This window comes from Leuresthes tenuis, unplaced genomic scaffold, assembly GCF_036924035.1.
Source record: "Leuresthes tenuis unplaced genomic scaffold, fLeuTen1.0.hap1 SCAF_3, whole genome shotgun sequence".
NCBI classification, from domain to species: domain Eukaryota; kingdom Metazoa; phylum Chordata; class Actinopteri; order Atheriniformes; family Atherinopsidae; genus Leuresthes; species Leuresthes tenuis.
In genome coordinates, this window is record NW_027325357.1 from 12,520,503 (window position 1) to 12,664,681 (window position 144,179).

The 144,179-nt window shown below is 38.2% G+C and overlaps 4 protein-coding genes across 6 annotated transcripts in view; 3 read left to right on the top strand and 1 right to left on the bottom strand.

Moving 5' to 3' along the window:
* Window positions 1–11,981: 11,981 nt before the first annotated feature.
* On the top strand, window positions 11,982–33,390 carry myg1 (myg1 exonuclease). 2 transcript variants are annotated; one of them, XM_072381859.1, is made up of 7 exons: window positions 11,982–12,284; window positions 13,329–13,441; window positions 17,700–17,859; window positions 18,819–18,968; window positions 22,468–22,590; window positions 24,455–24,636; window positions 32,833–33,390. In XM_072381859.1, exons 1-7 carry the CDS (start codon window positions 12,024–12,026, stop codon window positions 33,020–33,022), a joined length of 1,179 nt encoding a protein of 392 aa, XP_072237960.1. In that variant the 5' UTR covers window positions 11,982–12,023; the 3' UTR covers window positions 33,023–33,390. The 2 variants fall into 2 exon arrangements, with proteins under 2 accessions (XP_072237960.1, XP_072237961.1); XM_072381860.1 differs by lacking the exon at window positions 32,833–33,390 and having other exon boundaries at window positions 24,455–24,640.
* A 5,047-nt stretch (window positions 33,391–38,437) lies between these two features.
* Window positions 38,438–44,125, top strand: LOC140303198 (leucine-rich repeat-containing protein 3-like). The gene is made up of 2 exons (XM_072381864.1): window positions 38,438–38,676; window positions 40,604–44,125. Exon 2 carries the CDS (start codon window positions 40,671–40,673, stop codon window positions 41,535–41,537), a length of 867 nt encoding a protein of 288 aa, XP_072237965.1. The 5' UTR covers window positions 38,438–38,676; window positions 40,604–40,670; the 3' UTR covers window positions 41,538–44,125.
* Window positions 44,126–44,172: 47 nt separating this feature from the next.
* Window positions 44,173–89,970, bottom strand: col2a1b (collagen, type II, alpha 1b). 2 transcript variants are annotated; one of them, XM_072381863.1, is made up of 54 exons: window positions 89,630–89,970; window positions 86,144–86,353; window positions 84,685–84,701; window positions 84,228–84,260; window positions 83,347–83,379; window positions 82,999–83,052; window positions 81,567–81,668; window positions 80,851–80,928; window positions 78,780–78,824; window positions 77,692–77,745; window positions 76,347–76,400; window positions 75,275–75,328; window positions 74,655–74,708; window positions 74,507–74,560; window positions 74,346–74,390; window positions 74,165–74,218; window positions 73,982–74,026; window positions 73,753–73,806; window positions 68,653–68,751; window positions 68,260–68,304; window positions 67,597–67,695; window positions 67,367–67,420; window positions 67,059–67,166; window positions 66,829–66,882; window positions 65,592–65,690; window positions 64,531–64,584; window positions 63,439–63,537; window positions 63,095–63,148; window positions 62,529–62,582; window positions 62,106–62,159; window positions 61,618–61,671; window positions 61,114–61,158; window positions 60,930–61,028; window positions 58,919–59,026; window positions 58,743–58,796; window positions 58,576–58,629; window positions 58,371–58,424; window positions 58,076–58,129; window positions 55,640–55,747; window positions 55,204–55,257; window positions 54,986–55,039; window positions 53,960–54,121; window positions 52,956–53,063; window positions 50,891–50,998; window positions 50,659–50,712; window positions 50,005–50,112; window positions 49,470–49,523; window positions 49,232–49,339; window positions 49,073–49,126; window positions 48,675–48,782; window positions 47,222–47,510; window positions 46,757–46,944; window positions 46,293–46,535; window positions 44,173–46,175 (listed from the first exon to the last, which is right to left on the bottom strand). In XM_072381863.1, exons 1-54 carry the CDS (start codon window positions 89,721–89,723, stop codon window positions 46,029–46,031), a joined length of 4,476 nt encoding a protein of 1,491 aa, XP_072237964.1. In that variant the 5' UTR covers window positions 89,724–89,970; the 3' UTR covers window positions 44,173–46,028. The 2 variants fall into 2 exon arrangements, with proteins under 2 accessions (XP_072237964.1, XP_072237963.1); XM_072381862.1 differs by lacking the exon at window positions 86,144–86,353 and having other exon boundaries at window positions 89,630–89,969.
* Window positions 89,971–134,628: 44,658 nt separating this feature from the next.
* Window positions 134,629–144,179, top strand: part of nckap1l (NCK associated protein 1 like) — a 20,977-nt gene continuing 11,426 nt past the window's right edge. The window contains exons 1-17 of the mRNA XM_072381865.1: window positions 134,629–134,801; window positions 136,858–136,968; window positions 137,327–137,419; window positions 137,920–137,976; window positions 138,537–138,679; window positions 139,084–139,174; window positions 139,550–139,687; window positions 140,108–140,156; window positions 140,723–140,879; window positions 141,322–141,378; window positions 141,483–141,579; window positions 141,677–141,786; window positions 142,141–142,273; window positions 142,468–142,549; window positions 143,403–143,461; window positions 143,553–143,698; window positions 143,784–143,916. Of these exons, the coding sequence (XP_072237966.1) occupies window positions 134,712–134,801; window positions 136,858–136,968; window positions 137,327–137,419; window positions 137,920–137,976; window positions 138,537–138,679; window positions 139,084–139,174; window positions 139,550–139,687; window positions 140,108–140,156; window positions 140,723–140,879; window positions 141,322–141,378; window positions 141,483–141,579; window positions 141,677–141,786; window positions 142,141–142,273; window positions 142,468–142,549; window positions 143,403–143,461; window positions 143,553–143,698; window positions 143,784–143,916 (1,746 nt within the window). The 5' untranslated portion in view covers window positions 134,629–134,711. The remainder of the gene's footprint in view (window positions 134,802–136,857; window positions 136,969–137,326; window positions 137,420–137,919; window positions 137,977–138,536; window positions 138,680–139,083; window positions 139,175–139,549; window positions 139,688–140,107; window positions 140,157–140,722; window positions 140,880–141,321; window positions 141,379–141,482; window positions 141,580–141,676; window positions 141,787–142,140; window positions 142,274–142,467; window positions 142,550–143,402; window positions 143,462–143,552; window positions 143,699–143,783; window positions 143,917–144,179) is intronic.

The following is a 144,179-nucleotide window of genomic DNA, read 5'->3' on the forward strand; positions in this document are numbered from 1 at the left end:
CAACTGTCAACTTTCTACACAAATCTCAAATTTAAGGTTCCAAACACAAGAAGTTAAAAAAAACAACCAAAACACATCTTTAAAGACTCCAGCTTAAAATAAATCTCTTCAAGGTGTTTCTACGACCTGACAGTGAATTCATTAATAATGTTTTTATTATTGTGTCATGCATGAAATTATGCAACACCAAAAAGCCATATAAAACTAAAACCAAGATGCCGCCTGTAGAAAAACAAAGAAACCACAGTAAGAGTCCTAATCAATACTCAGATTTTTGTGCCTTCAACAAGATGAATGTTGCTCATCTAATATCCACCTTTTGTGTGTGACACCATGCTAAACATAAACCACATATTTTGTCCTATCTTTCTGTGTTTTAAGGGACCAAACGCAACTTTTAATCTTAATAACCAATACAATGCATCAGGATTTCAGAGTTTGTGCTTTTGCTACAGATGGACAACAAATGACAGTAGCTTGTGTGCAATACAAAAAGAAATAGGGAAATCTTGCCAGATAGACTCTGCAGCCCAACTCTGAGATCATGAAATCAGCGCAGACAGAGCAAAGACGATATGGCTGACATAGATGTACTGTATGCGAGTTTGTGAAACAGCAGGAGATCCTGTGTCAGAGCTTTGTATTTCCTCACAGTCCAAAAGGTTGCAGCTACATGACCCTTTTTGTGAGCTAAATCCAAATCCAGCCCTTATCTCCCAGATTAAGCCCATGTTGAGCTTAAACCCATAACGATGACCTCATCGTGCTGCTTGTAGACAGTGGGGGGAACCCCAACAAGTGCACAAACTGTAACAGACGGTACAAATACAAACAGCGAAAGCCTCCCTGTACACTCTTCTTTTGTTTTTTTTTTGTCATGAAATAAAGATGAAAAACAGATCACTGCCTTTGATACCATCAGAACAAGGAGAAAAAAAACACTGAGTCTTTCTATATCTACATTAAGACATCAAAATGTATTTTTTTTCTGGATGCTGTTGGGAATAAAGACGCAATGAAACCCAAGTGCTTTTCTACTAAGCTGCTTTAGCACCTACGGCAAACAGAGAACAACAGAAAATTAACAATAGATCTATCTTTATCCAAGTGATGGAATACGTGCCTACATTTTATGCTAAATATTCTAATAAACATAATAGACATAGTCAGAGTATGGCATCATAGTAGTATATCTGGATAATTCATTCTTTGCATACCGATTTCCTAAGTGAATATGCAAAAAAGCCATGGCTAAAAATGCACTTTATGAATGTTTAATGCTGGTTTTAATATCACATGGAAAAGGAAGTGTGAAAAAATAAGTGGCTTTTATCATTGCTGCTTTTTCTTGCCATCCCTATCTGCAATTCCTCTCCTCACTCTGTCTTAAGGCAGTCTGAACAGACGCACTCGCTCTCTTTTATTACTTTTCCTTAAAACTTTCTCCATGATTTATTTATTGGAGCTTGCATTTGCAAGATGGCTCCTCTTCAGTGATCTTCAAGCCTCTAAGGATCACAACTGCTTCTGATGCCCAACAAACAGCCTCTGCCTCTGTTTTCTGGCTACTCCACCAGAAACAAGAACAGATTGAACGCCGCAGGGTATCACTCCTGAACAGATAAAAAACACCTTCACTTTAAAAAACATTGCACCACAGATTTTGAATAAGCTATATTATCAGTAAATATCCAGCAGAGATACATTAATTCATACAACATAACAAAAATCAGACCACTAAGAGAATGGTAGCCCAGCCCAACAAACACACAGTGGCATCCATCCAAATAGCTGATGTAAAATGCTGCATTGCTTGGCAACATGCATCATTATCTGTAGGAGAGAATTAACAGAAGCCTGCAGTGGAGAATGTCGAGAGGAATGTCATGTGTGTGCGCGTGCATACCTCTGACTCTGGGTGTAAAGTATGTTGTGTGAGGCCCAGTGCCAAGTGAACACAGATTGTCCCAGTCCGGTTAGGGGGAAGGTGGCAGGAGAGAGGTGTTTGCGCATGTTTCTGTGGTTGAATGTGGACGATAGAATGGGAGGGCAGCTTCTGGCTCTTTGGGGAGCCTATTTATGGATTCTCATCGAGAGCCCCTTGTGTTACTCATTGTCACTTTCACTCATACACAGCTGAATAGGTGGGCAATCATCAAATCCACTCAACTCGATTCCTAAAGGGAATGTTAACAAAGGATCAAAGATAATTGCCATTCTGCTTTACCATCTTACTGACCAGAAACCAACAGCAGAAGAGCAAAAAGTCTTTCAGATTTCTGATGACAGATGAGTAGGTGTGTGTCTGCTTTTGGTTGCTTGTGTCTTCATTTGCACTATAGAGTTCACTGGGATAGACTGAGATTTGTCAGTAGTGTCATCAATCAAGTTGCCACTACTGTGCGCTTCATCCATATTGTCCAGTGATGGGATTCATTAAGGCTGGCGCCAACCTCCATTGGTGGGTGGACAGAGGAGGGTGTTGTGGGTGGGGGATTCTCCATTTCAACAGGATGATCTCACCGCCTGTCTGCATCTCAGGAAGAAGAGAATTCATTCATGAAGTTCACCCATTCACACATGCGCATGCTCACACATGTGCACACAAACACACATCTGCAACCCGCTTCTCCGAAAGGGATGCAGAGGAGACAGTTGTGCCAATGAGGCAATATTCAGGTGAGATCATTGCAGGATGTCAAGCTTCCTCCTTCCTTTTTGAAAACTCTATACAGGCTGAGTGTTTTCTTGCCTTGCAGTATTTGACCTTTCCTGCATTCCAGCAACAAACATTCGGATAGAGAACAAATACATTACTAAAAATCAACATGGCTGTAACTCCACATCTATCAGACTTGGTGTTAGTTTTGGCCAGCAGATAAATAGGTGTCAAACATTCACTCTTTTTAGGTTCTTTTTTTTTGGTCTTAAATGTGGAAAAATAGGGATTTTTTTAAATGCCCACTTAGTTCACCTGTGGTTTCTAAATCTGCATGTCTGTTGTCGTAGTGTCAAGTGGTTTTTAAGAGCTTTCTCAGTGAAAACAACTCCCTGCAGCAGTTTAACAAATTGTCAACCAGAATAGTAGAGACCAACCAGAAAACCAAAGCAGAAATCTGAAACTTTCAAACGTTGCCTCAGGTCGGATGAGAAAAAAGCCACTTATAAATCCTTTCTCTTAGATTAAACCTTGCTCTCAAATTTGCAATTCAAGAACACAGAATCTTTGTAGTCCGTGACCTAAAATTGTAGTGTTCATATGTTTTTACAAAGAATTAGCTATTTTGATGATAATCAAAACTCAAGAGTGGATTCAATGCCATATTTTGTTTTTCACTGGATATTACACAGCTTGCATGAAGAGACGTTGTATTGATAATGTTCTCCAATCCAAAACCAACCTTTGAGTTTAAGGCTAGCAGAGGAAGATTTTTCGTTTGAAAATCTGTTTAACACTGTGAAATATACTAGTGTGACTGTTTTATTCTGGCCTGCAATCACATCACATGACTGTCAAAGGACCAACAAATCCCATCAGCAATAGATTTCGGAGGGTAATTTACAGAACTTTCAACTAGGAGGCAAAGGCTTACGTGCCATCTGGTGATGGCCATTATGGTTTAAGACCTATGCTGTAGCACCAAAAGTAGCATATTCTTTTTTCTTGCCAATAGTAAAGTCCTTACTCTCAGTGCTTTGAGGGCAACAGTATATTCAGAAGCCATCCAGTAACTACCACTACCTCCAAGGTTACAAACCTATAACTATGACAATGTGAATGGGTGGCATTGCCCAGAATCCTACATCCTACAGCATCCCACAGTTTCTGATAAGCACAACTTTCTGAGATAATTAGGCAAGTTTATTGTTTCTGATTAGACCATGGATGTGAGCACAGAGAGAATGGTCTGCCAGCTACCACGGAGACAGATAAATTGTTTAAGCACTTCTCTGTCTGTCTGCAAGTTGTTTCTGCCAGTTTCAGAGCCTCCATGTGTGGCGTTAAGGTAGGTAAAGGTGTATTTCTGAATGTGGATTAAACACTCGCCCACGGCACTCAGAAACAAGGCGCTGGTTTGATCAGTGTAAAAAGGGTTTTAATTTAATTTTCATTCACAGTTTTGATTTCTTCTTGGCTTTTGATTACTAACATTCCTTTTCCATATTACATTTAGTCTTACAATTTTAAAATCAATGTTCACTTTTTTTCAGTTGTCGTTTGATTCAAATTATGTACCACATCCACTTGCTTAATTTTAGGAGGAGATGAGGATTTCACTGAAAAATAGAAAAACATATTTAAACATTTAAAAAAGATTCATTTTTAATTCTACAACTTTCTCAGAGTGAAGAGTTCTGATCCAATAACGAGTCCCCCCAGAATTTCTTGCTTCTAACACCAGATGTTACATACAACCATCGGAGAAGCTGTAAATGAAAATGGTCATAAAAAGGCACTTTTAGAAGATGATTGGATAAACACTGTCTATTATCTACTTTTAGCACTGTGATAGATTGGCAACCTATCCAGAGTGTATCTTGCCTGATTGCAGCCTGGACAGCCTCCAAAACCCTGAACTGAATAAAGTGGGTATAGAAATTGGATAGATGGATGAATCACCATCTTTCACAGGCTGGTTTCAACTAATTAGATCAATTGAGAGAGACAGTTTATTTTTTATCAAATTTAGTTGGACATTGAGATAAACAATATCTTATCCAAGAGGAGAAGACACTGTTTCTTTTTTTCTCTTATTTCAGTGAAGAAATTCTGTTCACATCTGACTTAACTAATGCTACAAGCAACCGCCCTCACCCCTTAAGGGATGGTTGCCATTGGTGGCTGTCACCTCTAACATCCACTTGTAGCACATGGAGTGGTTGGGTAAAACTTGCTGTGGCCAGACTGCAACTGCATTTGTTTGGAGCTTGGCAAGACTGATTTTCTCTGGATCCTGACTGCATGAATCTTTTGAGAAACCAGTTCCCTCACAACATTGCACATACTGAGGCTGTACAAACTGAGAGTACACTTGTGAGAAATATCTGGCCCTTAATCAGTTTCATCCAGCTAAAGGCTACATTTAATTAACTGTACATTTTATGTTGGTTAAGTAGCAAACAGTAGGTGCAAACACTGAAAACATGTGTCTAAAAAAATGATGCTGGTGAGGACGGTGGCAGTAAACCAAAACAGAATAAGTGAAGGAAGTTCATACTTAAAATTTGTAGATTTGGGGATAACAGCAGAGAACAAACAGTCATGATTACCATTTCTCATAAACAGAAACTGACAGGCTGAAGCCATTTCAAACTTTATAATTGTTGATAGCTACAAGAGTGCCAGACGAGTGGAGAAACATATCGACTCATTCCGTCATACTCTAAAATATGCTAATCCAACACTTAGATAAGTCATTGCTTTGATCTTTCAAGGAGATTAGAGATGTCTGATTTTCCTTTGAAACCGCATGAGGAGCAGGGAGGCAGTTGGGCAGCCTGCTGTTGAGAGCCTCTGGCAGCAACCCAGTCAGGAGAGGGTTAATAACTATAAAGGGGAGGTTGGAGAAGCCTTCCTGAAAGTCACGTGGTCTGTGCCGGGAAAGGGGGGGAGGGGGGGGGGGGGGGGGGGGGGTGTTGAAAGAAGATTGGAGAGAGTGGGTGGGTGGGTGCAGGGTTGGAGAGGGGAAGGAGTCAGGAGCATGTTGCCGTAGAAACAGAATCCTCAGTTGGCCGGTGTGAAGTCAGAAGCACAATATTAGGTGGTGACTGCACATATATGCTGGTGGTGCTATGAGGTAGGTGGGTGGATGGGAGGGATGAGGGAGCAGCGGTGACTCACGCTGGAGAACACACTCTGCATTCTAATGGATGTGGACGCACTCATACACACCTACCATCAGCTACATCACCTTCAATCCTCAGTCCCCCTCCATCTTAGAATCGCCCATTTCTCCCCACTAAGTACGATATAACATGGATCAGCGTTATCCTGCACCACTCCACTTCTGAGCATATAATTAATTCATTATGTCACTGGAAAATCCATTAGCTTAAGTTTTGGTGGCTTCACTTGCTTGTGTTGATAAAGGGCATCTATTAGAGGGAACTAAATGCTTAGACAGACAAGAAAACTACACCCATGTAATTGGTGATGGTATAATTGCACAGAACACATAACAATTAAACAGATAATATGTGTAAACCATGCTCAAGATTATCATTGGATTAACCACACTTCTCAAATACCCTTGAGGGTCGCTGTTCACCAGCTGGTCCAGAAAAGGTGTTAATAATTATACTGACCATTTTATGCTGTTTTTTGGGGGAGGATCTTTTCTTTTTGGCTGCGGGGAGATTGGTTCGTATCTCAATAGATTGTGGAGAAGCCGTCCGTGATAATTAATTTTATTCTCAGGGTACGAGACATAAGTGGCAATAATAAATACCTTTTTAACAATATATGAGATGTGTAAAACCTTCAGGGCTGATAAAACACAACTCATTTTTACAATCAACACATCTAGCCCTAATTATGATACTATAAAGCTACTGTATACTATGTACTTATTTGATGTTTTTTTAGCATAATATATGCTACTACATTGTGATAATAAACATAGCTCCTGTGAAGAGCATGAAGAGACAGGATCAATAAAAAAATAAATATTTCAATGTAAAGTTTATTTTAAAGCAAATATTTTTACATAATTCTTTATGTTTTAGTTTGAGGAATAGTTATTTCTGTCTATTAATTGAAGTTTTTGGGGAAAATATATGTGACAAATTAGTGTAATCAAAGTCCTGCTTGTAAAGGTTTTCTAAAAAGATATGATTTTCTGTTGTTTGTTTGACAAACAAAGCATGCTTTCTGCTGTTAGCATCAGCCATTGCTGTGTTATAACACTGGGAGGATGTGACGTCCACTGACCCTATAGCAAATAATTGACTCTTGATTTAACCATGTTTTGCTCTTCCTTTTAAGGCGAACCAGAGCAGGTTCATTTCCCATCAACGCTGTGTGTAAAACTGGAAGCAGTAGGAAAAAAAAAATCACAGGCACTGTGACGTTTCAACGGTCACCACCTACAACTGTATCTCATGGTTAGAGGGGAGCCAATGGGGAACAGGCTGACTGCCAGCCTGGTCAGTAACGTAAGGTGCTGTGGCAGTGGGTCGATATTAACCCAAGGTTTCTCAGTGCTTGTGACTATGACTCATTTAGTTTTTGGGAAGAGGTAGGGGCAGCCGTGACATCTGCAGTGAAACAAAAAACTGATGTCCTTTGAATCCTTTGTTATAGACTTTCTCTCAGATTTTTTGTTTGTTTAAGTCAGAGACTCATACTGTTTTTGCCATGTGATTAATGTTTGCCACATTTGAATAAATTTTCTGGTCTTTTTCGTCAGTGTTATCATCTTATCGTGCATCACATGTATCTTATTTGTCTTGATTTAAATGTTCTTGAATTTTCTTCATCTATGGTTTGTCTATTCTGTCTAGAAAATAAAACATGAGATGATCCTAGATTTGCCTAATATATTCTGCATGGCATTGTTTCCGTTATTAGTATTCTGGAGGAATACCAGTCTCCAATTATACAGAGTTATGCTAATTGCCTACTTCACCGGATCTCATATTAGCAGTATTAAGAGTCATTAATTCAGCCCAGGGACAATTACTATTAGGGATGATACTGTGATGGAGCTGATATTCCATTGAGATTTTTGGATATAAATGACAGAAGAGACAGAAACCAATTTAAGTATGGTTTACTAATGATATGATGAAAAAAAGTGATTCATGTTTAATTAAGAGGCAAACACTCGTATTCAGGAGTTGATTTATATTCATATGTTGTTGTTGTTGTTTATTATATGCAGATGTTTTATATATAGATAGGTGGTGCCAGAAAGTTACACAAGTCCATAAATAGCTGAACAGTGACACAATTTTAGGGATTTTTCATGTATCATGATGTGATTAAAGTGTAGACTTTCACTTTAAGTTTGAGTAGTTTAACAAAATGTTGCACACACACACACATAAAACATATCAGACAATTAACTGATGAGTAATTTCATGGCAGTTTGGCCTTTTCTCATTTATTTCAACTGATTATTTTGTTCACAGTTGTTCATTTGAAAGAGAGGTGTAGATGCAGGTGAAGAAAGCCTTCAACAGGCTGAAAAAGGGAAACACACTTATGATGGCTCATTTAACACTTTGGGATATTCATTAAAATAAGAATAAACCTGCAAGTTCAACAACACTGACAGGTGTGGAAGATCACATGAGAAAGCAAAGGTGGTTGTTCACTGAATTCTTTCCTTGTATAATATTTTTTTTATTCACAACATCTAAGCAAGTTAAATCCATTGTGGAAATATGCAGAGATAAAATTACATTGTTCAAATACTCATGGACCCCAACAGTTTGTCAGGTAAGGCGTGCGCTTATTTTCTTTTCTGGCTGTGAGGAAGGTTGTTGAGATTTTATACAATGCAGTTTCTGTCTTAGTTTTATTGCCTCTACAGTTTCAGTTTGTCTCCTTTCTTTGCATGAATCTGTAAACTAATCAACACAGAAGACATACTAGAGTGCTGTAAAAACATTCAAGCCCAAAATCATTCATATCTATGTCAAATTATTTCCACTACAATTTTGTCAATCACTGAGAGCAGGTAAAACTGTACATGGACAATGGAAATTTGTCACCCTTAATATTATTTTTACTTTCTTTTGTCACATCAACCCCCCAGAATAAACCTATAACTTAAATAAGAATTCAAAATTCCTCCAAGTTTGGCATGCATATAAATAAGTTTGGACTAAACTCTATGTTGAGTTCATCAATCTGTGGGGAATGTTGTGGACATGAATCAAGACAAAGCCTCACACTAACAAACACAACCTTAATGAATGGCATTTTAAAAAAGTTGCTCCAAAAGTTCAACATTACAGGTAGAGAAAGGCTCCTGTTCTCTCATAGTTGAAGCGCCAACATTAATTTAACCAGTTTAGCCAGTTGCTCAATGCTGTGCACTGTCCATGGTGCTGATCGTGAGCTACAAGGCCCTTCTGGAAAGTGCAAAATGTACCAGATTTATTTACTCATTTCAACGATGCAAATACATGACAATGGTAAAGCTGTTAAAGACTAGATAAACAATTTCATGTACTTAAGTTTTAAATACATATATTTTTTTCCATATTTGATCATATTTGACCATGGCGCTCTATGGTGCAGATGGTGATCTTCCATAGATTAAACATTGCTTCTGTAAAATATTTTGTCTTTCTCAGGGAGAGAAACCTCAAATTCAAGAACTATTCTTGCAAAAGTAATCTTTTTATCATTTAATATTAAGTATTTTTGAGGAGTGCACTCTGGCCCTGAGACAGATGCAAGCAAATAACCAAAAACAAAACACTGTTCAAAGCAAAGTACAAGTTACTATTATTATTGTTGTTGTTATTATAATAATTATTAATATTATTATTAATAATAATAATATTAACAATATTAATATTAATACGTTCATTAGTTTTTTACCAAACAGGACTTTTTTGGTTTTATATTATACACGTAGATTGTCTTTTTTTAAGATACAACCCACACCAAATGGACACCACCCACCCAAATCAATGTTTATCGATTTCATTACGCTAAAATAAAGACTTGTCAACGTGCCTGGTGAACTGGTAATTTGCGATGGAACAGATCTGTTAAATGACTGACCCGCAGCGCCACCTGGTCGTCACCCCCCCCCCCCCCCCCCCCCCCCCAAAACCAACATCTCGTCTTACCCGACAGGACTTACTTTCATGTCTAAGCCTTGAATGTCACTACATTGTCCCGAGATGAAGACTGAAATTAAATTTCAAAACGATACACACCCTGTACTCTTTCTCAAATGATACATGCAAGCAATGGTAGTGAACACTTGACTGGATATTAAAAGCATAGAAGGCATGAATTATCCGCTGCAGGAAAGAGTGTGCAAACAGGACTGTGGTAGAAAAACCTACCTTTTGCAGGCTTGTGGGGGTTCGATAAGAAGACGCAAGTGTCTGTCCACCGGTAGCTCGGCTTTTAAACAGGAAAAACGAGTTGTTTGTTTCACACAGGAAGACCCTGGAATCATCTCTACTCAGTCTGTCTACTTCGGGGGCCCCATCTGGCTAATTATCTCGTCAATAAACCTTGAAGGTAATGCCGCGAGAACGTGATTTGGGATGGGTACTGAGTCAGACACTTCTATTTACTCTCGCAGTTCACATCTGCGTTTATAATTGCATTTATTTACAAGAAAGAGATAAATAAATATGTGTACATATAAGATACAGATTTTTAAAGTAAACCACTCCAAAGCCTAAGTAGTTGTGTGCTTATTATGCGTTAAGCCTATCATTAAGCTTATTATTAGGAGGCTAAACTATTTAGTAATAATAACAGATACATTGGACGTGTTCATTTTGTTGTAGATTTAATTTCAGATTGGTAGTTTTTCTCCATCAAGGTCCTTATAATAATGGCACAATGACAATATGTTTGGAAATATATTTAAAATCGTTAAACTGAATCTCACATTTACTGCATTATTCATTCTGCACTGGACCTTTCTTTTTTGATCAGATGTATTCTGTTTATCTTAATCATCACTTGAACGTGTCACAAACTTGATTTCAGCTAATTTTTGTATGTTATTAAACTATCCCTATTTGCAGAATCTAATCTGACTGAACCCAGCAGTCAGATCTCCAACACAGTCCTCTACAGATATGGTAGAAGCTACCTAAAGGTGCAAATGTGGCCGTAACACAGCTGTTACAGCTCTGTTCAAGGAGCTGAGATGTTGTATACTACAAATAAAAGTTATACATAGAACTAATGATGGTGGCCAGCTCAAAGGCATAGCATACTAATACTAATTTTTACATGAAAATGGCACAATGCACTACAAAATACAAATAAACAAAACAATTAATGAATAAATCTACCTTTTTTCAAAAAGCTCTGTAAAACAACTACATTTTCATTTAAGTTGGTACACTATGTGAAATTAAACCATGAATGTAATTATTTGTCAATCATGTAAACCCTATCTTGCTGTAATCAATAATTGACATTGTTTTGGAAAAATTAGATAATCCCTTTGATATTGATGCCAGCACTTTCACAATGTGTTCCAACCTTTTGAAAACAGGGTTGTGCTGTAAACTGAAACTACTCAAACGGAACTCTTTCAGCAGAACCCTGAGCTCTGTGTTTGGTGAACAAGACACTGCTCAGTCAAAACAAATGCTTCTACATCACATAACTTTGGGGAAGAGATGTAAAGGTGGCAATTCAAAGATGTATTACAGTACAGGTATAATGGAGGGAAAGTTGACAGCAATAACGAATGGCGTGCAAAGCCTGAGGAGACTCAGCATGAACAAGATGTGGAACAAATCTGAAAAAAACTATGTACTGTACAAAAAATAATGAAGGTGTACAACCCCAAACATTAACACTTACTCATCAAAACTAACTAAAACGCAACAACTACTTTTATATATAAAATCACAGTTTAAATTCTGCACAGATCATTGGGTATTATTTATCTTTTTTAAATGTATGATATATGACTGTGAGTTAAAGCTGTATTTAGTTCAGTCGAGGTAAGATATTAACACATCTTTTTTCTTTCCCTTTCAACTGCCTACACTCACTGAACTAAATGTAAAAATGCTGTTTATCTTAGGGTTTGCAGCGCCCTCTGCTGCCGCAGAAGTACAGTGAACATTAAAGTGCATTCTGACAAAAGCGTCCAAAATCATCCTTCTTCTGTTCCCTCCGGTGGACCATAGTGCTGATATAGTAAGAAGTGTGAGCAATTTGAAATACACCAAAACAGGCTTTAGAGACAAAAAGTACAAACCTTGCGTATCCTTCTTCAAATGACGTAACTGGGACTCTATATCCGGTCCGGCTGCCAAATCTGTCCGCCGGCGGGGTTTCTCGTGTGGATGTGTGAATGTGGCGTTTATTTGTAGTTGCTGGTAAATTAACAAAACTCACCTCTTCAGCCGCCGCCAGCAAACGTGTAAGTACTTTGCAAAGGTTACGCCCACAGGCCAACTGCGGCTCGTTACTTGAACCGCGATACATGTCAAGTGAACCCAAGAGAGTCTGCACTGAAAACATGACCGTTAAAAAGATCGGAACACACAACGGCACCTTTCACTGTGACGAGGTCCTGGCCTGTTTCTTCCTCCGTCAGTTACCCGAGTACACGGTGAGTACCACACACAGATGGTACTGGTTGAAACAGAGGTGTTGAGGTGTATTACACCCTCACATGCTGCTGTGTAATTATGATAGTCTCTGTTGTCACCTGCTGCATTTCAAATGTTATTAGAAAGACACTTTACATTTGCTGATTTTTGGGGGATTTTTCAAAGTTCTTCTACAGTAACCACAGTGTCATGCTGTAAGATACCAAAAGGAGGTGCTGCTGTACAGATAAATGAATCTCCCAAAAAGATTAAACGTGTCACACATGTTTAGGGATGAATGCCATTGTGAGAGATCACTCACTCTGACATAATACCTACTTAACTGTTTCCACATGCCTTTTAGGGTTATACAGCCTATATACTTGCCTATTTTCTGGACTCCCTTTTTACAAACAGAAGTTGTAATTGCATTGGAGAAACTGTTTAATTTCTCTAATTTAAAAAAAAAAGAATAGCTTAAAGCATTACACTGTAATAAAATGTAGTAAATGAACCCTTGTTGCAAAAAAACATATGAAATAAGAATATATATATATATATATGATTTATGCTTTTTTAAATCATTGTGAAATATTAGTCATAACAGTACTGTTAAACTGAAGCACTGCCCACAGCGGCCTGACAACCTGAGACATGTGAAAGAGTGCCCTCTACAGTTTGTGTCATAAGATAATAATTAGGCTTTTATGTGATTTATGTAAGAGATTGATCTGTATTAGGAGTATAAATACTAAATCAGGTACATCTATACGTGTCTATGGTCAAATGGAGAAGTTGACAAACTCATAGTCTATTAATAAAAACAAAATGTAGGTATGTATGTGAATCTCACATGGAATTCATAAGGTCAGAACTTACAGAATGTTTTTTTAAGATAGAAACCCTAGGTCTAGGTCTTTGGTCCTGTTATGGACCCTCACTTGTAATGGGTAATGGTCTTGAATTTCAAAATCACTTGATGCATTTTGATCGTTGGTATTCATGATGTTTTTAAATGATCTTTCCTGATGAAGTATCTGTGATTCTTCCTGCTCTTTCCTCAGGACGCTGAGATCGTTCGGACCAGGGACTCGGCAGTTTTGGCAGAGTGTGACATTGTCGTAGATGTAGGCGGAGAGTTTGACCCAAAGAGACATCGCTATGACCATCATCAGAGGTGCACTTCTGGCAGTGATCTGTTGCAAACACAATATGTACATTTGTCTATTGTTTTTTTTAAACTTTGATACATGTTTGGAGTAGTGGGAACTAATGCTGGAGAATACATATTTTATTAACCATGAGAGGCTGTGGTAATCATTCAGCACATATGTTTAATATGGTGCAGTGTTTTGCTTTAATTAAATTTTTCTTTGAATCAGTATAAACCTAATACCACAAAGCAGTTGTATTAGTGCTTCTGGGGGTTTAGTCTGAGAGTTCTCCAGCTCCTGTGTCCAACTACTGGCTGTAGGTGTGAGTGTGAGAATGAAAGGTTGTGTGCTTCTCTGTGTAGGTTTTGTAATGGACTGACAGACTGTCCAGGCTGTTTGCCACCGCTTGTTCAGTGTCAGCATAGATGGGCTGCAGCCCTCTGCAAGCCTGAACAATCAACAGTAAAGCAGGTCAAGAAGATGAATGGCTCAAATACGAAGAAGTTGTTTGTCTTGTTTTTCTTCTCAAGTAATTATGTGACTGTTTACAATTGTCTTTTAATCTTCATCTGTTCCAGAGTTGTTATTCCAGCTATTTCATCTAAATGCTTGACATATTAGAACCAAATTTGCAAAAAAAGTTGCTGCAAACTGTGGAAAATGTAAGTGTAGATATTCTATTTAATTCCTGTGTTTAACTGAAAATTCAACAAGGGCAAACTGAAGAGTTGAATATTTGCTTATTTTGAGTTTGATGGGAGCAACTTGGATCAGTCGGAAAGCTTTCGGGAACTGAACCTTTGCTGAAGGCTTGCAAACAGTTTTTAAGAATTTCTCCTTGATATTAGAATTCAGCCACTCTATAGCTTAGGGGCTCCTTTCTTGTGTTTTTCATTTAATAATTTTCTAATTGCCAATCATTTTCACGAGGTGACGGTAAGTATTGTGAAGGAAGCCCTGAAACATGCTGCTCCAAAAAGAAAACTATAGGATTTAGTATTGATGGCACCAGCACAGATGTGCAAGTTACCCATGTCATGTGCCTCATTCCTAGAGATTTCTCCTGGTTCTCTAGATTTTCGAATAATATAATTGACATTAGCATAGATGAGCAAATCCCCTGATTCCGTGCAGTTTTACTTTGAGAGATGTTGCTCCTAAGTAGTTGAAGCATTTGCACAGATAAATGTTTATGTGATGACCTCCTCCCCATCTTTACTTCTGAAAGACTCAGTCTCTCCGTAATGCTCCTTTTATGTCCGGCCATGTTACTGACCTGTTGATGATTAACCTAGCTGATCATATAAATTGCACCAGCTGTTGTTTGTAGGGTGAAAACATTGTAAAATTGCAAAATTTGCCACTTCCAAGATAAGACATTTTGACAAATAGCTTCTGGTCACAGGTGGAACTTAATATTACAAACAGGCTCGTTCCATTTCGATGTGCCAGTGTGCCACATCTTTGACCCAGGCATCCTAATTAATCTCATCTATTAAACCTGGGGTTTTCTTGTGGTAACGTAATCATGATACAAAAGCTCTAATAAATTTTTTAGTCACCTTGAGATATTATCATAAGAGGTATTTTTCATTAACTGGTGTCTATAAATGAGAGAGTACATTTCCCTGTAGCTTTTGTTCTGGCATCCTTGAAGCACCCCGACAGCACGAATCGCGAAGGAACGTGTTCCACGTTTTCCACGCAAACGTTCTTCTGAGTGATTGCGCTGGAACTCCCATCACGTTGAATAATCAGCCTATTCCAGGTGTCTTGTCAGCTTAATGTCCTGTTGATAATCAGAAATGGCTTTTATGACCACAGTGATAAAGATATGTCAGGGCTCTTTTCCTGGCAGGCGGTTAGCAATAATTAGTGCTTCTTTAATTGAAGGCTCCCCTGCTGTTGTTCACGAGGCTCAGAGGCTGCCAAGACACCGTCGGGGGGCCACAGGAGAATGTGGCTGTCATTCACATCCGCTGTTGTGATGAAGAGAAAGGGGATGCAAGTGGGCTGGATGTTGTAATAAGTTTGGGAAAGAGTTGGCCAGAAACAAGCAGTCAGATAAAGCTGATGGCAGCACAGGTTCAATTAAATGAAATTATAAGAAGTTGTGTAATATTTAAGGAAATTAGACCTTAAAGATAAGGAAGTGATATAAATCTGACAAGTGTTTTTTCCTGTTTAATTTACCCAACAAGACCAGATCCAACACGAGCGTTTGTCTGAGACCAGAAGCTCTGAAGCAGCAGTTGCTTGTGTCTTCTTTTCAATCCTGCTAAGACATTGAGGGAATTTCATTGAATTGTTTTAGAGACAAACAAGCGTTAAAATAAAAAGAGTATTAATGAACATAAGGGCTAAATCTAATTTGTACCATCTACTGTAAAGGATTTCAGAAACCACTCATGATTTAGGAGGTTGTTTTCAACCAGAGCTGAGGTTTTAGAATCTGTTTTATTTATTATCTTTTTAAGGGTCTGGCTTGCCTTTAATCGTATTAAATGCCGATCATGAAAAGGCAAATAGCCTTGACCTGGATCTCTGCTTGTTTTCCAAACAAACTGTGCTCGCAAATTTAACCCCAAAGACAAAATGGAACGTTTATGAGTGCATTTTTCTCATGAGACGACTTAGACTGTGAGAAATTGTTTCAGAAATGGAAAACTTTAATCCGAAGGATTCTTAGACAGAAAGCAAAATGGCTGCTAATAGCGGAGGTGGTAAAAGAGTCCTCCAAATAACCACTGAGGGTAATGGAAAAAAAAAAGCACTAGATTAGGTCTGACAGGAAGCTAGACGGCTGTTTACCCACAGAGGAAATGCTCTCCCTGCTACCTTTCTGTAAAGGGATTAGTATATCTTTCAACATCGGTGAATGTGAATTTTCCTACGTGCCATCCCCAGTGTAATGAAAGAATTAAACCCATATGAATTTGTAATTCTAACACACTAGAGTTTAGAAGCATGTTTGTTTTTCACTACTGCTTGTAAAAGGAGTAAAAGACCCTGCAGGCTTCCTCTTCTCCTGTGTTTACTGAGAACCTGAATGTATTGTTATGTGGGCACAATTTATTTGTGTATATATATATATATATATATCCAGCACAACATTACAGTGTTGACTGGTTAATTAAATAGACTGATCATTGGCAGACTCATATGGATGTTACTTCGATCCGTACGTCTAGCTCAAATATTATTGTATACAACATGTTTTTTTTTTCTCTCATTCACCCTCGTTTCCTGATAATCATCATAGAAATGCCATAGCACAACCAATTAATGGCTACAATCACCCCTGACTTCCCTTGCATGTCACTCATTCATTTGGCAGTCTGTTTTCCGCTGTGCTGTAGCCCAAGCACACTAATTACGATTGAATTAAATGACCAGCAGTGGCTCGGTGCTGGAGCCCACCCAGCTCAGCACGCGTGAGGGGAGACTTCCAGCTGCTGTGTCCTCATGCTGACAGACACGCCTGAGAAAAAAAGGAAATGTCTGAGTGCATTTGTATTGATATTTATAAAAAGCAGTGTTCAGTATACAGCTTATGTAGCATTTTCGAGGTCAGCTATTGGGGTGGAAAAAATAGTTGGGTTATTATTGAGCAAATCTCCTAAAAAATTTTATTACCTGGGCCTTGGTTTTTGGAGGGAATATTGAATATCATTGCCCTGTTGACCATGCATTCTTTTTAGCTTAGATTATTTAAAATAAGCCGTTTCTACAGAGAAAAAAAAAAGAAGCAAGTCCTCACAATTAAGAATCTGAAATTAGAGATTTTTTTGTCTGCTTTGGTCAAAAACTGCTGAAATGGTTAATTAATATGTAGTTCCAGATAAATTTGACCAACTATTGCAACTCTGTTATGGATTATTTTCGTGTAAAGGTTTAATGAGCTAATTGTTTCTGTTGGTTATAAGATTTGGATGCATATTTAACATTGGTGATCATGTTTGGTGCTGATATACTTAATTTTTGACCATATTAAATTAGACACAGTTATTCATTCAGTCAAAATGGCAAAAACTTGCTGGTTGCAACCTCTGTAATGATGTAATTTACATGTGTCCCATACCCAAAAAGTCCTTATGGACCACTTTTTTCTTTTTGAAAGCTTACATGTATTAATGACCAGCTGCTCAAGCAGATGATGAGGAAACCCATCCGTTGCAAATGATCTTTTTCCATCTTGCTGTACAGAAAACTTTCATAGTCATAAAAGGCTATTTGGGTTTCTACTGCATTCAGTGAACAGGTTGTCCTCCTTCTCTTTAGGACTTTTGTAGAGAGCTTCCACAGCCTGTGTCCAGAGAAGCGGTGGGTGACCAAGCTCAGCTCTGCCGGCTTGGTCTACCTTCACTTCGGCCGTCGACTGCTGGCTCAGCTGACACAGCTGAAGGAGGAAGACAGACAGCTGGAGGTGCTCTATGACAAGGTGAGAGGAGAAAGATGGCGGAGTGATTGTAGGAAGTTAAGTACATCTTACTGTGTTTTTGTTCCTAAAACAAACACTTAATTTGAAACTTGTTTTCCACTGATCACCTGATGCCACAAAAGTTTGCCTCAGTTAGTGAACCCAACCTAAACAGTGCCTATTTTATTGTGAACTTGTGGGAAAAAAAGAAAGAAAAAACATAAAGTGGGAAAGCTCATCAGTTACTGATGAGATTATAGTAACAGAATTTAAGTGGACTTTGATCGTATAAATGCAACGACGTAGGCAAAGAAGCTGCTGTTTAAAGTTCAAAGACAGGAAACGTGTAAGCGTTCAGCATCTTATTTCTGATGATATACTTGTATCAGACAGTTTGCTGTACAGTGTGATGATCCCAGCTATTTCACGCTTTTAAGGACAGCTCAGCCAACAGGCCACACTTTAAGCCAGTTAAATCTAAGGTCAACATAAATATTACTGCTATTAATTCACATCTTCTTTGGCTGTTTGATGTGTCAGTTTCTTTAAAGCCCACAGTAATCCTTTTATTCACAGCAGGGGCTTTATTTATTTTAGATGTTGCATTTCTTTTCCTCCGCTAGTTCATACAAACTGAACCTCGATTTTTGCCTAAAGCTTAGTTCCACTTGCAAGCTTGTAAAATGTCAGCTCTTTGGTGGTTGGTCCTGCTATATACCGAGGAGTCGCCTCTTCAGCACTAAATATACTTCTGCCTCTCTCTGCCTCTTTTTCTCCTTGCATGTTTGGGTTAACTGTAAAGTGGCATCTCTTTTCCATCTCTTTTCTTTTTGCCTTAACGTTTTAATTGCCATGCTGTAATGACTGTACATTTATCTTCCTTGAAAGTTTACGTTCAAAATGGGTATAAACTGTTTTGATCCCGCATCATTAGAGTTTTGTAAACTCCACTGTCATGTCTCTTTTCAACTGTTTTGCAGCTGTACGAGAACTTTGTGGAGGAGGTGGATGCTGTTGACAACGGCATCACACAGTGTGATGGGGAGGCTCGTTACGCCGTCTCCACCACTCTGAGCGCACGTGTTGCACACCTGAATCCTCGCTGGAACAGCAAGAGTCAGGACACCGAGGTGAGTGCATGTGAGCGTGCATGTTCTGTTTACCCGCACATGCAACTGTGTGGATCTGTGATATAAAATCCCTTAATTTATTTATATTTCTTTTGTTTTTTCCATTCATAATCTGGTTTTCTACAGTGTGGCTCATGACCAGACTAAATGATGCAGTATGTCGGGTGGTGTGAATGTTAGATTAGAATACAAGTATCAAGTCAAGTCGAATTTATTTGTATAGAACATTTCACGTACGAAACAATTCAAAGTGCTTTAAATAAAATAAAAGCATTGCAGCGGGGAGTGGAGGAAGCATTAAAAATACATAAAAGAAATATAAAAAGAAACAAATAACATAATTAAAATTAAATTAAGGTTATTAAAAACAAGCAACAGTCTAGATAAGTTTAAAGATACTGTGCAGATTTCATGCATAGACACATGAGAAAATAATGTTTTTAACCTGGATATGAAAACATTTGGTCTACATTTGGTGAAAGTTTAATCTCCACTGGCAGTTTGTTCCACTTGTTTGCAGCATAACAGCTAAATGCTGCTTCTCCGTGTTTAGTCTGACTCATTGTATAACTGTGCCACTCTGACAAGCTTTAACCTTTGATCTCCATCAACGAAACAGTTTTTTAAGCTGACTTTAATGAATTTGTGCATTATTGACTCTTGTTGCACTGGCATAAGTCTTCTGCCCGGCCGCTGCACTTTTAATGTCAGCTGTGTTTAGGATATGTTACACCTGCAGATTATTTTACTACTTAAATATTTTGCTTATTGATGCGTAAGAGACAAACATGCCCATCCGAATTCCCCAAAGTCCATTCTGATGTCCTCAAATTGCTCTCAACGGACTTTCTAAAAATGTTCAAACATATTGAGCTACCGCACAAAGAGGAGCAGAAAAGCTTCATATCAGAAAGGATGGAGCTGGGTGTATGACATTTGTGCACCAAAAACAAGTTGAATGATTAATCAAACAGTTATCTGACTGAAAGTTTCAGCCTACTGATTGTTAGCACTCTCATGCATGCAGTAACAAAAGCTGAAATATACATAAAGACCCCCTTCAGTGAAAATCAACCTTTTCTCCTTATAAAGATGTCCATATGTTGGTTTTACATGTTAGAAGTTCTAATGAGCAAAACATGTCGTCAACACCATGGCTGTGTTGATGAGGTTCAGCTAACATTAACAACCCGTTCTGAGGTGTTTGATGACGTACTTAAGCTGAAAGCTCCTGTTCACAGCTGCCAAAGTTGTAGAGAGTGATACAGAAGTATAAAGGACCGGTCTCATATGTTGATTTTTGGTTTTTGGTGACTGTTCAATTCACTACTGAATTATTTCTGGTTTAAACATGCAATATTGCAATCTGTCATTATGTAATGTGGTGTATTTGTATGGTAAGCATGTTTACAAAATACAAATTATTGTGTTAGTCTGACCAAAACTGGACAAAATAATTAGAAATCTAGCTTCTCCAAACCAGCGAACATACCCAGATGCTGCGGTTAGAAATCGAATCGGTCCTGCTCGTATTCTCTTAGCTAGACTGGCGTCAGCACCAAAGTTAAATCTTTTTGCATCTTTTTGTTAATATAGTTAAGTGTTTATTGATACACCCAAATTCCCAACAGTTGCTCTCAATCATAGATTTTCCTGTCTCTTTCTTCAGATGCCTAAAAGCATCAGAAATGACCTTCAGACTAAGTGTCAACTCACGTCGCTTAAAGCTTTCATACACTTTAAAAAAAAAAAAGCTATACTCACATGTATGATGATGTACAGAGAAAGTTAGAAGCAGTAGAAAGTCTTTCTTCTCACAGTTCTCAGCAGAGCAGCATTGAACTTCAGTCAACTTGATTCCACGGTCATGTATGTGTACTTTTACACGGTGGTGCTATGGCTGTAACTATTGCACAACTCAACTGTGCCTCTAACTGTGCTGAGTCTTTGAGGAGAGTTGAAAGGTAGTTTGTATGCTGCAGCTGCAGAATGGCGGCAGACATAGAGGAGGAGACCAATTTGCACACTCTTGGATCCTTACATACTAAATCATGCTATGGTGTGGAGTTGTATCCAAGCCATTTAAGGTGTGACGGGATAATTTAATGGAAAAAATCTCTTAATATGTAATGTTGATGAGCAGAGATTAGTTTTGTCAATGCATGAAATGAAGCTTCAAACAAGAAAAATCTATAAAAGTCAAACAAGAAACCTGTACAACAAAAATGATACTTATCTTTTGATTCGCTTGTAAACAAAGACAAAGTGCATCTAACCGATGTCTTGAAACAGTTGTAATCCATGAATAACCCACCATCTTTATAGAATCTGACGTGAGATGCCTGAAGCCCCGTTTAATGTTATGCCTTGATAGTTGATAGTTTTTTCCACAAAGGGAGCACTTGGTAAAAGAATTCTCCTCTGATGATAATCACGCGCAACTGGCAAGCTGTAGTGAAACCAAAGTACAAAAGGGGTTAAAAGTGCTGTGGCTCACAGCAGGGTGCAGTGCAATCAGTGTTGAGGGGTTCATTTTAAAGAAAAAACAGGTTCAGAAGGACATGGTGACGCTGATCTGTGTCGTTTGTGTGGATAAGGAATGCTTGCAGGGAGAAGGCACCTGTTTTCAGTAGACTCTCGTCAGATACCTGCAGCCCAGCTCTGCCTATATGTTGACGATGTCTAATATTTTTTTCCATTGTAGCGGCTCTCAGGGGACTAGCTGGCCTGTTTGTTTTCCTCTCCACATTTAAGCTAATGTGATTATTATTCTTGTCCCGCCACCTCCCTCCAATTTCCACACCAACCGGCGCTTCAGGGGAGTCATCTCTGAGCTGTAGGAAACTGAGACACATTTATGTTAGACTGACCTGTTGAACTGTCAACAGTGACTTTTTGTAATAATTGGAAAAACCTAATGGATTTTCATCTTCTCTATCCATGGCTGGTAAAACCCAGGGCGACTGCAGCTTCCTCATTCAGATGCATACAGATTAGACCTCTGCACTGTGTTGTGTGTGTGGATGTGTTTGTGCCTGTTTTTGTTTTGGGCTTTTTTTTTTTTTCTTTTTTTTTTTTGTCAAGCTCTCTTGGGGTTTCTCCTCATGAGGCCATTAGGGACAAAAGTCAGGGCAGGCTTTGTGCAGAATATGACAGGAAGCTGATGAAGCAGGGCTTTGAGGATCAGCGGGGAGACGGTTAGACAAGACTTTTGTCACCCCTAATTTATCCGACACACAGTCTCACGACTCACCAGTCTAGTTCAATTCAGACAGTTTGATAGTGACAAAAAATGTGAATGATCAAAATGGTTTTGAACCACCAGTAGGTTTGCAAAGATTTTATTTTCGTATTTTATTTGAGTGGCACTTGAAGTCCCAATTAGCTGTCAACCCCCCCCCCCCCCCAACATTTCCACATTATGAATATGATACAGTTTAAATCTTGTATTCTGTCTCTGCATGTGGCTGCATATGCATGAATGTGTTTCTATCACCAGGAGGGTTTCCGAAAGGCTCTGAAGATGGTAGGGGAGGAGTTTCTGGACCGTCTGGAGTTCTACAGGTCCTCCTGGCTGCCGGCTCGTGTGGTTGTGGAACAAGCGGTAAAGGAGAGACATCAGGTAACAGGACTGTGTACATGGTTGTACTGCTTTGGCACAGTTTATCCGCAGCAGTTTGCTTTGAGAACTAGATTTCCTGGTAAAATAGAAAAAGTTGTTCATCCCACATTGCTGTCAGACAGGGCTTTAATACAAGTCCAGCTTTCAAGATGAATTGGAAGAAATATGATTGTTTAGGATGGCCATGATCTTTTTTTTTTTTTTTGTATGTTTTACCTGGATATTTTATTAATGTAGGAACGTTTGTTGACACTAAAGAAGATACGAGCATGCGTTCCAGTCAGTTTTGGTTCTCTGTCAGTGTTCTGTCAGTTTTTCTTTTTGCAACAGAGGCTTTTCACATTTTCACTTCAGATTTATTTTCAGTGGCAGGTTTCGTTTACTTAGCAAGGCAGCTGGAATCTCTAGATTCAAGAAACCACAAGAAAATGCGTTTCACCAGGATCTAAAGCCCTTTTCAAACTTAAGATATCAATCTGTTACAGCAATGGGATTCGGTCGTTCAGGTATTGGTCACTTTTGCATTCACGTTTGTCATGGCTGCTTTCAGACGCCTGTGAACTGATTGAGAGACATATGGTGTGTTTGCACAGTATTTGCCATTCATGCAAGATTGGACATTACATCAAGTGAGGCTTATCAGTCATAGAAATACTCATAGAGTCAGTTTAGTGACATCTAAGTGTCTTTAGTGTCATTCCAAGCATGCAGAGGTTGTTTAAAACAAAGCAACTACTTTTCTACGTGCTTAAAAGTGCTTAAACTTACTTCACAGTTTGTGTTGTACTCGTGACGCTTAATTGTTGTACTTTTACAGCGTATTTGTTAAGCTAAGAACATTATCTTTTACTTTAACTGTTTGTCGAATGAAAAGCCGCACCAAACACAAAAAAAGTTCTTCCAGAGTTCATGACAACATGCTGTTTTGCATTTGAAAGCTGACAAGCACTCTGCATTGTGTTAAACAAAACAGTGGTGGGTGAGATCACTTAAAGATATATAATCAGACACAGGTAGCAGAAACCTCAGCTGCAGCTCATATGTTTTTGAGCGCAGTTTTCTCTCGTTCACATTCAGAAAAAATGTCTTGGTGCTACAGATGGGTAAAACCAACGGAGAATGAACGTTTGGACCAAACTGTTGAATCTTCTAAACAGCTGATTAGAAGCCAAATGAACTCATTGCCACTGTGTATGCTTGCCTGGTAATATGACGGATTTAAAGTTATTTGTATATGTTGCTAGGTGTGATGTAGTCACATTTTTATCGCAAAATTTTACGGAGAAGCACCAGAGTGCTCATTCAGACATGACACTGACATGTGGAGTCGCTGTCTGATAAATGTGAAGCACTGGACATATAAAGGAGATTAAGTTACATGTTTTTTTTTGTTTTTTTTTGGTCTGCCGCAGATTGTTTTGGGCCAAAAACATCCACAGACAGGGTTTAAGTTTGACAACAGTCAACAAGCTAATAAAGAGGTCAGCATAGTTGCTGCTGTAGCACTATTTATACTATTATTTAAGAGCATTTGTTTATTGAAAGAAGAACAAAGAACTATACAGGAGTTTTTTCCTATTGGAAAAGATGTCGGCACTCTTCTCCAGATTGACTTTGATTGATGGTTCTCCGTAACAAACTATCAGATTACTCAGATTATACTTATGTATAACCTGTGCTAAGAAAACTAAATACTTTATTCTGGTCCCGCAGTGTAGTTTCTGTTAGACTGTATAGTGAACTAACACGTCTCTCTTTTCTAAGAAATTTAAAATTACAGAGAAAAAATCAAATTATTCTTTTCTTTTCTTCCATAGTTGACAGGTTCCACTCTTTTTCTGTCCTTCATTGCTCTTGTCTCCAGGTCGATCCCAGTGGGGAGATAGTGTTGTTTTCTCAGGGTGGGTGTCCCTGGAAGGAGCATTTGTTTGCTTTGGAGAAGGATCTTCAGGTGGAGACCCCCATCAAGTTTGTCCTTTACCCAGACCAGAATGGACAGTGGCGGGTCCAGTGTGTCCCTGCTGGGCTCAACACCTTCCAGAACAGGTAGGTTTTTTTTTTTTTTAATTAGGAATCACAAGACTCATAAATGCAACTTGATTCTAAGCATGTGTCCGTTCTGTTTTATTGAAGATACTTTAAAGGCTGTTTCTGCACTACATCGTACAGCTTGTGCTTGTAAATGTGAGGGAACACCCTTTTAGAAATCAAGCATGCAACACTTGCAGGAAGGCTGTGACACTGACTCCCCCATGGGAAATATCCCAATCGACAGCCACATCTTCTGAGTTTTCCACATGTGTGGAATTGAGTTGGGCTCTAGTGACAGAGACAACCATGGCGTATGATTTAACTTTCATGCTTACTGGACCATTTGACAGCTACTCGCTGAGGATGCATTTACTATCCAGTGAGAGAGGAGCTCTTATAAGGATAGAAATACTTGTTTGTTGAATGAAGGCGATACTCTAGTCATGCAGCGGTTTTGTTCTTGCATTACTCTCTCAGGAGCTGAAAAGACGTAAACACACCCAACACCTCAATAGAGCCACCTGAGTCCTTTTTTTTCCATGCACACCCCTCTCACTCAGGTGTTTCTTTTTTGCCTTCCTGCTGTTAATTAGACCCAGTGCTTCAAAAAAATCTAGCTGACATGCTCCCTATTTGACAGATCCTTTTATTTCCAGTTTCTACTTGTATGCTCTAAGATTTTCATGAATGTCTGTGAACAACAGAGTCCATTGTATGGAATTTACATGGCACACCATTATTTTCTCACATCCTTCTTAGAATATGAATGCAATTTAGACTGCTCCAATTTTTTATTTTTTTTTTAAATGAAAGCAATAATTGAATCAAAGGTTTTCATGCAGAAATGTTTTTAAGTTAAGCAGAAATAATTATTTCATGTTACCAAAGAAGGACGGATTGTTCCAGCAGTTCCCATAAATGTCAAATTGGATTGAGATGTGGGATACTTTACATGACGGGTCACGCCTTTGAACTAAAATTCCCTCCTCATAACCTCTAACACTTCAGCGGAAGCTTTGGGTACCATTTAGATGACCACTGCTCTTATCCCCAAAAGAAAAGACTCCTTATTTCTGCAAAGCAGAGCAAAGGGCCTGGGGTGACTTGGGATTGGATGTAAGTGGTGTTCTTTGAGGTCTCTCCTGGGCAGTTTTTTGCTGTGTTGAAAGTGCATTGTTTACTCTGATGAGGCTGCTGCTTTCGCAGATTGCTGTGCCACATGGAGGTGTGCTCGGTCTGTATCAGTAGATTAGGGTTTTTACATTTTGTCCACTTTATTTCTGAAACTTTGCTACTCATTTCCACTCTTATTACTTCTGTGCATTTTCATTCTTTTTAATATATATGCTAATTTATGTATTCCTCCTCACCAGGCGTTTTAAATCTGTATTTGTGTGATACTTTGTGACATGTGTTGGTGTCACACACACACTTCTTATCTCCCCATAACATGTACATTTCGTTTCTAAGAATTTCTACATGTCTTAGCAAGAATGAGGTCTTGAATCCTCAAGCTTACAACTTCAATGAACGGTGCATCTTCTATGCTTATATAACCACATTGGCATTCTCGTTTTGTCCCACAGTACGTTATGAGAATAATGACAATGAAAAGACCCCATGAGTGAATTTGTCAGTTGAATAACACCTTACCTATATTTCTCGCCTCATTCATCACCCGGAGAGTCTCTTGCCGTTCAAGCCATAATGCTGTTCTAATAATGCCATCAGTGTACACACTGAAGTTCTGTAGCTGGTGTGTTGTCAGTTCATTCGTTCACTTTTTTTTTTTTATTATCGTATGTAACATCTATTTGGTCAGTAAAACACATTTCAGTTTGATCTTTCATCAGAAACTGACCACTGGCTACTGAACATCTGTTTTTGTATTTTTCTGAGATGCATCGTAGGCAGCAGGCTGTTCTTTTTTACCTGGCTTTCACTGTTTGAAAATAATAAACTTCACCAGCAGCAGATTTTATCAGCATTAGTCAATTAAAGTTAATTCTATACAAATGAAAATGTTATCTGTCTGCTCTCTGCAGCTGGTGTCTGCACTCGGTCAAAGATTGTTTGTGAGTGAAAAGGCTAACGCCACTGCACAACTATGAATGTGTTTTTGTAGTTTATCAGGGACATTTAATTAACATTTAATATTCAGTGCTGCTTATCTTTTTTTTAGGTTGGAAGTCTGTGTGCTGAAGGTTAATATAGTGCAACTATAAGCTGTAATACTGAGATGGCAGAAGGTGGTTGGACATTTTTTGAGTTACATTTTTGCTGCTCTTGAGTTGGTCTTGTGTAAAGGTAAGCCTAATAAAACATGATAAGATCGATCCAGATTCATTAAGTAGATTTGTGAAAATGACAGCAGATAGTAAGTTGAAGAATGAGGGAGGCAAAGGCCATTAGTTTTGTCTGTGTATCAGCTAATGAAGTTTGAGACTTGAGTCTGTGTTTTTATGTTCACGTGTGTCCCAATCCTAGTACTATGAATCATGGCAAACTGAAATATACAATATCTTCCAACACACTTATGTCCCTTATGTACATAATGTATGAAAATCAGCAATATCTTTTTTTTTTTTATATAAATTAACCATGCAGCATTTCAGGCCAATTCAATTATTCACCAAGTGATCAAGTTATCATCAACTTTTGCGTCTGTTGTCTTTATTTTGTCGTTCCATCTGCTTCTGGAGGATTGTAGGGAGAAATTTGTATCCACACCAAATGCAGATCCATGCTGTAGAAAAAACCTGATAGGAAATCTGCTATCTTGTGTCAAACGGATTTTCAGAGTGTCAAAGAGAGAATGTCCCTTGAAAAACATATTGTAAAGTAGAAGTAAATTAAGTCACTTTTGGATTGTAAAACTCTCACAGACATACATCATACAACAGATTTGTATAGCAACACTGTATGTTATACATGTTGCTAAAGCTGCTCAGCATAATGGACAATACTGCACACCCTTTACTAAACACATTGTCAAAGGCTTCAACAGCTCCTCTGTGGTTAGGACTGATATTATAGTCTTGCTCTCTACTCTTACTGTTTTATTTATATTGAGTGTGAACTGTCCTTATCAGTCTTAATAATAAAGAATCAGTCATTCTTTATTATACTATAACCATATTATTGCCCTTTTGGGATTAAGAAAGCAATATGTTGTTATTGCTGGTTGTAGTATGATAAAATGTCACCCATAAATGGCATCAAAAATTCAAGGACAACATAAAACTTAGTAATGCCATGTGCTTTGTGCTCGTGGCAACTGTTGCAGGTTTGCCTTTTCTTTTTTTTCCCTCTTTTTTTAAAGATTGACCGAGTAGCTTATAAAGACTGGTGTGACGGTGAGGTCTCATCTCTCGCATAAGCCCTCCTGAGCAGCTGAGCTTTAAAAGTCTCGTTGCCTATGACAGGGTTTGCCCTGGTGTTCTTTTTTTCTTTTTTTCCTTTCTGGCTTTCACAGGTCTCATTACTGATTGTGGGTTACTTGAGAGCAGTAGGAGACCTGAGCACATCATGCCCACAGATGCACAGGGAGAAGGTGGAATAGCTTTTTGACTCTCTCCTGGTCTGACCAGTTGGCGCTATGTTAGATACCTTCTATTTTCACCTCTTTCCATGAGGTGTCTGTTCTCCAGCTCTCCAATTAGTTTTTTTCTCTGTTTCTGCTGTATTTTTGACCCATAATAACCCTCTTACATTTCATACTTTTTTCCCCATCTGTCTTACTCTCTTCTCAACAATCCTAGTCCTCTCCTTCACAAGCTCTTTTTCCGCTCCCTTATCCTCTCCCTCTCTTGTCTCACCTTTCACACCTTCCACCCTTACTTCGCCTCATCCTTCCGCTAGACTTCTTTTCCCCACCGCTGCAGAATCTCATCAGACTACAGCACATTTGAACTGAAAAGGGCAGGCATCTGTTTACGGTCATGCAGCAACTCAAAGATTTAATTTAATGCCAACGTGCTGTTTGGTGGGGAGCTACATGAGAACAATGGCTTGTGAGATAGATAAAAACATAGCTCCAGATGGCTCTTTCTATGGGTGGCCTGCTTCCTCCCAGTAGGCTTATGCCAACTCTGCAAAAGGGGTGTTGTTATCGCCTGTGTCCCTGCTATTGCACCTGGGGGAAATGGGTCTATTTTTATCTGCATCACATTGCTAAGGAAATGTGAGCTGGGAGAAAGAAGATGGGAGAGAGAGCATTCCTTCCTTAGAGACGTGCTGTGTAGAATAATACTATAGGTTGAAAAGAGGATCTGAACCAGAAATGTACACGTTTATCTCTGAAAGAACGATAGCTGCTGTTAGATATCTGTAGTGGCCCCCTGCAGGAGCTGAAACTCATGTTGGTTTTCTGATTGTTTTACTGCTTCTTTTCTCGTATTTTTCCTCTGGTTATTTTCAGTAATAGTCTGGCAAATAAATGCCAGATAACAATGACTGATATTTGTCACAGCTGCCTGTCACCAGGTGACTTTTTTTGCATGCAATATGAAGAAGTCTACTACATTCAGTCAACTAAATCTAGTGCAGCAAGTCTTTACAGATGTGTTCCATGAACTAAATTAAACTCTTAGATGGAAAAAAAACTTTTAGAGAAACTTCTTTCATCTATTTTCTTGCTTGGAAAAGTGGGGAAAAAAGTCCAAATTGTGCAGAGAAAATTATTAAATTGGTATGATTTCATGTTATTTTCCTTCGAAATTTTCCTCATTTTGCTCTTACTCAGTGTGTCTCAGTTTGAAAGGAGTGAATGTTTGAGATAGACCAAAAATCTGTTACTAAGAAATGTTGCCCATGACTTATTTGTCACCAAGCGACAGGAAATTCAGCAACACCGCTTTAACTGTTAGCTATATACCAAAATAACATATATGGACCTGTTTACCAAGATATAGAGTTATACTTAACTTAAAGTGCAGAACCCTCCTTTTTTTCATTACATTTGAATTAAATGTTACTTTTTAGTGCTTTGATGTGAATCCTGTCTGAACTTTGAAGGCCATGGACATCACTAATGATCAAGCTTACCTGTTTGTGTTGCTTTTTCACGCCTTTCTTACAGCTGTCTTTTAGTTGTTGTTTGTTCAAGTGTCTTTTTGCTGTTAGTTCTGTCTTTAGCAAGTGAAAGGCAGCTCGATCACGATGAGCTCGTTTTGCTTTGGGTTATTGTCCATCTGTACTATAAGGCCATTGTGCTGCAACTTTGCCGCATTTGGCTGAATCTTAGCAGTTCCATTATCACATCATCTGTGTCACATCCTCAACAACCACTAGTGACCCAGTGCTGTTGGAAGCCTCAGCTCATGCCATCACACTGCCTCCACATGTGACATAGTATGCTTAAGCGCCAGGCCTTCTATATACTTCTTTCTATACTTAATTATATACTTTCTTCCCATCATTTACAGTACAAGTTGACCTTAGTTTCACCAGTGCAAAATAATGGTGAAACCTTTTGAAAATCTTTTGAATAAAGTCCTTTTATTCCTGGGGCTTATTAATGGTTTGCACCTTGTGCTGAACTTCTCTGAATGTGGAATTTTAAAATCCTCTCATTATGACAGACGTTGTTAAGGGCAAATCTTCCGCTTGAAGAATATCCCTCACTTGGCTGGATTGACAATCGAAAGGCTGCAGCCCTCATTCATTTCTGTTGTCCTCTGTGGCAGAGTTCACCACTGAATCCTATGTTTTATTCTCATAACAAACCACACACTTGTTTTGGCCATTCCTAATGTTCCCGCTTTCTCTGTTGGTTTTGTTTTGTCTTTTCAAAGCCTAATCAGGCTTTCATATAAGATGTAGTTTTCTCTCAGTCTGCCACGGAAGCAGGGTGCAGAACAGAGGAGGAAGACAATACCAGGATGTGCACGCGCAAATCGTGTCCAAGTTCAGTGCCAGTTGTGAGCAACCAAAAAGATATTCAGGTTGTGGGTACTTTTTCCAGCTGGAGACTTGGATATAGGATCTATCTGTCAAGTTGTCAAAATAACAAGATTTGAATCAACATTTGTCCAACATTACTAAAGATTTTTAGTGGACTTTGGACTTTAAAGCCTGTAGTCATTTAATGATTGTGGCTTGAATGATTTAAGTATATGTCTAAGTAATAAAAGTACATGATATATGTGGAACTAACTGTGTATATACAAATAGGTCCTGTTATCATCTTGGAGAGAACCATGGCGCTAAGTATAATGTCGCTGATTACATGCAGTTTTTAGCTAATGATTAAGGCTCTCTTCTCTCCAGTTTACCTGCATAAGGGACTTCATTATCAGTGTTATTTTTTTTTTTTCTAAAAAAGCAATTATTACGAGTATCTGTCTTGGTTAGAAGAGGAGGGGGTCTACTTACATTGGATGTTAATTAGCTAATTGTGGTCTTATTTATAGAATGGTCATCCAGAAATTGTGAGTTTCCTGGCCTGCCATAACAACAGCAGCCGTCATCCCCCTCCTACTCCTTCGCTCATTACCAGCCCTGTTGACCTTTCCTCTGAGCTAATTTTCCAGTCGCACTGTGGCGCGATCGATGAGTTGATTCTTTAACAGTGATTATACAGTAGATTTGCCCTGCTCTCCACCCCAGGTTGTCATGTGACATTGATAATGGCTGCACCATTGTGGACTTGACACAATGGTGTGGAGAATAATCACGTTTTTTAGAACGTGTAAAGGCACGTGTTTTAACATGACTTCTGATGGTTGATTGTTTCATCCAGCTCAGTATAGAAGTTGTAGAGGATGTTACTTGTATTCGAAAGGTGCAGAATGTCCGAGATACAGAATTTTCAAAAGGAGAACAAGCAAAAAGCTTCCCTCTCTTCAAACCGTTGCCTTGTTTGACAGGTGTGACATTTCTGACAAGTTCTAACATGCAGCTCAATAATTCATCATATATTTGACAAAGAGAGAGGGAGCAGTTTTCAGGATGGCAGGACATTCTTTTTTTAAATGAAATTGTAAGCTGAAGGTGCATTTATTCTGCTTTAATATTAACACCATCAAAGGGAATGACAGACGCATGGTCAAGGTAGCCAGTAGTAAACATTGTTCCAGACTGTTGTTGGCAGATCTGTGTGCTACACGCAGAAGGTGGCAAATGAGCTGCTCTACATTTTTATGAATTGTCAGCCTCTGTTCGCCACTTTCAGAGACTCCGTCAAGGTCCGTTCATAAAGGTCTGCAGAGCTAATCTTTGTAAGGTTACTTGTTGACTTCGCTGTCACAGTAGTCTCCTGGCTCTTTGTTGACTTGAGATTTTCCACATTGCTGGAGGAGAATGAAGCAGATTTTTTTTTTCTATTGGTCCATTTGCTTCTCTGCCCTTGGATGGCAGAAACTTATCTCATGTTTTTTCTGGTCACTGACATTGAAAAGAGAGTAATAATCCAAGTTTTTGTGCAAAACTGTGGAAATAATGGAAGAAATACAGTTTAAGGTCATTGAATATCTTTGTTCATGTGACATGTATGCATTTTTAAGTTGTGCTGCAACTAAATATTATCTTTAGTTCTTTTTATTTTTCCTCGCTTGATTACATTTTCTATAGTTTCCTGAAATCTAAAGGGACATAAAAACCTCAGTTCCAAAAAAGTCATAAAGTTGAAATGTTTACAAAAAAAAGAACTGAACGCAATATTTGCAAATCTCATAAACAAATCTTTATTCACAGTGGAACTTTGAAAACGCATCAAATGTTGAAAGTGACCGTTTCAATAAGAGTATATGCTCACCTTTGATTAACAACATTTTACACGTGTTCCAGCATTTTGGGGGGGATTAGAGAGGTAGTTATGTTGTCTGTTCAGTGCAGTGCACAACCCAAAGTTGTTCAGTTAAATTGAACGAAATGCCCACGTTTAAGAACCCGTAGCCAGCTAATTATGATGCTAATGCTTGAAACGAGACTCAGAGTGACGACACAGTTATTATCTAAGATGGTGTCTGTTAAATTTACAATCAGGATTTTTATTTATGTATTTTTTTTATATTTTGAATTACCTTTTCTGCTATCCACATTTTATTTATGTTATTCCTGGTTCTTGACTCGGTTGTCTCTGTGGCTCTTCTCTGCTTGTGTGTACATCACAGTATATTTTTGCAAAAATAAGATGTCAACAGGAAGTGAGCAGCTGACAACATTGTGTCCATCTGTTAGCTAGCTTACATTTCTGTCCCCCTGTCCCAGGCTGTCCCTGCTAGAAGAGTGGCGCGGTGTACGAGATGAGGCACTGTCGGAGCTCAGCGGGATTAAGGATTGCATCTTCGTCCATGCTGGAGGTTTTATTGGCGGGAACAAGACCCAGGAAGGAGCCCTGGAGATGGCCAGAAGGACCCTGCAGGCTGCCGCCCAATCCTCAGCAAATGGAAGCAGCTGACCTGTTAAAGAGGACAGAAAATAATTTCATCCATCAGTCAGTATTTAGATAGACTGGTCAGGATTCATTTGTTAGTTTACTGTCATACAGATTGTATGCCCCAGCCCGCCTGATAATGTTTTGTTTCGCTGTGGAAGAAGAGGGATAGTATGGAAATGGAAGCCAAATAAGATCAGACCAATCTCTAAATACTGCACTGAACCACTCTGGATCATAATGTCGACTAATGTTTCATCTTTTTCCTCTACCTGTTCTTGTAACTGAACATCCCTTTTGGTTTTTAATTTGCAAAATAAGTCTATTGTGGATTACATTGTGGTCTTTTGTATTCAGTACTGAGTAAAATTTAGCAATAAACTGACATCTCACATCTCTTGGTTTTTATTCATCCAAGTTAATAAGGTCCATCTGACAGACCAGCTTCAGCATCCAAAGCCTGTGAATATCACGGCCTTACCTTTCAAAGAATGATTATATAGACACCTGGACAGTGGTTCCACCTTTCATTTCCAGCATTGCAGACATTAACCACAGCACAACAAAGAGACACAGAGACTACTTCCGCTGGTTACAAGATCAAAGCGTCAATAATGAGGCTCGATTATTTCAAAGAAATTGAATTTCCAAACACCACAAAGACGTGCTCCTTGTGGCAGCCGGTGTCGTGACAAGGTTACTGGCATAGTCAATTTCCCAGTAATAAAGTCAGGGGATGTCGCTTGAATTTTCTCATTAATACTCCAGATATTCTTTCCCCGAGCTCTACCTGTTACTCCTCCCTCATTGCGTTTTCCATGAGATTGACCTTCTGCTGCTCTTGCTGTACGTTATTGCTGTGCATTTTATTTTTCCATCATTGTGCAACGTTAGTGTTATTGTGTACATGCCCTAGAGGAGGAAATCTACAGCTGTTCACTGTGCTTTTTCTTATTTATTGTGCTCACTGGAGGAGACTTAATTTTCACATCATACTATCCTTTATTAGTAATGGATTTTTTCCTTTTTGAATCACAGGTGCTTTCTACTATCAGACAAAAACCTGATTTGAACTGTAAACATTAGATGCGTGTAAGTCTAGGAATGTATCAGAGCAGTATAGCTCATATTCTGTCATCTGATCTATTTTTAGTCTTAAGTTTAAACCACTTAATTATTGTCTCCCTTTTAGCTGAGAGTGCAATGGCAATTTTTAATAGCTGTGGAAAGACCCGCCTCTTGTTCAATCTTCTTTCTTTTATTTATTTTTTTTGTTTTTGCACATACACGCAAACATTTAGTGTTATTACTCTGCTCTCTCCTGTGCTGGACAGGAGCCAAAGTCTCAATCCAATTTATACACCTTTCTGACAGCCTTTTACAGTCACGTGGTCCATCGTATAATTGCTGCCAACTTATGTTGTACTGTTTGTGGTAATGCAAAAGATAACCATTTTTCACAGGTTATCTCACTCTACGAAGCAGAATACAACAGCATACAGAGGCGTATTCATCACGGTGGCGTAATTGGAGATGCTCCGAGAGAAACAACGCTATGAAAGGAAGAAAAACTGACTTGCAGCCAAATATGTATTGATTTTGGTTTCCAGTCGCCACTTCACCCATACATGTACTGTCTCGAGCTTATTCATGATCCATTGCACTTGCTTTATTGCTGCTCACTGGAAATCCCTAGATGCTCTGAATGTTATTTAAATTTGAAGTGTCCTTAAAAGCTCAAAAGCTATTTTTGTTTATTTATGTCAGGCTACGTTTCAGGCTAAGTTCTTTCCTGTCACACACATTACTTGCAAAGCAAAAATTATTTTGATACTTTGTTTTGTCAGCAGGGAGTATTTTTCCATCTGTGCTGTGGTTTCTAATGACACAGCAACAAATCAAACCTTTGTGTTTGTCCTTGGTCGTAAGCATTTTTAAGATGACTCTGGCCCTGGCAAGTACCAGTTCACCACATTGTGAAAAAGGCAACTTAGAGCCTCAGCAGAACACCTGCCCTCAACCTGACCTGTTGTTAGTGGATTCAATACAAAGCAATTGACAACCTAGTCACAAATGTTCACAGCTTTTTTTTTTCTCCAAAGAAACCTCAGGCTCTTCTGCTTTGTGAGGAACACTCACCAGAACATGCATATGTATGAATGTATATATGTATATGTGTGTGTGCAGATATATATATACAAACTGTATATGATACAGATAATAGAGTAAATATGCATGCATGTGTGTGTGTGTGTGTATGTATGTACACATTTCTTGCACTGGCTTTTAGATCTTTTCCAATGCCTTCATCATTTTGTAAATTTGCATAAGGTTAATTCACTTCTCCCCTTTCCGGACTGTGACCAAACCAAGCGGCTGATGCCAAAAAGCTTCACTTCACTGGAGTCAGGTTTTCCAGCACTGCAAACTACTCTTAAGCACGCACTTCTTTTTAGATGTGCTTCCTCTTAGATCATCCTACATGGGATCTCCGTAACCACCTCTGTTCCCATCTGAGCTTTTTTTTTTTGTCACTTCAGTTTTTCTTCCTGCAAATTGAACTTCTCACCCATCATCATGCTTTTCACTCTCCATTCACCAGAAAAAATAGACAAACACTTTTTTTTGGCACTTGAAGGATTTTTATTTCAGTCTACATGTTTTCTCATTATTCACCCTTTTGTTTAGTATCTAACACCCCCACACACACCACCACCACCACCACACACACAAAACTAATTTTATCCACAACCTTGTCTTCGGCGAACATGGAGACAACATCCTGTCAAGGACAAGACGTTCACAAAAATCCATCTGTAAAGTGGGACAAAGAAACATTACAGATGCAACATTCTGCATTATATTTGTCGGTAGTGAAAATGTCATAGGCAATAGCAGACTGATGGAAGCAGGACAAGCTGGGGACACAGTGGAGGGATATAAGATGCCATCATAGCTGTCAGACCCATCCTTTCTCTCCCCGAGGACTCTTCTATAGAGGGACCTATTGTTGCTCCTTATGATAAAAAAAAAAAGCAAGAAAGTGCAGTGCACTTGTTCTAAGAGTAAACCCAATGAATAACATTTTCTCTGCTATACACACACACAAAAGCACACTATATATATATATATATATATATATATATATATATATATATATATGTATATAGTGTACTTTTGTGTCTCTTTATGTATCCATGCTCTTGTTATTCAGTTTCATGTGTATGTGTGTGAGACGCTAGGTTGGAGTGTGTTCTGCCTCTCCCATGTTCGTAAATTAATGGATTTGCTGCTATGCTTGTCCAAGTCAATCTTCATTATTAACTTGAGATACGGTGGCTCTCTCTACACTACAAATGACGCTTCTCTCTCTGCTCGACCTCCAACACCAAGCATGGACAAACAAGGGAGAACAGACTATGGGCATCTTACCTCTAATGTTTTCTTTTAGCTCTATCAGTCAGCACTTCCATTTATCCAACATTGACAGCCACAACTAGTATTTTTCTGTATGGTGTCATATCTATTGTGAGTACACAACTTTGCAGGTGACATGTAGCTTTCAGAAAGTCTATGACAAAGCAAAAGCAGACATTTTTACCAGTCTATTACATAAGAAAAACTGAATTAACATTGAAATACACGTTCAGACCTTTTACTCAATAATTAGTTGAAACACCTTTGGCGGTTATTACAATCTCCCATGATTTGGGGGGTTTTAGAGTGGTCCCCAAGTTGCACCTGCATTATTTTAGCTGTCTCCTTTTGCTCTTTGTCCTGTTTGAAAGTAAAGCTTAAACTGAGTCACAGGTTTAAGTGCTCTGGAGCAGGTTTACATTTAGGAATTCTCTGTACTTTGCTCAGCTGAACCAGCTGTCCCTGCCGCAGATAAACATCCCCACAGCATGATGCAGCCTCCACCATGCGTCACCTATTGGATGGCATTAGGCAGACCATTAGTGGTGTCTGTTTTTTTTCTCCATATTCAGCTGTTTGAATGAAGGTTAAAAAGGTTGTCTTTCTTTAGACCAGGTAAGTGATACTTATTCAGTTGCCATGCGCTGCAAACGTCTTACATATTAGACCTTGAAGAAATATGGAGGCTTTCTTTTATCAGCCTTCCTTAGATATTTGCTCTTTCCGCTCTGTGTCAGATTCTTTAACCTCATGACTCAGTGTTTGCTTTGATATATATAGTTTTCTGTGAAATATTTAGCAGATGTGTGTGACTTCCTCCCAAATACACCTCATGATTGTGCTTGCAGGCAGATATTACCTGAAAGTAAATTTGAAGAATGTAGAGCAACTGCATATCAAGTGGTAAAATGATATCCATCCGGATGATGGAAAAGCGTGTATCTTGTCTCCTACTATGGTAATTTTTTAACTCGAGCCAAGTGATGATATCACCTAAACCCAACCGGGAAGTAACTAAATGTGTCCTCGGGTGTTTAAGCTTGAATATAACCACGGCAACCGCCAAAAAATTAGTGTCTGTTGTGTGGGCATTATGACCTTTGACATATGTTGGTTTTGAACACATGAAGAGTCAATTATTGAGAGAGTTGTCACAAGATATCATCCAGCCCTCCTCCAACCTCTTGAGATTGGCATGTGGTCCAATTTGGAAATGCTCATGTGACTAGTTTTTCTCTCTTGCTAATTGCAGGACAAAAAACCCGATGCAATCGTTTGGTGATGATCTACATTTCAAGTATCATAACAAAGGATAGGGATTCTTACAGGACAAATGAACAAGTTGTCTAAGAAAGTTGTTGACAACTGTGTACCACCAGAACACTTACCCTACACCTTGGCATTGAGACTATGCGAAACTGGAACTGTTTGGATGATGGTTGTAACCATGGTGAAGCAGGTGTTGAGCCATGAGGTCACGTGACCTGTGAATGTCACAGTGTGTGATTCGTGACATTTTCCCGCTTATTAAAGTACTCAGAGAGCACTCCTCTCAGGACAGAAACGTGTCATGAAGGTGATCAATCAAAACAAATTTGTATTGACCCCTTCATCATCTCTTTACTGTGAAGGTCAAAGATTGTGATTTCTCATATTTTTCATATAAATTTTTGAGGCACAAAACACAAGGACAGCGAAGGGTTCTGAATACTTACCTATACCTAATATATGAATACCTAAAATTCGTCTTTCGAGAGATGTATTAAAAAGCGTGATTATATAGCATATTTATTATGCCTCCCTCTTCTAATATATATATATATGTGCCTGTGTACTTGTCTGATTAAATCGTGTTTTTCTGGGAGAATGATTGTCAGAATTTAATTATACCGAAAGGTAATTAAATTAATAGCTCATGGAGGTAACCAGCGTGTTCTTAGAAAACCGAGATTGATGCCGATGGCTTGAAGAGGTGACGATGGCACACCCCTCGTGTTTGTTTTTTCGTCTTGCACACACACACACACATACACACGCACACACAGAGGGAGTGAGGGAGAGAGTTTGCCCCACATCTTTATTGCTACAACTGGCTCCACCGGTGACACAGTCCGCGATGAACCACGGAGCAAAGCTGATTCTCCTTCAACGGCATTTTTAAACATGGAGCGACCCTGAGGAAGATGATTTTTGTCCTGTCTGTCGCCCAGACAAACCTGAGGGAAAACTGGATTCAAACTTGATAAAAAACCATTTACTTGGTAAGTTAGTTTCGCAAACATTTTGTGTCCGTTTATTCTCAGTTAGATTGTGTGAAACCGAACTAATATTCGCATTTATTTATTTTTGTTAGTTCCTGTCTGTAATCGTGTATTTCTGTTTCAACAGGCATAAAGTTCAGCTTAGGGTATGAGCAGTGAGGACGATTAGCAGAAACAATACAACAACACAATGTTTGTCATGTGAAAGTTGCAAAGTGATGCAGAAAACAGATATGTGCTTTGTCCGCAATAACAGATAACGCTGTAATCCGGATGTCATAATCTTCGGATAGTCCAGTTGACCGGTTTACCCAGATGAATGCATTTTTTTTAGTCTAAATACAATTTCACCGGAAACGTTTTGACTGCTCTCCGGGTTGATTTTAATATGTTAAAGTAGGTTACCAGAGACCGCTTACATTAAAACTTGTGTCCTGTAGAAAATGGGAAAACCGGTGAAATTAAATAGAATCACCGCTCTATTTGCTTTGGGAGTCTCTCTTCATCGCTGTCTTTCAACCTTCCTCGCTCCCATTCTAATTCATGCAGCATATGATTATTTTGTTAATCAGGGATTTGCATGCATCACCATTCAGTATGTTAATAACGGACACGAGTGGTGCACAAATCCTCACTTCAGTTTATGAGACACACAGGGCCACTTGATTGGCATCACAGAGCTGTTACCCAGTCTCCTTTGGGCATATCAGCCAAATCTAGGCCACTCTGTAAGTCTGGGTTGATGTCTTTAGAGTATTCTGTCTATCCCGGAGAGTAGAGACATATGACAGTTTAGATTTTGTTATAAAAGGGGAAGGTGCTTGACATTTAGGAGGATAGTCTTCTAATCAAATTCAAGTCTCTTGTGATTTCTGTCCTGGAATAAGAGCATCAATATGCTGTACCTCTCTCAGGAAAACAAAAATGTTCTGGAGGACCTGATTGGATTGTCTGAGTAAACTGCAATGACCCATGCTGTTTAAAACCAAACACACAGGAAATAGACAGGGAAACAGATGAGACTCAGTGGTTTTAAAAATACTTAAACTCATATAGCACGTGTAACATATCCTGCAGTAGTTCTGCAATGCCTTTTTAAAACTGTTTTGCCTCCTAACTGCAGGATTGGGGAGCAGATGGTACTACCCAGACTACTGCTGGGTCATTTTTTTTCTAGCTTTGTCCCTTATTGACACCGTGAAACTCAGGCAGGATTGATGTTCTTGTCCTTAATAGTGTAACAGGCAATGCTTGAGCTATTGATCCCTCCACTTTCTAGCCTCCATCTCTACACAGCACCCCTAACGCACCCTTGGAACATGATTAAGGAACTGTGGTATCATGGGGAAATAAATAGAGGAGTATATGAGATGAGCATGTATTGATCAGCTTAATATGACACCTTTCTCCTGGTCCTGAATTTGGCCTGCTGGAAGGGCACAACACAAGTGGGGCAGAGAGGAGTTGAGATAATCATGTCTAATGATTTATGTCCTTCAATTGAAGAAATGCAAGAAGGGTTTTCAACCTTATTAGACCACTTAAACGATCATTACTGCTGCTTAGACTGTGATTAAATTAGGAAAATCACTGCAATAAAATACGCTGATGCCTCCTCTAAAAGTCCTTTTTTAACTTGCAGGATCAAATCTGAATTAGTTGCTGTGCAATGTACATGGAAAGAGGTATTTTCCTGCAAAGGAACGATCCTCTCATACATTTTAGTGCAGTGTCTGTCCATACAGACATCTTTTTACTGGATAAACCTTCTGCTTATTTCATCTCTTCAGCCACTGACCTTCTTTCCTCTTCCTCTTCATAAATATTCTAATCCTCCCTGTGATAGTTGATTTTGATTACATGTGTTCGTAAGTTTAGAGATAAAGTCATCTTCTCCCGACTGACCCCTTTTCTCTCAATCTATCAGATTCTCCTGGTGCAACGGTGTGAGTCTGACTGGGACCTGATGTGTGTCAGGGGGCTATGGTGAGGCAATGTGGACAGGCTGGTGTCAGGAGAAAGGTGCCACTGTCAGTGGAGGAGGAAGAGGAAGGGGGAGAGGTAAAGGACAGGATCTTTGCTCATGGTTGCAGGTGTTTTTCTTGTTCTCGGCTCTGTGGGGTCAAGCGACCCCTCAGTGCCCAAATGGCTGCCATTGTGCCTGGGACACTGCTACTGTGCTGTGCTCGGATGCCGGGCTGCGGGAAATTCCAGAGGGAATCCCACCAGAGACCGTCTCCCTCCACTTGGAACGCAACTACATCCGTAACATCCCAGAGAGCGCCTTCAGCCACCTGGTCCACCTGCGGGACCTGTACCTGTCCCACAACCGCATTGACTCACTCGCCACTGGGGCTCTGCGACATCTGGGGTCCGACCTGCGCCTGCTGGACCTTTCGCATAACCAGCTGAGGCAGGCCAGCAGGGAGGAGTTTGGCTCCACTCGTGCAAAGACGCGCCTGTACCACAATCCCTGGCACTGTGACTGTGCCCTCCAGGAGCTGATGGAGACGCTGAACCTGGAGCCTGAAACGGTGAACGGGATCATCTGTGAGAGCTCTGTGCGAGGGGTGGGTGAGGGCAGCAGGTGGGATGACCCGGGGTCACAGGGTGAGCATGCAGGTCAACCACTGGTCAAACTGTTGGATTCTGGAGTGAACTTCTGCAGCCTTCAGAGGAAGACCACTGATGTAGCCATGCTGGTGACCATGTTTGTGTGGTTCTTTATGGTCATTGTGTATGTTGTGTACTATGTCAGGCAGAACCAGGCAGAGGCCCGCAGGCATTTGGAGTACTTGAAGAGTTTACCCAGCCCATGCAAGATGCCCACTGAGACAGATACTCTGAGCACTGGTTTCTGAGCTCAGCTGTCATTTAAATGGAGTGATCAAATGCCATCTTTATGGAACGTGACTGACTGTGAGGAGTTACTGTTAACAAAGTGTGGAAGATGCAGGCACAGAGAAAAAAGACAAACATTTTGACAGCAGTTTGATTGAAATGTTTCTTTATATTTGTTTTTCTAAACATTTTTTCAAAGTTTTTCTCAGTTTTAATGAAAAAAATATGAAGAATTTGTTACACTTTCTGCACTGAGAAAAGAAGACAAGTAGAATGGTGTAGCAGAAGTACAGATCTAAAATGAAAAATATAATTTGAACTCAATAACCTTCTGTCAGCGTTTGTAGTCCCCCCCCCCTTCTTCTCCTACCACCACTCATACTGTGCTCTTTTATCTTCTTTCATTAAGCTCTAATTAGGACACTTTGACCAGGTGACCCTTAATGAACACTTGAAAGGCACTAATCAGTTGGAGTGTGCTTGTCAGGTGTGCAAACTCTAATGTGTGTCCTCTTCTAATTGCTTGTTTCTTTTGAGCGTGGATTGTGTGGGCATATGTGATATTTATGTGCACTGTTATGGCCTTTTTTACTTTGATAATTTCGATTTTTGTGCAGATACTATTTAAAGGCTTTCCCAAAACACAAACATTACACCATTAATTTCCATACTAGTGGAGTGCTGCTGATCTAATTTTGCCCTCTTAGAGCCATTAGAGCTGGAGGTGAACTATTTTGTGTCTAAGCTGCTGCAATGAGCTCTTAAAAATATTTGGAAAGTTGCATAAACATACATTTAATTGATTGGTACAGAAAAATGTCAACCCAGTTTAGGGATGAATTTGTGGTGCTGCCATTTATTTTGACAAAAGCTTTTAGTTAATCTCTCGACTATTGCTTTTTTTTGTTTGTTTGTTTTTAGCTCCCATTATTCTCACTGGCTCTATCATAATTAATTCTGTTTTTCCAACCTCTGCGAAAAATAAGCAAATCATTTGATATTAAATTAAGTTGTTTTCTCTATTAGAACATTTCATTTGTGTAGTGTTAAAATGAATGCCGGTCCTGATGTGTGTACTTTAAGTGCACTGGAAATCTTTCCCAGCTTTCAAGCACATGTGGAGCAAAACCTGACTGGATTAACAGACACATTTAATGGGCTAAATTGTAATCTTATTTACTGTGGGAAGTATCCTCTAAGTGGAACGTGTATGGTACGAATGAATACGATTTTTTCACTTGCATTCAAAACTGTAAATGGCGTCTGTCAGTCTGTTAGTTAACATCCTTAGATATGTATTTAGGACAGAATTTCCAACACGTTCCGGGATTATTAACAGTAAATAAAAGCTAAAAATAAACAAAACTATGTTAACCTTTTAAAATTTCCCCTCAATTTCTTTTACACCCTGTGGATCAGTCGAGGTATAAGTAAAGCTGACACAATATAAGATTTTCAAATATTTTGGCAAAAGAAAGGAAAATGATTTTTTAAAGAGAAAAAAAATCCTTCACTCAAATATATACATTTCTTTTTTAATTCATGAATTTCACCAAAAATTAAAATTTTGTAAGGTGAAGAGAGGAGTCTGTGACACTAAACGGTCAAAATGTGCAATCTAACATCATTACAGTGTCATCAAAACAAAACTGTATTATGACATAAGTGTTACTCATATGATATTTCTTTGTTTTTATTTAACTGTTGCTGTCAATGCAAGTATATACCGATGTCCCCATGTGTGCAAAAAAAACCCTGAAGCTTAATGTGTTTTCATATTCATAACTTTTGTAATTCTTTCAAGTTTTTTTCCTGACGCCATCAACTCAAAAAAGGAATTCATGCAGCATCAGAGAGTTGTTAACAAGGATTTGATGTATGAGTAACATGATTTAAGTGTACAAACTTCTGCGTGTTCATGATATATATATATATATATAGAAAGATAGAGAGAGAGAGAGAGAATATAACTGTACCCCATTTTATCTGATAATTGGTTCATGATAAGAGCTGAAGCAGAACTTAGAATAGGTCAACTCTGTGTACTGTAACGTGCTAAATGTAGTGTATATGTTTTGTAATCCTCAGAGAAAGACTGCTTCCAGTCTGTGTTGTTCACATGCTGTGAAATAGAATCAGTTGATATTGTTGTTTGTTGATGAACCACAGGCTAAAAGAAGATTAAGGTGGACACTTCTGTGACTTTCCAAGCAATATTGGTGAAGCAATATTGGTGTAAATTGACATGATAGTATGAGTATTTTTGTGTTGCTGTTTGTTATAACTCATACGTCTTATACGTGTGCCTCAGTTTAGTTTCCTAAAATGGAATCTGTGCAAATAATATAATCTTGAACCACATTTTGTTTAATGATGCCGAGAACTCAAATCTTAAAAAGCAAACATGTCCGCTGTGCACAGTTTTTTCTGTGGGTATTTATTATTATTTTTTTATTGGTGATGTATTTTTGTCCCAGTGATTTGTTTACTTTCCTGTTTGTTGACCAAAAAATGATTCAAACAAGGATCAAGTCATAGATCGGAAACAAGTACATTAAATAATAAACAAACTATCAAAAAGTCATTTCAAGGAAAAACAAAAACAAAAGCAACAGCAAATATGCAAACAAATAAAAGAAACATTGCTCTAATATGTTCATAGAAATGCTTCTAAGCTTTATTGCTACCGTAGGTTGAAAAAAAGGCAAGAAGATGAATAGAAGCAACAGATGTACAGGAAGACATTATCGATTCACAGAATGAGCTGATCATGGTTGGCAGTGTTTTCCATTTCTGCTTTACCAACATTACCATGCATTAGCGCTACAAGAAATGATCAGAAATATATCTTACATATTCAGGTATATGGTATAAACCTTCACCACCTCCTTCTTCCACTCTACCTTTTTTTGAGCCCAACATCCATCCAACTCTCCCGTGCCTTTTTCTTTAAATCTGAGCTGAACGTTGAGTGGATTTAGGGCACAGCAGAATGTTTAGGGGAGACTTTTTTTTCTTTCTTTTTCAGGAAAATTAAAAAAAAAAAAACCCACTGCCCCAGATACTTCAGCATGGGGGGAAAACAGAACATGAATAAAAAGCAATGTCAGCCTGTTACTTGTTTTTGTCTTTTATTTCCAATTTACATTAATTAAAACGTAACAAAAACAAGTCAAGATAATAATAATAATGCTATCATTATTAATAATAATAATATTATTAATAATATAAAATATACACAACCTCACACAAATGAACCCTCTGCGCTGGCTGTGGAGCCGGAGAATCAGTCAAACACACCTGAACTCACTTCTCATGTGTGTGTATGTCGGCCGTGGCAGAGGACGTGCGGTCTGTGAGGGGACTGACAGCGGGGAGAGGAATGGGGGTCACAATGAACGGGGGGCAGCACACTGGGCTTTCATGACCAAACACAACGATCATTGAGTTTTTTTGGATAAGGCATTGACATGTCTGCCTTGAAGTTTTAGTTTTTCGGTGTGAGGTAGCTTTAAAATGCCTACAAAGGTACGGAAACTCAAAAGAGAATAAGTTTGTTCCCAATATTGTTGATTGGAAATTGAATTGGGCGTATTTGTTGTCATTTGGAGGTTGAAGCAGGAGGGGCAAGTAGGGACATTTATCACCCTGAAAACCAAAATCCCAGGGTGAAATGCTCTCTCTGAGATACTGTATATATATGTATACACACATATACATATATATACATATATACAAGTCACTACATGTGAGTATCTGGTTGTTAAAAAATACAAACTGTTTTACAACAATAGCACCATTGATTTTATTATTATACACAGTAAATTTTGATACACACTGTGGCGGTAAAAATAGGAACGTCTGCACTCTACAGTATGTAGCTAGATTTTTGGTTTAAAACAGATATGTATTCTTTAGTGGACATGATACAGGAGCGATGTGATGAATGGAAAAGAGGAAGAAGTAAGAGAAGGAGTTGGTGGATGAGTTTATTTTTTCTTTTAAATATGCTTTATTGGGCTTTTTATTATTTTTGCAAAACCCAGTCCTACCACACCTGGGACCCAAACCTAAACAATAAATAAATAGAACCCACACATTGTTATCGCTCTTATTCCCTGGTATGTTCATGTACTCTCCTCATACTTCCTCCTTTTTGTTCATAGACATGGGGTAGATGGGGGGGGGGGGGGAGTGCTATTCACAAAGAGTGAATGAGGGGCTTTTACGGAACGGAGGGTGTCCTTTAGGTAAGGAGAGCTGACTGGCGGCAATGCTGGATGAATAACAAATGACAGTTGCCGGTGCCATTTAGTGCAGATATCCTATGGAGTTCAACTTGGAAAAGCACTTTTTATTTAGAAAAGAAGTCCCATTTTAAAAAAAGTGTCTTGATTTTTCTTTTTCTCTTTCTCTCCTCCATTTTCTGAAGCATGCTCCTCTTTCGTATTTCTTTGTATTTCTTTTTAAATTCCCACTTATTCTTTCTCTTCTTCTCGATCCCTCGTTCTTTACAAGAAGCAGACTGATCCAACATCAACTCCAAACTCCTGGTCTGCTCCACCGATGTCCATGGGGGCAATGTCAACAAGGGGTAGACGAGAGGTCTTCTGCGACCTGTATTCGATCACTGTCTTACCCCACTGTCCCGTGTGTTTCTGTGCAGAGGGAAATAATACAACAGCTGTTAAATGACCCAATACGAGATCATTTAGTGAGTGAAAGACAGACTAAAGATAGAGGGCTTAAAAAAGTTGCGAGTCTCTTAGACTTACCGTGCAGCCGTCTTCCAGGACGCTGTAAGTAAAGCGGCTATTGCCCTCGGCTCTGATCTCCACATCGTTGGAGCCCTGCAGCAGAACAGCCTTCTTCAGGTTGCTTGTGGAGGCGTCCATGTAGGCCACACTGTTCTTACAGTGATAGGTGATGTTTTGAGAAGCTTCAGTGGACAGCAATCTCAGGAAAGTCATCTGAATGGCGGCGGTGTTGGGCGCCAGGCTGTCGTCACCGTAGCTGAACTGCATTGGATGGATGAAGAGTCAGAATGATGATAACATTGTTAAAGGTCTTGAAAATACGACATTCCCCCAGCGTTGCTTAGCAAAGAGTCACATTACACTTTCTTGTGCTCCAAACAGAGTCACAAAAGTTTAGAAAGTTGATGAATGTTCATGTCAGGAGCCAGTCAAGATTCAATATTTCACAGGTAGAGGAAACTAAAGCAGGAAATCCAACTTACGTGGAATCCTCCATTCATTGTCTGTCCGAACCAGACGTGTTTGCGGTCCTTGCTCTTGCTGGACCACCAGTTCTTGCGAGGGATGCTGGTAGGCTTAGGGTAGACACAAGACTCTCCTGTCTCCATGTTGCAGAAGACCTTGATTGCATCTACGGTGCAACCTTGATTGGGATCAATCCAGTACTCACCTACAGTTACAAAAAAAACATCAGCCTTCAGGATGTGATCATTCGTCCGTGCTTACAAAGCTCCCAATCATTGGAACTATACTGCATAATATTTGGGCTTACTGTGTTTTTCTAATATCCTAAAAACAGACTAAATCAGCTCAGACCGAACATTCCCAGGCAGCATAAACTAGATTTGACCCAAATCCTTACTTTGCCAAACCTGAATTTTCAGCCTAGTCTCCGTCTGCTTCATGATCTTACTCCAATTCAACCAATTCCTCTCGGTGTCACTCACCACTCTTCCAGTCAGGATGGCAGAGCTTCAGATCTCTGCAGGTACGTGCAGGATTCTTCTTGGATCCCTCTGGGCTGCGGATGTTCTCAATCTGATTGTTGAGAGATTTGAGCGTGGCATCAACCTCAGCATCATGCTGACGGAGATTTCCAGCAGCCTGGTCAGCCCTCATGTACCTGAGAGGATCAGGGGATTTCTCAGTCTGACCCAGACCAGCGAAGGCAGACATGTCAATGCCAGGTCCAGGTGGACCAGGAGGACCAGGGGGTCCAGGGTTTCCAGGAGGACCCTGAAAGACAAAACAGGGAGGTGTAAAGATTAGACCTTTTTAATTGCCCTTCTATGCACTTGTGTGCTGCTCAAGCAATGGTGGATTTTTCTTCCCTCTTCTCTAAGACTGGACTAGTCCCTCATTTTCATTTAATTATTGATCACTCCTTGTTTCTTTCAACAATATTGCAAACAAGTTTTTTATTTGTTATACAACGCCCTTTTAATTCATTACTTATTTGTCTCTTCAAAGCCCCTTTGATTTCAAGTTATTGAATAATAAAATATTAGTAATACCCTTTTAATACCAACTTTAATGTTGTATAATGCATTTTTGAGCTTTTATTATCTTAAATAATAAAAAAAAGCATCTGAAGACATCTGAATCACCTGTGATTGAGGAGCATAGGGTTGTCACAATATGTCAGTACTGACAACAACTGTGATAACAATAGAGTGACATAACAAAATCACATCGATAATACGTAATAATGCCCTAATTTGACATCAGCTTTGACATCAGCTTGAGAAATCAAAACATCACTAAATGCATCACTAAATGCAAAAGTTCTTTTTCTCCTATTTTGCAAAAAAAGTCACAAAACTATGAATAAAGTCTTCTATTTAATATTGTTATTGTAAATGTTTTAGATATGATATGATAAACATGAAGTAAAAAATTCGATATCGTGATGGCCCTTCTGGAGTGTTTATGTGATGATACGTAACTTTCACGTAAAGTTTACCCTCTTCCAAATAAATCAGAACTAAAATGATCCCTTAAAATTACTTTTAGTTTTAGCCAATTTCAACCCAGCATTTTTCATCCTCTTATCAATTTTCCTTAGTGATGTTTTTTTTTGGTTGTATTTTGTTCCTATGATCATTTCAAATGAGAAACAATTCTCAGTTTATATTGCAGATATGATTTTACTTAGTGAGATGTCACAGGATAAACAGTTCTGCTTCGTTACAAAGAGGGATAGAAAGGAAAGCTGTGTATAAGAGGGACTTAGTGAAGTATGCCAGCAGGTCTCATTATCTCAATAATCCAGCTGGAGAAAAACACATTCACAGCAATAAAAAGTCTAATATACATCAGACCTGTGATTCACTATGCTTTATTAAAGTCTGAATCTTCCGAAAATACTAGAAAACAGACAAAGTTCTCGTAGGTACTTACAGAGGGGCCAGTATCTCCAGTGCGACCACGAGGTCCAGGGGGTCCAATGGGTCCGGGAAGACCATTTGAACCGTCCTTTCCTGCAGGGCCAACTGGTCCAGGTGGTCCCTACAAATGCAGATATTGCATGAGGTTAGATGATCCTTATTATTCCAAAACAGGGAAATATAGTGTTACATCATCAAAGGCTATTGTGTAGCAACACGTATCAAACATCGATAGAAAAAGCAATATATCTTCAATAACTTAAAGAAAAAAGGTAAATCTTATGAGTTTAAAAGTAAACGAACAAATTGCTCTGATGCTGCACGTAAAGAAATGTATGATTTGTCTTTTAATTCAAAACACTGTTCTACTTCTTAATTACAGGTGAGTATTTTGGTACATTTTGAACTCACTCTTTGTCCGGAAGGCCCAGATGGTCCAGTAGCGCCCTGGTCACCGGCTTGACCCTAATGTGGAGGAAGCACAGGGAAAATCAGTAGGCTGATAATAAGATAAAAATATTCCCCACTAAACTAGATAAAGATATATTTACAGTAAATCTGGCTGCTTACCGGGGGTCCAGGGAGACCCTGCAGACCAGTGAAACCTCTGTGTCCCTTCTGTCCTCTTTCACCAGACTCTCCAGCCTCACCCTTGTCACCACGGGGTCCTTGGGGTCCCTGAGAATAAGTGGAAAACATCTTAGCTGACCCTTGATTTCACTCTTACGATGACCTAAATCCTTTTCTGTGTTCACTTTTGTTTGTACAGGCCAGAAGTCATTCCAAACAGTGCATGAGGTATACATACAGGCATTCCTCTGGCTCCAGCAGGTCCTGGAGATCCGGAAGGTCCTTGTGCACCCTGAAAAAAAAAAAGTGCCATTCTTAAAAGAAAATATGTACATAGATTAAATGTGTTCAAATATGTAGAAATCTTACATTAATGCATATCATAATGGATTTTTAACATTCTTTAATGGGAATTTAATTGTATTTATGTAGGTAATTAGCTGTATTTAAACAAAGCAGGCAGCTTTCCGTCCTGGTCATTTAAAGGTCAAATATATATTTCAGTTGCATTTATGGTGCAATAACCTTTGATAAAATACACTGACTAAATGTTATGTAAATGAGATGAGCAATCATGTAGTTCTCAGATAACAAGTCAGTCAAGGAGGAAACACTTGAGACATCCTTGTCTGTGCTTGATATCAGACAATATGTTAATTTTCAGTGGGAAAAAATGTAAAAAACGTAGGCATTTCTTTATTACTTTTTTAAAGAAGAAAACACTACTGCATGGAGACAGTGACATGTTTGCCAGTATTGAAGTTATTACTCACAGGCTCTCCTCTGTCTCCCTGTTTGCCAGTGGGACCCACGGGGCCAGGAGCACCAGTACCACCTGGAGCTCCAGGAGCACCTGCAGGGCCAGTGCTTCCACGATCGCCCTGCAGCAAAGAAAGAACAACAGTGATAAAAAGGAAGATGCGACAACAGGATAATTGCTGTGTACCTACAAGAAGTAAGAACATTCTTTCATCCTTTATGGAGCTATTCACTGCACTTGATGAGTGTATGCCGTCATGGAAAAAAGGAAGAAGGAAAGGAGCCACTGCAGTCCAACAATGTCTCATGCACACTAAAAGATCAATTAACTCCACAGGGAAAAATGACCTGAATGTCATTTTGTAAGTTAGAATTGGTGGTTTTCAGCAATTTCTCCATTTTACGGTTTTAGAGTAGTTTTGACTGATAAATTCAATAAATTCACCCCATCAGGCCAGAAAATGACAGGAATAACTGTTGTTGTGCATTCAGGGATGAATAGTTTAAATTCACTGAAGTCACTAATGCTTTCAATATTTCCATAAAGACATTAAGTAATGTTTAAAAACTAATTATAATAGCTGCGAGCTGCTGTGTTTAATGATGTATAATTATATCAGCCTCATTCAACATGAAAGACTTGACCCTGTGTATTTAGTGTTTCTCACCTTGATTCCAGCAGAACCATCTCTGCCCGGAGGTCCGTCAGATCCAGGGTTACCCTGTCAGGTGACAGAACAGCATCAAACATTAAAAGCTTCCACCTAAACCGAACCAGATGTCCTTCTGAATGCAGATCAGCTGCATAATGATTGCTGCTGCAACTAAACGGATTAATAACAGTGTAAAACAGACAAAATGTATATTTGAGGTAAATAGTGGTTTCAGTCATTTTCTGACCTCTCTGCCAGGCTCTCCTGCAGGTCCAGTGAGTCCAGGTGGTCCAACTGGTCCAGGGGGTCCACGGTCTCCGGGACCACCAGAAGCTCCCTGCTTTCCAGGCTCACCCTAAAAGGAAAGAATAGCACTTATTTTTATACTTTAAAGGAAATCTGTTAAATTGTAAAACTTATGAGAGCAGTGATGCAACTCTTTTATTTATTCACTGGTCCTGCAGCTTTCAGGATTGTGCTGTATGTTCAAGGGAATTATGTTTGCATATCTTACATATCTAATTGTTTATAAACACATTTGATATGATAGCTTTTTGTGATTTTTTTTTAACTGGTGATAAGCATTTTAGGAAGGCATTCACCTATTGTTCAGAGACGAGACAGAACAGCTTTAACATTACACGGTTAAGTTGTCATGGTAATCTTAAATTCACCTTTTCAGAGTTGTAGATATACACTGTTGCATGGCTTGTAACCGCTTAGCCTGCTGATCTTAAATTTAACTATAAGACAGCAGTGGTCAGTAATATTTGGCATGTTTTCTACATCTATTTGTTAACTGCCAGTCACAGCTCTGGCAATGATGCAGTCAGTTGTTCGACTTATAACATTAATTCCACCTTGACTAAACCAAATGACAGTAAGTAATCCAAAAAATGTCAGATAACCAGGTTTTATTCTTTATTCCACTTATCCATACTTTATATTACATAAGAATAAAAAAGGCTAATTTTGTTCACTTGTATGTAGTGCATGGTTATATAACTCTAAAGAATATACGAAGAACACTCCAGAAAATGATGGAAACTGTACAGTTCAGTCTGTTATTAAAAACACATTCCTTGGTGAGATTGGTATCACTGCTGATTTCTTGGCATCTCCTTCATGCACACGGATGAATAATTAATGGTAAGGACATGCCCACTGAGATGTTGTAAGTAGGGGACATGGCTCATGTCACATATCAAATAGACTGAGATGTAAGAAGGGGGAAGCTTACTGATGTACTGTCATGTTATACATCAGATGGGATCCCAAAGAAAAAAGGCCTGAATGATATTTGTTTAGACTGTGATCAAATCAGGACAAGAGTTTTGCTGCTGCTTTTTCCTATTCACTTTACTAAGTGACAAAATGGGTACTTATTATTAGCAGCCACGGCTGCAGGGTTGGTAGCGTTTACACCTCGTGAGTCTGTCTGTGAGTGTGTCATCTTGGCAGAATGTAGCTGTGGAGACACACATTGATGCAGGAGCCGCTGCAAAAGCAGCTTTGAGATATTTGGATTCTGTCTGCATGTTTGTCTGTTTGTGGATCGATTTTGTCACAACAGTTAAAGAAACAGTCACAAAACTTCATGAAAACAAGACTTCAAAATCAGGGCTGAGTTCATAGATCTGGTGCGACCCATGAGTGCAGAGTGAAAGGTGGGAGGACCAAAGAGATGACATAATAAAGTTGTACATCATTTGTTTTGTTTCAAATATAATCCATTTTCCACTTCCTCATTTCATGTGTTTTTTGTTTGCACAACAGATATTGCAAACATATTGCAGATCCCTAGTTTACAATTTTTGAAAATGCCAAATAGAAATGAATAAGAAATGTCGTTTACATGCTAATGTAATTTTCCTGTTTTGCCAAGTGAATGCGTGCTCTTGGAACACAGTGTTTTATGTATGCATCTCTCAGTAAGAGAAGCTATGATGAGGTACTAATTCCACTACAGGAGTGACTTGATGTTTCCTGCACTTAGATTGTGAAAAAGTGTTTGTATATATCAGCCACTAGCTAAAAATCAATTGGAAAAGATTAGCAAATCATGACTATATGCAGTTATGTCAGTGGACAGATACTGTCAACACTGTAGCTGTGTAGCTAAGAATAAAGTGAAGAAGATGATCGAAAAAAAAAGATAGATTTAAAATCAAACTATATGAGGCTGTCACCTTGGGCTACTGGAAATTGCGATGGCCATATTTCAGGTTAAGTATTTGAAAAAAATAATTGACACATTAACTGGTAATTAATTAATCTTAATCACTTGAATGAGAGGACATTATGTTACTTACAGAAGGTCCAGGCAGACCAGGGAAACCTCTTTCACCGCGTTGTCCAGGGAGACCAACAATACCGCGCTGACCAGCCAATCCTTGAGGTCCAGAGGGACCGGGGGGACCCTGAGAGGAAAAAAAAACAACAAGCAAATCAGTTAGTGACTACTGTCTGAGTGAAAAGTGTCTACTTTCTCTTTCTGTTCATGCATTTGTTTTTAATTACATAAACATTTTAACAAGCTATCACAAGAATTAGTCCTAAGATATGTAATGGGTTTATATATTCTGGGATCTGCTCAACCTAAGATTTTATTACCAGTCACAGTTGCACATTTCAACATCCATCTCTCTATCACCTTTCTGTCTACATCATCCTCACCCTCACAGCCTGCTGTTCCCTGAAACCATGTTCACAATGAACACCTGACTCTAAGTGACAACTGAAACACACCATTCTGCAGACAATGACTCGATGTGCTGATTCAAGATCCAAGATCCCATATACAGGGAGAAATCTATAGCAAGCTGGGCTCTCGACATAATAGCTATTCAAATGTTTGAGTAGGCTATCATCTTCTATACAGGATGTCATTATCGCTACAGGAATTCTCATGTGTTTATAACGGGTGTGTATGTGCAACTGCGAATGTAGGGAAGGTAAAAGCCTGGGTTCCAATCATCAGATTGTCACTGGATTGTGCTGCCCGGTGCTACCATATGTCTTGGTCTGCCATTACAGTCAGTGATGGACACTGACAGCTCTGTGTGTTAATGGAGAGTGTGTCCATTACTGATAAAATGGGCTCTCTGAGCTGACAGAGTGACATGAAAAAGTCAAGAAATGTAGAAAAACAAACACATTGATGATTTCCTTCTCTCTCGAGTGGCTTTTTAGAGGGGCTAAATAAGCACACACATGCATCGGCATGCTCCAGCAACTACTGGAACAGTGTTTAAAGTTAAAGATTATGTAAAACCCAGTGTCTTGAGTGTATTGCTGAGGAGCATGAAAAACTCACAGGAGGACCATCCTCTCCAGGGTCTCCCTTCTCTCCGGACGTCCCAGCAGGACCACGAAGCCCAGCATCACCCTGCCTGCCTGGTGGTCCACCATCTCCTCTCACACCCTTGGGTCCATCTTTACCAGGAGGGCCGGCAGGACCAGAAGGTCCAGGATTACCCTAAGAAGAGTAAAGAGGGTGGAAAGGCATGCATTAAATGAAATGTCTGAAAATACTGATACTTTATCATACATCTGACTTATAAGACATATCTTTTTAATATGAATGCCATCATGGATCAAAAATTATTATTGTGTTATCTCAAGAAACACCTAATATCATCATTCGTTACTGCTATCAAGACAATTGGGGATAATCTATAACATTAGGTCAAGGCATTTATGTATATAACTCTGATTGCTGCACTGACTTCAGTAAGTGTGTACTCTTGAGTTTAAGCAACAATATATTATCAACAAACCTTGTTATGTCAAGATAAGCGTATAATTAATCTGTTATCAATACAAAATGAGGTTTACTATCTCGAGATAATGAGAAATTTAATTTATGTTCTCGAGAAAAACATTGCTTCTTGGCTTCCATAGTTTTAAGGCACTAATATGCATAGCAGTGCCAACGCACTGGGGGTATATTCTTTATCATCTTTGCAGCTCTAAACAGCTTCTATTAACATACACTGTGTCTTTTAGCTGTGTAACAGCGTCAGACTTTTTGGATGTTGCATCTTCTTTTAGCAAGATTCTAAACAAGCTCCTTCTGCATTGGACCAACTGTTTTGGATGTGTGTGGGTGCTGGAGCAGTGAGAGTAAGTGCTTTACAGCTGCCTCGCTATGTGGCAACAGATCTGGTGGCATTTAGAAAAACATTCCTGTAACTCTTCTGCTGCACCCTTTCCCATTCCTGTGTTTTCTTTTATCTATAGTTGTTTTTTTTTTGGCTACAACACAATGGGCATATATCAACAACTGAACTGTTGATAAAAAACAGGCTTTATGGTCAAGTTATCAGGAACCTGAACTTACGTTGGGACCAGGGGGTCCAACTCGGCCAGCAGCTCCAGGGAAACCAGTGGCACCCTAACAGAGAAAGAGTAATTCAGACAAAGCCAAAAACAATTTTGCACAGTGATGGTTCTTGGATGTGCTACTATCAGGTTAAAGCAAATCTACACATTTTCAAAGACTTCAAGGTGAGACACTTTGCTTCAAATAAAATAAAAAATCTTCAAAAGGTTACTTACAGGAGGTCCCTGAGCACCACGAGCACCTTTAGGTCCAGAAACGCCCGTAGGACCCTGAAAGCGAAAACATTCCATGTGTTAGAGTCTGATCTTTGTTTTCTGTTTGATGTGCTAATGTTTGTCTCAGCTAGATTTTATTCCCCCTGCTGTGGCACATTTACTGACCAGCATGATTCATTCTGACTTAATTTCAACACCATGAATTTCCAACAAAGTGGAAAACAAAGAAATTTTTCCGTTGATTTGTCTGTATTCAACATGTTCTTATATTGCAGGAATGACCATCAGTGTCCATCTTGCTGTAATAAATGTTTATCAAAATAAAACTGCAGACATCTATTGTTTTGCTTTAAACCCCCATTATACCAGGATTATAAAAAGCTGAGGAGTAATGATGCACAGCTAAGAAGCAGTGTATAAGTGTTATGATACTTACTGCAGGTCCAGGGGCTCCAGATGGTCCTTGAGGTCCAGGGGCACCAGCATCTCCCTTCTGTCCTGATTCTCCCTGCTCTCCCTTAGTTCCAGGCTGACCATCAGCACCCTGAAAGGTGAACAAGGAAAGGTGAGTTTATCTTTTATGGATAGTGCTACTATGCCCTTTGATTAAAGATGCTGTTAAGCTAAACTGTTGGAGAAATTCAAAGTTAGAGAAAAAGTCAGATCATGGAAATATATTGCTCTGATTGTGTTTTATCAGTTTCCTTATTTTGTGTCAACGCAATGCTAAAGGAGTTCTCTGAAATTATGAAGAATAGTTGTAATTTAATCTGCAATAAATCCCAATCAAGTTATTATCTTCAAGTGCCACCACTGCTCTATGGTTCAGCTTTCAGCTTTGTTTGTAATTGTTACTTGTGGCCATAAGACCTGGTGGAGCATACACTTGTTCTGAAGTGGCAAAAAGTAGAGTTTACTCCAAAGTCAAGGGAATCCACAAAACTAACAAAAGAAAAAAAAAGTACTCTAATGAGTTCATTGCATTATTCTTCTTCTTTGAAAGAGAACCTGATTGGAGCAGTTGCAGGCTCAACAGCAACAGGAAAGTACAAAATACTGAATATCAGCTGCAGATGTTTTAGGAGCATGCATGTCGGTAAGCTGCGATAACAGTCTGTAAGCCGAGAGCAAAAAAGATTTACACACCTTGTTGTGTTATTAGCCCTGACACAAAATCTATAATTAATCATAGTGCAACCTGAAGGGAAAAAAAAACATTTAGATAAACTGTGTTGTCACAAATATATTGGTGAAATCCTTTTGGCAGCTTATGAAAAACAATTACTTTATGTGTGTCTGGGGTCTTTGGGAAAAAAAGTAAATGAATGAAGGATCCTAAGACTTCTGACATTCTAATACTTGATGTCTTTTCACACAATTATGTGCTGAGGAAACAAGCTAGAATAATTAACTGGGATGAAAGATGTTGAGGCACCAGGACATCCGGTGTTTCCAGATAGTGTCAATAAAGAATATTGTATATAAAGAATAAATGTGTTGGCTAAATGTCTGTCATCCTGCAGCTCATGACTGAACAAAAAAATCCTAACCCCCATAAAAAAAAAACTCTTTTAACTTAACTTAACTTAACCTTAAGCAATTAACTTAAAAAGGAAAATATTTGGTTTAATTTAGTACATTTATATACATTCTGTTTGTTTGTTAAAGACAAATATTTTTATCTCTTATAAATTGCCTAAAAGGAGATCCTTTAAGTACTATATATATTTAATATTGGACATATCACTAGATATTCTGTATCAGTTTCCATCAATAGTTATCATTTGCAAATAATAGAAAATCATTTGAACAGTGTTCACGAACACGACAAATGCTATTTCTTTAAAAGTATGCTTTCACTTGAAAGCAGCAGCACATTTCAAAAGAAACGTTCATCGCTCTGTAAAAAAACGTGATAACATACTGTGAAACAACTCAATGTTAAATTGAGACAGGGATGAAAATGAAAATCTATACTGAATGACAACGATCTTCAGGCAGCAGTGCATTAAAAATGATTCTGAAGTAGAAATCACTACATGGACTCAGTAACACTTCAGAAAACAACTGTCTGTGAAGACATTGTGTTGCATGCATCCACAAATCTCTCAACACAAAGTAAAAAAAAACGGTATATACAAGATCTTGAAACGCAGCTGCTTTCTCTGAGCCTGAGCTCATTTAAGATGAACAGAGGTGATTGAAAAACTGTCCTGTGCTCTGACAAATAAAATTTGAAATGATTCCTGCAATTTATGGATGCTGTGTGCTACAGGCTAAGAGAAGAGAGACCATCTGGTTTGTTATTAAAAAACAGCCACCACAGCATGGGGGTGTATTAGTGCACAATGCACAGGTAATGTCCACATCTGTCAAAACCCCATTAATGCTAAAGGATATATGCAGGTTTTGGCAACAACATATGTTGCTATCAAAAAGAGGCCTTTATCAAGGAAGGCTTTGAGTAATATAATTCTACATTACAACATCATGAATCATCACAACACAGTAAAGTTTTGGTGCTAAACTGACCGGCCTGCTTTTCACATGCTTACAAAGTGTTTTGAGATGACAGAGAACTGTTTCAAATTTTAAATGAGCATAATGGGGTTTCAACATTTGACATGTTGTCTTCGTACTGTTTCAGGTCATAGCATTTAATGATCTGGTGCAAGGCATCTTTAAATTGTGTTTAAATTTGTGTTGTTGTAATAAATATGGTAGCATAAGAATCTACAGCAAACTGAAGTTAGTTTAAAAATCAAATTATATCACATCTACTGACATGCTGTAGTTCAGGAGTCAGTTTTTTTCAGATTTTTACAACGCCATGGTAAGAGACAGTCTTTAGTGTTGTTTTTATCAGACTTACGGGAGGTCCAGCAAAGCCAGCAGGTCCAATAGGTCCAGTCTCTCCCCTGTCACCCTGGAAGATGAATAGAAATTAAACAAAAACACAAAGCTTAGGTCAAGTGAGAGACATTTAACTTTACTACCATCAGTCATTTTTAAAGAGGGCTCTAAAGTAAAACTGACTACTGCATGAGGTAGATAAGGTGAATTATGGATCTACGCAGACGTTTTTTGGATTCCAAAATATCTGAATTTTCTCGATGGAGGCATCTCATTCTTATAATTAGCTGATATCAGTTCACCACAACACTTACAGGAGCACCGCGAACTCCAGCAGCCCCAGAAGGACCAGCAGGACCAGATTCACCCTGCAAGAAAACACAACACCATCAGCAACGGATATTGGACTATAAACAGCTGTTTTGCACACACAGTCACTGACAGACACGACATCTATGCCCTCAACTGTTGACAATTTCTTGTCATTTCAGTGTATCCAGAACAGGAAATAACACTCACCTTCTCACCATTGGGACCACCAGGACCAGGAGGACCAATGGGACCAGTGAGACCCTGCGACAAGAAAACAGGAAGTTTGAACCAGAGATTGAACAGTTTGCATATCTAAAAGAATTCAAAGATTCAAACTGATTTTTCTGTATTCAGCAATGCCTTTTGTCACTCACTCTGCCACCATCTTTGCCTGGAGCACCTTCAGGACCTTTTTCTCCAATGTCACCCTAGCGAATTAAAAAAAGAAAAGAAAAAAGAAGTCAGTCACCTGATAAGACAATAGGCATGAAACTTTTACATATTTGATGTTTACTTAATTTGTAATCATTTTGTTCCCTTCATTGCTTACTCGGTCTCCTTTGGGTCCAGGAATGCCAGCAGCTCCTCTCTCTCCAGGCATTCCCTGCAGGCCTGGGGGTCCCTGAGCTCCAGCACCACCAGCAGGTCCAATGGCTCCCTGTTATAGATTAGAGATGAAAAAGAGATGAAAAAGACGATGACGATGACAGCAGTGAGTTCAGACTTAGACTGAAAAGTTATTTTAGATTACGATACACTGAATAATCTGCAGCAGGTATCTAAAAATGGTTTAAAAACAAGGTTTTTGTATGTTATGTTGTCATATTATAGATGGCTTCTGCTAAGCCTCTGCATCATCTCAAAAACACTGAAATAGCTAAGTCTCAGAGGAAGCGCACATTCATTGATTCAACAAAGATCTTTGCCGTGCCATGTTGGGTACAAGGTTATCAAAGGATTTTAAAGATAAGACAGGACGGTTAAAATAAATGGTTAAATGTTTTTTTTTGTTGCTTATTCTTATTACAGGAGAGAAAAAAAAATTATATATATATAAAAACATATATATATAAACATATACTTGCTTCTTTTGAATTCAGGTCTCCTATTAATTCTGTTTTATCAGGGCAAAATCTATTGCACAGATCAAAGCCAGACAAATGAAAGCAAATGGAGATTTTTTTATTTGATTTTTTTTTTTAAGTGATTCCAGCAGGTCCACTCTTGGTCAAAACTTGTGAGGCTTATCAGCAGTGCATGCTGCTGCAACCTCAGACACACAAACACAATATCTACTCCCTATCTCCAGTCATTAAGGGAAACAGCAGGGTTCACACCACTGCAATTTTTAGCTGTGTGTACTTTGAAACTGTTGTTTAATCTAACTTGAAGGGGCAGATGACTGATGTACCTGACTGATGTAGATGACTGTATCACTCTGCAGCTTTTTTGCTTTTTTTTTCATCTACAGACTGTCGCTTCACCCCCTCCTTCCATCACCATCACACTCACACTGGCTCTATAATCCTCATCCTCTATATCCGCTCCCGTCTGACCTTACAGGAAGAAAATCTATAAACTGGGATTAAAATCGGAGCAGATAACAAACCAAAGATGGGAATTGCAGCCACTGCTCTGAGCTCTTCCTCTACTCACAGTGCAGTGGTGACAAATCACTGCTATGGCTGCAATTTACTGATTCCAGAAAAGCAAGTAAGGCTTTAGCTCGATGGGAAATACACTGAGCTACCAGCAGGAATGTGAACAAAAAGGACAATTTTTCTAAAAAACTGTGGTTTGTGGTCTTGAATGTATGATTTGAATGTCAGTAAAAATATTTTGGATAATAAAGATAATAAAAGGTGAAGGTTGGGGAGTGACATAAAACAAAGGTCCAGAACTAAACTGATCCTGGTTTGACTCTGATAGCTGTTGGATCTCCAACCCTGAAGCCAGTACGACCAAACCTCTGTTTCGTGACAAAACAGTGTCTACTTGTAACCCTTCGCCAGACCCAGTCTTAACCATTTCATGAATTCCACAGCAAAAATTAGAGGAGACTCAGAAAGGCAAATAGAACGTCATAAAGCAGAAATGTGATTTCTGCTTTGCACTCTTGTTAATCATTTCACAACCACAAACTCTAATTTAGGAAGAAGCTGCCATGGGCATCCAGGCACCCCAAACTTAATTTGTTTTTATGAGATAAGATGTTCATCATCATCAAGAGGTGCTGATTCATAAAACAAATATAATTTAGACTTCCGTTAGACTATCATCTACAGACAAATCAGGCAGGAGCAGTCATAATCAGGGTACTTTACCCCTTTATCAAATTAAATTTTTAATTGAGATATCACTAAAATAGATGTTAGAAAAAAAACTCAAAAACACCTGAGGTAATAACAAGCAACTCAGACTGTTCTCTATCTGTTGTTGCATGTGATAGGAAAAAAAAAATCTGGCTAAGTACTTTAGAGGCATATTTTCCAGTTGTGTGGATGCACCTCAGGGAACAATATTCAATAATTTGAAAACCTTCCTCTGGTTGCTGGACTAACCTTGGGTCCATCAGTTCCAGGAGTTCCAGGGAGACCTCTGGGTCCCTGCAGACCCTGAGGACCAGCAGCACCTCTCTCTCCAGGGAAACCACGCTCTCCCTGAGAAATGACACAGCCATAATTAACAGCGGCTCTGACAATCAGCAAACTGGAATGCAATTAAATCAAAGGGCTGTAAACTTACTCTGGGTCCAGTGACACCAGCAGCTCCCCCCTCTCCAGGTACACCCTAAAAAGACAAACAGACGGAGAGGTTAGGATAATGTCATGTTAAAAGTAATAACTGCCACTACTACTACTACTTATGATAGAATATGCTATATGATTTATTTGACTGATTTACAGCAATGGATAAGAAAAATGACAATCAGTAGTGAGACACAGATAAATACAGCATGTGTGAAAAAACTTAAACCATCTTACTGTAATGTGACACAAAAATGACTGAATAATGGCAAATAATTTTCAGCTGTTTGATGGTAAAATGTATCAATGACAGAAAACTGTTTGTCTCATCAGTGTGACTTCATTGCGGTCCTCATTATGTAACTCTCTACCTGCCATATTGGGCACAGTCCAGCATTCTATTTAGGGTCTTTCTCTTGAACATTGTGAGAGAAAACTCTTTCTGTTTATGCAGGCACTGCGTGACCTTTCAAGCCATATTTCATCATACAAGAGCACCAACCTGGTCTCCGGGTTTGCCTCCCTCACCGGGAGGGCCAGGAGGTCCAGGAAGACCCTGTTGACAGAAGAGAAAAAGTCATTAACATTATGCATTGAGGCCAGTGAGCAGAAAACAGTGGACTTAAAACTGCAGAATAAGCACGATTTTTAAGTATAAAAAGATTTGTATGTATTTATGACAGCAGTTACATTTTATTTATTTCCAAAATATACAAGCTATAGCACAGAGTTAAATAAGTCTCAATGAATTGACACGCTGTATATTTCTCAATAGCAACACATCTTGTTCTTATTTGATATTGTGGGACACACACATAGAAATGTAAGAGTATCTGCAAAAATTCTCCTATAGAATTCTCTTAACTTCAAAGACTAACTGCTATATAGAGCATGGTGTACATCAATATGCTTTCTGACTCAATTTGAGAAAAAGCTACATTGATTCATCTTCTTCTACATAGCAGTTAAGGTAAAAGCAGGCAGACTCACCTGGAAGCCTGAGGGTCCAGGCTGTCCTTGCTCTCCTCTCTCTCCAGCAGGGCCCTAAACAGATAATCCATAATTCATCATTCGTCACATTCTATTATAAGGGACAATTTAGAAAATTTGGTGGCGAAAATACTGAAAAATGTTCAATCTTTTCTGATGATTCAATTCAACATTAGTACACATTATGTGAACATGGTAACACTTAATATTTTCTTTGAATAAGTAGGCTTTGTTTTCTTCAGCACACTGAAACACAAGCTTCCACACAGGATGAGGGTCAGTAAGACTTTTTTTACCAGAAATAGCTCTTGTAAAAGGAATCTGGGAAATTGAGGTACTGAAGGGTACTTCTATGTGCAGACTGAGAAAAGGCAGAGATAACATCGGTGTTAAAGCTATATAGAGTTAGAGGGAGAGACGTACAGCAGGTCCAGGGGGTCCAGCAGCGCCGGTTTCTCCATCTTTGCCAGGCAAACCCTGTCGAGAGGGGACAGATAGATATCATGAGTTAAGCCAAAGCCAAAAGAGATGCTATTAATAAGACAAAATCTGAGAGCTATAACTGAGCTTTTCAACTTGGTTCTCATGAGGAAGCTGAACAAATACATAATTAGTAATACATAATACACATAACACATCTGCTAATACATAATTAGCAGATCATTGAGAGTCACAGTTTAAATTATTTGGAGCTGGTGTCTAAAAACACAGCCAACACTATTTTCACATGTTATAGCTTACTCCTAATTGCATGTACTCCAAATACGCCGTTTATACTGTTACACACCAAATTAATTCATACTTCATATAAATTTCAATGCTTTGAAATCAGTATTTCAACCTCCTCAATCGATAACAGGGTGCCGAGTTTAATAGATCATAAGATAAAAATGATGTGATAATGGCTGTTTGATTTATTACTCTGGCCCAATCAGAATCTATTTGGAAAATGCTATTTGTATCATTTAATGCAGAGGAAGTTGACTTACTCTCAGACCAGGAGCGCCACCCAGTCCTTTCTCACCAGACTTGCCAGGTTCACCCTAATAACAATAGAAATAAAATGCAACTGTTAGTCAAAACTGCCACTGCTGCTCCACTCGATGCTGCTCCTATTTTTAGAGTTGAGAGGGTGAATGTGCTGGTGCACATTAAACGGTATGAAAGTGCTCTGCAGCACCCCAGATGGTGCTGATCAGGTCTATTATGTTGATTCAGGGACATATCAGCATGGGCAAATCAAGTAAAAGCATCAAGTATTACCAAGGCTAAAACTGATGTGTTGAACAGAACATTCTTGCTATATGGAGGATTTTTTAACACAGTTACTTACAGTTGCTCCTTTGGGTCCGGGGAATCCCATGACACCAGGCTGGCCACGGGCTCCCTGAGGGCCGGGGGGACCAGGACGGCCATCCTCACCAGCAGCTCCCTACAAGTCAAATTAAATATTGATCAGAAAATGATTAAAATGTAACGGAATCAAAGCAATGTACTGTAAAAGTAATCATATAACTGACAACAAACTAATTTGAGAGGGAATGGGATACTGAGTCCAGTTGTGGCAGTGAGCAAATAAATGCCCAGTGTTGCCTGAGGATATAAAACTGAAACTCACCTCCCTTAAATGTTCAATTTTCTCCCATCTCCTAAATAAATAACTATAATAATAATAATAATAAAAACCCCACAGGGGAAATCCAGATAAAAGCAAAAAGGTTACTGCACAAATAATCTCTCAGTCTGTCCCAGTCACAGTCATAAAAAGTGTTGTGTTAATGTTATGTATTCTAAAAAATGGAAAGAATGTTCATAATCTGAAAAACATTAAAGAAAATATGCAAACATTAAGCAGAAAGAGTTTCAAGTTAACAAAATGAGGAAGACACGTAATGAATGCACGGAAATGATACACTTCTCATTGTTTAAACCTGTTGGCATCTAAAAGAGAACCTGTTCCACTGAAAATGATTTATTAGGGTTTTAATTGAGAGTTTTGCTGTAAATACAGTTATGTAAGTAGGACTCACATCCAACTTAACAATAATAACATGTATACAATTCAGGATAAAGAGTTGTAAAAAACAGGAACTTATCTGGCAAAGGGAGGTCAAAGTGAAGTTGAGGAAATGTTTTAAAATTGTGTGAATGCAACGTGAATGCTAAAGCAGGCTTCGGTACGAGGCGGGTAGATAAGTGGTCCATAAATCTCCTGCAATTCAATTTGATGAAGCCACTTTTGATGTATAATATGATGCTAGTACATTTGGTAAATTACAATACTTGACCAAGTGCAGTATCAGTTTATTTAAAAAAAAAACACACATTCAATCCCACAGACACACACAAGTGGTTATTTCTTCATTAACAAAGACAACGATAAATGCATCGTTGTCGGAAAACAGAAAGGAAAAAGTGCACTTACGGAGGGTCCAACTTTGCCTTGAGGTCCAGCATCTCCGGGGCGACCAGTCAGGCCCTACCAGAGAAGAGAAGAAACACAGATGAAATCTGGACGAATCATCTGACAACTCTATGAATACATGTGCTAGAGAGAGGCAGAAGCCTAGAACATATGGCACTGTGGGTAACCACATTTATTGGGCTGATTGGCCTTGCATCCAACAAGCAAAAGTTCGACATCTTTGGACAGAAATGACAAAGAACATAAATGAGAGAACACCGAAGGTTATTGATGCTCACGCCACACAAATGAAGATAATGAATAAATTTAAAGAATGATTAAAACTCAACTCAACTGATATCCCTCTATAAAAGATAATAGATTATTCCCATTGAGGAGTACTTACATCCCTGGAAGCAGTTGAACAATGTCTTTTGTGGTTCTCAGGAAACTTTGGGGAGAGATTTCTAAGCATAACAACTTTACCTATTTAGTCCGTTTATATGCTGTAGGAGTACTACTTCAAATGTGAAGAAAGCTGCACAAAGCCTTTTGTGGCAGAGGGAGCTGCGCCAGATGTAGTATAAAGATTCAGCAAAAGCAGCATAAACTTCTAATCTCTGTTTGTACATTTTGAGGTTATGTTAGCTTTTGCCGGCAGAGGACAACCATACTGTTGATACAGGGTGATACTATTTATGAAACTGAAGCCTATCCCAGCTGTCATTGGGCGAGAGGCAGGGTACATCCTGGACAGGTCACCAGTCCATCACAGAGCCACGCAGAGACAAACAAGACAACCATCCACACTCAATCCTTGGATCAGTTTAGAGTCACCAATGATAGAATCATGTCTTTTTGCAGACTAATCAATGCAAGGGTTACTAACTGCTAATATCTTGGCATCTACTGGTAAATCTATGACCATTCAATTGAAAAGTTTGTACTTTGTAGCTCATGAAAATGATAAAAGTACAAATAAACCCTATATTAAGTCCCAGCTCAACAGCTGAATATATTCAACTACAATGTGCACAATTGAAAAGACAGGATAAGAATAAGTAGGTATAAAAAAAACATACCCTGGCACCTGGAAGTCCAGGCTCTCCAGGACGGCCAGGGTCACCATTGGCCCCCTTGGGACCACTGGCTCCAGAAGATCCACGCTCACCGGGGGCCCCCTGAATAAGGAGAAAAAGAATAAAGCAGTTGGTCATCACTGAGGAGGCGAGACAATTTTCAACCCTGAGGAAATGAGTTTCCCTTTTAATAGTGTGCAGGAGTTTTCATCTGACCTTCATGATAGAGAAGATTAAATTCTGATCGACTCATTTTGGTTTAAATGAAACTGTCCTGGGAAGATAATGTTAAATGAGATGTTGGCTTTGGAGACATGGAACATGTAGGTCAGTGGTGCATGACAGGGTTATGAGCTATGCTGGCACCTTGTGGCCACATAGTAGAGTTACACTGCAGAATTTAGGTTTTCAATTGACACGAGAACTGACAAATGGTACTTTATGTTAATCACAGAAAAAAAATCCTCGATCATCCAGCCCTTCACTTTTTTGTTCAGTACTGATCAGAGTTCAGTATGCACTTTGAATAGGTGTGAGACTCATTATCAACCACATCCTTTAATCTTCTGTATAAGATTTGAGAATGATCATAAATACATGAGGTGAAATGTATCTTTCAGAGATGTGTTTAGGCAGCTGAGTTAATCAAATGTGCAGAATAAAGCAGGTCAATAATATGAAAATACCTTAGTCTTAGTATTTGAAGGGTGACTTTACCATTATTCAAGAGTCTTTCTATCATGATTGAATGGGTTAACTGTCATTTGACTATATCTTTTTTCTTATAATACCCTACAAATCTTCTCCTCCATGATACTTTTTTAATCTAATTCTTGGTCTTTGATGAAAACTAACTGAAAATTGCTTTCAACACGTCATTTCTGGAGACTGAGGCCAAATTGATTACGAAAATAAATCTCAGTTTTTCTCTAAAATCTTTATAGTCAAGTCTTTTTTTCCGATTGATTGTGAAGTTTATGAACTCAAATGGAGTTACATTGCTGAGTGATTCGTGTTGTGGCTTTTAATCAACTTGAATTCTCCAGTTTGTGACAATACCATGATTAAATGATTCAGAAATGTGATTTGTATTTCACAAAACCAAAACGCCAGACCTGTAACAACAGACACATCAGCAACATACATTTTTTTATCAGCTCCTCTTTCCTCCACCACAGTATGCATGCTCTAAAAGGGTTACATCATATTTTTTTCTCTTTGTTGCTATGATGAGACTCACCTTAGGACCAGGCAGACCATCTTGACCAGGGAAACCACGGTTACCAGGGGATCCCTAAACAGAAAAAACAAAATCTGAGCGTTGCCTATCTCCAAATGTGCAACACACACCAGTACAGACCAGTAGCCGTTTCCAACAGTAACAATATCCTTAATGAAAAAAACTTTTCTTTAAAAAAAGTGCCTGGATGCATTAAGATTCACTGAGGTGCAAGAAAATAACCAACTTACTCTCTCTCCAGGAGGTCCAAGTGGTCCTGCAGCACCAGGCTCACCCCTGGGGCCTCTCTTCCCTTCTTCTCCTTGTAGGCCAGGAGCTCCCTGAGGACCAGCTGGTCCCTGTTAACAGAAAGTGCCAGCACAAAAAAAACTATTAGTATTAGCTGTTTTTGAGCAATGTGAGAAAGTCTGTGAACAGAGGATTCTATATTTCCTTGCATCTTAAGTTTGGGATCTTTTTATACATAAAATGTTTGAGGTTCCTGGTACAGATAAACCATCAGGGAATTCAGGCGCAGACAATAGAAATCAAAACTCACAATTTCTCCTTTGGGTCCAGCTTCTCCCTTGAATCCTGGAATACCTACATCTCCCTAAACACAGATGGAGCGGAGAAGACAAAAAAATTATTATCATTATTATTATTATTATTTCTGTGATATTTGACTGTATCTTATATGAAATTGAAGCGATTATCACTTGTGCAAAGAGTGAACGTTTTTTCCAAGCTGCACTAAAATGATACACGAATGACTCAGTGAGTACATACAGATGTTCCTTTTGGCCCAAGAGGTCCAGTTGCTCCTTGAGGTCCAGGAGGCCCCCGAGGTCCTGGGAAACCAGGAGCACCAGCGATACCATGAGCACCCTACAGAGAGAAACAGAAAGGGAGAGGTGTGAAGGCAGCTGGCTCGTCACATAAAGATCCATCTTACCGAAAGTAAAGCCCTTTCACATATTCACTGCTTTCCATGAATTTGGTGGCAACTGAAAGTGTTGGTGTCGTTTGTAAATTACACACCTGGTGCTTTTCTGTAACATTTTGAAACAGTTGGACCAGGTAAGACCTTGAAGCATATCTGTATTACTTTCAACACTGCATCTAATTAGATTTTATTGTTGATAAAGAGCAGTGACAACAGAAAACTGTGATGGAAGAGAAGGTGGTGTGCTGTAGCTTCTGTAGTATGAATACAATGATGACAGAGGATACAGTCAGAAAGTTCAACAAAAACTAACTGAAAGTAACTAATATGCTACACTATTTCAGGTGCACATACAGTGCAGAGTTCTCTGTTTGATATGCAAATGTAATAAAATGTTCATTATGTCATGTGTCACTCTAAAGTCAATTGTAAGAAGACATCATGCAGACATACACAGTGAGAGGGAGGCAATATGAAATTTATAGCAAGAAGAGTTTTAAACTTACAGCTGAGCCTTTAGCTCCAGGAATACCATCAGTACCAGGGTTGCCCTATAATTAAAAAGAGACAAAACAAGTAAAAACAATGCACAAAGTCATTCTAGGTTTTGTCTTGGGACTGACTTACCTAACTAGCAAGGTTTGGAAAATATATAGTACCAGATAGTCTCTTTAGACATCAATTGTCTTTGATTATCAAACACAGAGTGACTAAGTGGAACACGTTAAACACTTTCAACATAAAATCATTGTTGGCATAGCCTTTGTGAAGCTTCTAAGACTACGTGTATTATGAAATAATCATGAAATAATCATGAAATAAGACAACAGATATACAGCCTTGTTATAGTACATATTCCAGATATTCTTCTTTAGAATTCAAGTTCATATATCACTTACAGAAGCACCGGAAGGTCCGGGTGATCCAGGAGTGCCAGACTCTCCACGGGATCCCTGAGCTCCCTCCGGTCCACGAGCACCCGTAGGGCCAGCTTCTCCCTGATCACCAAACACAGATGACAAGGACTATTAGCTAGAGTATGTTTTCATTATCAGTGACCATCGCCTTAAATACAAAACAGGCAACAAGCAAAAGAAGCAACAATAGCGGGTGGCTATTATGAAACAGTTTGCCAATAGGCTTCTACATATACAGCAATTAAAAATAGAACAAGGTCACTAGATTAAAAAGACGAGAGGAAATGGAACTGAATTTACATACATTTATAATTATGATTAACAATTTAATTATATTTTTTCAATATCTTACATAATAGTCTTAAACAAGCAATAGACTGGAGGATTTATTTATCAAGTCATTTAATCAGAGCCATGAAGCAGAAATAAACCAAGGTACTGCAAATTAATATTTTAATGAATGATTTCTGCAAGAAAACTATGAGAATTATTGGGTTAAACGTGAGATGGTGTTTTGTAAAATAAAGCTTTGTAGGCCAGTTAAATAAAAACACAAGAGAAATTCGAGCTTGTGCGGGCACAGACAGGCTTGTGTTTGTAAAGAATGAAATAAATCAAATCTGTAAAGACAATTTTATTAGTATTGGTGCTCCAGAAAAGATGATGTAACTCATGGTGGTATATTTATAGAATGCTTTTCGCTGGTTAGCAAAAAAACACATCTTAAGTGACTGGTAACATGAGCTGCCCATAAACTAAGATTATTAAAATGTTCACACTGTGATTTATGGAATGCAACACTGAGCCAAGAAATAAAATTCCAACATATGCTTGGCAAGAGCTTTGGGATTTCCAGCTGATAGTTGCAGATAATTAATCAATCAGAGATTAATAATGTAAAAATGTTCAACCAGTCCTTTTGTGTTGTTCTGCCATTATTGGCACAAATGTAACAGTTTACTCTCTGCTCCATATATCCGGCGTACCTCTGAACTATTACTTTCAACTTGAACAAAATAACACTTAATAAACACTTACCTAATATAGTATTTGATAAGCAACATGATACAGTTGTAGCCCAAATTTGTGTCCTCATCATGTATTTGCATATGCAAATAGATAAACACATCAGGGTGTTCTTGCTTGGCTCACAAGAGGGGAAAGGGTTGTGCTCTAGGAAACACTGATAAACAGACTTCAGCATAACACAGGTGCCTGTATTACCTGTATTTATGCATGTATGGTTAGAAATAGAGTGGATCCTAATTCTCTCTCTAACATCACCAAATAAATGCTAAATGAAACATGATAGAGTATGTGATAGAGTATGTGGTAGCTATCGGGATTTGATGAAGTCTGACATGGAAACGCATAGATTTTGGTGACAGAACAGCCAGTCGGAGTTAGTTCAATTAATATAACAGTTCAATCAACTCCATATATACAGCTATTCAAAAAGAGAACATATATCAGAGTCTTTCTCGGTGCCTCTGTGTTGATGTAGATTCTCAGTTATCCAGGTCATGGTAATCCTAAGAGCTTGACTAAGGGCAACTGGGCTCCTTCTTAGATCTTGAAGACGTTTCACCTCTCATCCGAAAGGCTTCTTCAATTCGATACTGCAGTTTCTCTACTATGAACAACGAAGACTATAATTTTAGACTAATCAAGATCAAAACAACTGAAAATGTGGTCTAAAGCAATACTGAATATACAAAATCGCGTTGTTGTAACTTAAATTTTCACCAATGGAGCTGAGCAATATCAAAAGCACAGCCACAGAGCCGTTTAATATATTTACAGTTTGATGACATAGTTTTAGAAAGGTGCTACACTAGCAGCAGCCTTCTGCAGTGGCTCTGCAGAGATCATGTCAGTCTTTGCATCTTCTTGAAATTTTCAAAAGAGTTTTTTTTTCTATGCTGGCTTGGATGCTTTGCTGCTGCAATGATTTCCGTTCTGGTACTTTTTTACATTTGTTATGACATATAACTGTGGCAACAGGAAAGTTGTTTGCATGTGGGAGCAGCTGATTGAGTTTTGTAATGCCTAAATAATTCTGGGGAAAAAATACTGATTAGTTGAAGAGGAGACACCTAGGATTCAGAGCAGGAACCAAACTGAGAGGAAAGATGAGGAAGTTTAAACCATTTCTTCCCTCGATCATTATGGGAAATGTGAGATCATTAGCAGACAAAATGGAAGAACTTGGAGCTCTTACAGGGATACAGCAAGAATACTAGGAACGCAATGTCATTTGTTTAATTGAGACATGGCTGCAAGAATGACTCTAGCACCTCTTTACCTGGCTTTCAGACTATAAAGCCAGACAAAGACAGTAGAAAGAGAGGTAACAGTAAAGCAAGAGGAAATTCACTGCTGGTTAAAAACAGATGGCGTGATCCTGGAAATGTCATTGAGAAGGAGCGACTCTGCATCCCAGATGTTGACATCTGTTGTTGACAGTGAGTTTGTGTCCATGTGGTCTACCAATAGATTTCACCTGTGTTCCGAGCTGACACCATGTGTTACATCATCAGCTAAAATGCTGCCAAGCTACACCCCCCCCCCCCCCCCATCCATTCATGGCGACATCTAAAGACGTCAGTCATTCCTTTCTCTCTCTCTCTCTATACACACTTTATATATTATAAATAATACACTTTATTGTGTTTTCTTTCTATCACATAATTTCTATAAAACAATTTTTACTGCAGCAATATAATTTTCCTTCAGGGATTAATATAAGTGAAATTGAAAAAAGTGAAAATAAGAGAAGGTTCTACCTCAGTCAAAGTTGTCACTTGTATTTCACTGTACATATGATTTACAGTTTAAATTATTTTACATAGTTTACAACTGCTCCCATTACAATGGAAGCTCTGTGTGAGCCTCACACAACCTCCCAAAGTTCCAAATTTAATTTTTTATTGTTTTTAAACACGCATGAAAATTAATTCTTGAGGTCAGTTACAATATAACTTTGAAGAAGCAAATTAAAGCTAATTGATCTGACATTTCAAAATATTTAAACAAATAGCATTTTGTGAAATTTGAACTGATTTGAAAGAGGGCAAAAATCTCCTCATCTAAGGTCACGCTTGAAGCGTGACCCAGGATGTCTCGAAGCATACAGTGTCACCTTTCCAGACATCTTGCTTTTAGATCTCATGTGGTTAAGTGTAATTTCAACTTCCAGTTACAGTCAATAAAAAGATTAGTCCCTCTCTCCCACTCTACACACACACACACGCACACACAAACAAACAAAACTAAAACTCTGAATTTGAAAAAGTTCCATCCCCTTAGCAAGGACTTTCTGAGCAGCAAAAGAATTTGAGGGAAAAAAACTGTGAAAAGTTCCTGCAGTCAAAATAAATCTATACTTTAATCTTGTGTTAGAGCAGCCAAACGGAAAAGTAAGCATCACGAATGACAAAATGTATTTATCAAAAAAAATCTCTGAAATTAAATATCCTAATATCTTACAGAATAAAACTACAAAGAATACTAAAATTCCTTATTGATAGACTAAATATTGGCCTTTTATATATATAGAGACTGAGTCCTTTTAAATTCCTCTTTACTGTGTAACAGAATGAACTGATCCATATTTGGTCATTTATGTATAAAAAAGTCAACTCTGTGGATTTAGTTAGACGACAGAAAGCAACAATAATAAAGCATATTATTGACCTTAATCTGAAGAAAAAAAAAGTGCTCATAAAATTCAAATCTTTCTGATCATTAAAATTAGATTTAGAATATGTAGAATTAAATTGGACAACAAAAAATCCCTTTCCTTTCTTTTTGATGTTTCTCCAAAGTGAGTTATCCAAACACAAGCACATTTTTTGCAGGCATTTTGATTTAACACTGAAAAAATCTTGGGCCTCTATTCAAAGGAACTATTCTGAGAACCCACCTCTTATGGACACAAGCCAGACATTTAACTGCTGGTATGCAGCCTTGTGGTGCTGAATGAAATTCCACTGCTCTTATGCTGCAGCTTTGTAGATTTTGCAGACCAAATAGCATGACATAATAGAATCTGTACATGGATGCAAAAATGACGATGCAGCTCTGTAGATGGAATTGTAAACGCCAATATTTTACTGGTTCTTAAGTTGAACTTAAACAAACATCTGCCAGTTTTTGCATTAGGTAAACGATTCTCAGCATTTAAGAGTCTGCAGCTTGACTGTGGTTGTGAGGCTCAAAACAACGGAAAGAAAAACTAAAACAAGGCTGCATTACTTTAACTCCCAGTAGGTTAACAAGAGGGTTTGATCCAGCAGACAGTAAGTAGATTCCTGGAAGCACAGCAGAAGCATGAAATACGATATTTTAAACGTTTCCCACCAGGAGACATTCTTTGTTATATCAAACAGTCACAAAAACTCGTGTTCACCGTGAGGTACATAACTCCTGCACACAAACAGAAAACTAGACTGCGCATGAACACACACACTTCCTTGACCTTAGCCTGCCTCGACTACTTCAATGGAAGCTCCTAGATTTTGAGAAGAGATACTCCATTCACAATTCCTAGAAGATTTCTCAAACAATAAAGTGGCTTTAGGAAGAAAGCAAACTATCATTGCAGAACCCTTGAGCACAGGATTTAGTCTATCTGCCATGTAGGAGGAATAAATCAGATGCAAAGCGGTGAGAGAGAAAAAATAAGAAAAAGAAAGTGCATTGGAATGAGAGAAGAAGAGAATTTTAAAAACCCCCTCCTCCCAATTTTTCCACACGAATGGAGCCAGAGCAGCCTTCTCCAATTTCACCAAAGGATTTCATCTTGTCCCCACAAAATCCTCCCTGAGCAGGGTGCAGCCATTTTAGATATTAACTTTTGTCAGTAGATTTAAGAAAATATCACTCCAACTTCATAACTTTAAGACTTTCTTTGTTGTTCTGTTGAAAGATATTCTAAACTATGTAAGTAGAAGTTCATTAATGCTGGCAAGTTTAACAGAAAGAACTGGGCCAATGCTAAGACACAGAAGGATGAAAACAAAAGTAACAACAAGGAGGAAGCAGTGGTAACACTTGACACATTACAAACGTGTGGCTTACTTTTGTACCAGGAGAGCCAGGGAAGCCTGGAGCTCCAGCGGGACCAACAGGACCCTACAGAGACAAAAACACTGTTAGCTCTGTTAGATCAGCTATTTGTCTCTTACACATGCAGGTCAGACTCTGCTATCATACTGCAGAAGGCTGTCTGTGAAGAGCTGAGGGTGCAAAAATAAAAATAAATGCAAGTGATGAGAATGACATACATGACATTTAAAATTATACTTACTGGAGGACCAGCAGGACCAGACAAGCCATCATTTCCACGTGCTCCCTTAAACAGAAAAAAACAATGAATTATGGCCCTATGATAAATATTTCCAGATATATCAAAGATATATAGAGGTCTTCATTGGTGCATTCAGCTACTCTGTGTCCAGTTAAAATTTGTAGAGAGAAAGATGGCACCTACAGCAGCTCCACTGGGTCCAGGACGTCCTCTCTCACCAGGCAAACCACGAGGCCCCTATGCAGGCAAAGGAGAGGAGAAAAAGCTTTAATTTAACGTTCTTGTTACAAATGAATGGTTTGCAGTTGTTTTTCTTTCTTCTTTTTTTTTAAGCGTTGTTGTTGTGTGGTCTCCATATACACACCATTGGTCCAGGGGCGCCATTCTCTCCAGGAGCACCAGCTTCACCCTAAAAAGAAGGAAAATTCAGCTCTTACACAAGAAGTGTCCTGTCTTAATGCATTACAAATTGTGTATCCAAAGAAAAATCTGACACATTGTTTGTGTTTTTTTCTGTATTCCTACCTTAGCACCCAAAGCACCAGTCTCTCCCTTTGCACCATCAAGACCTGGATAACCCTAGGGGTGATGAAACAGAGAGAGCACAGTCAGAAATCTGGGAATAATGAAACTAACCTAATTGTGTCAGAAATCATAAAGACAACAAACTCACTCTGTGTCCCTTGATGCCAGGCAGACCAGGAGTTCCTGGGAATCCACGAGCTCCCTGTGATGTAGAAGGAGGAAAGATGGAGGAGATCAATACTCAGTAAGAGGACAAAGCTACATCCTTTATTTCAACATGGTCGCATAATGTTTAAACAAAGATGCAGATTGCATGACATAGGATGTTCTCAACTTACGCAGTAATAGAAAAAATAAAAGGTCCAAACAGATTTGTTTTCCAGTTTGTGCTTGGATATGGACCAAATGGAACCACAAGCTTGCTCTAATTCTTGGCTTTAGAAAGCTGGTGACATTGCAATCATTAAAACAATTTCCAAATCTGACCACTGTTTTTAGGATTTGTCACTTGTAACAGTTGTGTGGGCAAGTGGGATAGCTGTGTTGTATCTAACAGAAATACAGAAAGTGAAGATACACATTCTGTACTTGAAACAGAAAGCACAGCAATACTGGGTCTCTGTTGTTATATTCATGAAAGACAAAATTCATTTTATTTATTAACTGAAACTTTGAGAATGCATCTTTTGTTTTTTTTTTACACAAGATTTGACTCATTGCTTGAAATCAGGATGAGTTACAAAGAATCGGCAGATTGAAATAACTCACCTGAGGTCCAGAAGGTCCACGTTCACCTCCTTTGCCAGGTTTGCCAGCCTCACCCTAAAACAGAGACGGACGGGATACGTATTAATTCCCCGTTTTTTGGGTAGCATTGCTTTCCAGATATTAAAAACAAACAAACAACAAAATAATAATGTTTAGTTAATGTAGTTTGACAGAGAATCAATGTAATTGTTCCTAAAATGGGCATTCCTCATAGACCGTCTAGTTATGTATGCTGCCATCATGTGGACAAAAGTAGTAATTACATTTTAAACTTGATGACCCCTATGTCAATAAATGAGCAATAAAAATCTGGTCCCTTACCATAGATAAAAACAAGCTTAAAAAATCACTTAAACATATGCCGTTCCATTCTATTTGTAGGGCTTATGAAGACTGCTTCATATTTGCTCCAATAAAGAAGACCTGTTTATAATTTGTACATTTTGACATGCTAAAGAAAGTTAGAAGTAGTTGTTTTTTCCTGTATTCCATGCAATACAAAGTGTGTTACTTTCAATATTTAGATATTAGTTATCACTATGCACATTACTGATTTTCCTAATGGTTTAAATGCCAAATTAGATTAACACACTTTGTCTCAACTTAAAGAATTGTGTGAATCGACTTAAAAAACATGCAAGACTAAAACAGCCATAAAAGTGGAAATGTTGTCCAAACTTAGATTTATACTTTACTTTAAACAAATAAAAGAAAACTTTGAAATAATTATTAAGTAATGTAAAGATACATGCAGTATTTGTGTGAATATACAAATAATGTTTTGTAGGCCGACACTTGGGCTATAATTATGCAATGATAATCCTTAGAGAAAAGATGTTTTTCAGTCAGTGACGTCCCAAAAACTACAAAAAAGGTAGAAGTTTGTCTTTGCGGTTTCTGATCAGTTAACATTAACGTTAAGACTTCTCAGATGCTGTCACTGATTCGATCACAAAAGGCCAATGATATGCAACAACACTCTAAATGAACACACTATCACACAACCTTCTCAGAGTTCCTGCAAAGTAAATGGGAAATACCATTATAAAAAATATGCAACAGTAACGCTTACATCTTCTCCAGGTTTTCCAGGGGAACCAGATGGGCCACGGGGACCCATGGGGCCCTGTAAAGAACAGAGGAAACAAGCAAAGATGAGCCAGAGTTTCAATTCATAACCAACAGAGGATAACAGCAGTTTTATCTCCTTATTTTTAGGGGCAACTCCTGCTGTCCTATTCTCTCTGATAAGCCCTGACAGAAAAAGAAGGAGCCCAATGAGACACCCTTGAACATGTGACCTTGATTACCATCTGACCTGTGTATGTGTTAAACTCAAGATGGCACAGGGGTGTGGTAATTAGGACTGTTCCATCCCAGCTGGGGCCTTTCTCTGTGGAGTTTGTATGTTCTCCCCATGCCTGCACTGGTTTTCTCTGGATACTCCAGTTTACTCCCACAGTCCAAAAACATGCATGTTGGGTAAAGTGGGAATTCTAAATTGAGTGTAGGTGTTGTTTGTCACTGTGTCAGAAATGTCCTGTGGTGAACTGTCTACCTGTACAGGGTGCATCCTGCCCCTCATTCTGTGACAGCTGGGATGAGCTCCAGCGCCCCCAGTGACACTGACCAGGATGATGTGGGCATAGTAAATGAATGAATGTCTTAAACTCACTTATTTTCTCTCTGTAATTTATGTTTTTTCTATTACTAAACTAATAAATTAGAAACACCAGGTAAAACATCTCTGCTCAGTCTTTCTTCAGATACTTTTGACTTTTGAGTCAGAGAAGCTTTTGAGTCATTCTGCCAAAGCTTGCCAAAATAGTCCCCCTTGAAATGATTTTCTGGAACTAAGTTTGATTTTAATCGCACCTAATGATGTACTGGCACAATTTAAAAGTAAAAGACATCTCAGGTACTCAAAATGATGATGATGTCAAATGATCTGAACTCCACATAAGCAGATTAACACAGCAGTGGGTAAGCCTGGTGCTGTCTACCTGCTCAGGGAACAGGGAGAAAAGTCTGATTTCAGTAAGCTTTGGGAGGGATGGGGTCTTGGGAAGGGGAGAAAGGAAGGAAGAAAAAAAATATGATGGGGAAAATAACCCTGTAGAAAAATCCCTGCTTTCCACAACTAAATGACAGATTTGAGTCTCAGATTTTGAGTTTGAGAGAGGACTGACTGAAATAGAAGCAACTGGCTTGTAAACAGGATAAGTGCATAGTGGTTTTGTCACTGGCAGAGAAATTCAGTTTTCTATGTAAAGAAAATTAGCAGTACCAAGGTTTCAACATTACCATGAAATACAGCATAACATAAATTCCTTTCATTTCAAATTCCAGGATTTCAAAAATCCTTCAAAGATCTGAAGCTGGCCAGGTAAAGGAAGAGTACACTGGGGAATACTTACAGATTGTCCGGGCTCTCCAGGCTCTCCTGGGTTGCCTTGGAAACCTTGTGGGCCCTGAGATGTGGAGAAAAGAGAGAGTTGGTCTGATGAAAAAGAAATTCGTTTTATTCACTATCTCTGTGAAGGCTAAGAGTAGATTTGGCAAAAGCTGCAACCATTTTTTTATTGGTGTATTACTTGTTTGACAGAAGCACTTCCAAAACATTCATTTTGAGCTTATTTTATTCCGATTTTTGATAATAAATTATCATTGGGTTTCGAACAGGGATATCATCATATGCTGTTCTGTATTTTTTTTATGATAATATATATACCAAACAAATAATGAAAGCACAAAAAATATTATCAGGTCGATTCATATTGATTAGAAATGTTAGTTTCTGCCATTGCAAACAAATAACTGCAAATGTCATCATTAAAAGCATTTCAGTGTCTCTCTACAGCAGATGCCAAGTAATAATTTTTTAAATAGTCTATTATGTTTTGGAATCCTATGTAAAACTGGCAAATGTGTCTAAATAGAAAACATATATCTAAATGGGCTTGTCAGTGTGATTAACCCATCAAGTAGAGTCAGGTGACATTACCCACAACTCAGAAGCGTTACACTGCTGCCTGCAAGGACGTGCAAAAAGAGCTACAGGTAGGTAGTGCTTGAAGGTTGGAGCGGAAAAGGGAAGGGTGTGGTGTATGCGGGGGCGTAAGCCCAGTAGGCAGCATGAAAGACAAATTGTCAGGTGTTCTATAGTATGTCTGGTTGTGGCACAGAAAATAGCCCTGGAGCTGGCAGCTGGGAGACAAAAGTATTCCTTGAGTGCCAGAAAACAGGAGACACTGTCATTTAAGTGAGGGCTAAGTGTAAACATTTATCTCTGATAACCTTTGATATGCACCCCTACCAGATGTTTGCAGGTCAAATGGGGGTTTATATTTCTATTTAACACACTAGAGGAGTTAGACAGTGTGGCATGTGTACACTGTAACAAGAACTTTACAATTAAGAGATTTAACAATGGATATTCTGTTTGTGAACAAATACAGGATCAAATACAAGATTATGTTGCTTTGGAAGTACAGGAAGTACTTACAGGTGATCCGGTGGGGCCAGGTGGTCCTCTGGGTCCCATAGGGCCCTAAGTGAAAGACAAGAAACCGAGGCACAATTTCAGGATGGCAGATAACCCCATCCTTCACAATGAAAACTACACATAAATGACTCTAGAGTACAATTAGATTTTATATTGCAGTTCTGTTTAAGTGTCTTATGGGGGATGCCTGCACATCTATCCACTTGAGTTGAGTCAGAAGCAATAAAAATTTCACCTGCTTTGCCCCGAAGCTACATAATACTCAACAGGTCTACTTGTCGTAAATCTTTAGAAATTCCTCAGTGGCATTCAGACCTTCTACTCCTTCTAATTCTTCTTTTCATTTTTTTCAACACTTCCTCATATCCTCTTTTAGCTGTTTTTGTGTTTTTTCTGTAGCTTAAATATCATCCGTTGTGATGTCTTACTCTTATAAGAGAGGTAGCAAATGCTACATAACTTCCTGCACTCTAATTTGTTGAGAAAAAGAAAAGAATAATGCAATTGTTTGGCGTAAGAGAAAAAATCCAGTAGGACTTCAGGTGTCAACTCAGTAGGTGATATTTTGTAGCTCATTCTCTCAGACAGAAACATAATCTGCTTGGCAAGAACTTCTGGTTGGACTCACTTTATGCATCATGAGAAAAAGACACTTCATGGTCGTGATAATAAGTTCCGAATGTTTTTTTCTCCCTGGCACAGAAGACACACACACACTCAAAGGAAATCAACTGTAAAAAGAAGGGTGGGGTGCAGTAAGCTTGTGTCAATAAAGTTTCCAAAATTCCAAGGTCTTCTTCTTTAAAAAAATAAAAAAATCTTGATTGGGATTGCTCATGACAGCTGTTCTCTTGGATAGAAAACATATCCCTTTCATTAGACTTGTTTTTAAAAAACCCTCATTCAAAATTCAGGGAATGAAGCCAAAGAAAATGTCACAGTGCGGCACAGTGGTCCTCTGAAGCGAATGAAAGTCACCTTTCAGTGTGTGTTGAAAGCCTTCGCCATAGTGGACAGAAACATATCAATGGGTCTCTATATGTTCAGGACATTTAAATGTGTATTCGAGGGACTGTGCATACTCTTTTCAGTAAAAGCGCTGTTAGAGTGTTTGATATGTATGTGTAGAATATAATATAGGAGTACTGCGTAAGTGCTTAGGGGTTTATAAGCTTGACTTGTGATCTTTACTTTACTCCAGCTCAGCTGCTCTCCCCCATGAAGCTGGAAACTGCCAAAGTAAACGTGGGCTGGCTTCACAAGGACCCAATATTGTGGTAAGCTCTCAGACAGACATGTGGTGGGACCATCAGTAGGAGTAAAGTCACACCAACTGATGCTAACTGTGGGGATCTGATCGACTCCAGTCGCCCCCTCCCTACCCTCCTGGCGTCTCAAATGTCTGCTGGGCTGAGACAGTGCCAAACTGTTCTGCGGCTCTTTAATTAGCTCTCAGTATGCTCCTCACTTCACTGCAGGCAGGCTGCCATGCCAGCTAACCCAGAGCAGCAGCAGTTTTTTGTGAGCTTGAAATATGACGACGATCAGTGGCTGTTTCCTTGGTTTATAGAACGACGCTCCTGTTCTCCATGTGAAGAGTTTCTTTTCCATCAGGACTCAATACTTTGAGTTGTCCTTTCACCATTCCTGGATAAAATACTTCCTTTTACCCTTTAACCTCATCCCAACACCATTTATAAAAAACTGGAAAACATGTCGCTAATGCGAAGAATCTCTGGTCTTTGTTGTTTCTCCCAGTCCTTGATGAGTTTAAATCCTGCATGGAGAATGATGATGGTGTGTCCATTTCAAGCATGTATTACTTCACTTGTTTCTGTAGGGATGTTAATTATGTTCCTCCAAGATGGTGTGAGTTCAGATCAAAGGCAAAGAGGAGGTTGCAGAGCAGATTCTGGCCATTGCAGGTTTTTAGCCCAGGTCCACAAGCAGGGAAGAGTTTCTGAGCTTTTCTCAGCACGTTTCCAAACACGTAGCATCTTTGCAGATTCAGCTCATCTGACTGTAAAAAAGAATATGGCAGTAGCTGCAGGTCTCATCATGGCTTGCTCACCATTGGTCCTTGCATCACACCCATCTGTGCACCGCCGGCTTTCTCGTCAAAACCCCCTGCCATCTGAGCAGCAAAGTTCTGGAACAGACAAAAGATAAAAAATCTGTAGGATTCTTATGATAGATAAAGACTAAAGAAAAGAAAATAATAATTTTTCAAATTACATCCCACTGAAATAAAGCTTTCTGTCTCTCATAATTTAATAATTTATCCTGGCAATAAATGTGTTGTCATTAAATTGAAGGATGCAGGGTCAGCTGTGAAAAACAGGTCTTAATGGATTGTCTGCAGAAGATTGTATCATGTGAATCCTGATACAGACAGAGGGCATGTGAATGGTTTTCACAAAGACACTTCTTGCTGCACTCCCGAGAAAAAGGCCTGTTCCCTTTCCTTTCTTAGGTCTCACATACCACCTCCTGCCCTTCCACCCCTCTCTCCCTCCCATGAATCCAACCTCCAACTGAATCCTCCATTCTCCTGCAAAGAATGAGAGGCATTCTATCTATTCTTTCTCTGGATAGATGCTGTTGTCTCCCTGGCCCCTCTCACCATTGACGGTTTCAGACAAATCTTTTGTGTTCTTGGAATATCTCTTTGCTCAATTTTACCCCTGTCTCTGGCTATTGCAGCCAGTCACACCCATTCTTGGCTTTAAATCGGTGTCAGCTCATTAAATGCAAACCCACCACCCCTGACAGTCATGCAATACTTACTCCACCAAGGCCAGGGGGTCCATTCGGTCCTGGAGGTCCAGGGGGGCCGGGATTTCCAGGGGTGCCAGGCTCACCATCTCTGCCGCGGGGACCAGCACCTCCCTGAAATAAATGGATAAAATAAGAATACATTTTCAAATGCAAACAAAAAAGACAGGAATATGTTGTCGTGATGAACAGTTTTTAATGGCTTATGGCAAAATAATCAACTCTCTCTTATTTTAACTGAAATAACAATTCTATAATTAACAATCCAAAACTGAAAAATGTTCAATCTAAGAACCTCAATACATTAAACTTTCTGTCATTTAACTGAGAAAAAAGACTAATAACAACAAGATATTTTTGCAGCTGCATTCTGATGCATTAAAACCTTTGACTACTACACCACTAATCATAAATTCAATGCAGATACAAATTACTTGAAGAAAGGCTGAGATTATGATTATTATGACTCAGCATTCATTAATTTCAGGCCAGAGTACAAATCTTTGTGCTTAGGATAAGCTTTGTATAAATCATTAAATAGTTACTGCCAGACAAAACACTACAAGTTAGTGTTTGTCAGCTACTGTTGACAGTAGCCTGAAGCTCATTTGAGCTGTCTCCGAAGTGGACTGACAGTCTCACATGAGAGACCTTGGCTTCACCTGTCCTGCTGACATCATAAAGTGAGCCATCAGTACAGAAACATGTCATTTTAATCTGAATAAAACCTGAAATTTAAAGGATAAAAAAGTGTCAAGCTTTACAGCTTGACACAATTGCCAAGAATACGAAATGCTTTGTTTCTTTAACAGGTTGTAAAGCATGCTGAAGATTTATCAGGCCAACTCAGACTACCTTGCATACCTCTGTGCATGTAGTGACAAATTACCCTGAAAGCAGATCCAAAACAAAGAATGTGTTGGACACTTAGCTGGCTGCTTCATCTCTGTGAGCCAAAACCAAATCCACCTCTTGTTTAAATCTGCATAAACAAGAACTACATGACATAAACACCTCGCCTGCAGCTACTATCACATCCTTGCTGTTGTATTAATGAGACGATCAAAGTCTGGCAAATGCAACAATGGTAATTTCACATACTGTGTGAGTGTGAGGCCTCTGAGAAAAGCCCAGGTTTACATAATGAGTCTCCGACAATCTCACATCTGTTAAACAACCCAGACCACACAGCCAAATGGAAAATGGAAACGACACATGACTAGTTAGACTGAGTTGCTCAATGAAAGACTACTATTCTCCAAACCTGCAAGCTAAAGCACATCCCCCAACCCACCCTCCAGGACTCACAGCTTTCTGATTCAAGAGGACATACTGTACTTGTTAACAGAGCAGAGTGTGGCTCTAGTTTTTAAGATTCAGTGGGAAAAAAAAATGTAAAAGGGGTATTAGGTATTTTTCTTATTTCAGCTTATGTAAAACCAACCCTCTCTCCTTTCTCTCCTCTTGGTCCACGGGATCCTTGCTCTCCTGGTGGGCCCTGAGTGAGCAGAAAATGGTAAAGCAGTCAGTAAGTTCAGGTGTTGTCTTAGTACAAACTCTGCTACTGCTCTGTTATGTCAGTCTCTTGTTCCAGTCACAGCAACTGGCAGTTAAATCTTACTGCTTACATCTCTCTCTCTCTCTCTCTCTCTCTCTCTCTCTCTCTCTCTCTCTCTCTCTCTCTCTCTATCATATAGGTTGTAAAGAGTCTTTACAACAGCTAAGTTGTTAAAACCTCCTAAAGAAAAGACGTTACGTTAAAAAAATCATAAATGCGCAAATAGGTAAATACCGTTGGGCCCTGTGGTCCTCTTGGTCCTATAATCTGGAAAAGAAAATGGAAAAAAAAACACATGTCATTTATATTGTTTAAAAAAACTCTTTAATCTCAAGGCATCTTCTAAAGCTTGCCTTTTTTTGCACACAACAGGTTAAGGGAAACAGTATCTTTCTCCTATCACAGGAGACTTGTTAAGTGCTAATCTCTTCGGGGGAAAGCATTACAAGAAACATACAGTAAACAATGCCCTCTTATTTCCTGCCATGAACTTGTACTACCTCAGAAGGGTAAAGCATTTCCAGGTGCAGCACAGCAGCAGCAGGAAGTTTACTCTCTCTGTTGCTCTATGATGGCCTGTGAGGATCTTTATGGGGGACTGAATGGAGGCCTTATTGTGCTTGGCTGTCTGGGCTTAATGAGCTTCACTATTCTTTGTCTCTCTAACTTCTGCTTCTTTTTTTTAAGCCAGTGGTGTGGATACTTTCAGTTCATTCTGCTCATGATACTGTGTTTATACAACAAAGTTAACATTTTTATTATTTAAACAGCTAGAGATAGTTAGTTAGATTAGTTTATTACAAACAAAACATATGAATACCTTACAAAATATGACACACTGAAGAAGTTAAACTATGTAGAGATAATTTTATTCTACTATATTAAGTTGTGAATTTCTTTACATGGGTAACATTTTCTGTGCACAATGGTTACTTGTATATTGTGTATCTTTATATTTCAGTATCTCCTATTTCCAAATACTTCCTCATCCACAAGCTATCCATTGGGGTTTTACTCTTACTGTTCATGTTAGCTCTTAAACTCCTGAAGACAGCTAATAAACAAGCTTTTTCAAATCAAACGTTATATCCTACCTCTGTATCATATCAACTTACATTTGTAATGTCTCCTGGTTCACCCTTCTGGCCCTGTCAAAGGAAAATTAAATAAGAAAGAAAAAATAATAATCTGGTAAGAATTTCTTTTCATTCCTTGTGTTTCCATTTTAAACTGTCCACCTACAAACACCATTTGATGAACAGTTTTGATGAAAAATGTGCATTCTTATCACCAAACTTTTCACAGCAAATGGTTTAAGTATTCCCTTCAGTGCTACTGAGCACACAAATATGACATACAATGTAAACAGGAAATTACTATTATCAATCACACAAAGCTCTTTTAAATCAAAGACTCATCCAAATCCATAAAGTACAGGGCCCCCTCGCAGCCATGGTAAGAGTCTGGGACAGACCCACTAATAATTGCAAGGGAACCTTAGTTCAAGGACACCCATGCATGTGCAGCATCGTGACACATACATAAATAGTTTGAATATCTTAAGTGTCTCACCTTAGCTCCAGGTACTCCTGTTAGGTGTTTGTGCAGGACAGAGATGGAAACAGATCAGTTAGTGAACAGATCACACAACAACAATGCATGTGGGTAACACAATATTTCCCAAAGGTGAATAAAGTGTACTTGTGCTGTGAAGAGGTTGAAATTTCATAAACTATAACTATTTCAAAGACCACCACCAAATCATGCCGTTGGTACAGAAAGAGCCCATTAGGATTGTATGGTTGACTCGCCATCTCACAGACAGAGCTCAAAGCAAAAGCAAAGCAGCTGCAGATAAAGGATTTGGCAGAAAGCAAAGCAAAGTAGTAGCCTGTGCTGAGTTCATGTTTCTATTGTAACATTAAACTTCATATGCTGCCAGGCAGAGCTAGATGTTAGCGTTCTTAGTTCATTGCTTTGCAACTCAAAGTTAGTTAAACTATAGCATTCAGAGTATTTATGAGCCATGTGAGCAATATTATTACATTCGTGTAAGCATTTTTTAAAATAGGGCTAGGTATCATTTTATATTCAGTCAGTGTTTTTTTATCAACATTTTTCTTTGATTAAAAAAGGAATCTTCTCAAATGTCAATTGTTGTTGTCTAAAAGTGGAACAATGTTGATTTGAATCAGAAAGTGTCTGATCAAAAATAATTAAACAAGATTAGCAATCTGGCTTTGTAACACTTGGAAGTATTGGATAGACATAGACAGGTTACTTTTAAGTAAGTACAAAAAATTAGCCTAAGTTTGATAGCCAGCCCTATTTATGCGCTGTTGATAAATGATTCTGTGCATTTAACTCCTTACAAAGCACTTCATTATGCCTAGAAATAGGTACATCATGAAAAAGTTAAATCAACAAGCATGCATTGCAAACAGTGACACCTCTGACTTCAGTGATGCTCCTCAGCCTATTTTATTTACATTTCCAGAGCTAACGACCAGGGTTTAGATATTGGGGCCTTTGTTTATCAGGAAGCCATGGCACTTTAAAAACTGGTGAATAGCCTCCTTCAAGCAGTCTGAACTCTCAGAAGAGAGTCGGGGTATTTTCTTGCCATCAGATCTGCAGAAATCCACAGAGAGGATATAGAGTAGAAATGTGAAGCTGTGTCTGCTTGACTGAGGTATTTCCTTAATGACTCCCACATGTTTTCACGATACTCAGGGAAAGAGAGAGTATTCAAACAAGATGGGGCCAAGGTGCGCCAGCTATGGAAAAATGGCGGTGAGGTTAGCATTATGCTGAAATCTCGTCAGATGTGTCACTGTTGTTGTGCATTTATTTTCATTTGTTTGCTTTGGGGACAGAAAACTGTTCAAATCAAAGGCTGACAGAACTTAAACAGCATCTTGTCAGTATTTGACGAATGGAATATTGCCCATGTTGTTTTCTTCCCCAAATAAACAATATGATCATGTACGGTAATTTATTTATGAGAGATCTGAGATAAATAAATTACAACCAATGGGTGGAGGCTGGTCAGCAGCGCAGACGGGGCAACACTCTCCAAATGGGATTTCAGGTTTGGGGCAGTCTTTTAGCTCCTCGCAGACAATTTCATCACACAGGACAGTTCCAGTGTCACACACACAGATGCGACAAGGCTCTGGTTTCCATACGTCCTTGTCGCTATATCGCTGTCCATCTTGTATACAGCTAAAAGCATCCTCCTCTGTGTGTGAGATCACAATGATGGACACACAAAGGTCCAGGCAGTTTGCGAAAGAAAAAGGAGATTAAGCATCAGATGTGAAAATCAGTCACTCAAACTTATAAACAATATGTATTCACCACAAAACCTTTGAGATATGAAGCGAAATAGTCATTGTTTTTTTCTCAGCTGAGAAACACACATGGAACCAAGACTCCACAGATACAATTCTAAAAGCCGAAATACAAACATCTTCAAAAATAGCTTACTTAATAAAAATATTGGATACCTCACTGGACCGGTTGGGATAACTGTGCCTCAGTTGATCTCATACAGGGCAGATAACCTGAGGTAAAAATCTGCATGTGCACCTGTACAGTTAGTGCCGCTACTGAGTACTGATTTTTGCCACAGTGTACTGGTTCATTTAACCATTTATTAGGGCTAAGGCACATCTACATAAGGGCACCATTTAAACCTTTAAATGATTAGTCAACTGAATTACTCTGAAATTATTTGTAATAATGATCTTATTTTCATCCAGACAGTTTAACAGATGGATAATCAAGCCTTGGGGACAGACAAATTGTCAAATTTGTAATATTGCACAGGCAAATGTGTGCCGTTTTTGTATGAAAAAATGTTTAAAATTTTTTATTTGATTTGATTTATGTAGCTCTTGTCTTCTAAAACTGCATCCCCCTTGTTTCCAAAGTCTACTCCACCAATACGTGCCAATATTGGTAATTGGATTCATACATGCAACCTCTAACATGGACACAGGGTGGCAGTGTAACATCACAGACCCAAAGTCAAACAGCATAAGACCTGCAGGGAACCTCTAAACACTTCACAGGGACTATACACCATGTGCAAAAATTCTTCAACAAGTTAAATTTATGGCTCGTTTACATTGTGGGAGACACTCTAATTTAGTGCTCAGGGGACAAACTTTGCATTCAGAAAATTTAAATGTCTGAATTTAAATGATTTTTTTCGTAGTTTATAGCCTGGCAAAGAAGATGCAACATGATCGGGGGGGTCCTGATTGAAGGCAGTTACTGTACACGGTCTAAATCACATTACTCAAAATCTAACAATTGGCATACATGTAATTAGCAATATTTAAGTTTATTTTCCAGTCTGGCAGAGACTGGCAGAAACAGAGGGGCCAAACACCTGCTGAAAGGAACGCTTTGATTGGAGTTGATGAACCTGTGCAGGCGGGTGAGAGAGGTTGACGCAGCAAAAGAAAAAGCCTAAAGGTACGGACCACTGAGAGGGTGAGAGGTGCAAGCACAGTAGCTATATTTACCTTTGAGTACTGCTTAAGTCTATGTAACCTAACGGACCTCAGCACCAATGAATGGGGTCTTTCTAGAAAGGGACAGAGAGGACAATTCACAAACTATTGCCGTGTATAAACACGGGGTGCATTTCAAACCCCATCTGGAGACCAAAGCTGTGTCAGATGCCAGTTCAAACACGTTAGAGAGAAGAAAATGGTAAGCTTTCATGTGCATACCTGGCTGTTTTGATGATTCATTTTATAGGCCTGGAAGTTCTATCAAATGCCTGCACCTGTTTTTTCACTGACTGAGATATGAACAATTATCCTGATATGGAATATTCTAGGACAAGGGCTCCTTTATCTATCTGAGAACTGATAGACAGCTGACTTTTCGTCACTGGGGATAATTTGAAAGTCTCCTCTCCTGAGAGTTGGCAACCACGCAGTTTTCCAGGGGAGATAAATGAACACTTGTAAAGGAATCCCAGGTGTACAAAGCCGACATTGAAGTCTAATCTTTTCTCAGTTTTAGTAACTTTTTGGCTTTGATCCTGCTGTGCTCCTGCATGGATACCATTATCTGTAGACTTATGACCTACATGATCAGAGTGATCAAGAACTTTCTCCCCTATCACTGACTCCAGGTCAATAAGACTACTGTGCTGAGGTCACAATCAAACCTCTTAACTACTCCAGCGTCTCCCCCCAGAAATTCCTGCTGCAGTTAGGAAAGGAGGGCTTGCATTATATCCAAGGACCTATGTCTCTGAAAGGGTAACCTGACACTCTGAATTGCTTTAGCACAAATATTCTCTCCCTTTTTCTCTTTGCTCTGAGAAAGGACACCTTTTCATTCCTTTAAAAGCTTAGTAGTCTTGATTTGTGCAGTGAAAATACTTTGTGTCTTTGAACTACAGTCAAAGTCTCTGTCTTATATTTTTCCAATCACCTCTCTTCCTCCCTGGCTCCTTCTCTCTCTGGACTAACTGTCAGAGCTTATGGGTAATCTTCCAAGCAGATGGAAATGCTGAAATCATATGGAACATTATTTCTGGCCTATTGTTGCCTCCAAAATGTGTCTCATGGGTGCTAAAATTAATAAAATTGACAGAAGAATATCCGGATACCCAGAAGAATACCACTCCAGTTTTACTCAAAAGAAGAGAAACTACAAAGTCTTTAGGTTTGTAAAAAGATAAACTAATGGTATGCTTTCTAATGAAGTGCAAATGAAAATAAGCAACTTTTTGCCTTAACAAGCCAGGATTTGCCTGGATGCCCTCTGACAGCGATGGAATGTGAACACTTTTCACTAAAGGCCCTTGAGCCTGACCACCTTTCACTTTTTATGCGTCCCCTCCCCCTTTCCTCCTCTATATTAAGTGAATCTGCAGTTTAAAAGGAGAGTCTGTCCAAGCCCCTAAAACACCCACAGGTGTCAGGCAGGTCAACTTTAAGAAAGAAAGGGGAGGTAGGTAATGGAAAGAACAGAGTTGCATAGACTTAAAATATCAGTCTTGTATTTTTTTCTGTTTTATTACTATTATCATTATTATAATAATAGTACATATTATACGTAACAGGGAGAGATACATAACAAAAATTAAATAAATGTAAAATAACTCCACAGAACCCAGCAGATACTCCAGATACTTCAAGCGCTATATCGCACAAACGTCCAAAAGCTCTCCATCCATTTATTCACTCTTATACGCACCCATGACTCGAGAAAAAAAAATAGATCATACCTTGCAACTATATAAATATCATTACCCTTAGGAGAGCGAAGGCTCACAGCTGCTTTTTATAGATTAGCGCAATCAAATGATCATAAAATCTGTGCGTAAAAGTTGCTACAGGTGATCAAGTCTACCCAAATTCAAAACTTCTTTTTCAAGTTCAGATACACTGCGCTACGATAAACATAGGAGAAATTGACCATGTGAAAACTTAATCATGTAATCGTGTTAAATTTTCTTTATCAGAGCAACAAAACTGTCACTTACGGTCTTCATCCAGCTGACATCTCACAACGGTTAATAGATACACTTGGGTTGCTACAAGTAGCAATACAGTCCTGGAATCCATAAAGCTGAACATGTCTAAATATTAGACATGCAGGGTCCCTGTGAGAGAAAGAAGGGTATGGGGGGAGCAAAAGCTTCTCTCAGTATTTTGTGTTTTGTGTCCCCGGTTACAAAAGACGGACCATTCGATATTCACTCTTCCCAAAAGACCGATGGGGGAATCCAGCGGCAGGACCCGGACCTGCAGCAGAAATTCAGCACCGACCGCTTTAGGCCAGACGCTGTAGTTTTATGCCCCCTTTGCCTTCAATGAATCCTCGTATATTCCCAAATATCAGTCCGGCCCCTTACCCCCTGTCAGGTTGAAATCTGAGTCCCAGTTTCCCTCCCATTCAGTCTCCCAGGTTCCATTATTCCAACCTCAGACCACTCCTTTCTCCACGTGCTGAAGTGAGCCCAAAAAAGACTGAAACTTTTTTTTCCTCCCTAATTTCAGAGTCCGTCCCCTCTCACCCCCTCCATCTTCATCGACAGCATAGCGATCTGAATACCTATTTACGCTAAAAGATGTGAACACTAACCTGTAAAACTAGTCTTTACAACATAACTTTTGTCTGCTACAGGTGTATACTGAAAATGTTTTTCATAATTGCGCATATGTAAAATGTGTTTGTTGTTTGTATTTCAGAACATAGTCATTATCAGAGGTCTTATCTACAGAGAACTTTGAATTTCCCTCGGGATCAATAAAGTATCCATCTATCTATTTATCTAGAACGTCAAACAAAAGCATTCTGAAATACAATAAAAACCCTCTAAAATGATCAATTCATTCAATACATGGTAATATCAGCTCATTCAGAAGGATAAAATAAGGATAAGGATGACACCATCACAAATTAAAGAGTATAACATTTGTGTCTCAAACATTGAACACACAAGGAATTATGATGAAGCCAAATTAGGTCAGAATTCCCAAAACCTTAAATTAATTACATGTTGAGGGAATTTTTTGCTCCTGTCATCCCTACACATTCAGGTACAATAGGATAGGAATGACATCACACCCAAGTTGACCCAGTTCCAGTGGCAATATTGAAACCCAGTGGGATTCAGTCACACACTGGACAAGCTTTTATTAGCAAAACTATTTGATAACAGCACGTTATGCTGTATTTTAAGCGCAAACACGATGACAATATATTCATTGATAATGGTTGGACCACACTAGGTGTGCTGATTATGTAATGAGACAAAGATGTGAATAATGTTTTACTGTACCTACCACTAGTTGTAATGGCGCAGTCATGTTGACTTTTTAGCTTGAGATTGGAGGATCCTTTGATTTTTTTAGGTTGTTAGGTTGTTAGGTTGATCTTTCCTACTGGGAATTGGAATTTCTGACTTCCGTCTTCCAAATCCAAATGCAAGTCACCAATTTTGGCATTTTACTAGCATGGTTTGGTCCCACTTGTCTTCTTAGAGGATATGGCTCCCATTTATCAATACACAGTTGTTCTGAATGATTACTCTGTGACATAATAGGTGTGGTCTCTTCCAGGATAACAATGCACCCATGAGGACATATTGTCACATCCCTCCAGTAGAATTTTACAGACTTACAAAATCAGTTTAAGTCCCCATTAATGCAGAGTCATCCAGTTCATTAAAGTTATTCTGATGGTGTATAATTGTCCAACATCTTATTAAGACCGAAAATATATCATTCCTCTAGTTATGTGAAGCTGCTCAGTCTTTGGAAGGGGATGATTTTGATTTGTCCACAGGTGGATACAGGGGCATCTCAAGGAGTTTGGGAAAAGAAAGGATAACCATGCCTAAAAATAAATAACCATATTTTCCTAAAGTGGTGCTCTGTAACAGGTGGAGAGATTTTGTCTTTTCTTTCTTTCCATTTTTTTACAGAGGGAGTTGGGGAGCCATTTTCTCCAAATATCAGCTTAATTTCAGGTTAGAACAGTGAAGAGATGTCGTCCTATTTCCTTTATTTCACTCATAGTCATGGTCATCAGAAACTGCCTCAGACCTGACTCTGGTGCCATATTGGATCTGTGATTCAGAGTGAAAAGTTTGACCAAACTTTCAACAGCTTGCTCTGCAGACAGTTAACTGAACCAAACTAGTTAAATGTTCAGCCATCCTCACAGTAATACGTCATCCTTGAATGCCAGAATTTGCAAGATTTGGGCTGTCTACTTATATTGCGGAGGAATGATGATAACAAGAAAAAAATCTATTTTGTTAAGAGTGACACTGAAATGCAGCACCACAACAGATCTGGCAACACACCAGCTCATAGAATAAGAGTTGTGCTTGTTGGACTGAAGGGCCAAGTTAGTTCATACCACGGTTGTCACAGGAGTGACTGACTGTGCATGTAATCACTGGAGTTACAACTTTAATTAGTGGGCACCCGCTTGTTTTATTTACTTTTTTATATTGTACTTGCAAACTTTTACCGGGGACAGTTGGGAATAGGTACAGTGTGTTCCGCTAGTGTGTTTAGGCTGAATCCCTGGTAAGACACTACGGTAACAATAATATTTGCACAATTTACCAATATTGGAAACTTATGTTGGTTAGCACCACTGTATTTGACTCACTAATGTGGTCATTTGAAATCTGTTAGTCAGGGTATTGTACAGATAACACAGCATGTGAGATCAGAAAGCACTGCTAATTTTTTAATGATTTTGAGACCTAATTTTATTTACTTGGCAATTGTTTTAGTCATTCATATTAAGCAGAGTAGTGAATGACTTTTTTTCTGTGATGTGATAAACACATTTATTTCTGCTTTACTAAGACTTTAAACAATCACTGAAAGACCTTTATGCCTTTCACAAGTGTTAGATTTATCTAGTAATCCAGTGTAATGCACTCTGGAATAAAAGTCAGTGATCATCAATCACTTGTTGGCATTGTTACAAGGAGAAAAGTTTAATGTCCACAATTATTTATAAAAACGCTGTCACTGTGAATGATGACACAGTGACAAACAAATGTGCTTAAAATTACAAAACCATTGTCATGCCATAACTAGCTCCAATCTGTGCAACTCAAAATGAGCTGAAAAAGGTTATTATGATTATTATTCTGACTAAAAAGCAAACCCTTGACAAAAGGTAAAGCTATCTTTAAAATCTGGCTTTTGGAGACCTCACTTCTGTTGGAAGGCTGGTGTGGGTGAATCATTTTTTTAAGGATTGCTTTCTCCAAGTTTGAGGTTTTTTATTATGTTGTTATTGCAGCAGAGAAACCTTTATGCTTCCTATGCTAATCCAAGGGATTGTTTTCTGTAACAGGTAGTACATATGTCCTTTCAAAACAGTCTTGATCTTCCCATCAGACCTCTGGACAAAGCCTGTGGTTTGAATTGCCCCTGCTTTCACCCTGTCACATGTAGCGTAGGTCATCAATCAGACTGGCTAACAGAGAGTTCATGCAGATTCCATCAAGGGCCATTTGTGTATTTCAGCTTCATCACTAGCTAAATATAAATGGCAGAAGACTGTTCGGTTGCATCATTTATGCAGGGTCTTCACCCCTTTGCAGGCTGTAACCTGTCAGCTTTGACTCTTGACCCCCTCACACTTTATTGGAAACAAGAGCAGCTGGTGTGTCCTGACTGTGCAGCGGTACTTCTATTCTCTCACCCTCAGGCGTCTAAAGAGAACTGTGGTTGTCAGGTGGGTCAGATAATCACTCTGCAAATTAGTTTGTTTAGTCAGCTGATGGTCATTTATTGAGTCCAGGTTCAAGTGGATGACAAAACTGATCAGCAATCAAGGGAATATGTATATTCTATTCTCTGAAACTTGCAAGACCTGGATGTTTTAACATAAGAACTTCATTGGTGAAATACACAATTTGGACTGAAAATAGGCTTAAACACACCACTAATTATATTACGCTCAAAAGTCAAACCAAGTCATGTTTATTTTTAACTTCACTTAAAGTATTTAAATGCGTTTGTTTTATGCAATTGTCCCTCATAGTTGTGTTTTTCATGTTTTCCCTTCTCCACAAAGTGGCATGAGAACAACTTGCAATTTTTTGTGTATTTGCAGGCATTTTTTGGCAGTTTGTATGCACAAACAACAAATGGCTGACTACATGTAGTCTTATCCCTGGTACATTGTAGTTGTTTTCCTTTGGTGATCTTGTGGCTGGACCATAAACCCTGTACAACCCAGGGATCAAAGAATGTGCATTGCTATACTGTCAATTATCTATTCATAGGCTGGAGACCTAAAATCGGCTGTATTATTTAGTCACTGCTGGTGGTAACTGACTGGCTACACTAGGCACTGCTTTTGTAGACTGACGATTTATACAGTTAGAAAATGTTGCTTTGTTTTAGATTTACAAACTTCAATCTTGCGTGGACACTTAATGAACTGCAGCATCCAGTAGCTGGATTTGGAATATCTCTTCAAAAGCAGAGACAGACCTCTCTGTGTTCAACAAAGTGATGGATGAAAGGGTGAGAAAATAAAACACCTCAACCATCATGTGAGATCTTGGTTTCAGGAGGAATAATTTGAACCAACATGAGAAAAAAAAAAGTTTTCCAACTAATCACAAAGTATCATTCGATGACATGTTGCACCTGCAGAATGTTCAGTCTGTTCGGCCTCTAAAAAAATTTGAGTTGCTTTAAAGAGGTTGAAAGTTTTTGGAATAGTTGGTGAGTGAAGCTTCGTAGATGTTTAGGAATGAAGTCTGTCTGGAAAGATCATCAGAGAGTATGGGAAAAAGAAAAGCAGGGAAAGAGAGAAATAGGGATGGGGGCAGACAGTGAAGGGAGGTGCAGAGAAGTCGAAAATGTGGGAGAGAGCAAGAGGTAAGGTGGGTGGGGAAGTTGGAATGCAGGATTGAGAGAGGGAGGAGTCAAATAGAAGAGGAGAGAGGGTGGGACATTGGGAGTGGGAAGGAGGATGAGGTGGACAGGCAGGGAAAGCTTTAACTGAAGCCATGTGAGATCATCACAAAAATAACAAAAGCCATGACATCACCAGCTGGGTTGGCACTGTCAGATGACCTATAGGCATAATAACATTTCTTCCAATAGCCTGGGTTCTGCTACTGGGGCCTTAGATGTATATCTAGTTTACTCACTGCCTTGTCACATCATTTAGTTCACCTATAAACTTGACACTGAAGTTTCATTCAGTTATCCAAAAATTAAAATTTGTAATTCCCAGTTGTTGGTGGGACACATAACTGATAATGGGCACACCCTGGAGAGGTGGCCAGTCCATCACTGGGACAAATAACGATGAAAACTCACAGTCCACACTGCGGTCAATTTAGAATCTCCACTTAACTTAACGTGCATGTTTGTGGGCATCCGTGAAAAGCCACTGAATCTGATGGAGCTCATGTAAACTTTGATAGTAAAAATAGTTAAAAAAGTCAAGCAAAGCCACAAAGTTTCTGTTTCTGTTTCTGTATTTAGCAGATGCTTTTATCCAAAGCAACTTACAATTGAAGATATAACAAGCTATATAGAAAGCTAACAATAAATTACATAGAAGGAAACCACTTGTCAGACTCTGTCAGAGGTGACAGAGTAGAGATAGCGTGCAGGCATAGAGGGAAGTACAGAAAGATAAAGTGCAGAGATAGAGGGGGAAGGGAAGTACAAGGTAAGTTCTAGGATAGGAGGTTTTCAAGAGTTTCTTGAAGATAGACAGGGATGCCCCTGTTCTGGTAGCGCTCGATAGGTCATTCCACCATTGTGGAACAACACAAAAAGAGTTTGGATTGTCTTCAGCGTGGTGTAGGCAACTGCTGGATGACAATCCTGTGACAAACGGAGGGACCGAGTTGGGACAGTCATGAGTTATGATACCATGCCATTGGCAGATTTCATTTACATGAATTCCAGGTACAAGTGTATGAAAATAATCAAGTTTCTCTTTTAATGTTACAGCTGCAGGGAATTATGGGATGGAATTGTTTCATTTCATAAAGGATGGTCCAGTGTTTTCCATGACAAAAGAGGAAGTAAGGAAAGTTTTGAATCTCCTTTCCTCAACATTAAGACGATTTGACATCAGTTGAAGTTTGTTAGGATTTGTTCTTTGATGCTTTTGGTCTTTAGGGGATGTGGAGACTGTTAGAATAATATAGACTATCTGAATACTCATCTCTTTTTGGACTTTGGGGACAATCTATATCACTATCAGGAGCAACAAAATCTTAAGAGCAATGAAATCTGCTGTCATGACATGGGTGTTTATTGATGAGGCTTGAAAAGGGGCTGGGAAATTGTGGTCAAATGTGTTTCCAGCTTGATCCAATAAACAGTATCCAATAAACTAAGTGTGGTTTATTGACATCTTAAGGATTGCTATGAGAGTTAACTATGTTTAATAAACACCATTATTATTATATGTATGCTAAGTGCGTTCCTGTTTTATAAAGAATGTGCTGATCTGCTTGGATAGTAACATTTAGTTATACCTCCCCATATCAAGAAAGGACAGATTTCAAGTCTAACATGAATGCAACTGCCAAAAGTGTCTCAATTTGACCCCAGTGTAGGAATGATATACTTCAACTACAGCAGGGCACTCAAAATCTCTAAACAATTGTATGAAAAATCAACAGCTTGTTGTATATAAGTTTGTCTGTGTGTTTGGTTGGATGAAAACCTCTGTGTACCTGATGATTCAGACTCAGAGACACCCCTCTGTCTGGCTTGAGACTCATCAGACAACAACACAGCACAAACATGTTTGCATAAGTCACTGTCCGTCTCTCACAAAGCCCTAATATTTGAATTAGCAACACTTCACACTAACGTGTGAGTCCAAGTAAAAAAAAAAAGAAGAGTTAATCCTTATTACAATAAAAAGGTTTGAAAAAATAGAAACAAAAATGACATCTGAAGGGTAGAAAAGAATCACCAGATTTCAGATGCTGGCCGCATTAACAGTTGGGAAAAGTTAGAAAGACAGAGAATGAGAGAAAAGTAGAGGAAAGCAGTAGAATGTGGCAGCATCTGTGGAAATCTCTTGATGGAGTCGGGGGTGGGGAGGGCTGTGAAGTAGTCCAAATCTCTGGAAGAGCTCGTATTCACTGGTGCGGGCATGTGTTTTTGAGGCTACTCCACTCTGAGAGAGAGAGAGAGAGAGAGAGCGAGAGAGGGGAGCAATGATGATGGTGAGGGACAAGTGTGTGCAGGGGGAGAAGTGGAAACTTCATGAGCATTTGTAATGCTGACATACACATTACTGAACTGCTTTGCATATTTTTTAAAATAAGGAATTTTTAAAGTATTTATGAGTATGAGTTCAGCAATGGCAATACCTCAGTAAAGAGGGAAAATATAGCTTAAGCTGTGAGAGAAATACAAGGCTTTAGTTAAACTGTCTCTCTGAGTTTGTCTTTTGTCAACTCACACATTTCTGGTTTCCGTCTCTTTTTCTCCATTTCTCCTGAACGCGTCTGGTTTGTCTATCAGTGTGATCAGTGTTCCCATCTCTCAAACAGGCCCAGCTTTGGGATCTGGGAAGGTTTTTCTTTCTGCAGGGCTGTAAGTATTTCTATGAGCTGTTTTAAATACCTCAATGACATCCAAAAAAGTCAACCACTTTTTATCAGCAAGGTTTTTGAACATTGAATTGAGTCGCAACATTGACATCATGGCCTAAGACAACTGTATTTCATTTTATATTTTTAAAATATATTTATTTTCTTTGAATGATCTTTGATGATTATTTAGAGTATCACACTACTAGAAATAGTACATATACAGTACATTCTGCATCCTCTGTGTCATTGAGTTTGCTGGTCTTTCTGATTTATAAAGCTTCCATTGTTTTGAGGTTTGCTGTGTTTAGGAGCAGCTGTGATGAATGATTACAAAACTATTTGCTGAAAGACTGTTAAACAGTTCAAGTGTCCATGAAGACCCACCGTCTCACACCTGTGCCGAACCTTCACATCTGCTCTCCATGCCCTCTTGAGATTTTCAACTGCCTCAGTAAGAAGAGCTGGCATTTACCTGAAGTGTAAACTGCCCTCTGGACGATAGTTCTCTTTCTGCCTGCCCTTTGTTCTAGTATTAACATTTTTACATTTTACAGGGGATAAAACCATTGGTATACAAAATATTTTAATTGTCTGAAAAACATTTATTTATATCAATCCATCCATCCATTTTCTATACCTACTTAATCCAACTCAGGGTCGCGGGAGTGCTGGAGCCTAGCTGGGCGAGAGGCAGGGTAACAGGTCATCAGTCTATCACAGGACCACAGAGATACAAACGAGACAAACCACCATCCATGCTCACACTCACTTCCAATTTAGAGTCCCCGCTTGAACTGACATGCATGTTTTTGGGTGTTGGGAGGAGCTTTATTTACACATATGCATTAAATAAATCAGTTTAAAGAGTGCCAGTTTGAAAAAAACTAAATCTTGTTCGCACTTCATGGATGAGAACTATAGACTAACAAGAATGAATTATGTTATTTGTAAACTACCAACTCCCATTAATGAGACAATAGTAGAGCTCTGTTTTTTGATTTCCTCCTGTGCATATTTTATTCACCTGCTGCAGAATGATAACTTTACAAATTATGATCTGGAAAGAACATGTTGCATATAAAACTAAGTGGGAAGGGGAGTGATTTATATACCCTCATGCAAAGTTGTCCAGTTTCTGGGAAATGTCATGTATTGCTGAAGTTCTAGTGCAGATTATTGTGCAGATTATTGTCCACACTGTAACCGTAGACTTCAAGTCTGATTAGTAACAGCTGAGCTGAAATAAGAAATTTATTTTTCAATCCCCAAACAAACTATCAAAACAGCAATTATGAATGACTGACAGACTATGTCAGTGTGATCTATTCAGATCTATCTGGAAGTAATTTTCTCATTCTGATTCAAAGAGATGCCGGCACTGTATTGTCCTCATGGATGCTTTTCATTGTGAAATAAATAATTTTGTACTTTACTTTTGTCACTGTTATTAAACACAGTTATTGTACCAACAAAGAACTTTAGAAATGGTTCCAAAAGTCAAATATGAATGTTCCTGCAGGCACAAAGTCTGTTCACTGTACAATCAAAATACATTTTTGAATGTTACTCTTAAAGATGCTCTACAACTAAATTGACTGTTGTTATTTGACCAGATGAAATGAGGTTAGGAAAATATATCATGACATGAAAAAAGAGATCATGTTACCACTGCATCCAATTTGCCACCCCCTCTGTATTATGGAAAGCTTAGATGACATTTTATCACGGCAGACAAACAACACATGAGTTCAACACATCAAAAACATGTTGTGGTTGATATGGATCTCATAATTGATGTTTGTGACACAGTGAAAACACTGGAGGCCACATTTGGGTGCATAGTACTGTGGTGTGGCTTGAACGTATGGAGCTCATTTCCTGCAGCAGATCAGTCGAGGTTTGGCACATGAATGGGCCTATTTATTGAGCCTGAGTAGTTCTGTTGTTGAAACCAGGTGGTGGAATCTTGAAGGTGGTGAAAGGAGAAAATTTATTTGAGTGGGATCAGTTTGTGTTGTCCATTGTAAAGACCACACAGATGGATGACTGAGGATAAGAATGCAATAAGTTATAATAAGAACAAGTGTTAAAGTGCTTGAAATAGAAAGGCAAAGGCAAAAAGGATGAAATACAAAAACAGAAGATCAAAAAATACTATGTGGGAATCTAACATAACATTATTGAATGAAAATAATAATTTGAAAAAGAATACAAAAGAATACAAACTTCAGTCAGGGGATTTTTCAGCATTATCTGGGCTCTAATTACAGACTTAATCACATTTTCACTGACGTGCCTTCATACCAAAAAAGCAGGTTGTTTGCCATTGACTCCCAAAAGTAGATGGGAATATGGGATATACTGTATACCATATACTGTATGGGAATACACATTTTCTTGTTAAGACATGTAAGTATAAAGAAAACGTTTTAGGTAAAGGAGTGCCATGATTGAAAGTTATTTTGCTCCCAATTTTTTCTCTCATGGGCTTTTTCTCTCAACTGTAGAGGATGGTGCAGGGCTCCATTCCTGCATAAAGCTGTAACAAAATATCAATAGTCAATATTTGGAGGTGCAGATGAATGCATAACTCTATTTCAAGAGTTTTATCCAAAGGACCGGGGTTTGTGTTATTATCATTATGTTATTATAAATTGATACTTTATTTGATTATTCCTTTAGATGTAAAGAACTGCAGTTATGTGGTTAGATCAGGGAAAAAGTAATAATTTAGGTACATGGTTTAGGTAAGCACACATTTTGTAATATCTAAGCCTTATCTTGTAGATATGCTATATGTCTAGCCATGTGTTTGTAAGTCCTAACCACAACCATTCATGAGTGACATCAAAGTAGAAAAGAGAGGAATTGCAAGTGAGAGTGAAGTAGAAAAGTGAAAGGAATATGGAAAATGTGTCTGACAGGTGTTTATTCTGAGATCTCTTACATGGAAGTCAGCAGAATAATGCTATCCTCCACAATAGGCCCAGAGCTGTGTCCCAGAACTATTTACATTTAGGGGAATATTTTTTCTCTTTCAGAATTTTCTGTCTTGATCTAATGCACAAAAAGGGCTTTAAAAGCACAATGTTTATCATTAAACCCTTTTTGGTTGTTGTAATAACCACAAAAAACAAATGAGGATTATTACCAGCTCCCATCACATTTTTTTCATTTGGTGGTTTTACAAAGGTTTACCAAGGATTGCTGGGATCTAATGGATTTTAAAAGATATATCAATACACTGCTGCAACTGCTGGACTGAGCCTTCCCCTTCCTGCGCTGGCGTGCTTACGGTAATATCATATCCCGGCAAAATCTTCTGACAATGCAAACGACACATTTCACCAGCGGTGGTAACTTACTGTTAAGCTGGAAGGTGAGTAAAATATCTTATGTATGTATGTATATATATAAATCCCCTGTATAAAAATGTTTTACCTAAATGTTTCATTACATTTTTGTATGGCTGTCTTGTCATATAAAAAGTTTCAGTCCCACTACATAAAGCAGATATTTAATTGATGGTTGAAGCTTCAAAAAGAGTGGTAAACGCAGCCTAGAGGTTTGTGTCTGGGCTTCATGGGCAAGAACTTAGTTTATATTTCTAAAATGACACAGTCATGTATTCATTTCTAGATGTTTCTCTGCCTGTTGACCAAATATGACACGTCAGCCTTGCTGCATGCTACTTTTCCTTGATTTTGGCAAGCTGTTGTCCATTTGCCCAATCTGGTCAAGCCTGAAAGATTACATGTAAAGTCCTCAATTAATAAAAGATATATTAAACAACATCTGGATGCTGAACTCTTTTTCTTAAATCTAATTCAATGACCCTTAGTGGCAGAGACATCAACCCTAGCAGTACAGTAAGTCAGATATTATACACAAAAGAAAATGTTAATTAATCTGACAGTTAATTTGGCAAATAGAAAATTGACCCTGTGATAGATAGCTGTTGTACTCAGGGTGTAGCTCGTCACAGGTCCCTCCCCTTTTCTATAAAGCCACAGATGTATAAGCAGACCTGAGCAAGGTTGTCTCTTCAGACCAGAAGTCTTTGACAGGTTGAACCCAAAGACAGGAAAGTCTCCACATCATATACTTTGGATCTTTTTTATGATAAATCCTATGGGTGTCTCCTTCTGCATAACATTTTAAGCCCAGCCTCTCGATGTAACTCAGTGATGAGCATCTATCTGCAGCTATCAATTATGGTGATGAAAGGGTAAGATATCAAAGTAAGACCTCCACCTTACTAACTAGAAAACTACCCATTAAATGACAGGAAGTTACAGCAGCCAGCATTTTAACTGGCCACACCTACTGTGCATCTGGTAACAATTACAAGGCCTTGAGTTAGATTAATTGATGTCATGCTGCAGAGAAATAAAAATAATATTCACACACCTTGTCAATTTACCTCTTTCTACTTACATAGACAGACTGCACACACACATACACTGTATATACTGTATACATGACTACTTTCATTACAGTGTTGACCACTTTATTTAAAGAGGGGAATGTATAAGAACCATACAGCCACCAGCTTTTGAATGAGGCACTTATTCTGGTATATTTTGATAAGTGGGTCACATGGCACAATCTATGGTGCAGGGTAATACACCGATCACAAAGTCTCTTTTAGCAAGGTAATAGTGGGTTTGAAGTATTCCACCACTTAAGATGAAAGACATTAGACCAATAACATACCATTATGTCAAAGGGCTGCCTGTTTTCCTTTCAGTCAAATTTCAAGGGGTGTGTGTTCAGTTTGTGTTAGTTTTTCTGGGCCCTGTTAAAAGGAACAGCTATAGACATGACTTTGTCTCTTGCTAATGGTGCAACTGACCTATAGTACAGCCAAGTTTTACATATAAAATATGCCAGCTTTTCAAGACAAAGAATTTCATAATGTAAGTTTTAAAATTTGGAGAGCTTTTAAATCGGTAGTAGTATGTTAGAAGTGGCCATTCCCGAGCTGCAAGCCTCAAGCAGAAATCTGGATCAGGCTATGGATGAATAAGCTCATTTTTATCTATATTTCTTTTTGGAACTTGTAGTCTTTAGTCCAGACTGACACTCCCCCAAGCAACATCACTTGAGTCAGTTTATCACATTTCACAGAGCTCCTACTGGAGCTACAGACATCTTTATACAACTCTTTGCACGTGTGCAACAGAACTCACCGACACCTGTGCACAAAACTTTGATTTGCAAGAGTTGTGGCGTTCCCCAAATTCATTGCTTTATTACTCTAAGCTGTTTTAAGGGATACAATAGAGTAGCATAATTGCAGAAGAAAAGTGTTGCTTTCTGAAAACAAAATGTTCCACATACTATTGCTGAGCTGCAGCAGCTAGCCAAAAACCATGAATCATTGGAGCGACATACATCCAAGAAGAAAGAGAGGGAGAGAAAAATTCAAAGTGGGAAGAACCATAGGGAGGAGAGAGTCAGGATAGGTGCCGTGGAAAACAGATAAACTCTTCGTTCATGACAGATTTGATTCTCTGTGGATTTTGTAAAGAGGTTGTCCAAAAGAAACAGATCCTTTTTTCAAGACATGCGAAAAAAGGACAGTTCTCCTTTGAAAAACAAAGCCCCATTGAGCTGTGTGCTTGTGTGCTGGTGCCTCAAGAGAGAGACAGGAAAAAGGTAACCTTGAGTGTTAATGGAAAACAGAGGAGTTGTGGGATCTCAGTGTCATTTTGTGGGAGCTCTTCTGTGCTTCCACTGTAATGATTTTGTTTTGTATATTTTATGTGGCATTTTTCTTTTTCTCATTGTCTCTGCCTGTCTCGATAGATAGATAGATAGATAGATAGATAGATAGATAGATAGATAGACAGATAGAAAGATAGAAAGATAGAAAGATAGAAAGATAGATAGAAAGACAGAAAGACAGGTAGATCATTTTTTCTCGTTCTACACTTGCAACCTCTTACACTTTTGACTACTGACGAGGCAACTTTGTCATGCCCCTTGAAAAGCTTTGAAGCATCTGCCGACCTCAGCTCTTAGCTTCCATCTGGAGTCACTTTCTTAAGAAAAAACAAAAACCGCCCAGCTCAAACTCTCCATTGTGTGCTGGTGTCAGCACAGCTGCAGTGCCCTTGCAGGTCTGGGGAGGAACAACAGAAGTAAAAGGATCAATAAGTAAATGGCAAAAAAAGCTTTCGATCAGCTCAGCATTGACTTCAAAGAATCTTTTTAAAAACAGCCTTTCAAAGTTTATTACATACCTCTTTAGGTGCCGATCACTTTGTAGTTCTGCTATCTAAATAGAAGCTGTTATGACAAATGTAACTGACTTCAACTAACAATGCATAAAATTTACAATTGATTAAACATTGATACAGAGAATTATGGAGTGTGTCCATTAGTATTTCCAGAGAACAAAACTGGTGGTGAGCTTTTAATTTTTGGAAACGCTTGAAAGGGATCAAATAACAACTGTTAACAAAAGACTAGTCTGATTTGTTTAATTAAACCTTCCTTTATATCTTTTACATTTATTTGTATTAATATTCAATTTAGTTATTGTGCCCTCAAATAGTTTGTACAACATATAAAAGCAAATTGGATCATGCATTCAGCTTGCAAGCGTCCCTTTATGTTGATCCTTTATGGAGTTACCAAAAAAAACAAACACAGACAACCGAGGTGTTTAAATCTATTCTCACTTTTATGTAGACTTCACAGAATTTTCTTTTTGAGAAAATAAAAGAGGTGGAGAGTACAAAGTTAGCATGACACAAAGGGGAAAATATAGCCAAATATAGCCATATAAATGCAAGAAAGTGTGTAAAAAAAGGTTTACTGTAAGTTACCATAAAGTATTTTTTTTGTCTATTTCCAAGAGGACTTGACACGTATTAGATGAGCCAATAAATAACTAACTCATGTGAATGACTGCCGTCTTCCCAGAATTCATATCGCAGATATCGCTGGAGAAAAAGGTAGAATGTTCCTTTTGTTTGATGTCCATCAGAGTTCTGGTTTTTCCTTCATATTTTATTTCTTTTACCCCCTCACAGTATTTATCTGGTTCAGACAACTACTTCTTCTGCTGAATTACAACCACTAGGAATGCACCTATAACACCATCCTCTGGTGACACTATGCAGCCAAGTGCATTTGTTTCAAACCAGTTAATGGAAACAAGTCAAGGAAACAAGGATTTTCATTTTTGTTTCCATGGCTTTTCACAAGATTAAAATTTACTTTGCCAGTAAATGGAGACCTGGCTACTCATTAAGTGTAATAGAAAACATTCCATTAGTAGGCAAAGTTAGGCACCAACAAAAATGGACACACAGTTTCCTTAGTTTGTTCTTCCTGGTTCACACTTGAGCATCATGTAGGCCTAGATAAAATTTGTGAGACCATCAGACCATTCACCAGAGTGCATGTTTACCCAGGATGGAGTCCTGCAGTGAATTCTGTGGTGGAAGTCCTTCGGACACTGGCCTATTACAGTTCTGACATTTGCAGCTCTCTTGCCCCAGCTGAATCAATAAAAGCCAGTACTGTCACAGTGGTGCACTCCTGACCCCTCCCCCCTCCCCCACTTAGACAAATGCACGCGCACACACATAGCTACTCACGCAAACATATGCTTAGTCATACATTCAGGCACTGGCACACAGACACAGTTACACACTCACACATACAAGACACCAGACCCTTCCCAAATACGTACATTCCTCACACCCAAATGACATCCTCAGCTCTTTCCTGGGCTCCGTGCCCTTTTATACATCACTGTTGTTACACATACTGGTTTGTGACGTGAGTCCAGTCATTCATTTCTTTTATACACTTCATGTTTGATGCTGACATCATGCTCCAAACCTCTCTGTGGAATGCAAAGCTGCAGCTTTCTCCAGCGATGCACAAAATAGTAACCCTTTTTTTTATCATTAGGCCACATTTGGGTGGCCTAATACACTTTGTGTGTTGGTCAGTGTAATGGTGGCTCCATGAAAAGACTGTCAAGTCAATAATGTACCAACTTAATATGTCTACCTACCTAATTTGACCTGTTCTGATATACAATTGAGAAGTTTTGTTTTGAATTTGTTTGACTTAAGTGTAAGTCTGACATTTTTTTAAGTTAAGGCCCATATATATTCATTTAGTTAATCAGATGAACAATTTTAAGAATTATTAATTTCATACTGAAGAAATGTTAAATTCTGTGTGCAAGCTAAAAATCTATGAGAAGGAACACCTCTTGGATTCAGAATTTGTTTGTTTCTGGAGCACTTTGGATGAGATACGTATCAACGTTGTCATCCAAAATCTAAGGTGGTCTCTTTCTTTGGGGACAGACAAAAGGCTTGTAATATAATGACATGGTTATATTCAAAAATATTCTTAGCTTCATAAGATCATCCTCTTGTCTTTACCACATGTTTTTTGGCGCAAGTAAACAAGCTGCAGAGTTACTAAGCATAAAAGTCACATCAAAGCTAAGATATGATGTTCCACAGATTGCTTCTGAACCGCAAAGTGCCTTTTTTGTAACCCAGACTATTTCCTTTACATGATGACATAAAGTGAAAACATTTAAATAAAGCATAACATAGTGACTAATTTTGCACACAGAATAAGGATAGAAGCAGTGGCTGCGTTGTCACCATTTTTGAACAGTCAGCTGACCAAACAAAGCGGAGTAGATCCTTCAGGTTGGGGGCAGTAGCTAAAAATCAGATGCTTTAGTTAGAGGGGCATTTGAGTTTCTGCAGAAATGTACAGTATGAGAAAAATTTTTTTGAAATAATGAATGAAAAAGTAAATTCCTTGTCGTAGTCCACTTTAGATCATCTTAAATACCTCTTCAGGCAAGTGTCCTAATAATTGAGTACGTCCTTTCTTCTGTCTCAGGTTTCAGCACAAAATACATTAAGTACTATGCAACAGATGTTAGCATTCACAACAACATTGTGTGACAGTGCACACTTATTTGTCTGTATTGAGAAGTGTTGCCAGTGTGTTTCTCTTTCTGCTCCTTTCTTCCAGTCCTCAGGTCACGGTGAATGCTCTGGCCGACTCTGTAATCTGGCTGAAAGCAGGCCACATGGCTTTGGATCTCGTGAGGAGATCCCTCTGTGTGGCTGCTCATTCTTTTCAACCGGCATCTAAGCCTCTCAGGAATGCTGAAGTCTCAGACTTAAACTGAGTGCGCAAAATATGCATGTGTGTGGAGTTTCTGCCTGAGCTTGTGAGTCTCTGCCAGCGCTGTTTTCTGTGTTTGTATGATGTTAATGACCCATTTGTTACAAGTACTTAAACTATACTTAGACTAAAACGTTTCTAATGAAGCTTAGAGCAGAAATAGCACAGACATGGAGGCTTTTTTTCTTTTCTTTTTACGGTAAACTCTTCTTGTAATCGACGTGGGAACAAATAGTTCTGTCTGTGTAACATTTGAAGCTGTTTCTTAGGTAGAAAACAACATTGTTGTTCAGACTTCTGGCCCTCCACGACCCTCAGAGTCTTACAGAATTATATTTGAGTCACACGTGATAATCTCTCAAATGGGTCCAGTTGAACTCATTAACCTTGAGGCCAGTGAAATGGGTCAGTTCTTTCAGCAAGGCTTTTTCTTTGTGAGGAGGAATCAACATAATGGATTTGAGTAGCCAATTTCTTTTCATATTCACATATGAAAACATATTATGTTTGTTCAAAACTGGTTTCAAAATATCCACTTTTTGTGAACATTGATACTCTGCTCATAGATGGTTTCTCATGGTTTCTATGTCTAAATATTTCACATCATTTTGGTGGTTTTCCACCTGCAGCTCAGTCCTACAGTCTTGATAATTGCCACTGTTCTCCAACCATCACCATCATCTTTATCTTTGTATTTAAATGGAAGCATAAAACTTCTTATTATGCAGTGAAAAATAAGCACAAATGGCTCATTACTGTACTTAAGTATTTTGTACTTTAAGTGCAATTTTGTCTCTGGCAAAAATGTCATCATTCCTCAGAACAAAGTTTTTTCTTTTTTCAGCATCCCCTAGTGGTCAATCTCCACGAACCAGGTTTGGTTTTGATTAAAGCTGTCAGGCGAAGGGAATTTTGTATTGGAATTAATCACATGACATTGTGAAGATAATCACAATTGATCAAAAATTCATTGTAAACTCCAGTAATGAAACTTTACTCAAATTACATACCGTATTTTTATGTGTGAATTTGCTCTACGCTATCGTACGGTAACTGGCTGAGCCTTACCTTAAAAAGGGTGGATTTCTGGCGAGAAATCATGTAAGATTAATTCTTCCACCTGTACAAATCATAGTAGTGTTGCAGTTCTTGGTTGTAAATTGTGAGATGATATCACATCCTCGGGCTGTTGTCTTCTGTTGGACAGTGCTCATGTCAGCAGAAGAAACACCTGCACACTGATTTACTTGTAAGAAACATTTAATGGTGACATGGTGACACTTCATTAGGCAAGCAGAGACTTTTTTTTTTAGAAGATCCATTATGGCAAAGATTAACATTAAAGTTTAAATAAAAATGGCTGTTTTTCTTCATCTTCTTTCTGTGCTTAATCTTGGTAAGCATAAAATAAACTGCAATGCAAGCATAAGACTGCTGGCAAAGATAATTATCTTTTTGTGAGAATCAATAATTATGTCACTTCATCATGTCACACATTGTATATTTTTATTTTGTGAACTTGCAGGACAGGTCGCTTTACTTCTCTGTAGTGCAGGTTTTTATTAGTGCAACCCTTACTTTTGGCTACTTTTCATTCCTTTGCTGTTAAAGGAGGTTCCAAACTCTGAATGAGCAAACAGGGAAGAGGTCTTCACTCTGGCACCTCAGGTATTTTATACAGAACAACACAACCTCTCTAACTACACCTCCTCTCATCCCTCCTCCTCTTCAGGCTCAGCTTGCTTTGAAACCTTTGAGTCTCATCAATAGCCTTTTGAGCAGGGCTGTTTGGTTATATACACAAGTTAAAAAAGGAAGAAAAATAGAGAGTGAAGGCTGTTGATAGTGGCTGAATTCCAAAAACAGTGGAAATGAGAGTGGAAGAAAAGCATGACTGATGGAGGAGGATGGAGCGAGGGAGGAAATGAAGATAGAAAGAGGAAAGGTGTGTGTACAGTATGTGTGTGTGTTTGTAAAAAGGTTGCACAGTAGTTTGTGCTCTCCTAAGGTGAGTTCAGCGGCAGCACATAGTGAGAGGTTGGGTTGTGGACTCCCTCTCAGACGCTCTGACACAATGAGGCTCTGTGTGGTGAACCTGAGGAATGCTGGGAGATGGCAGGGTGGTGGAGAAAAGAAGGGAAGAGGGGATTTTGGGGAGGAATGAGGGAGAGAAAGCCTGGGTGTTGGTAATGAATAGGGAGTAAAGAGTCAGATCTAATAATGAAGAACGTTTTGACATAATTTGCCTTTGTAATGCTCAACTACGGCTGGCCTTGGACTGGCTGCTGCCATTAGCCATTTTACTTGACTTCGTATCTCCCTTCTGTAATCTTCAAATTAAACACTGAATGTTGTCTTTGTATATTGTTTTGTTTTGCTTTACTTGTTTCTTTTGTGCCTCATTATTGAATTGAACAACATAAATAAAGATTAATGGTGGCAAGATTGCAACCTAAAGGTGGAATTAGTGAAAAATGATTTGCATGTGGGGCATGCAATTGTTTAGGGCATCCTCTAAAGATAGATGTTATCGCTCAAAAAACAAATTCTTAAGATATATAGCAAAGAAAAGATGCATGATTATGTAGGTTTCATAACATAGAAATTGAGGCCTACAAATGTGAACGGACAGGATAAGTTGAGTCTTGCTGTAGTCATGTATTATATTTTTCTTTTCTACAACTTCTCTAAAATGATCAATCTTTGATGTTTGATACAACCAAGTTTTTAAATATGGACAATGTATTGAATGTAAATTAACACAGAACGCTACAGTTTGCAAATCATCTAAACTCTGTAACACAGGTTGTCAAATATTGAAACCAAGACTATCAAATGCTTTTTGCAAAATTTACGCTAACTTTCAGTCATGATGACAGCAATATACAGAAAAAAAGGCAATTTTACATAAAAAAATCACCTAGTGGACAATTTAATGACTAATGGTGACAAAGTGAAAATCCCAGAGAGGCTGAGTCTTTCAAATCTATAGAGCAGCTTAAAAACCTTTTGAAATAGTTCAGCGTTTCAAGAATAAAGCTCTTAAATGCTAAATGGATCATAATTTGGATTAATCACCAACAGCATGTGACAGAAATATAATATATTCAGAGTATCTGGAGAAATGTCACTAAACGTGACCAATGAAACACAGACAATGTTACAGTGGAAATCAATGCATGGGCTTAGGAACACTTGAGAAACTTTGTTTGTGAACACATTTCATCTTATATGCAGGTTTTGGAGCAACACTGCCTAATAATGACACATTTTCAGTAGAAGTCTTGTTGGATCCAATGAGACAATGCCAAACCACACTGAACACAAATTACGGAGTGGTTCTTTACTAGAAGGGTCCATGTGCCTACTATTGAATACAAAGGAAATGTTTAGTTCAGTTGAGTAGCTGAACAGATAATAAAGAGTGAGAAAACGTTTCACTTATAAAAGAATGCAAATTGGTCTGCCAACTGCTTACAGACTTTTGCTGAAAGAAGTGATACAATTTAATGATAAACATGTATCAAATTCAAAATGAAGAAATGTTTTTGATTGATTATTAAGTGAAAGTTTTATTTTTGATTGATATGTGGAGGAGAAATGAGGTAAAGGTGAAATGAAAAGTTAGGAATGAGGTTAGCTAAGCAGCAGGTGGTGAGTTAAAAGGTTAGAGTGTGAAAAGAGATGCAAAAAGAATGAAGGGATGGTAGAACTGATTCCGTTATGAATGCGAAAAAGTGGTGACATTAATGTATAAGAAGAATGGTTCAAGATACAGTATAAGATGAGTATGATGAAATGCAGAGACAAAGGCAAATGTTAAAAGAAAAGAAACTGGACAAAATTTGACAGAGAAGCAGAATGTGGGAAGTAATTTTAGTAAGTGTTGGCTAGAGTAAGATTAAAGGAGGGGAAGCCGGATTACTTCAGATACATATGAAAGGGATAAAGAGAAATGTAACACAGTAACAAGCAACAGTAATGGATAAAGTAAGGATGATTAAGGAGGTGAAACAATGTTACAGAACTAAACCTGGAGAGACAGAGAGGTGACAGCAGATTTGTTAACAGACTCCCCCACACTGAGCAGGCTCCAGAGGTCTTAAAGGAGACTAGGATTCTGCTGTTTGCTGACCCGCTGAGGGTTTTAATAGCTCAGATAAGTAAACATTTTTACTGACAAACCATATTCAGTCAGTGTAGAATGAAAAAAAAATCATGAGTCAAATTGACTTATAATAAACATTGATGATATTTCAAGGGTTATTTAACAACAACCTCATATGTACATATGACATATGAGGTTATATCCTCAAACCCATGTAATCACCTGAAATAAGACGATTCAAAAGTGTCTGACTGGTTGGCCTGGTGGTTAAATATCACCTTTATCAATTGAAGAGAACACAAAGGATGCACTTGGATGCTTTGCAGAACTCAAAAAGAAGATGGGCTCCATAGATGGGATTCAAATTCAATTGAAAAAAAGCTATATTTACTCATTGCTTTTTGATTTCTGCTTTCCACTTTGAGTTCACTGCCTCAATATTACTATGTAAATTAGCTGTCCACATGACAACTGACAACAGTTAAGCCTGGAGTTTAGCCTGCAGCAATTTAACCACATGCTCACCAGACTAAGCCACTATGCTGCTATTAAAGCTGCCCAGTCCTGCTTGCATGTGGCACATATGTTGCTTTATTGATGGTTACATTTGCATACAAATCTGGGGAGGGGACACCCTGATTTAACACTCAGTTACAAGTGGATTTGATTTTAGTCGTATTTTTCACATCTGATTTTGATCATGCATGTTTTCACTGTTGCATCTGCAAAGACAAAAAGTTAGAAATAGACTGCATAACATGGTTTTGATAACTTTTGAAAAAGGCTTTCTTTAACAAACTAGATTATGTCCTGCTTGATATGATGAATATGAGTGGTGAGATTGATCCTCCAATTTATATAGGTATTTTAAGAATATATATATATATATATACATCTAAATAATACCTAAATAACAGGATTAACCCTTTATCGTGCTCACGGTCAGAGGGTAAACTGGAGCCTATCCTAGCTGGATATCACTGTCATAGATGTCATAGTTGGTTTTGGGTGGCCTTTTGTGGACATTTTTGCCAGCCCTTTTCCTTCATTTTGAGTGGCATTGCTCCTTGAGACTAAATCACTGTGAGTGGTTGAAATATTCATCTGAAAAATAAGACACTGTCATGTTTGTTAGTTTTGTTATATTTTAAGTTCCTGGTTTAGTCTTTAGTTTTGCCGCGTTTCCCTTAGTTTCTCTTGCTGTGCCATCAGGTTCATTCACATCACCTGTGCTTTTCCCCTCAGCTGCACTCACTCACCAATCACATCCCCTCAGTATTTAGTCTCCAGTTTTTCCATGTTCCATTGCCAGATCCTCACTGTCATGCTTCCCGAGACACCGTCATTGGGCCCATGTCTAGTCAGGTTTGTCTTTGTGTTTCTTCCACAGTCAGGTTTAAGTTTTCTCACGGTCAAGTTGTTTTTTTTTCATAGTTAAGTTTTTGTGTTGCGGCTCAGGTGTGCTTTTTGTTGTATTTTGAAACAAATCAAGTTTTTGTTTTGAAATATCTGTATCTGGGTCCTACCTCCACCACGCACCGCACCTCACCCAACGTGACAGACACGTCTTCAAGAAGCTCGTACATCATCCGTTATCACTGATTCCTTTTATGTCAACAGACAGGGCATCCTGTCACCACTCAAAACAGATGGATGGGGCTAAGTGTGAGGGGCAAGGGGTGAAATGGGATTAGGCCTTTGTTTGTTGACTTGTATGTCTTTGGCATCCGTATAGTATAACATATCTCTAAACCACTACAAGTGGCCAAAAGCTTCCCAAGATCCCTTGATTGTGAACATTTGATCCTTCTTTATCTTATGTCAATGTATTATGTCTAGAACCTCTCCACACACTCATTTATTATTATTCAGTCTTGCTGGGTCAATAAAGGTGTGCTTTTCTGCCAGAGAGAGCTAAATACCACCTTAAAAGGCCTCTGTGGGTTTCTGTAATCCAGTCCAACTCCAGCTGAGGGGACAAAGAATTTTTTCGACCCTGATCAAGAGTGTTTAGAAAGGCAGGAAGCAGGTCATTGGGCCAACTGAGAGGGCTGCCTGCATCGATGGACAAAAGAACAGTGTTCTGGATGGACCAGAGTAAATGCGCTGTGCATGTGGTGGTGATAACTCCTAAATAGATAGAAAGAAAACCAAACAGGCCATGGCATATTTGTCTTGTGGTCGGAGTTATTCACGATGTGTGTCCCTGAATATGAAACTCTTACAGAAAAGTGAGTGTGAGGGCTGGAATAAGTGAGACCTAGAATTACATTTTGGTACACTGGGGGATGGTTAAACTGTGCATGTGGCAGAGGTCCAGTAAATAACTTCAGAATGTTCAATGGCTGCTCTGTTCACCTGTTGTGAGTCAGGTGAGGCTGACTGCTGTAATTCACATTAAAACAAAGAGATCAGACAGAAGCGCACCAAGTCCTATCAGATTTGACACTGAGATTTGGAATAAGTGTTTAATTCTTAAAAAAGGGCAGCTATACTAGGATACATTGGACCACTACATATATTACTTTTTCTAATATTTTCTGTTTAATTTGCATAAAACCATGTAACTCGAAATTAACATAATCTAATAATAGAACAGTCGGCAATGACTGCTCCTATTTACAAGTGTCTCCACTTATAACACTTTCTTGATCTGAAATCCTCACATGTCCAATCAATCATTTGCTATGCATTTTTTCTTTGTCTGCCGCCCTCCAAACTATTCCTCCAGAGAATCCACAAAGTTATGTGGGAAAAACCATCGGGTGTGACAGATGAGAAGAGATATATTTCAATAAACTTCAAGAGATTTCAACTTCAGTGAGAGACATTTGTTTTGCCTTGTATCCAGTTTTTTGTATGACCTGTTTTTTAGTTGTTTTTCTCACTGTTTAGTGAGTTGAAAACATCTAAGAAGCTTGGTTAAGCTTAGATCATCCTTTCAAAACTCTGCACACTTTTGTCAAAGAATCACTGAGGTGATACATATTCCTGGTTTCCAGCAACACCTTATGGAAAGGTTTTTCAATGGCAACTGAGGTGCAACTTGTGGCTGAGCAGTCATTATGCAAACATGGGGATGTCCTTAAGATACAACAAGGCGTGGAAGTCAGTTAAAGGAGCGCTGTCTTCTGTAGAAGGGAATTACTCTCCCTGAAGACTTCATAACTTTGTGGATAATTTACATTAAAAATAGGAAGGATAAAACAGACTGAAGATAAAGGAAAAGCCCTAAGAGCATAACACTTCCTCTTTAAATGAAAAAACTTAAGTTTTGCATTAAGGTGGTGTGAAATTTGTATTTCAGTATTTGATTAATTACTGATAATATGTTAATTTTTTTTTTTGTCATTATCCTCTGTAGATACCTTGTCGATAGTAATGTCATCCCATGTTCAGTTTCATTTGGGTCTTTTTCATGTATCCTTAAAGGGAGGAAGTGGAATTTGAGTGGAGAAATACATAAATATCCTCCCTGTGTTTTAGTTCCAAACAATGAGGGAGAAGGAAGGAGCTGATGAAGTATGTTAGGGTGCCAGTTGTGATGATTTTACCCCCCACTCTAGAAACGTAATCTGTCTATGAGTTTATTGTAAGAGAGAGGACTCAAATTATGCTGTTGAGCAGCTTTATTTTAATTGGATAAGATAGGGATTAAAAAAAGTCCCTCTGTTGAATCCAGAAGTGATCTTCCTGGAGCAGTGGAACTCTTTAACACTGCACAGACCCTGATGACTGGGATGAAACATGGTTTGTTCAAGATGTTCTGTTTGAATTCAGTAAAGCAAATGTTTAAACGGAGGTTGACTTCCAACCAAAGAAATAAACCAATCATAGCAGCAGTTACTTTTTTTTGGCATAAATGTCAAAAACTGTTATGTGATTCACTCCATTACTGAAACAGCTATGATCTGTTTATTTTACTGTTGAAATAATACGCAGTACAACTATGGTAATTTTATCAAAATGCTTTTGAAACAGAGCGATATTACACTGATGGCAATAAGAAAAAAGACCATAAGAGTCTTTAGCTACAGTTGATAAATTAATTGAATAGTTAAGGCCAGCTGACAAATATGAGCTATGAACATAGACAATAGAGCATCATTCCCACTACAATTTAGGGGTACATGTTGCTGTGCTCTCTACATACATTTGTAACCCAGATGACAGACATCAACAAGAAGAGACATTACTTGTAGCACCAGGTGTCAGTTTCAAAGATTGGTAACTGTGTGTGGTCACATTGCCCCTCACAACAAGCACAAAAAAATGCACAAGGGTCATGTGGATGTTTGTGAAAGGCTGACTGTGACTTGACATATTTAAACTAAAGGACCATTACAGCAAAACATAGCAGCTTGTAGGCTGGAGAAATAGTTGTTACTGGACTTAACTCCTGTTGTTTGGGTAATGTACAATACTGTAGTGACTGCATAATAGATATGTATCAATTTACCTTGGCATGCCAGGTGACTGTTTGCGACTGTTAATCACATTTCTTTCTGTTGTTGTACAACACACAAATGGGCAGATTCAATATTTGGACAAATCAGAGTGTGGTTGCAAATCAGTGCTGATTGGAGAGGCCTGTTCTGCAGGTGAGCTCCTATAATACAGCAAAAAAAGTTTTGGTGTTGTAAGAACTGCACGGCTTTGTCATAAATATGTTCTGATTGGGTCGCCTGGTAATTTCTAATATATTTGACACAACACTTGACAAATAGCTTCTCCCCTCTACCTTAAATCCACTTGTCCTATCTATCCCGCTCTCAAAATTACAGATGCAATCCCTGTTAGCTCTTTGAGTTATTATATACCCCCCCCCCCCCGGGAAATGTTTTGAAATGAGAGGAAATGCAATGACTGAAGCTAGGATTATTTGTCTGAATAAAAGTATCCTCAGCTTCATACTGTTTAGAAATGTTCTATTTACTTTTTCTTTTTTTTTCCTTTACTCTTTTCTTTAGAAAACAAAACAAAACAATCTCTGCTTTTCCTGTCAGGCTACTGTGTCCATATCCCTGACTTCACAAGCAGCTTCTTTCTCATTTAATAAAATTCGAGGTGTGGTTTAACAGTGCTAAAGAATTTTGCAGAGTTACAACTGTACATAACATAGCATTTGACCCTAAAAACATGTGATAAGAAGTAACAGGTTTAAGAGCAATATCTTATTACACTTAATGAATCAGTTCTGTGGTCTGCTCAAACTGAAAACAGCAGATTTTTTCTGTGATTCAGTCTTCTACTGTCACTGGGTTGTTTAACCAATTAGGCTGTGGCTTGTTGTGCTCCACTGAACTCTCCATGTCTGGACAATTACTGTCTGCTGTGTAAATTGTTGGGTTTCATAATGATATTTTAAAATGGAGCTGTGAAAGTGGGTCCGAAAATAAAAGCACTGAATAATAAGCTCTGGCTATGGTATTCTTGTCCAAATAACTAATGACATAACATGGACAGACCACCATGAAATCGCTCATTTTAGAATGAGAAGTACACCTAACGAGTATGGGACAATTAAGAATTCACAATAGATAAATAAATGAAGAGTTTCGGTTTAAATTCTTTTGCATTTGGCTTATTCAATATTTCTCTCGCACCTTTATTAACAAAAACAGCTTCTCACACTGCATTTTTCTGTTGCTCTTCACAGAAGACTCACTATACATCTTGCTTGTGGAATCCTTTCGGGGTTGAGGTGGAATGACGTGGCACTCAGAAAGGTAAACGTCTGGATTGTGAAAAGCTCACCTCATGGAGACACTGAATGCTTTTCAAGCAACATAGAACAGGTCGGTGTCAGAACTTGGTAAAACAAGAACCTGATTTATCCAACTGCTGCATTAGAATAATCTGTATTACCAGTTTCCAGACCTATCTGCAATGGCTTTCCAAAACTTATTTTTGAACCAGTCAAACAAGCCAGTTTCATGAATTTTCTAAGGGCACTCTTCTGTAACAGGAGTGTCAGAATAAGTAAGGTTACAGCGAAGTGCTCAGGTTTAATAAATAGAACACATGTTTCTCACAGGGCCCTCTTTATAAAAACTGGACAATTAGTTGCCGTGTTTTTTATTTTCCTATCCTGAAAAGAGTAGCTTTGAAAATCAGGAATGGGGAGGCAGAGATCCTCCCTGTACTGTGTACAGTAGTGAGTGACTCTGTGATGTCAGCAAAGTATAACAGTGGAACATTCATCTGCAACTCTCTTTTTACATTTGCTAAAATGACCCCTGCCCCGCCAATCCCGCCCTTTTTTAACGATCGAATAAATATTTTTTTACGACCAAATTGAAACTATCATATCTCCGGTTTTACGTGGTGTATCAAAGTCAAATAAAAACTAGGAGATAGTTTCAAATCTGCACTTTTGAATAAAGTTGATGACAGTGCTCCAGGTGACCTAGTTTGTTTTCTATGACGCCACAATGACGTCATGCAATCTGATCACGCCGGCGTGATCATAGACCTCAGAGGGTTAAATACATTTACTTTTGTAATTCCAAATGTTCTTGGCTCAAGAACAGTTTAAATATCATCAAAAAGCTCTAATGAGAGATTAAATTAGTGCGTTTATTCTTCAGGGTGTTTCTCAAATATGTAAACTGACTGTGTACCAGTATTTTGTTCGACATCTGTGGATCGTTTGTGAGTAGCATGGGTAAGCTTGAGTTTCCTGATATCTTTACAGTAGTCATCCCAAACTCTAACAGTCAACATCCAACACGAAATATCATGAATGAATTAAATAAAAAAAAAAAAAAGAAGATGATTAGACTCGACAAACAGCCCAATATTAAAGCCTTACTTGATTTTACTAAAATATCATAATGAAGTCAAGAGGATCACCTGTTTTTTGTTTTATTTATGTGTGTTTAAACCTGCTGGGTTAGCCAAGCTCTGAGGGGGGCCTCGAGAAGAGCAGATTTTTTTTTTTTTGTCATAGAAATATGATTATATCTTAATCATTTAATAGCAGTTTGAGCAAGTAATATAATGTGGATTTTTATTCTGCATTCCTTCTACATCAGACAGTCACTAAGACTAGTTCAGAAAAACATGGTCCATGCTACCACAAGGCACTGCAACCCGACTCTGGCAACATGGGAGATGATAAAATGAAGATATGAAGTAAATAACCGATGCAAACATGATGCATGTTGTAAAAATCCAAAATGTAGCTTTTGCTTGACCTGCTATTATGTTAGTTGTTTTACAAAAAGTCGACATGCTTGTTATCGTTGTTGTTATCAGTGTGTTAATCACAGTATGTGCCAGTGGATGTCTTTGTTTTAACAGCATCTTTACTGTACCTTGGAGAGTTTCCTGCCATATGAACTGTTCCTGTGGATTTTCAATTCAATTGACCTAGCTAGCTAGAATGTAACGGTTATCTCTTTATCTTGTAAGCTACTTAAGATCTCAAAAAATGAATGGTTAAAAAATGCTAATAGGTTAAACTGCAAAATGATTACTTGCAAATCTAACTTTACATATTTAGGCTGAAGGCCACAGCTGACATTTATGTCATGCGTAATTGGAGCTTTTCAGTTTAGCTTTAGATGTTTGGATTTAACATTATTGCTGTCAGGCAGACTGTTTTTCTTATTCTCCTTCTTGTTTTATTGTTTATCATTTGCACTCTTTCATCAACAAGTTTGGAGCCAAGCCATTATGTGGGTCCTTTAACATTGTCAGTATTCCGGCTTACAGCACTGCATGCACTTCAATACTGATTTTTGTCATCTGGACCTTTGTTTGTATTTTTTATTCATATACATTTTTCACTTGTTGTAAATTTAATTTTATAATTATATATTTTTTGCCTTCTATATCCAGTTAACACAAGTGTGTTTTTAAAGTTGGTGTTAAACTTATTTTTTGTACAGTGAAATAATTTATTACAGTATCATACTGTAGGTCATACAATTACATGTTAGAGCTATAGATATAACATACAGCATAAAAGTCAAGTTAATATGCTTGATACACTATACTGAAAAAAACAAACAAACAAATCAAAAATAGCGTAATAGCATATAATCTTATTCAAAACTACTCCAGATTACAGTATATGCAAAAGAAAAAAACACTTTTATATTTCATTGACTACTGGAACTTTTGCCAGTAAGTTAGACTTACTTTAGCGATAAACACTTTACTGCTTAACAGTCTGTTTTCACAGTTATGGCGCATGAGTTTGATTTAAACTGTGATAAAACTTTTGTTTGTCGGTCTGAAGTCTTTTCTATGGTTATTGACATTCTGTTGGGAATGAGTTAAACCTTTCAAGTACACTAACAGGCAGTTCTAATCAGCAGAAAAAAACAAAAATGTACGCAAACAACTAAATTAGGGGGAGAGAGCCACTTCCCAAAACCATAGCTATGAATTTAAATCCTAAAATGTACACTTAAGACAGTTTCTATTATTGTGATTTAAAAAAATAAAATAAATAATTTTTAAATCTATAATCCTGACATATCAAATACTTTATTTGGTGGTTTTAGCACACTAGTTTCCCCTTGATCATGTATGTTTGAAACTATCATCATTTGCAGCCTTTGCAAAGTTTAGTTTTGTTCAGAGGAAACTAACAACCATTCTAGGTTCAACACCTACTGCATCATGGACCATTTCCAAAAATTAATCAAGAATCTTTTGAAAGGAATAACGACATGCTCTACAGCACAGCAGAAGCTCAGACAAAACAAAACATGCTTGTTTCCCTTTGAACAAAAAGAAATGGAGCTAGAGGGAGGAAACAAATGTTCTTTTATCTGTTGCCTCTCCACATAAACTAGGCATGATCTCTGTGTTTATTCTGGATGAGGTTCTTACCCAGGAAACTAAACATATTCTTTAATTCTGAAATGGTGCAGAAGCCACGGGCAGCAAATCTAATAATGATTCTCCCCTGTCCCTATCACCATAATATAAGTTTTTCATTTTAAGTTTTTGTATTTTCTAAATACAAGTGTATATCTTACATGTAGGAAAAAGCAGACTTTAGTTCAAATGTACCAGCAAGCACATATATACTGTGCCTTTTTCTACTCTACTTAGGATGGCAGTGTTGGGTGGTCAACTTTAGCTGAGAACAAAATCATGAAGGCAAGCTTTAGATGGGCAATAATTTTTCCTTGATGGTCGAACATGCTCCAGTGATCCACTTATTTCTCCTTAAGTGTAACAAGCAGCACACTTCAAACCGCCCAAACCATTAATTTCCTCAGATTAATGACACTCCATTGTCTGTAAATATAATTTCAAAGTTGGTTTTAAGATTTGAATAATACACTGAACAGCTTGGCCTTATCAGCCAACAAACAACTAGCTCAGCAAATATTGTAGGGGTGATGGTGAAAACAGGACAGCAAACCATGGGCTTTTTTTCTTTGGTTCCAGCCTCCTGTGACTGCCTAGTCTGTAAATGCAAGACTGCACAGGAAGTTTGCAGGTGATTTTCTAGGCATTCTCTGGTGTTACAAAGGATCATATGAGGAGGTGGGAGTAAAACTAAAACCAAAACAAAATAAAAGCAGAATGTGAAAACTTATATTGCCACTTTATCTATGTAAATACAAGTCATTAGTCAAACCTGATGTCTCCCCACAAACTTATCACACACTTATGCTTGGTCAAGAACCTGCTGTGTTGGTTTTCGATGCTGCAGGATACCCATAAAGCATCTTCTTACCTGGCAGTTAACAGTTGCAAGGGAACTTGGCAAAGTTTTTTTTATTTTTTTTATTTTGCAATAAACTGTATTTTAGTGTGTATTCTAATGCCTTAAAAGACAAATATATTAAACATAACGTCAGAATGATCCCATGTTATTTTTCTTCAAGCGTTACCTCACAATGACATTTTTGAGCCTGAATACCCTTCATCACAGGGCTGATGAAACGAGTTAATAATGTGCGTGTGCATGCTTTTATATTCTAAATAAGTACTTTAATTTCCCAATGTGTAAAGAAGTAGTAATAGAGTGAAGGAATTTAAATTAAAGGCTGAAAGAGTGTAATTACAAAGTGAAAAGCAGAAGTCTCAAGATTGACTTGAACATGAGTGCTATTTTTGGAAGTCAGATGACTATCTGCAGCCTCCCCTCCAACATCATTTGCAGTCTGTGTTACTTGTTGATAAGCTAGCACTGTAAAGAATTATGTTTCCGGTTCTCAGCCAACGTGTCAGTTACTCCCACAGAAGTGAAACAAGCTAAGTGCAGCTTAGAGCTGACCTCTGTGTCACCAGTCTTTATAGCTTTTGTGTCATTGAGATGCTGTTTTGTCACTGAGGCTTTAAATCCAGCTGGCTGTATGTTATGCAAGTTACTTCACTAATAATTTCAGTGTGCTGTAGTTGTAAAGAGATTTTAAAAAATCTGAGTTAAACTGACTGTTCAGCAAGTCAGCTGGATTTTATTGGTTTAATTTTATGGCATATCAGCTGTGAAAACTCATAGAGCAGCTCAGTTCAGTCATGTGAACGTAAAGTAAACTTAACCCGGTGTAAATTTCTCTTGCCTCCTTTTGAGAGACTTGGAGAATGAAGCATAATAAACAGAACACCCCCCCCCCCCCCCCCCCCCTTAAAAGTCCACAACAAACACAAATAACCCCAGCCTGGCTATAGCTTTATTAGCACTCAGCTGGTTTCCATTAGAAAGGCTTTGTGAGCTGCTATCTCTACTCAAGAATCCCAAACAAACTGACTGTAGGCTCTGTTTGTCTCCCCCTAAACCTTTCTCAGCATCAGTCATTCTTCTTCAAGCAATGTCCCTGGATACCACTGGCCCTCCAACAAACTGGGCTCAACATTATTGACCTCTTTTACCGATAATGGTGTTACAAAGTTACCATACTCAATTTTGAAGTTCTACTCGGAAATTTCACCAGTGCAAAAACTTAAATTTGAAAATGTCCCAGTCTGACATTAAAATGTGACATTGTCATTCAAATGACACGAGTCAAGCAGCTTGACTTCAAAAATATAAAAGAAATATGAATATTGTTTTTGCATTCAGTCACTGATGCTCTCAAGCAGCTTTTGGAATATTTTTTTTTTCCTTTCACTCACTGTTTTGTAAAGGTTTACACATTAAAAAGTACTTTGTTAAGGTTACAGTAACACAAGGAAATTTGGCTAACTCTTTAATTATTTAGGTCCCACAGTTTTGGGGTATAACACCAATATCATAACAAAGTCTTGTCTGAGACCCGCAACTATACAGCCATACATATGAATCTTTTGTTCTGTTGAAGAGGCCACAAAATGCCATGTGTTCAGCACTTTACTGTTCTTTGAAACTCAAGCTGGATCGCCCAAAAAAATGATTTATTAATAGGTAAATGAATAAATACTTTATTCAAAGCTTTCTGGAAAGTAGTTGCTAAGACCAACAGTGTTAACTTAGTATACTGTATGTTTTAGCTGCTTTGATAAAATTAAATTATAAGAAAAAAAAATCCCTCATAAGTCAAGTGGAAGTTTCTCAAAGAATGTAGTGAAGTTCAAAAACAAGGACTCTTGCCTTCTCTTCATCAAATAAAGTTTGTCCTGCCTGCAGGACTGAGAATCCTTTGTTTAGTCCTGGCTCTTGAGGTTTCACTCATGCTCTCAAACGGCCCCATCTGGATCAAAGCTTCACCAGTCCAGCCCTGAGATCAAAATGTAAAAGAAGTAAAATAAAGAGCAAACTATGCAGAAAAAGGGAAACATAGGTTAATCTTTTCTATTTTAGTGTTTAGAGCAAATTACAAAGGAACGGTTAAGTGAGTTGAGTTAAGGTGGTGGTGAGTTTTGAAGGTATGCATTGGTGGTAATCATTTAGAAATCTCAAAGACCTGACCAAGTCAGAATGAAGACCAACCAACAAAGCCACCATTCATTCCCTTTACCCAGTAAAGGAAAACATTTCTCTCCCGAAGCTGAAAGCGGAGCAACGGGTAAATCTGCAAAGACAACAGACAGGGAGAGGTCCCTGCCGCTATGTATCAGGATCTGCAACATTCAGATATTCACACATGCAAAAGGAACCAGGCATCTGCACCAAAGAGTGCAAAGCAGAGAGGAAATGAAAGGGCCAACTTCAGTCCTCCATGGGCAGAAGGATCATATGACCTTGGAGGCCAGGGGGACTTGGTCTGGTCCTGATCCTTGTGATGCCGCTGGATACCAACTGTGTGTTTTATTTACTTAATGTAACCTTAAACTCCATGTACTGTATGTAAATACTTTATCTGATACTAGAATCTAATCATGAACTTAATTCTGTATACAAAATGTTCAGTGCTTGACTAAATGGCACCTACAAGCAGCCACTTCTCGTTTTAAACAGTGAAACATTAAACGCAAGTCATCATGGTCGCAATAAAAATAATAAAAAATCTGGGCCTTCAATTAGGTGGCTGGAAACAATTGCCTCTTTAACTGGACTTGCCCTGAGGTTGATTGTTTGAGCACGTGTTTATAGACTAATTAGTGATCTTTCAACTAATAAGATGCCAACAGAGTGCTGCCATGCAATTTGTCTGAGTATTTAACGATTGTTCTCGATGTCACTACGCTTCCTTTTAGGGCATTGCAACTAAAAATAAGTGTTTTTAGACTATCTTTAGTGTGAGACAGTGTAAAATATTTCCTGTGTGTGACAATGAACTGTAATACGTGGATATGACTAAAGAAAATATTGATAATCCCAACTTTTTTCATACTGTGTCATGCAAATAATAAGTAAGAATTTCATACTTGTGCAGATTAGTTGCTAAATGTCATGTGATTAATATGGTTTCCAAATAAATAAATGAATAGCTAAGACTATTATACCATGTATCAATATACTCCTGTTCAAAGGGTAATGTAAGGTTTGCAAGCAAGAATGAGGCAAAGCTTATCATCGTACAGATTCCAAGATGTTTAAAATCTAAATTATTTTCTTAATCAAAGCACAATTGCTACCATCTTATGAATGAGTCTGATGAAAGCGTGTTTACATTGGAAGCAGATCTGCCTCTAAAGTGTTATGAAAGACAGAGATGAGAGGATGATCAAAAGGCAGAAACAGCTTTGGGTGGCCCCCGAGCTTCTGATTACCACACATGTTATGGAAAAACTTGTGTGTTGTGTTTGAGTGTCTGAGTTTTCTGAGGGCACAATTCCGAGTCGGGACATCCTGTTTCCTGAGGGGAAGATGTTTGCCTCCTTCTCTCTCTGTCCTGGGGCGCTGCCTGGAGTGCTGGAGAAACATGAAGGCTGTGAGTGTTGATGTTTTTATTAAAAAATGAGCGTGTTGTGATTGGACGTGAGATAAAAGTGACCGGAACACAAGAACTACAGTAGTTAGGGCAATGCATCTAAGAGAGGTCAGTAGGGATTCAAACATTTTCCTTTCATACCTCCCTGTTCAAAATGGCTTTTAAACAGTGAAAAAGCATAATTCAGTAGGGATAAGATAAGACTATTGGTCCAAGAGTCAGATGTCAGATGCCTCAGTGTACATCAGCACAATGTACATTTATGTCGGATGTAGGCTGTGATGCACGACTTGACATAACTCAGTATGTTAAACTATTATATTTAAAATATTTTACAAATAAATCTTTCCATTTGAATGGAGTTGCTTAGATCTAGCAAATCCACTTTTCAGTTTTATTGATCAACTTTGTTTTTTCAAAACATTTTCATGTCAGAAAGCAAATGTCCCCAACATTTACTCTGACTTCTTCAGAAGATCAGTCAGTGTGCCTATCAGTGCAGCAAATACTGAGAGACATTCACAGTTAGCGAGTGAGTGTGTTGAGTTGCTGCTTCATAGTCTTTACTGCTGACCTGTACATTGCTCTGCAGTTGTCATCAATGATAATATGTCAAACTATAGCCTATGTGGTATTGATATCAACCCCAATAAAATCTCATCTGCCATTCTTGAGTGCCATGAATTAAACTATGAACCGACTTATTCCACAGGCAGAGAATTTCCAGCTGGGAAGAGCATGTGAACAATTTCTGGTGAAATTCTCTTCACACTCCACTTATTCTCTGGTGTTCATGTGTGAAAATGCCTAAAGTAGAGTAAGCAGCTGCTAAGGGAAGACTCATACTGAACGTGTCTGCTTGTTGGGTTTCCATGGGTCCAAATTATGTAAAATGCATAATCTGACCAGCCTTTTGGGTCCACAAGACCAGTGGAAGTCTGTTAGCCTATTTCAAGCACACTGATTTCATGACTCAAGAAAACAAAAAAAGCTACAGAACTCCTGGTCAAGATTATATTGCTGTTTTGAGGAGTGCCAGCACAAGGAGTTTCACCCTTACAAAGGTGGCAAAGTGACACCTATAGTAATCTAAAGTGTGAGGCCACAAATCTTAGTAGTGTGTGTGATATGATGGGAGGGAGGCCAAGAGCTACTTTATTCAGAAACATTGAGCATGTCATTTGTTGAAATGTACGATTGTAGGGCTGACCTTCCAGGTGAACAGTTCTGTCTGTTGTTGCACTGCCTCAAGTGGGCAGATAAGTAATGCTGTTCTACCTTTACCTACTTCCTTCTTCCTCTTCTTCTTCTTCTTATCATTATCATCAGTGGCATGGGCAAGCCATAGCTCTTTCTGTATGATGTGACTCATTCAATCATTTTACAACTCAGCTTTTTTTCTGTTCCAGATAAAATGTTGAGGCTACTGCACCTTACATAAAATACTCACTTTTTCTCTCAGCTTGAACATTTTCTGTGCACAGTTTGTTCACTCGTCTACAAAAATATTTCTCCTCAGGCATCCTTTCCCTTTCCATTTAAACTCTTAAGAACAGGTTTCGGGGGAGAGGCATGCAGTAATTTGAGTGCTTGGTGGTGAGGACAGATGGAAGGAGAATGCAGCTGGGATGGGTCTCAGGATTTACCTGAGAAATGGCAGAACATAGTTACATGTTTTTGCTCTGTATGTTCTGTAACTTAAGAAAATCAACTATGGTAAATACGTGAAACGTCAAGTGTCAAGAAAACAAATGTGAAGGGGAATGTTTTCATATATTAAACATATTTGATCCATCACTCCAAGTTCCATGTCGTGGGGTTTTGTGGTTTAGAAAAAGTGTGTGGTTTTGTTTAAGATTGAAATACTAGTAGCCACTCAGAGCTCAGCATTATAAAGCCATTATTCACGTTGTTCTTGCACTGTAATGATTGTTTTAGTACTTACATTTAAGATTTGTTGATATGATTATCCTCATTTTTTTTTTGGTTTTATCCTAAGGTTTTCATAATTCTGTTCATCCTGGTAAATGTCTACTTTAGTGTCCTTCACTGGGAGATACACCAAAGGCTTCAGGAGCAGCAGTTTGTCTCATCCTGACAGACACAATTACCTTGTCAGTCATCACTTCCCTCCTGCTGGACCCTCATTAGCTGCCATCCACATGCGATGACAGTTTAATAGACACATGGTCTGACCTTCAGCTCACCAGGAGAGTCTGTTGCCATGGAAACATATGTCACCTGTTCATAATGCACTAGCAGAACACCAAATGTGTAATCATGTCATATTGATTTATTTTGGGACAGAAGTCCATCTATCCAATATCTATACATTCTGTATGTTATGTTCAGGGTAGTGGGGTACTGGAGTCTATACTTTCTGAAACTCGGCAAGAGGTGAGTTACACTGTGGGCCATTCATCAGTCTATCAAAGGACTTATACAGAGATACAACTATGCAGACTCATACATATGATGGTAACCTCAAACTCCATTCAATAGAGTTTATATTTTATTTTCTGAGATCAACTCAAGATACGAACATATGTGTATTATCATTATGATATTGTGCTTTCATTCTTCTAATATTACAATTATCATCAATGCCAGTATGACGGGACACTCCTCACTTCAACCAATAATATATTTGACCAAGTGCAGGAAGTATCACAACAGCAACTTATCTCTGATTTGGAATTTTCTTGATTACAGTGATTCTCTAGATTACTAATTTTGTGTGTTTTACATTATTTGCAGGATCTTAATTTGTTACTACACAGTAGGTTAAATGCACACTCCACAAGCAAATACGTGAGAATAAATAACCTATGTTGTTTGGTAATGAGGCTATAAGCTTAGTGGTTTGTTGTAATTGGGTCAGAAACACTAAATCTGAGACAAAAAAATGAGAATGTGATCAAAAGGGGGATGAGAAAACAGAAATAGAAGAGAGAGAGTTTTCAGCCAGCCCCAGTGTGCTTATTTAAAGGCAGTTGGACATGAACATTGTGCACATAAAGGTGAAGTCTGAGAGATGTTGGCTTTACCTCATTGACACGATGGCCTCTTACACAACAGATGGTGTACAAGAACCACAAGTCTCCATACTGAACCTTACTGCTCAGCCAGAGGTACTGCCAGGAGAAGTGCTCCACCTACAGGTGCTGAGAGAGAAAGAGAATGTGGAGGCAAAGACAGGTTTTGTTGTTATACTGGTGAGTACACATTTGTCTATGAGCAGTTGGTGGTGTGATACGATGCTTCTTTTTTTAGACTACCAAGAACAATTTCCCTGTTATAGCTTTAGTAACAATCAGTTGACATATGTGGTGAGGTCCCATAAACACAATACCTCTACAGCACACAGATAGTTTGATATTTTCGAATGATAAAGAAGGCAAAATAACTTTAGCAGCTGGGAACCACTGCTAGTTAATGTATCTCATGCTCTCAAGAGTATTTACAGCAGCATCCTAGAGTGCAGTATCTCCATTGTGATGGAGGAGCCTATTATCAGATGGATAAATGTGACATCGGCTCATTAATAACATGTCTTTGGTTGTTCTGTGTATGTCCTGGCTGCTTCAAGAACAACTGGCATCAAAAACATGAATAGTCTAAATCAACTTAATAAAGTTAAGGAGTATATTAGAAGTAGTTGTACCCTATATCGCGGTAGCGGTACAACGAAACTGTTACTGGGTGTACCTGGTACTGTCTCTGCTGTACCAGGTTGTTTGAATATTCCTTCCTCTCATGCTGTTTGAGCTGCTACAATCAAGAGCGATAACATCAAAATGTTACAATGCAAAATAAGCCAAAAATGAACATTCTAAATAACTGAAAGGGTGTGTGTTTTTAATACAGTGCACCGACTGGATTCACAAGAAGTTTGTTAGAGAGATGAGTCTTTGGTTTTGCTGACTTGACATTTAGCTTGTCACAAATTAAAGATGCAGTCTAAAGAAAACAAACAAACATACAAACAAAGACAAGAAAAAAGCAACGCAATAAACCCGAGGAGGCTTTATAAAAATCTGAACAATGATGAAAAAGGATTACAAGCACAGACAAAGCTGTCCTTCTAAAGACTTTATTTTTTAGGAAGCTTACTGTGGCAGCTCTATGTAGGTTTGGATACATGCCTGCAGAGTTATTTCCTCTTGGCATACCTTAACTCTCCACTTATGACGAGACATTCTGGCCAGCAGGAGGAAAGGGGGTGGGGGGCTGGAATATTTTCTTAATGAAGAAATGTCAAATATCACATAAAATATATAAGTTATACAGACATTCCCAATGCAATGAAAGTACTCCCTCTGTCATTCGCTACATTATCACAGAGAAAACCTACCGACGTATTTCTTCAGTTTTGGCTCCTCCTGCTCACCTAGTTTCCTCGTCTTCTACCACCCTCTCACTCTTTGCATTCCAGATTTTTTCACTTCTTCTGGATCAGTTTCTCCTCTCTTCCTTTTTCTTTATTTTTGTTTGTATTTGAACAGCTCCTCCCACGGTGATCACCATCTCTCTGGCCTGATGTCAGATATCAGCTGATGCTGAAGGAATCGTTAATCATTTGTAATGCGTGTACAGTCTTTCTAGCTGAAACAGCTATTTGTTTTGAAAGCCAGTTTATAAAATGCTTTACTCGGAAGAGGAAGATTTTCAAATGTTCCATAAATTCACATTTGTTGCAAACTGAGTCTGCATAGACATAGTAGAACTGCTATTGATAAATGGAAAGGCGAGGTCAGAGAAACCAGAACACACACCTATACAAATACAGACACATGAACAATCCACAATGAGTCAGACTAATGGTCACTGTAGAGATAAAAGCAAAGAGAAAATCACACAAATTAAACCACCTGTTATTTAATCTGTGCTACCAGCTGAGCTGCTGGCAGGCAGCTGACCTCTTTTCGATGTGGAGCCAAACTGTCTGTGAGCAATTTGCATTCTTTTCACTGAGGGTTTGACAATTTTGGGTAGCTCGTTAATACAATAAAAGAAAACACATCAGCCTTATAGACACTTCACAAAAACAGTGTGGCCAAAGTGTTCTCTCTTTGAATAGAAGTCATGGTGAACTTTTTATTGTTTGAGCACAGTGCTGTTACTTTAACATTGATTTACAGAGTTTTTGGATATTGCACTTCTCTGTTCTGGCAATCGGAGAGTTGATGTTTGTGGAAAATAAAATGAGGTGGAGACTATTCTGAGTGGGGGGAAATTGGTCCATTAATATAGTTTTAAATTGTCTTTGGAGAGTGCTATGTCTAGAAATGGACACACCCCTGCTAAATGAGCCCTAACAGGCTCTCTGACATAAAAAATAAAAAAAACAACACACACACACACACAAGGGGAATTGGACAGTAAAGCTTGATAAATCATTCACCTAGACACAGTGCTGAGATTTTGTGTGCTGTCTTTGTTTTTCTTTGTATAAATCAGTTTTTATGTGAGTAGCACACTAGTAAGTTTGGGTCTTATAGGGATAAAAGCAAAATGTCTGATCAACAAATGATAATTGGCCTGCATTTTGACAACCTTTGTCCCAACCAGGTAGTGACAAGAGTGTTTTAGTAAAGTGTTGTATTATTAAAGGAATGTATGCTGGTGTCAGTCTGGTGTCACACAAAGGCCCACGGTTTAAAGCGCTGCACTTAGCTGCCCATGTCGATTTATCTTTCTTTACAAAATCATCATGAAGTCTTTCCAGGTTTTTCAGTTTAAGAAGCTTTGAAATTTACCAGTTCTACTTGCTAACCCACTGGTGTTTTTATCGTCTTTAGCAAGTGCATGCATACATATACCATTTTTGTTGGGTTTTGAAATCCTTAGTAAAGGAAAGTCATGGCTAAATTTAGAAATTGCTTTTCTTCATTTAGCAACAATGCTAACATAGTGATTAACTGACACATTTTTTAAAACTACTGACGAAAATGTTCCTTCAGCTGCTTGATATTTGATCCAGACTACAAAATGTTTATGTAAACAATTGTAATTTGATTTGGTATTCAATTATTGCTATTTGGTATGAAATAGTGTATAAGAATAAATCTGATGACAATTAATCTTTTCCTTTTTTCCAAAGCTACTGGTGAAGAGATCATGGGGAGGAATTACTGTTCATCAGTAGCTGTGTGGAGGTGGGATTTGGTCAGAACAAACAGCATCTGTGTGTTCTGACAAAACATATTATCCAGAGCAACTGTGTGGCTCATGAATATTTTTTTTTTAATAGTTTTTAAACAGCAATAGTTTTGACAAATCAAATGTAGGCACATTTATATGTTAATTGTTTTTGGACAATTTATGAATGTATATGGTTAGTATAAGCAATATTTTGTCTGAACATAAATTTATAATTATACAACTGAGACATGCCACAAAAGTACAAAAATTATTTAGGGATCCAATCAATTTTCATTTAATTTTGCCATAAATTGCTACATTTCTGTATATACATACACTTTAAAATCTATATTGACTTTCTAAGAAGACATCAGTCATGTTTTTGTTAACTTTAACAGTTAGTCATTGCATGCATTCCATGTCTCATTTCAGCAGTAAAAGTGTTAAGATTTACTATGTACAGCATGTTGTCGCTGCTTGTCAATGATATTCCACTCTTTTCATCAGAGCTGTAGCCCATAATAACTTCTGTGTTTTGCTTTCCTTTCCGTCTCTGTACCAAGTCCCAACGTGCCATGGAAGAATGCTGTCTCTTTCAACTCCTCTATATGTTTAACCATTACATATGTAATTAGATGCAGTGGTGTGTCTCATAGCCAGGGGCCAAATCTACTTTAGTTAATCTGCTTCAGTTTTATTGAAAGACAGAGATAATTACAGGCCTGACAGAATATGTGTGTGTGTCTGTGAAACAATCAAGGTGGTGGGGATATGTTATTCAAGCATGTATATACTGTATCATCATGAACATGACTTGACACTTGCGGGTAATTTAATTTGAATGATCAATTGTTGGCAGCAACCTGTACTGCCAAAGTTCAAAAGGAATTACTTCCTAAAAAAGTTAAAAGTCTGTGGTTTAACTGACAATATTTCATCTATTACGACAATGTGATGGGACAGAATGAAGAACCCAAGCATAGGACACAGCTGGGTAAAGTAAAGCAACCGAGATTTATTATACAATGTAGGGATCAAAACCAGAAAATAAGGCAGGAAAGTACGTTGAACAGGTAAGGCCTTTATAAAAACATAATCCAGACAACAAAGCAGACATGAGTTGAGACAATTCACTTACCAGACACGACACAAGGGATAAAGGTTACGCTAGCCACAACAGGGAACACAACGATCTAGTATAAATAACAGAAACCGTGAGAGAAAAGCATGATTTATCTATTTGATTTGGTAAATGTTTGTCTTAAATAAGTTATCTGATACAGGCTGTTTAATACTAAAAAAACAACAACAACAATTTATTTTGATAGTTTTGCTGCTTGTTAACTTGTCTTTATTACAGTTTTGCTCACTTTAGTCTTACCTTACAGACAGGTTTATGGAATATCAATTGTTTTTGAATATCAAATGTCAATTGGATATTCATATGTGTGCAATGCACACCATAAGCTGGTAGTTTTTTCCTGTCTCTTATGACTTGAACAGACGAGTAGAGACAATTCACATTGATATAGACAAGCATGGTATATGGATGCAGCTTGCTAATCGAGGTAGCCTACCAGTGCGAGTCTCCTTCTTGTCGAAATATGATCCATTCTGGCTTCAAAATACTGATGATATGAACAACTAAATGTCAAACTGAAGACATAATGGTAATACATTGCAACTATAATGGTAATGCATAATTTGTCCCAGTGGCAGTTCTTTTATATAGTCTGTATGAAACTTAATGTACAAATGGGTCCTTGGGACTTTATTGGGCTAAATCATTTTAAATCTTTTAAATTCTTGGTTTTTCAAAAATGTCTTTGGAAAGGTTTCTTGGCCATGTGTGCATTAATGTAGGAGGATAGCTAACATTATTTATTAGATGGTAATGCATTAGCAATATTAGTAACACTTAATTACTGTTAACCCGTGAAACGCAGTCGTAGTTTCACCTCACATGGCAATTTTGCAGATGTTCCATAGGTTCTCAACAATGAAAATATAATGGTAACCTTTAAATACCATTTTCAACAGCTACTAAAACCCACTGTTTTTAAGGTTCAGACTATTTAAGAGCAGTAAAGACAAACTGTAAACACAAAACTAATTTCTTACCACGTCTTAGCTGATGCATAGTATTTTTAAGCAAACAGATGGATATTTTCTTACTTCACAGGGGTTAAACAGCAGGACTTCAGACAGATTAACGTCCAATATTCACTTTTCTTTTAGTTCGGTTTTGTTTCCCACCATCTCACTAAAGTCTGTGTCTGTTTTGCTACTGAACACTCCTGAACACACTTGCACTAGCTAGTTGTTGTAGCTGTTTTAAGATCATTAATCAAGTTCAAGTGTGCCAACTAATTGGGAATACATTAGAATCAGTGTAGAACCAGAGCCAAACAGTAGACTATTTGTGCATGCCTATATTTAGTCATTAGACAGACCACGTGTTTCACCATCCCTCTCCTTTGACATCTGGGTTGCAGCCGGAGCTGGCAGCACTTCCTCTATTATTACCATAACAGACTGAAAGGAAGTCTTTACTGTGCCTGGTCTCCTTTTTAGTTCACTTTTACTTCTTTTAACCTCTCTATGTTCAATTTTCCGTACAAGTTTTATTTGGAAGATAATGTTAGAGTCTTACAGCAGCCGTCTCTGATCTTTTTCTATCCACTTTAGATTCCTTAGCTCTATTCTTATTCTATATTCTTTATTTGTTATCATAGTGAAATCATCTGGAAAATTAAGCTGATTGATCAGATAATGAATTTTGAAGCCTAAATTGCCTCATGCACCACTCTCCTTCTTTATAAGCCAGGTAATACATTTTTTTTTTCACTTTCACTCACAAAGTGTAACCTCTCATCCGCCAATCCCCATCTTCTGCCCCTCCTCTCACACCCACATCTTCCTGTCTGCTTCCCTCGACCTTGTTAACATGTCTGTTGCTCTCTCAGTCTCTGCCAACATGGAAATAGTAAGCAGATTTTTTTTTTTCAACTCCACTTGACATCAGACATAATTTGACTTAACAGTCCACTCTTTGTGATTGCCTTTGTGGGTCTTATTAAGAAAATTACTCTCTCTCAGATTCTCTGCCCTTTTCAGTTCACACTTTACTTAACCTGTTACAAAATTCCAACAGGAGCTATTGGAGTCATGTGGGGGGTGGGGGAAGAACAGAACACAACACTTGCTTGTTGAATAACTTTGGCTCTTTCGAGTTTACATGACAAAGTCTTTAGTCTGAATAATTTTACTTGTGAACAGCTGGATGTGTACTGTTCATACTGCCTTCCTGTGAAAGGGAACTTTTTTAGCCATCAGAACGCAAAGTCCACGTCCATATGACCAGATGAAATTGTGGCATGGTAAAAAATGACAAACTCACATACTTTGAACATCCCACAAAGTAGAGGATCTGTGATTGCACCCTGAATCATTTCAAGTTTGTGCACAAAGCATCTGTTTCCTGAATAAAAATGTCTAACAAAATGACATCTGAAATGTAGCCACAATCCACGACATATAATCATGCTGATGCCTTAAATGCTAATTATGACAAGTGCATCTCTAAACATGTTCCTTTTAAATTCATCATCTAAAATATAGAAAATTACGGAATTCTGTCCATTCACAGACAACACAAATGCCCACAAAACAAAAGTTGTTTTTTTTCTCAGCTTGATTTTATAGGCAAATCAAAAAATCCAAAAAATGCAAAATATGTGCAATAGATGTTTTATTTTAACTAACTTATAGACAGTGGACTATTAAAAAAAGAAGACAGTCTTCCTCTGCAGGCCTATTCGCAAGGAGGTATAATATCATAATTGTTTCAAAATATATAAACAACATGAGCCAAGATGGTTGCTTGTCTAGATTTGAAAATAATTATTTTGTTGAAAAAAAAATTGAACTGAATGAAATATAGACAACTGTCTGAATTACTTTTAAACTGAATAAATCTAAAGAAACCAGGATGTTTCTCAATCATAATGTGTTCCTATTGTACTTTAGTTGATTATTTTAATTTAGCACAAAGGGAAATTGTTCTGTTGAATTCTTTTAATTCATTTTCAAGAGTGCAGTTTTTATAGTACAGTGAATTTTACTGTACCTTTCAAATGTTTCTCAGACTCAGTTTCCTTGATCCAGCAAATAGCTTTAGTTGGTTAATATCACCATCTTGTGGTAAAATGTGTATAAAGTTTTTTTTTTTTTTTTTTTTTTCAATTTTTAAAATTCATCATTGTACCTTCTTTATTACATTTCTTTTTATAGTAATAAAGTAGTTAGTTAATTAAATTGACATCTTAAACATCCTTCATATAATTTTGTATTTTTCTGTCATTGTTGTTCAAATATGCCTTCTTAAAGAGTTAAGGGAATTAAGGAAGTAGGAGCCACTGCTAACACCAAAAGCAGTAGCTTAGGTTTAGCAATGAGGAAACACGTCTGTGCAAATAATTTACATAATGAGATATTTTAATCATTGGATGTTTTTCTTTCCAGAATAAAATCAAGTCAGGTGATGTTAAACTACATAACTTACATTTATCAATTAAATAATGAATGATTCAATTATATCTTTTACTGAATTAATTTTTTTTGCAGTCAGAGGATGTGAGTAATTCACGGCTCCACCTCCACCCCATGAACCCATGTGACGTAGTGACAGGGTGAGGCTTTAGGTGCCCTTGTCTCTGAGGGTTCGACTGCTACATACAAGACCAGGAGGCCAGGGCTCGAACAGAGGGTGAGGTGCTGTGAACCCGCTGCTATGGACTACCAGCAGAAACTGGCTGAAAAACTCACCATTCTCAATGAGAGGGGGAATGGGGTGTTGATACGGATGAACTACATTAAAAAGGTGAGGGAAAATAAGAAGATTTGAAGGTTAAGTTACAGAAATGACTGATAGGGAACTTGTTATTTCAGCTCATATGATTTGTTTTAGTGATAAGAAAAATGTACGTACATAAATTCATCAACAACACAAAGCTATTTCCAAGTGTAAATGTAACATTATATTTCATAATTTTATAATTTACTGTTATTTAGAAGTTGTTAAGGTTATTGTAAAGGTTTATTTTCTGTTTCCATGGAACTATTGAATAATATGGCAACCTGATGGAAAATGTACTTTCTCTCTACAACATAAAGAATTAGGAACATAGTAATATATTACATCTAATATACAGACACACGCCAGAGTTTTCTGAGGAGGCTTACCAGCAGTTATAATCAAAAATGCACAAAATCTCTAAGGGCTTCCGAGTGTTTGTACTCGGACTATAAAAATAAAATTATTTAAGATGATCTTAATGCTGTTTGTGCACAGGTTTGTGTGAATGTTGGCTTTGCAGTATATGCAGTTCGGTCTCCAAACTGCAGCTGAGCTTATTTCTATAAGGGGGAAGTGCAAACAGGAAGTCAGCCTGTGGTGTCAGTCAGCTAAAATTTCAGTTGTTCTAAAATGAAAGCTGCAACACCCATACTTAAAAATACAACAAAAAAAGTCAGTACAAAAAAGAGAATTAAGAGAGAATTAAATGATCTAGCAATACATGTGAGCAGTTCCAGATTGTTGGACTTAACTATTATAAAATTACTTTATAGACACCATGTTTGGTTCACTGACAATCCATGCAGTTGTTGAGGTGACATGCAGTGTTTGTGCATTTGTATAAAAATGAATGATCGCATACTCGTTTGTGAAGCTTCAAGATTGTGTCTTTGATTTATGGTCTGTTGAACAATGTTGATTTGCTGCTCTAAATAATTTTTTCGAGGAGTTTTAACTGTAGTGACTTGAGGGACTAAGTCTGAAAAGACAAGCTGAACCTTGATCTTGATCTTTATCTTGATATAAACTGGTATGCCAATTGTCTTTTTCACTTCTGTTGAAAATGCAGCAACACACTGGACACATTTTGGTAAACTATGAATAAGACAAAATGTATTCAGATCGTAGATCATCATCTAATCGAACACCTGCTTTTCCCAACAAAAACTTAAATTTTTCCACCTATTTGAATATATTGAAGGTATTTTTCTTCTACAACTGAATTAAACAGTAACAGTAAAACAGTTTGTGGAGAGTGGTTTTATTTTAATTTGATCCCATTGACAAATGATGTCAAAGTAGCATTCGGAAGTGAAAAAAGTGCATGCAAACATAAACTGGATCTAACTTCCAGGTCTTAAAAGAGAAACCCTTGCAGAAGTTCCTTAAAACTGTGGCCATTCATGTGGCAGGAGGTGACTTCTATTGTTGCAAAAAGTAAGACTTTAGAAGTCTATGAAAAAATGATTCTATATCTCTAATGATTAATGACTTTAGTAAACCTTTTAAATGAGTTTGTTTGTCAGTATTTTCAACTGATTGTTTAGTTTAGATTAAAATAGATACTACTGTGTGCTTTGATGTGACGCTACCCTACCCTAACCTAACCTGTGAAGCCACTGACACAGTTAAAAACAAAGCAAAGACAAGTGGATGAGTATCAAATATGAATTATTTGAGCCTGAATAATTTTATGGCCGGCCTTGACTGTTATAACACTGTACATTTAAAGGCACATCTGCATTAGCTTCACTATTCAAACCAGGTGTCTGATTCCATTTTTCTTATTGCATGTAGCTCTAGTATGCGAGTACTTAAAAAAAGAACATGTCAGCAGTCAGACTTCCCACTTAGGAAGTACAACAAAAAAAATCCATGGGTCTCTTGTGATCTGTTTGCGTTCCTCTTTTTTTTTACTGGCACTCATCAGCAAAAAAAAAAAAAGAAATTAAAAAGACCATCATACCCACAAGGATTTCTTAAAGCTGCAGAAAATGAAAACATGTACCTTCCTGTCATAATATTAAAATTAAAAGCATCGAATCCTTGTGTTGTTTACTATTCCTTTCCTCACCTGCAGATATGTGCAGATCCCAAGCTGAGACCATCCTTCCTCACAAATAAAGCAATGGAACCTGCCGTCAAATATATCAACAAGAAGTTCCCCAATATTGACTTCAGAGGAAACATTGTAAGTATGAGACAGGGTTTGTGCAAGGTTTGATTTTTATATCACCATATGAGGATTTTTGTTTTTCATGCTTCTTACTTATGATACTAAAGATTCTCAGTAGATACGCAATTATACGAAATTGTCATTCTGGGAAATCATTGTGACACAATATTCATCAGTTTTTATTTTCTTTTGCAGCTGTTCCACAAAAAATAAATGAATAAATAGATTGATGAATTTTAATTTATGATATAATTAATAATATAAAATTCATTTCATGTGATTCATTCATCAATTGATTCATTCCTAAATCGTATTAAAGACATTTTAACCGGAGCTAATCATGACAATCACTTGTTTTTATGACATACTACAGCAAAATCTGACCAGCATCCAGCGACAGAAATCTGAGGTGCTGGCAGCCACAGCAAGCTACTACGACTCTTTTCTGGATGTCAAAGAGTTCAGGGTAATCGTTGTTTTGTCTCATCTTTCTCCCTTTCTCTGTTTGTCTCAATCAGAATTTTCAATGACGTGAAAACGACCATTAGTATGTTGTTGAACAAAAGTGGGAAGACAATGAAAACTAACTGTGTGTCCTATAGATTTGACCTAATTCCTTAGAAAATAGGAGACAATGGTTTTGATGCTGAATTGGGGAATGGTTTGATTCGAACTGCGAATTTATATACAGAGTGATTATTCTGATATAAGAAATATTTCATTATTATTTCATTCCTATTGTCAGTTGAGATTACTGCAGCTTTTGCATCTTTCTTCACATATCTATATTTGTATAATAGAGTCACTGGTGGGATAATTTGCAAATTTGCTGTAGTAATATGCTAATGATAACTGACTATTAAGGTTTCTTTTAAAATAATGAAAGGTGCAAACATAATTTACATATTTCTTTGTTATTTTATCTCTTCACTCTCAAACCTATACATCTCTCAATTATTCCTTCAGGATCACGTTTATGAGTTGCTGAACACCATAGATGCCTGTCAATGCTTCTTCGACATTGTAAGTACCTGTGTGACACTGAGTTGTGCCAAGAAAAACACTGAAGTTAAACACCAGCCAACTATCTGGAAAACTATTGTTTTTTTTTCTCTCTATTTATTAATTGTGAGAATACTATAAAGCACTCTAAAAACACTGCATACTTTCACTGATTTCTACATTTTTAGTATCAAAAACGCTATGCTATATCTTTTGGTATTTATTACGTTTATACTTTTTAAAATATTAAGCCTTTTATGCAAATTTCAAATTTCAAACATGACAGCTTAAAATGATGAAAAAGACTTCTGCAACAGCTTTTTCTAGTTGTAATACTTCTACTACTACAATCTTAACTCCTGCATTCTACACCCTGCCATTCAATCTATGCTGTTGTCTCTCCACACTGCATCAGCCTCACTTTGCGCAATTTATCAATTAATTTTTATCCATGACACTTAAACACATGATACTTTCTTATATATCACACCAAATCCTTTTGCCTCCACTGCTTAAGTAACACATTGTGTCTGGGGTATGTGAGTTGAGAACGTTTCATGATCCTGACATTTTAATTTCAGGCTTTTAACTTTGATTTCACCAAAAAGTACTTGGACCTGATCGTCACCTACACATCTGTTATCATCATGCTCTCTCGAATCGATGACAAGAAGGCTCTGGCAGGAATGTTCAATTGTGCCCACGAGATGACGAATGGGAGCAGGTGAAAAATAACTGCCAGACAGCTACTGACATCACACAATTATAAACATTCAAGTTCATTTGAAGGAAAGGTTTTTTTCTCTTACTTTTGACTTATTGACTATATTTATAAGCTAAAATAGCGGAATGCTTATCTTCATTTAAGTCACAGACTTATAACACAAATACATGCATTCTACATACAATGTACATTTGACGCATGAAAGACCGCACACGGCTAGCCGCTCGACATTTGCATTACATCAACCACCAAAACTGAAATGATGTTGACTTATTTCATTTTCTATATCCCACTATGACAATACAGTAAACAAGTTTGTTCTAGCAAAGAAAAGCAGTGCTATAACTGTGTCATTTCCTACTGTGCCTACACCTATTAATTACATGCTACAATAAAATGTGCAGTGACCCAGCCTATCCGCGGCTTGGCCAGATGTTTCTTGAGTATGAACATCCTTGGAAGAAGCTCACTGAGGAGTTTGGTCCCCACACAAAGGTAAATTCAACTTAGAATAAGAGTGTCTTTGTTTACCATCAGATTAGGAGATTCTTACTAATGCAAATGCTGTATTGTATAAATGGGATATATTTCAAGTTGCACCTTCACCATAAACTCTGCCTTTATTCATGTTACCACATCAAGCACAACATTAATACCAAATGATTCACACCTCTATCCTGTCATGTTACTTTAGATTTTTTTCAATTGCTTAGAATTTTTGTTATAACATCATAGAAGTAATGATAAATAATTTCCAATTCACATTATATCATGTTACATTATTCCAAAATTCAGACTTATTTGTTATTTATGAAATCTCAGCGTTAGTTACCTGTCTTGCTGTCCTTTCCTCCTCTGTCTTGCTCTCAGTCTGTAACAGCAGCATTGCTTTCACTGAAGATGATCTACCCTCGCAGGAATCTGCCGTCAGAGCAGTGGCGGAGCGCCCAGCTACTCAGCCTGCTCAGCACTCCAGCGGCCATGATGGACCCGGCCTGCTGTGACACTGTGAGTCCGCCCTCCTGTCACCACTTCTCCTGTAAATTTCTATGATAAAGGGAGGGGATGATAGAGACATAAAATAATATATAAGATTTTTTTAAAGCCTCTGTGGTCTTCTCACAATATTTACTAAATTCAGTAAAGTGTACATTGCAAAAAGATGTGAAATAGAGTAGTGATAGGTCTCTTTAGGTAGATTCTGTAATTTAAACTTTTGATTTTCAGTGGAGTATCAATATTTTTAGAAAAAAACGAACGAACAGTAAAATGCACAGTTTACATACAAAACAAGTATGTTATGCAGGAAGTTAAAGTACCAATGCAGAATGAAAAACAATTTATGGCAATGTGATGTCTGTTGTTGTAGTTAGCAGCTGAAGTAAACACATGTGTATTGTTGGTTAACATGCTTGTTGTCCATCACAGATGGCATGTGAATACTTGTCAATGGATGTGATGGAGCGCTGGATCATCAGTAAGTGTTTATTGTCCTGTGATGTCTTTGTCAATGTGAATAAAATCCCCCATGACTGGCAACTAAAGTTTGGCTTTAACACAAAACAATGACTGGATCTCAACCTTTTGACATAAAAATTATTCCATTTTACATCAAGGCAGAAGCCTGAAAAGTACCTTATTCAAAAAGTATGGTAGGAATGATGTAATTTCCTGAAACAGCATCACTTCATTTTTCACTATCCCCGGCTCCTCAACAGCATTCAATCAAGTTGCAGAAAGAACCATTAATTATCAAGATTTGTTTGAATTTGATATAGAATTACATTGATGTTTTACAGATCTATAGTTGGTGACGAGAGGACAGTAACTTGTTTAGGACTAGAAACACAAAGTTTAGGAGTGAACAGACTCAAGACTGGAGTATTGTGGGGGTTTTTTTTCAGAAAAAAACATTTAAAAAATTACAAGATATCAATTGAAAAGAAAATCTAATTAGTGCCTACATCAAATTTATTAAACACAAACAATACTTCCAGGCCATTAGGCTATATCATAACTGTTGCTAATTTCCTCTACTTGTAGTCGGCTTCCTGTTGTGCCACACCAGTCTGAATACAAACCAGGCCTCCCTGGAGCTGTGGAAGATGGGTCTACGGAGTGGCCTCTACCTCAACCTCACCAGAGATGAAGTTCTCAACATACACAAAGTCACTGAAGACCTCTTTGATAACATCAAAGGGTATGCAACATATGCTGCTGTACTGCACTAATAGAATAATAGCCCATACATAGCCACCCACAAAACAGACGGAGGGTTCAAGAAAATGATAAAAGATAACCAAGAGGAACAAGTTTAAGCAAATTTACTTTTATGCAATACCTTGACAATAATGCTTCTTTCATCTGGTTGTTTTGATCACTTGTGCCCTTTACGAATACTTCAGAGTTTAATTGAGTGTGACATGATTAATAGTGTAATAGTATTGATCGTTGTCCAGCAGTGCAGTAATTCTAATAAAACTTATCATTGTCTTGAAAACTGAGCCAAGACTTTGAAAGGAAATGTCAAGAAGAGAATTTAAAACAAATTCAGTGACATAGACCCTCCTTCATCACTGCAGTTATCCATCTATCAGAATATAGATTAGTTTCTTATTGTTTTCTGTCTTCTTTTTTATCAGATACAGCAAGCGGATTGCAGACATAAAGGAATGCCGTGAGCATGTTATACTTCACTGGTGAAATTACTTAACCTCTTTCATTTCATTAATATTCAGTGATATGGATTTACTTCTAAATGAGCAGTTAGAGACAATAGTCCATTCCTTTTCCATGTTACCAGTGGAGCTATGCACAGGGATAAGAGGCAGTTTCTGAGAGGAGCAGTGAAAGAATTACATAAAGTACTGGAGGACGAACCTGGACTCCTGGGACCAAAGGTAGAAGTACTACGGGAAGCAATTTAACCAATAGTGGCTGTGACTTTTTCCTAACATTCCTTCTTTTCTTGTTCCTTGAACCAATCAAATCTCCAAGGCTCTGTTTGTCTTCATGGCTTTGTCATTTTCCCGTGACGAGGTCCTTTGGCTCGTCAGACACTCTGAGAATATGCCAAAGATAAAGACGCCGGAGGACTACAATGACAAGTAGGTCAAAGGTTCACAGGAAGTTAACCATGGACTGCTGCAGCTGCTGTTGTCACAGTCATACAAGTGCACAAAACTTTGGCAGCAATCTGTTGAATTTTAGTTATCTAGAGGGCAGCCGCACTGAAGTATATGAGGCATAATTATCATAAAACCTCTTGCTTTCACTTGACATCCGTGCTTAATCTGAGCCCCCAATAATTAACAGCAGCATATTTGTCTTCACAGAGTAGCAGCTAGTTACAGTTATTTCAAAGATGACATAATAAGGAGCAAAAAAATACAGCAAAATTATAATAGATTGAGTTAATGAAGGTGAGTTTGGTGTTCAATACTTTTTTCCTTTTTTCCCAGTCAGATGGCTGAATTGCTGTTTTACATGGAGAAATTAAGAGGACTAATGAGAAAGTACAACCACGTAGTTCAGCGCTACCACATTCAGTACCTGGCACAGTTTGACGCTTTGGCTCTCAATGACACCATGCAGGTACCCAAAGATAACAAAATCATGCGTTTGCAATTGACTTGTTGGAAACATGCATCATGTACTATTTAAGAGTTGTGGTATTTTGAATTCTTTGTATTTCTCTTAGTGGTTGTTTCAGATGAAGGAAGTGAAAAAACATCAATGCTAAGTACATTGTTTATTTCACTAATCAAGACTCTTTTATTCAACTTCAGAACATGTATGTGTGTCCCGAGGAAGAGTCAGTTCTGTTGACCTCATTTGTTTCATCCCTCTCTGCTCTTTCAGTTAAACAAGGTAACCACAACAAAATACATGTCATTTTTCAAAATTGTAAATGAAACACAAAATATTTACAGAACACCTCCAATTATACTTTAGCATTTCCCTGAAAAACAAACAAAACTGCATACATTGCCCCAGAGCTATTATGTATGGTTCAGATGTTACCTGTATGCGTTACCCATATTGTGGACATGAATAAAGTGATTCCAATTTTTTGTCCTCAATACCTGCAGCCCTGCATGTTTGAGATGTTTCTCTTCCTCATCACACCTGATTCAAATTAATTGGCCACCTTTTGAACTTGTCATCAAGTTCTGCAGCTTGTTAATGAACTGTTAAATTGAGGTGTGTGTAAGCTGGGAAACATTGAATGCAGCATGAAGCCCCCCAAGATACCAAAGTCAAGTCCCAACAACCAGGATTGGGAAAAACTATTGTAGCTTCAGACCATACCAGATGTTTGCTTTTGAACTCTGTGCTGATAATAAACTGCATAAAAACATTTCCTAATTGACTTCATTTTGATTTGTCTTAAATGAACTCCAGCCCAGAGATGATGTTTCTAGTTCTTGTTTGTTTTTTTTTTCTTTCTCTACAGTCTTATTTTGCATTTGTGGACGCAGTAGAAAACTATTACATTCCCTTTTTTGTCCACCCTGTAGAGTGTATATGGTGTTTACTGGGAGTTTCTTGACGTAATGTACAGTAGCTGATGAAATCCACAGTCTTTGCTCACTTTTTTCAGTTGTAAGATGATCCACCAGCAAAAAGCTAAAAACAAAACACACACACACGCACCCAGACACACAAAGACACACACAAACCCCCCATCAGATTGTAATAATGTATTCCTTTTTCTCTGCAGTGGAAAACAAAGAAGAGTTTGATTTCAGAGCACTTAGACTGGACTGGCTAAGATTACAGGTTTGTATTTTAATTGTATAGCCTCAAATGCCACAAAAAGTTAATTCATAAAGTGTATGTATGTGTAAGTTTTCTTCTTCCTTCATTTCAGGCCTACACAAGTATAAATAAGGCCCCTCTTCCATTGAAGGACTATCCTGACTTGGCAAAGGTGATGAACATGATTCAGTTTCACACCAAGATGCTAGACAGCATGGAAGAAATGCTCCAGGAAACATCTGAGCTGTCCCTCCTCTGGTCAGTCTCTTCTTTTCTTTTCTCTTGTCTTATATTGTCTTCTCTTCCTTACAGATTTGATAACTGCTTCTGCTCTTTTTCCCAGTTTCTACCCTCGGGTCTTTGAGAAGATGTTCAGCCAGTGCAATGATGAGACGACTATGAAGCGTTATCTCATGGCCTTCCCCTCAGTCTGTTCCCATGTCAGTCAGTGTACGCACATTCTCTGTCCAGAAGAGGTCAGTGTTCTGTTAACTTCTGAACAATTTATTAATCAAAAGCTGTGGGGCACTGCACTTATATATATGTATATAACTCTTATATGACATGTGAGATCATGATGGCTGTAATATACATTTTTCATTAAAAACTATACTGAAACAAAGATATTAATTTTTAAAATACTGGGTTTTATTTAGGTTTTTTTTTCATCTTATTCCAAACATTTTCATGTTTTCTATTTCAAACCAATCCAATAGTGAACAAAGTATTTGAATGCATC

Bases quoted from the DNA above. Each gene is read 5' to 3' on its own strand.
- myg1 (XM_072381859.1), top strand. From the start codon at position 12,024: ATGTGGCGTTTATTTGTAGTTGCTGGTAAATTAACAAAACTCACCTCT. The intron at 12,285-13,328 runs GTGAGTACCACA...CTCTTTCCTCAG, and splicing joins GTCAGTTACCCGAGTACACG to GACGCTGAGATCGTTCGGAC. The intron at 22,591-24,454 runs GTAACAGGACTG...TCTTGTCTCCAG, and splicing joins CGGTAAAGGAGAGACATCAG to GTCGATCCCAGTGGGGAGAT.
- LOC140303198 (XM_072381864.1), top strand. From the start codon at position 40,671: ATGTGGACAGGCTGGTGTCAGGAGAAAGGTGCCACTGTCAGTGGAGGA.
- col2a1b (XM_072381863.1), bottom strand. From the start codon at position 89,723: ATGTTCAGCTTTATGGATTCCAGGACTGTATTGCTACTTGTAGCAACC. The intron at 80,929-81,566 runs GTAAGTATTGCA...TGTCTGTTCCAG, and splicing joins GACCCCCTGGCCTTGGTGGA to AACTTTGCTGCTCAGATGGC. The intron at 74,561-74,654 runs GTGAGTTTGTTG...CATCACCCCTAG, and splicing joins CTGGCATCAAGGGACACAGA to GGTTATCCAGGTCTTGATGG.